Source organism: Passer montanus, unplaced genomic scaffold, assembly GCF_014805655.1.
Source record: "Passer montanus isolate IOZ18808 unplaced genomic scaffold, ASM1480565v1 scaffold9, whole genome shotgun sequence".
NCBI lineage: Eukaryota > Metazoa > Chordata > Aves > Passeriformes > Passeridae > Passer > Passer montanus.
Window position 1 is genome coordinate 1117475 of NW_024374367.1, and position 144179 is coordinate 1261653.

Genomic DNA, 144179 nt, shown 5'->3' on the forward strand with positions numbered 1-144179 from the left:
GGAAGGAGGACTGGGGTTCCCTTCACCCCTCTGCCCAGTGGCTGCACAGAGCAGCAGGCCAGACCTGGGCAGGGAGAAGTGTGCTGCTCTGTGTGGGATGTACAGCCCCATCCATGTGGGAATGCTCACAGCTCTACTGGCAAGTGCCCACAACTTCCAGAGGGGCTCAGGAAAAGGCCCAGCATGAGCGAGAGAGGGGGCCTCCCCTCCTGCCTTTCCAGACTCTGAGGAAGGTGCCAGCAAGTCAAAACCCCTGCAAAAATGGGATTCCAAGCAGTTGTTTTGTGATCAGGACTCCAAAAGGCTACAGGACATTCATCTAGACACCTTCATCTTTTAATTTTTGTGCTCATGACTACCCTGACCATAACCCTGTCCCTCATCAGCAACAAAATTACATAATTACTAAATTAAATATTTAATTTAATACTTGACTAATGTTATTAAGTTATCCAGCTTTCACAAGTTACCAAGACCACCCCTCTAAAGACAAAATGTTCCCTTTCATAGTATTTATGGGTTTTTTTCCCCACATAGGCAACAACCATGGATGGAAAAGCTGAAGAAAATGAGTAAGTAACTAGCTCCATACTGTTGGCTTTATTGCTGGTCAATAGAGCACACAATCAAGCCCTGAAGTGGAACAGGCAATATATTTGCTGGAGTTTATTGCACAACTCAGGACCTGTATCACGTGCGCTGTGTGCGTTGCTGAGGTGGAAAAAGTTGTGCTGCTGAACAAAGGGCTACTGTGTGCTGACACAAACAACACAAAAAACCCACTGACCTGGAAGTTAAAGTACAAAATCTACTTTCAGCCTCAGTGCCTGCTGCCCATCCACATTAAATGAAGAAGCCTTGTTGGAATGAAGTATGAGCTTGATCTGCTCTTCTCAAGCAGAGAGAGCACAAGCCAGCACCAGGACTCCACCCAGCAAACCCCACCAGCTGCCAAATCACTGAAGGACAATGCAAGACTCAACTGCATTTTAGAGGGGGATTTTTCTGTCATAAGATTACTCCAAATTATCCAGCATCAAGAAATTTATCTATGCAAGCCAACAGCACTGGCTGGGAGAGAGTTACACAACAAGATACTGGCGGGGGAGTAGAAAAGGGAAAACTTAAGAGAGAAATGGAGCAACCTGTGAGGAGTTTCTAAGCACTGTGGCAATACAAATAGCACAAACTGCAAAGGCTCAGAGAAGGATTCCAGAGAGACAGCAAGCTCAAAGTCAAAAGGTGTGGTGAGAAGGTCACTCCTGGTAAGTGGCACTGCAATCAATACAGGAGAGAAAAAAAGATTAACAGCTTAAGAGCCTCCAGTCCCTGGAAAGACTTAAATCAATGACTGGATGCTGGTTTCACAGAATACAAATACCACACAGCACCAGGTGTGCCAACTGGAATGACTTCGATGACTCCACTGAGGTCAACACAGTTGTAACAGCTTGTTCTGGGTTTACATCTGGAACATCAAAGTACTACGCAAACCGAAGCAATTAATCATCAGCCAAATACCAGGCCAGGAATTTTATAATAATTCAAGCCTTTTTCAACAACCCAAGCAACTGTTCACATTCCAGACAGATCTCACAGGAGTATTCCAGTAAGAAGAGAGAGGACAGCAGAAGCCACTCTCCCACCAGCACTGCTGGGTACTGAAGCTCCTGCAGCAGCTCAGGCTGCCTAGGCAAGGACTCCATGGCCACAGGCACTGTGCTGGCAAGCTGATGGACATGCCCCACTGTGACCACACTGCTGTGTATATACAAAACATGGCAGACAAGCTGACCACCAAGAAAGGAAGAAGCAGAGTTCTGCCTTCCCTATACTCACACCCAGGCTGGCATCTTCCATAGAAAGTGTGTTTATAGAAACTCAGGCCAGTGGCATCTTTGTGACACACTCAAGAGTGTGTCTCTGTCCACTGTTGCTTGCCATCATCACCTGTGGGCCACCAGGAATCCATCCACACTGCAGAATGGGCTGCACTCACCTGCTGAAGCACAGGCATCAAGCAGAAATGCTCTGTTTGCCTCCTATATGCAACTTGCACTTTATAGAGACTCAGTCCCACACTTCTACTTGGGATTTCAGAGTGGCAAAGCAGGAATGTGGCAGCACAGGCCTTCACTCCTAAAACCTTGTGGTAATCACATCTCCTCTGAACAGAGAGAGACATAGCTCTCCCAGGATTTTTCTGGGAAGCTGTGAGAAGCTGTGAGAAAGCTCAGAGGAAGAATTAAAACAATTGTTATCTTAATCTCTGCACCTGGCAGGCAAATCTCTGTTTGTCAAAGATGTCTGCAAGAGGGAATTGTCCCTTCTTGACCAATAGGTGAGAGAAGATTCCTAAAGGCCAATCAGGTGTTAGATCCACCATTGTTTCTATAAAGACTGTGGATTTCTAATAATAAAGTGCCTTTTCATGTCTTCTGATGATGGAGTCTCTGTATCACCTTTGTCTGTCGCTGAAACCCCTTTGGTGATAAAAACTCATCTTCATTTTAACACACCCATTCCCAAGAATCTTGTCTTCCCTAGATGAGCTTCATGTAATGTTTTCTTCACCTCTCCCTTCCTCCAAACAATCTGCTATTTGTGTGCCTCGAGGTCATGCAGCATTTAGCAATGGCTGTGCCAGTAACACACTGAAAATTACCCTCCTGTCACATCCCAACACCACGGCTCTCAAAATCAAACATTTCTTGGTAACACTCTCCATCAAGGAATAAGTCACTGCTTTCTGCTCTCAAGGAACCTCATCCTTCCAAGGAACAGCTGGGATGGACACTATTTAAAATACCAGTAAAAGGAGGAAGAAAAACAGCTACAGCTGAGTTTGCCAGAACTGCCACTAAGAGAATTTGAGCTCTTGCTGTGACTCTGCCATGGCTCTTCTTTTGCTGTGCCTCAGTTTCTCACGACACTTGTTGCCACAGGATATTTGGATGGTAAACTCTTCTTTGCCATGTTGCAAATTTCAGCCCAGGACCTGAGAATCCCTGCCATGGACAGGATGATTTCAGAGCACCCCAGCTGACACAAAAGAAAGGATGAAGTGAAACTACTTATGTAGACCTTTGAAGCAAGCTGAACCCAGAGCAAAGATTGAATAGGGCCAAGGCTCCTTCCTCCCCAGGCATTAGTTTGTTCACATGTAGTGGTTGTAAGGCCTTCCACCCTGGAGTAACCTTGCTCATGGTTATCTCTGTAATGCTGACAGGGCAGCTGCCACATCCATGCCCACTCTGCCCAAAATGCTGAGATGAGCACAAAAACCACAGAAGGGTGACCATTCAGGTGTGCTGCTGAAGGGAGCAGATGAAGCAGATCTCTAGAGCTAGAAGTTGCCCCTTAAACAAAGCTACAGTTCTGACATAAACCACACTTAGGAGAGAAACCACAGAGACCACAATACGTGGCAGCACTTCTCTGCACCTGTGTGCAGCACAGCACATTTGACACTGGAGCACTGTCAGAGCAGCAGTGGCTGCTGTGCACAGGATGCACCTTCCCAGCCCTCTGCAGCAGCCCTGTCCCACTCTCACTGTGCTCAGAGAGGCACTTGCTGCAGAGGAGTGACTGCTGGTGCTCTGCTCACTCTCACATCCTCTGGGTTTGCACGGGAAAGCAGCACAGCCAATCTGATTTATCACACTGCAGCAGGGTGCTGAGTCCTGTCACCAAGCAGCAGATGAGATGAATTTCACAGAAGTGCCTCTGTGCTCACCACAGACTGGATGGACCACACTGAGATTTGCAAGCAGCTGCCAAGGAAAAGAAACAGAGGAGGACTGTGACATGACCCTCCACAGAACAACATCTGAAACTTCTGACACTGAACTCAAAGCATCTCAAAACATCTATGGAAGAGGAAATAGCCTGGAAACTGGATTAAATCTCTCTTGGTACCTCATTATCTTCTTGAGTGTGAGAAAGAAGCCTTATTTGTTCATCAGGATTGTAGTTTATTAAAACTTGAATACACTTTTTGGTAACTTTCCCAGAAAAAAAAAAATGTAAGTTTTGGCATGGTCTTCACTTGGGAAATGACTGCTCCATAACAGGGTGAGCTCTAGCAGCTTTATTATCCTACTCACCAGAGACACAAATATTACCTCTGACAAGTCTGAAGCACACATGGTCCCCCTCACATTTCACAAGCAGGGAAGGAAGGATGTGCAAGTTGCCTACAGAAAGAAGTGCTGGGGTTCTTTGTCCCAGAAATGAAGACTCTGAGGAAATATGGGAACAGACTACCACATGGAAGGTGCTCTAAGGAGAGAGACAGCTGTTCTCCACCTCAGAAGTGCTCAGCTTTAGTCACAGCAAAAGAAAACTTTCTAGCAGACAGAACCACAAAGCCCCAGGACAGATTGCGTGCTAAAGTCCTCACCAGCAATGGGAGCTTCTGGGTCAGGCTGGGCAAACATTTGTCAGGAATGATGTAAGGCAAGTTGATGCTTACTTGGACAGGGAAATTGGGCTAGATGACAGTCAAGTTCCCTTCCAAGCCATTTTGATCTATGGCCCTACACTGAGGAACTGAGTGCTGGCCAGCAATCCACACACACACAGTCGTGGCACCCCAGAGATGCCCCTAAAGCAGTCCCTCTGTGTCTGTCAGTTCCTCCCACGGAAAGTGTGTCACCCCAATGCAGTCCCTCTGTGTCTGTCAGTTCCTCCCACCGAAAGCAGTGGAAAGCAGCCTTAGCCCAAGAGCACAGGCTCAGCAGAGAATGCTGTGAGGACAAATGTTTGTCTCCAAGGTCCCTGAAAAGTCACTTCCACCCCGTATCTCAGGTGGAGACTGAAAGCGCAGTCAGTTGCTTGCACTTTGGGGTGCTCACATGGACATTACACCAGAAGAAGAGTGGGATCTATCTCTGACCTCCAGCCCTAGGGGGGACTGTGGGCCTCCCATTCACAGCAAGAGGTACAACCCCACTCCCCTGTCTCAGCTGAGTCCCCTTCCAGCCTCCCGAGACAAGCCCATTGTGAAGATGTGTTTCCCCAGCACAGGACTGAGCCTGAAGCCCCATCTGCAGCTGCACCTACACTCCAGCCCTCTGCCGGCCCCTGCTCTCACTCTCCCTGGGCTGCACCTTGCCCAAAGGGGGAGGGCTGAGGCAGGAGTGTCTCCAGCATGGACACAGCTAAACTGGGACCGCAGCTCCATCTGCAGGGCTCTGCCAAAGCGGCTCCTCCTCGGGGAAGGGCAGTGTCACCTCAACAGACACTGCACACCCGGCAACCCCCAAAACACAGACGTGAGCACAAGCACAACCACGCTCCTCAGGGTCCTGAAAGCAAACAAAGCCCCCCTCTGACAGCATCACCTCAGGAATCAAATAAAATCACCACTTTGATACAGCTCCCAGAACCCAGTAAATTCCCAGAAAATTCAGTGGATGTTAGATACTGGATGATGCAGAACGCCCGAGTGAATCCTCAGCCTCTGTGGCTCCAGGGAGCAGCTCACGTGCCTGGGGCTCTGCCAGGGTCAGCTCAGCCTCCTGCCCCCAGGCAACACACACAGCCCAGGGCTCCACAGCCAGGCTCCTTAAAACCCCCAAAGAGCTTCCCAGTGCTTCTGCACCAAAAGGAGCCCGGGCCAGTCTGTGTAAAGCACCGAGGAACACACTGTACTACAGCAGCACGTTCCCTCGGCTTGAGGCCGACAGGAACATCCAGCCTCGGGGGAGAACAGAAATTTTTCCTTTCATGAAAAGGTCAGCAGCACCATGTGATTTTCCAAGATATAGAACCAGTATGCAATGCAAATACATAGAAATGCAAGTTTTAGTGGTAAGTATAGGAATTTAACACTTGGCCTACTGGATTAGACCAATAGTCTGTCTTGCAGGGGATTTGTCCTGCTCAGGGCTCGGACAAGGGATTGACTGATGCTTCCAAGAAAAAGCACACTGCCTTCTGCAGTCCAGCCACTGGCACTCTTAGAGGGCCACCTAATACCTGTCTGCTGCAGGGAACCAGCCCACCCTCTGAAGAATGCAGCATGATGCTGTTTGACATCCCCATCAGCCCATGGACTGCCCAGCTTTTAAGGCCTTCTGCAGAAGCTGGCTGTGTATAATGCTCTGTTTCATCTAACACCCAGAAAAATCTGAGAACTCATTTCTTCAAATTTAATTTTTAAACAGCCAGACAAACTGAACTTAAAAAATATCCCTAAATTACTACTAAAAAAAAAAATCTACAACCACACAAAATACCCTTTGACTGTACTTTGTGCTCATGGCTCTAGGAGGTCAGAAATCAGCTGTACTGAAATGGTATTTCCAAACCTATGCTCAAATGTACTTTAACTGACCTATTTTTGTTCTCTCCTTCCCTAGATTTCCTTTACTGTATTTAACCAGGGCAGGTACTGCAGGCCAGAGAAGACTCACAAATTCAAGTAAAGAGTGTACGGGACAGGGTGAACTACTGGAGTGGATAAATGTAATGTGAGATGTACAATGGGTGAAAGGCAAGTCTGTGAACAGAGCTGTGAGCAGGGAAAGGTTCCAGATGGAGCTCAAGTGCTGGTTCATCAGAGAGAGCTCAGGTGTCTGTGGGAAAGCAGGGCTGATGTTCAGGAGTGAAGGGGATGGAGAAAACTCATTTGAGGAGTGAGAGTGTGGGAGAAGCAGAGGGGAAAGGGAACAGATGTATCAGGGCTCATGTAAGACCCTGTGAACCTGCTGCAGCCTTCCAACAGACTCAGTTTGCTGCTGCATGTCCTGCCTGATGCTCCTGGCTGTGCAGCCCCAGGTCAGCCTGGACAGAGCCTGAGAGCTCCTCCCTGGCACACACACACACACAGTAGGGCCCTCTCTGGATGCTCCCACCCCTCCTGAGTGCTCACCTCCACTGGCCCAGCAACTGCTTCCATCTGGACTGGCAGACCAGACCCTTTCCTTGGCTTGCTTTCCTTCCTTCCGTCCCTGGCTAGCTATGGTCCAGAAGAGAACCTGCACCACTGGAAACAGCAGCAACAGCAAGCAGCAGCTTGAATTTAATCCTGCTGTTATTTACACTGACATGATGTTGACTGTCCACTTTAGGGACTTGTCTCAGTGCTGTTTCAGGCAGGCCCAGTCTGAGTCATCCTTCCCAAAGACACAGACCTCAGCTACTCCCACGCCTGTCAAGAGACTGGGTCCTAGTCCAAACTCAGCTTGTCAAACTTTGTGCAGGTCATTTCACCTCCTGCTTTTCAACTTCTCCATCTGCAAAAGCAGAGTAGTGACTCTGGTCTTCTCTTTAAAGTGTTGCAATTAAATGCCTCATGTGGAATTTAGGCATTTCTATTACTATCAGAGCCAAGTGTGGGTGCCAGATGTTTATTCAGGCCTGCCAGCATCTCTGAATAGTTGTAGTGAAATTCTTTTAAGGACCCTGGTCTGAAGCACTGTCTTTATTACAATGTGGTGGCCATTTCTTGCAGCATCCACCAAATGTCAAGGGCTGTAAATTCAGGGCTGTAACATGTGCACTGATCCTTCAGGGGCAATCACTCAGCAGGAGTGGGAAACAAAGGCTGCTTTGCTATTGGAGCATCAGGATCTTGGAACAGAACTGCATTTGAAATGTGCACAACAGTTATGTCCTGTTATACCTGCAAATCCATGTGCCAGTATAAGCCAGGATTTGAGCTTATCACCCCATCTGGTCACATTTTATCTAAATGTATCTCAAGGCCAATTAAAAAAATATAATTAAATTATTTCTAGGCCAAATGGGTGATTTGGCACGTTGAGAAGTTGTATTTTTAACCTGGAGCTGTGAACTCTTCTATCTTAGGTCCTGAGATTGAGTCACTTTAGCAGAGCAGACTAAAATGTTTCATGCAGTTCCCTGAGGAAGGTGAAGCACTTCCACATGCTCAGCTGAACTTCTGCATCTCTGGATGAGGTCTGTGTCAGGATATGAGGGGTCTGTCACTGCATGAAAAGTCCAGCACTCTGGGGAATGGAGATTCCTTCCACAAGGCAGAAGGAGTTTTCAACCAGCTGCTCAGCTGGGCTCCAGAGCAAAAAGCCTCAAGGAGAGTTATGTCTGACACAGCTGTCAGCTGCTTTGTTTCTGGATGTGCAGAAACCTAGGCCTGTGGAAAAAAGAAAGACCAGAGCTTTAAGTGTCACTAGGGACAATGTGCCTCTACCTCCATCCTATAAAAGTAGTAATTTTCCAATGGCAATAACCCCATCAGAGCCAGTCATTCCATCAGAAATCACCTGGGTCAGATTTTCAAACACTTGCCAGGCTGTTTCAGGATATGAGAAAGATGAGATACAACCAGGGAGCTCCTATTCTGTCAAAGGTTTCAGCTGTGAAGCTGCTCTGGGTTCACTCAATACATAATGGTGCAGGGACATATTATTCAAAGAACAGAAAACCTCCAAAAATGCAAAGGCAAAAAAAGACTTACTTGCCACAAAAGTCCTTGTGAATGGCACGGAGGGTGAGCAGTAATTCTGGGTGTGCCTGTAGCCAGTGCTCCACCATATTTGGATGCCTGGGATCAACTTCCAGAAACACACTCCTGAAAAGACACATTTGGGAGCAGAATTGGAGAGATGCACATTTAGGTTGTTAAACTGGTAAAACTTAAGATCTTTCTTTCTGTTTGACTTTGACCAGTGCAGGAAATGAAAAGGTCAGTAAACACAGTGCAATCCAACAACCCGAAACCAGACCATAGCTGTCCACATAAGATGCACATCCCAGCTGCCTCCTTCAGGGAAGAGAGTGTTGATCCTGGGGAGAATTCTCCTGGTACTCTGCGTGAGCAGTTAAAGCCTTGTATTGAGATGTATTGAGCCCCTCTGAAGCTCACTCAGAGATGCCACCAGCAAAGATTTAACTGAGAAGGCAGTTTTTATGCTGCAGGAACACTGAGCACTGGCCTGTGTATAAGCAGCAAGAGACATGAAGTACAAGTCAGAACACACATTCTTCCACAGTAAATGTCTCCATAAATCAGTTATGAAAACAACACCAGCATTCAAGCCTACACAGAACTGATCAAATAACCTCAATTAGGGCACCAGGAGCAGGCCTGGGCACTGCAGGGCTATTTCCATCTCTGCCAGGCTTTATGACACTGGCTCACTCCCCATGTTCCCTCCTGTGACAAAGCAGAACCACCCCAGCTCACAGGCATGGGGAGTGATGGAGCTGGTTATGGCCTGGGACACAGCAAGAGACACTTTTAGCAGGCTAAGGACACAAGCCAAACCCCATCAAATGCTCTCCTGAGAACTCTTAAAACATGCCACAATGAATACTCCCTACAAATTCACCAGGCTAACTACAAGCAGGGTGTGGATCTCATTTCTGACCTTAAAAAACTTCCACTCCTCAATGAGGGCTTGACCTTATTAGACAAGCAAAAAGAGAAGGAAAAGAAATAGTCTTAAGAAACAATCCCACAGGACCAGTCTCTAATGCTGGGAAATTCTGAGGAGCATCTTCTGCTCTTGTGGTCATGCAAAGCATGAGGAATGAATTCTGCATGCACTATGCCGCTCAATATTCCCATTCTTCTTCTCAAAACAGCAGATTTTCAACGACCTCTCTTATGGTGGCCAAATGTCAGGAACATTCAACGGGACGTGTGAATGCCCTGGCACATGAACAGTACACTCAGACTTCTGGCTATCACCATGTTGATCTTCAAAATGGATCCCACGTGACAGAGAATAGGAACAATCAGTCTTGAATATTAATCATGGAGAAATTTAATATTTAAGAAACTATCCCCAACTGATCTTCATTCTCCTGGGATATTCAGCATTCTATACTGGTACAACAAAGAAGTTTCCCCTAATGAAAGGGTGGGAGGGAAGTGGGGATATGCATCCAGCCTCAAAGAGTTCTCCATTGCTTCTCCTTCCATCAGCTCCTCACCTTAGAAAGCTCTCCTGCTTTCTGCACTCTCTTTCTTGGCTGCTCTCTTCCATGTTCTTTTTATTGCTGCTTTCACCTTCAAAGATTCTCACTTCACTAATGACCAGGAAACACCACCAACAGCCAAGGAAAGGGCTCACACCACTTTATTAACCAATTTCAAGCTAATTTTGCTTACACACACAACATTTTAAAAACTATTATTAACTGGGGCAATGAGGGGACAATTGGAAACTATTTTCCCTCTGTTTTATGTAGGGAAGTATGGACTTTACAGAAGTGGATGGATAAAAGACATGAAATTCTAAAGACAGTAGTGCTTACCCAGAAACCTTCAGAAGAGAAGGAGCCAAAGCCAGGATTGTTTTGATGACTCTCATGCCATCATCTCCCCCATCCAGGGCACCAAGGTCCTCATAGCTGGAGTGTGGGAAGAAAAAGACATTTGACAGCAATTCCTGTGGCCCTTGAGAATGCATCACCCCACAAAGAAAGGGGGACCTGACACACCTGAACTCCAGTGCTCCCAGAGCAGGGGACTCACTCCTTTATGGGAAATACAGGGAGGGAGAAGGCAGCTACCACTGGGCTGAGAAACCCCACATTCAGCACAAGGAGAAAACATCCCCTGAAGAATTTCTGAAAATTAGGAGCCAACTGTAGCTGGGAGCTCACAGTTCCAACACACAGGTCTGTTCTCTCTAAGCTGGCCAGAGAGCAAGGGCATTGCACAGCAAGGGCTTGACTGATCCATGCCAAACAGCAGCTCAGGCTGTGGCTAGCCCAGCACAGCCAGCTGGGATGCACAAAGCCCAGCTGCCAGAACCTGCTCTGGTGCACATCTTGAACAGAGGTGGGGGCAGGACTTTCTTCTCACATGCATGACAATCAGTTTTGGATTGGGAACTTGCTAATTTCAAACTGTGTACTTTTTCTATTTTAACAAATCTTTAAAGCACTCCCATGTTTCTTCAGGCCTGTAAGCAGTATCAAAGCAAGCCTGCATTATTATATCCCAAATAAACACACCTATATTTTGCATGTGTATATTACATTTGCATGTTTTGTGTGCAACTGTGTTCAGTACAAGGAAGCAGACAGAAAACCTTGTTTCAAGAAACAGGAGAGGAAAAATCTCTTTGTTTGATTACCAAAGTATTTCTGCATCCAAGGAAGCCATGTCTTCATGGAAAACATATGGGGGGTTACTGACTATGACATCTATGGGGCCCCAGAGCAGCAGCTGTTTGGCAGAACCTAGAAAAGAAAAAGAATCACAAGCAGCTCTCAACCACAGCATCTTTATAAGCTCAGTGTCAAGAACCTCCCCAGGAAACTGTCTCCAGGCACGTGTAAATGTGTTTGGCTCTGCTTTGTGATCATAAAATTTTATCCTATTTCTTCCTGCAATAGCATGCCTTGCTCCCTGTCCCAGGAATGCAAGAGTGATACAAAGGAAAGCACAGGCAAAGCATCATTTTTTCATATCAAGAGCCTGCTTAACAAAACATGTTAAAAAGCACAGGAGCTTGATGCCCTGGAACTCTGTGCCCACCTGGATCTAAAGCAACAAGCACAACTCAGAGAGCCCACAAAGGCCTAAGTGGGAGCTTAGGCTGGCTGTCCAGATGAACACCCTTCCTCTCAAAGAGCTGCAGCAGGACCTCCAATGAGCTGCAGAGCCAGAGCCCCTCAGCAAAACCAACAATGGGCTGCTCTTCTGCAGACCAGGAGCAGCTCCCTACACTCCTGCTGCTGGCTGGCACAGGCCAGCCCTGAATCAGGCCTCATGGAATCATGTGAGTGTGGCACTGTCCTCAAGCAGCTTCCTGGCACAGGGCTTTCAGCTTTAAGAGGCAGCAGAGTGTCAAAAACAAATGTCAGAAAGGTGTGCTAATGAACCACAGCTGCTAACAGCCAAGCACTATCGACCTAACTGGACAGGCCCCACCAAATGCTAATTTTAACTGGTTTCAGCTGGCTCTGGGGAAGAAAAGCATCCTTTCCTGGTTCAACTAATCTCATTTCGGGTGAATACAGTTGGGCATTTAATCTAAGCTAAATATATGGGCTCCCTCTACCATCAGTGGAGAGACAGGCATGTGCATGTTCATCTAAAGCCTCCATGTCAGCATGGGATGAATTACACTCTTTTATATATTTGCCTCTCCCCAGCAACAGCAAAGAGCATCTGCACTCCCAGCTCAGACACAACCTTGGGACACCTAAACCCAGGAACAATTCACTTTCTGGTATAATCAGGGACTTCTGTCAGCTGATCATCTGCTCTGGAAATCTCTGCAGGGAAAAGCTTCACTGGCTCACTTCTTACTGACCTTTTTCTCTGTGAATTTCAAAACTCTTCTGCTGCCTGCATCCCAGAATGGTCCCTTGGCTGTCTCTCATACCTCCCTCCACCCATCAAAGACAAAAAGGGAAAAAGACAAAGGGGATTATAAGAGTGAAAAGAGTTACTGTGTGAAACATCTTGGTGGATGATGTGAATCCTTTCTTGGAGTTGCAACCTGTAAAATTCCAGATGCAAGATGCAACAACAGGAAGAAGAAAGATTAGGAGGTGTATTTGTGTTCATGAACAGCACATTTTGCAAACAGATCATTAAATATTGCACCTCTTATCTGATACACATACATTCACAACTGCCAAGACCTTCCCAGCATATTCTCTCCTCCCACCACAGTGGCCTCACACCAAGTTCTACTCCCTTTGCTGAGGGCTGTGGTCCTGAGGGCATCAGGAAAGGGAGGGATTCCTGCACTGTGTGCCATGTGCCCAGATGGATCTGGCACTGGGATTGATCCAGCAAGACTCATCTAAAAAGCAGGCAGGATCTAGGCTGGGTTCAGTCAAGCAGTAACACAGCTTATCCTGCTAGCTTCTCTCCCAAGAGCTACAGGGCACCATGCCAGGGACAAGATCACAAAGACACAATGAAAATTGTGTCCATGGAGAAATATGAAGCTCTCTGACAGGGCATTTATACTCCCTCATCCACTCTTGAGCCAAAAAGCAATGTTAATAAGCAAGACAATTTTCCCCAGAGGCCAGAGTTATAGTTTATCAAGGAGACAAAGATCTGGCCAGCCTTTATTATATCTATGAAAAATTGCAACAGAATTTGGTTTGACACTGAGGCATTAGGAAAAAACCTCTGCTCCCCATTCTGTGTAACTGGGCTAGCAGGCAAAGGGTAACAGTGAGGTGACCAGTTTTGGAAGAGCTTGTTCCTACTCAGCTCTTCAGAGTCACACACAAGCTGGGGCTTGCAAGAAGTGAAGAAATGCAGCCCAGTGCAGCCAGCACCAGCAGTACCCAACCAGTGCTGGCAGCAGCTTGGGACAAGAGGGGTATGTGGGTCTGTGGACAGAAATCCCAGCTGATGAGCACCTCTTGAGACTCCATGGGAAACAGCAACAGGAATCCTTTCTGAGATGGCTCTAATTAATGCCTAGGGCCCAGCAGTTTCTGAGGATGTGAATGCAATCTGGAGCTCATTTGACAAAGCCTACAGAGACTCAGAAGCATACAGGGATTCCAGCTCTGGGGTTCCCTGTGGTAGTGACAGTCCAGAACACCCCGACAGAAGAACCAGCTGAGGAAGTGGAGGCTCTAGGAAGGACAAGGACAACCTGACAGGCATCTCTCTGACTTCAGCACAAGGTGTTTGAGCCAGCAGCTCTGAACATCCATCCTGCCCCAGCACAGGTGTCTGATCTGCATGGGATCCAGCAGCACCATTCCCACCAAACCAAGACTGCAGGGAGGATGCTGAGGGACACCATGCAGCACGTCAGAGGAAAAGTGCTACTTGAGTGTGCAAGCATTTCTGGAGGAGCAAGGACAGAAACAAGCACAACAATAATGACTGAGGGAGCCAGAGAGAGAAAGGCTCGGGATACACTTGTCCTTAACCTCCTAAGTGACATAAACATTCCTACTTCAGTCTGAGCTTCCTGAGGTCACAGACAGGGGTAAGAGTAGTTACCAAAAAACACTCTGAAAACCCTTGACAAGCAGCATGTGAGTACCACTGCTGTCTTTGCAAAGCACGTTCACAAGCCAAAGAAATACACTCTGGTAAACATAACCTTTTTTTTTTTTTTTCTGAATTGTTACACACTTCAGGAGCTCAACAACTAAACAGTCTCTGGTTTCCAGTGGTGATAAACATGAAACATATGTACAAGTATTGACAACTCTTGGTCTTTCTCAAGCAACAATTCACAAAAAAACTGAGTAATATGTGGTCTTGTACCTATATGCATTCTCCCTGGTGAGATCCACAGCAGCCTTCTCTTTGTCCATGGCTATGACTCTGCTCTGCAACAGAAAAAAACAACAAACCCCACCAAGCAGGTGTTATAACATCAAGATTCCTGAGCAGACATGCTCTGGCAAACATGCAAGATTAAAACTGACAAGAGACTGCTCACTCTTGGCTCCTGAAAGGAGCAGCTCCTGAGGAATGCATGCAGGGCATAGCTGGGATCACGAGTGATGTGTGTAAAGCACTAAGGGACTGAAGGCTCTGCACAGCACAGCCAGCAGCCCACTACAGACACCAACAGAGCCACAGTGACACCTCACTGATCCCTCCCTGCTCCTGGCAGGGTGAGACTCAGCACTCTGGCTAGTCTGGGCTGGCACAGACTGCAGGAAGGTCATGTTGTTGGATTTATCCTTCCTAGCACAGACAGGATCCCTCCTGACACTAACACAACCACTTGGACACAGATTCTGGCATTTTCCATCTGTTATGCAGACACCTTTTACCCAGTTACTCCACTGCAGTCCTTAGACAGATTCACTGCCTGTATTGATTGCATGTACTTGACTGTGTGTCAGGTATTTAAAGGTTCTCCAGCATAATGGTAAGAGACAGGGCTCCACAAAGAGGTTTGTTTGACTTCAATTCCACCTTGGGAAAACCACAGACAAAGGCCTAACTTGGTTTTGCTATGGTTAATGGTTTTTTAAGCAGAGATTTTGATAGGATTTACACAGAGGACACATACTTGAAGAAACTGCTTGGCATTTGGAGATGATGGTGTGATTTGCCATCACTCCTAAGGGGATTAATTTCATGGTCCCAGGCCAGCACCCACATACATGAAGCTCACCCTTAAGGTGAAGCACACAGCTGAGACCATAAATGAAAAACTGCTGCTGTTTTCTCAGTGCCTTAGTGCCAAATTCTGCCTCAAACACTAGGGAGATTACTCAGAGTGTAACTCCACTTAGCTGTCAGTGGCTACCACTAATTCTAATCAGTCAAGGCTCCTTATTTCCCTGGGTACAGCAGTTTGGGCTGGGAAAGGACTGTCATGAGTTACAGAGACAGACTGACACAGCTCTTTAAACTAACAAGCAAGGAAAAGAGCATGAAGCTCTTCTGCCAGCTCAGGAAATCAGAGCAATTATACTCTGAAGTCATGAAGCTCAAATAGTAACCTTCTCAGGTCACTGGGAGGAGGAAAACCCCTTCCATTAGAGGCATCAACCTCTAATTCTCACTCAGCAGGGCTTATACTTCTACAAGAGGAGGGGCTGGCCACAGCAATTCTCATTCTTGAGAAGGAACTGGCTGGTCTGCAGTTCTGAGGAGAGGGGAATATTTTCCTCTTGACCACAGGCAATGAGATCTTGGATTCATTTCTCATTTCCTTGACCAAGAGTATCTCCATAAACATGTTACACCCCACAAGACTCAGGGAAAGAAGGGCTTTGATCACCCAGCTCTCAGTCCCCTCCTGTTTTTTTGACTCTGTACAGAAGCTGTGAGTTGTCACTAGGGAACAGAAGACTACAAAAACGAGGTTTGGCAGTTGTTGCAGTGAGATTTGCTTGCCTTATTGATCCCAAGTACTGACACTGCTATGGTAATCCCTTTCCTGTATCATTTAGTCTTCAGTTTCCTAGAGACCAGATCTTCTGATTCACAGCAAGGTGGTTTTTAGAGATGACTGCCCCATAAATTCAACAAACAGAGTGTGTGCCCATGCCTCAGTCCCTCCTGTCCTCAGTCCAGGTTAGTATCTTAAACCAATACCCACCAGTGCTTCAAGGTAAGGTTTTTAGTGAGCTGCAGCAGCTCAAGAATGAGCACATTCACTTCTTTCATTCTGATTATGCCTCTGCTGTTCCTGCAGACAGATGGGGAGAGGGAGCAATTCCCAAATATCCCTCCTCTACCTACTAGGAACTTACAGAGCCTGTCAGAGACCTGAGCTGCCAAAGTTCCTTCAGAGAAGTTTGTGACACCTCAATGAAGATGAGCAGAGTGGGATTGTCCTCTAACACAGGCATCTATTGCACCAGGAGCACTGAAGGGAACTCACCTGTGGCAGTTTAGAGAGCAGGCTCAGAGCAATTGCTCCAGAGCCACAGCCAATTTCCAGGATCACAGGATGAGGAACAGGAATTGGGAAACAGAGAGCTGAATTCTCACATTTCTGAATTTCTTCCTCCACAACTAAAGAGACAAGGTCCTAAGAAAACAAACAAACAAAATTACTAAGGCAGCTGTTATGACTCACACCTTTGTGATCTGAAGACTGAAGTTTAAATTTCTTGACTCTGTACCCAATGCAGTGTATTTTGTTGCTAATTTTAAAAACACAGATGGTAGTACTGGAACTGACATGCCAGAAGTCACTTCAGCTCCATCTGCCCCACAGGGTGCTTTGATTAGTGACCAAATCCTCAGGATACAATCTCCCACAGATCCTCTGAAATCTTCTAGCACTGTTGGGAAAAACAATAACCAGACAGCTGCAGCACATTATCTTCTGCAACACCATTTACTCCAAAACTTTGGCTTTCAGAATTTGTAAGCTTCTGAAACTCAAGATTTCTACACAGTCTCAGTACAGTAGGTGACCAGGAGGCAGTTGCACAGCTCTGATAGCATCTAAACCAGTAATCCAACCTGCAGATGAAAAGTCAAGGCAATGAGTTACTAAATGATCCAAATGAGCAGCTCCCTGCATGGATTTCAGATTGTGGACTCTTATTACATTTTGTTGCTATGAAGTCACATGGCAAAGATTTTAATCCATGCTCCTGGACTTAATGCAGTTCTGCCATTTTTGCTTCCTCCCCCACATCAATCTTTTCTTTTATAAATCCCTTTGCCATGTTATATAAAATCCAATACAGCAGGACAGGTCTCAAAGATTTGTGAAAATGAGCTAAAAGAGGAAGCACACATGTGCCTCCCTGACTGCAGCATGAACTTCCTTTGTTATTCCCTGAAGAAAACTGTAAGATGGAAACCTTATGAACAATTTGAGTGCATCAACAGCTCAGCAGGTGCTCTCAGTTCCCTCACATCCTTGTGCTTCCAGGGCACAACAGCACACACAAGCCTTCTGCCCTAGGTGTTCCCTAGGATTCTCTACTTGTGAGGGCTGCTCTTGGATCTCTCCTGTAAATCCAGAAAGTTTAACAAAATTTACAAAAACCAACCGGCATAAACTGGAATATTTAAAAGGAACAAGTCCTGGCAGGCAGGTCAGCTTCTGTGTTACTTTACAATGGCTTTTGTCAGGAGCCTGAACTGGACAGGCTTGTGCATAAGGGCAGAAGCCTCTCCTTGCATCTCTCACCCTTACTGGGGTGCAGAAAAAGAGATGCCTTGTGCAAAGCTGCAGTACCTCTGAAGAGATTCAGAGCTGCTGGTCATCCTTCATGACAGGCCACTCACATGTGCAAAGTGGGAAGGGAGAAGCAAACAGGGACAAAAATGAAGCATTCAGGTAGATGAGCTTTGATGAACCATCCTGGGAGCAGGCAAGTTTGGGGACTGATCTCTAAATATACTCAGCCAGGGATGAGGAGCCACATCACAGTGCCCTGGCCTGCTCACCATGTCATTACTGGCATTGCCCTCACATGGGAGTTTTTCCAACAGCCTCCAAAATCACAAATTCCTCACTGCTGCTCTGGGATTCCTTTCCTAGACAATTATGGATGAAAACAGTCTCACAGGCTCCCAACCTGGAGGAAACTATTACAGGGCTCAGACAGCAAAAGGGAAAAATAAACACCTGATCTATCCATTTCTCTGTGAGAAATGGCTTTGGCCATTCAAACAGCTCCAGATGAATCAGCCTGAAAACACTCAGGCACTGCAGACAGCCAGAGACTGCAGCCACAGCTTGCTCTGGTGGAGCAGGTGAGGTGCTGAGGATTCCAAGACCACAGAAGAAAAGGCACATAAAAAATTCTGCTTGGCTATTAAATCACTTTTTTAAATACCAGCCATTTCTGGACACTTACAAACATTTCCTGGAAATCTCCACAGAAACTCAGAACCATCTGTTCCCAGAGCAGCACAAGTTACTGATTACAAATGTCCAAATATGACTTCCATACACTAGAACTATTCTAACCATTTATTAACTTCCTTAAGGTTTCTCATTAGTAATTTCAACCTTGATGGGTTTGAAAGGAATGCCTACTTTACACATTCCACAGTGAAAGCATTTTAGTGTGCTTGCCAAAGCTCCCATTTAAACATGACTGATTTCAGTTTTTACCACATAAAATATAAATAAAATGGGATGTTGATATTACTTAGGCTTTGTATCCTGCTGTCTGACAGCCTTGCCTCATTGTCTTGGTTATTTCATTTCAATTTTTACTGAGGCAAAGGCTGGTTTTCTCATAATACACATTTACCATAATAGTGCAAAAGTAAAAGGCATAAAAAATAATGGGACAACCTAAAGGAATGGCATCATTTTCCAGACATTAGTACCTCACTACAATAAAAGGTTGAGTAATTATTTTCAACCTGATTGACCAGCAAAGAAGAAGATGTATTCTAACTGGCAAACAATCAGGAAAATCCAGCAACCATGACACAGAGTATGTTCAGTCATCCCACTCCCACTGCCACTAGGTTTCAGAAATGATTAAATTATCAAAAATTGTTTTGAAACCATATTCATCAGATTCTTCTCAGTATTTTTCATCTTCTAGCAAATGATCCAGCCAAAATCTGTACTTCTCCAATCACACCATCACCTCCAAAATATCACCCACCACTGGAAATTGATAAATTACAGCACTTTGCAGAACACAGCAGAGCCCCTTTCAAATCTCATCTTGGGAGACGAAGTATTTCTGGCTGAGTATTACACTGCTCATACAGAGACAACAAAATAGACAAGTCAGACATTCCCAGCCTTTGCACAAGAATCCAACTGGAACCACAGTGAGGGAAAAACAACAAAGAGGCTGATGGTGCTAAAAAGAGGTGCTGGGACTGGCACAGAGAAACTGAGACTGGGACAACAGCAACTGGCCACAGGTCTTTACTGAGCAGGATACCCCATGTCTTCTCAGACTGAACAGATTCAGAGTACAAATGCCTGCTAATGTAAGGCCAGCATCACCAAAAGCCATTTTAACCATCAGTTTGATCACCAGCTTTGAAGGCTGAGATATGAAATTACAGAAATTCCACTGGGAAATAAAAGAAAACACTTTGTGACCCAATTCCATATTTGCTCACAGCATGCCAATCACTGGGTAGAATGAACTCTCAATTGTGGAGTTATTAACATTCAAATTATTGCTTACAGTATGAGTCATTATTGTCAGTTACAACCCAATCTACAACAAAAAAGTTCTGCTAACCAGTACTACAGATACTGGCAGAACTACTTTCATCCTGGAGCCTGGGACACAGACACATGGGTATCAGTGTGAGAATGGAGAAATGGAACATTTTGAAGTATTTTTCTCCTCTAGTCTTTGCAAGAAGCTCCTTCCTGCAGCAAAAGTCAGTTTTGGAAGGAGTGAAGGGACTGAATGGCAAACAGACAGAAGCAGAAAGAATATAAAACCCCCTGCCTGCTTTTGCTAGCAATGGCAGCAAGGTGAAAGGGAAGGAAGGTCCCCTATGTGGTCTGGGGAGCCCCATGATGGAGCTGGTGACACCTGCATGCAGGGACAGACTGCACATTTCATTCCATAGATAGGTGAGCAGAGGTGTTGAAACAGCCAGGAGGAAGAGACAGAAGTCACATGGAAAAGTGGATTCAGTAGCCTGGCATGGGGACTGGACTGGATAATCTGCAGAGGTTCCTTCCAACTCCAGCTGTTCTGTCATTCTGTGGTTACCCTGTCCTTACATGTACAGGGGACACAAATATTTGCTTCTCATGCTACCTAACTTCCAGCACTCAAGAGGCCCTTGGGTTTTTGTCTCTTAGCCAAACCACTTACAGGCTGTTCTCACCTTGTGATTCTAGGAAATCTTGCTTCACTCCAGATTCACCCTAAGTTCACACTGTCCTTTATTTGGGCTCCACCCCCCAACTTCTCTTTGAGTGCAACAAATGCAAAACTTTGTGAACACCTCCAGCTTCCCCTGAGCCTCTGCCTCACCCTTCCACCCACAAGTGTGGTTCCCCAGGGACCCCCAGCACCCTCTCTGCTCTCACAAGCTCTTGGTGTCACCTCTGCCCTGTGGCCAGGGCTCTGGTTCACTGCATTTCTTGGAACTGCAGCTGCACAAAGCAGTGAGAGGCCAGGGGCTGCCAGCACCCAACCCACAGAGGCTGCACAGCTGCAGCCCAGGCAGAACCAGCACAGGCTCAGCTGGGTTCCAGCCCCGAGACAGTTGGGAGAAGGCAGCAGAGGTTCCTGGCTGCAGAGCTGAGGGCTTCCTCTGCTGCAGCCCAGCACCCAGGAATGACCCATCCTGTGTTTCTGCCATCAAAAAGGACACACTAAGTAAACAAAACAAGAGGGAAGTGAGGAATAGGAAAGGCAAGGGTGGAAGTCACAAACTACTACTGCATTCCCTACAAGCACCCTTTTTCCATGCCCCAGGGGAAAGCAGGGAAGACAAGGTTGCAGGGGTAAGAGCCAGGGTGGCAGGAAACTCTAAATTCCCAGGTCATTCAACTGAAGGAAGAAAGCAAAAAAACCCAGAAAAACCCTGGTAACCTTCTCTCTGCTCTCGCTCACTTCCTGGGAATGTTTCACTTATTTGTGTGCTTTCCAGAAACTTCTATTCTCAGAATCCAGGACTTTCCATAGAACCTGATCTGATATTAACCCAATCACCTCTCCCATCTTATTTGCCCACTTGGCTCCCAATCAGCACATGACAAACACCAGGAAGCCAAGCTGGAAACCCAACTCCATGGCAATGGCCCTAGAAAATCCCTGCCAGTATCCCACTTCCAAAACCAGGCCATCAAACCAGCCCACTGCTTCATGGGCAGGCAGGGCTTTTGTCCTGGGCTCTTCTGCCTGGCACTATAGTAGGCGAGAAAAATCACAGAATATCCTGAGCTGGAAGGGACCCACATGGAACACTGAGTCCAGCTCTGAAGTGAATGGCCCACGTGGGGATCTAACCCACAGCACTCCCACTATAAAGGGCCATGAATCAAAGCACCTGAGTAACTCCAGAGGAGCCACTGACCCTCAAAGAAACGTGGCTTTAGGCATCAGCAATGCCAGAGAAGCACGTCAAAGCACACCTAGTACTGAGGGAGGGGGGTGGCTTTGGTCACACAGCAGCTGCTCCTGATGGCAGGGCACATGCCACGTGCTGCTTCATCTGTTGGAGCAGAGGCTGTGACAGCACCCAGGGATGACCTGACCAACAGGCAGCAACCCATATGTGCTCGTGCCCAAGAGAAATGACCACAGCTGTCACATCTAAATTTAGCCATGCCTGAAGGGCAAGAGTGGATCCAAGTTGCTGTACACTGGTTTTACCTCAGGTGTCCAGCACAGAGCTCCAGCCACACTTCTCCAGAAGAAAGGAATCTTCTTTCTCTGCAGATACAGGTATTGATCACTGCCAGACACAGCATCAGGACAGATGCACTAGTCTATCTTGCTAATCCTTAGCTCTTGGATGTTTGAAAAGAGCTTGGGGGAGGAAAAGGATTTCCACCCCCTCATGTGGGAATCTCCTTGAGTCCCATCTGTCACAGCCATTTTAAAGCTTGTTTTTCTCCAGTTCTAGTCCTACATCCTGCTTTCACTGCTGATGAGCTACAGGACTCAGTGGAAATGCATGGAAACAGGAGGCTCTTTCAATCACAACAGGGAGATTAAAACCCCCCCAAAATACAGGCATTAACAACAGAGAGATCTGTGAGAACAAATTAGAAAAGTCTATATAAGTTAACCTGGGGTACAGGTTTGTGCATGACTTAAAAGAACAGCTGCTGCTTTTCCTGCCTTCAGCACTAATTTTAGCTTTAATTTTCCATTTTTTGTCTGTCCTGAAAATGACCAGCTTGGAAGCAATTCTGTGCACTACCAGAGTCTTGTTTTCTTGCATAGGAAGCCAGCAGAAACTACCACCACAGTTCATCTTGGCCAGTGAGCCAGGAACAACCCTGTTTCTTCCATAATTTCCTTTTGAACAAGAAGAAATCTGTCCGGGGAAAACATTCTGTCCTGATTTTCAAGTGGCCAGCAATAGACTCTTGCTATGGTGTTTCAGCATTTAATTACACTCTCTGCTGAGATGTGCACCTTTTCTTCTGCCTGCATTTATAGTGCTTATTATACACTTGTCTGTGAGACCAGAGAGACTTCAGTTTTCAAATTTCTGCTGTCTGTGCCAGATAATTTACCCTTAAGCTTGTCTTTGATGAGCTAGACGGTCTTCAACAACAAGGCAGACTTTTTCAACCTATTAATCCACATAGTGTTTTTCCTCCAAATCTAATTTTCCACTTCTTCCTCAAGCAGTCAGTAACATAACTGGACATAATAGTTCTGCAGCTATTCCACTACTGCAATACTCATTATTTAATGCTGCTGTGTGCAGCACTCCCCTGTCCCCATACAAGGATCCCCTCAGCCCACTGGGCAGCAAAAAGTGGGTGCTCCTGGTCAGCCAATATCCCTAAGACATGGCAATCCCAAACTCTTCTCCCAGCCCTTCTGGCAGCACGAGGGCCTCAGCCACAAGGCACAGGCTGCTCTATTTCTCTCTCTCTCTAGATGATCCTATTAAACACTTGTGCCTAGCTCAAAGGGCAATTCCAATTGCTCTGCAGCAACAACAGGCTCCCTTCGTGATTTCCATTCCCCAGCCTCTGTGCCACAGCACACATGCAGAAAATATTTTTCTCCTCCAACCCATGGATGAAGTACTGCCTATCATACAGGCAAAATCTGATCTGTGAGGCCACAACAGCAACACTCCATCTTTAGCACATTTGCTTACAGCTCTGTTTTGACAGATAGCAGATAATTTTTCATTTATTAAATAATGCTCCACTGTATTTATGTTTCATATGCCTTATACAAGTCTACACATATTTAAAGAAAGGACCTTTAGCTATGTCAAGACAGGGCACTGTTAGCCTTTTCACTTCCCAGACTGGGAAGCCCATTACACAGAAAGAGGATGCAGCCTTCCCTTGAAGAGACAATTGCTCAGGGGCAAAACTATGAAAAAAAGCCAATCTCCTGACTTTTGATTAATGGCTGTACTCACTAGGCCGGGTGACCTTCAAACCTTTCCAAGAAGTATCCATCTGTGGCAAAGAAATTAGGGAAATGAAAGGACATTTATGCATCAAAGCCTTCCTTTCAGCACTGATTGGAACAGAAAATGTGTCACTGCTTTGACATAAAACACTGGAGAGAGAAAGGGCACACCTTGCCATCTCTTTATCTGCATATACAGGTCAGAAAAGGAAAATTCTCCCTTCTCTGTGCACTGGACCTTCTTGAAAGTTTAATGATTATGTTTGTCTACAAGTTAAACTTCATGAAAGGTTTCTCTGTGCCAATGTTTGACCCAAGTGCTTTCACAGACCACCCTACACAATGAATGCCATTCCACAGGCAGGTGCAAGTAAACAGCATTGGCTTCAGCTTTCAAGCATGTTATGATGGGAAAGAAACAATCTATTTTGGGAAACAAGCAAAAGAGCTTAAAAATCACAGGTGGAAATAAGAATAGATAGAGACATAACTAAAAATTACAAATGCTGTAGTGAATTATTTAAGTGTTATACAGTAAAAACAAAAGGTTTTCCTTAAACAAGCAGGCAGCACCAGAAGCAAAGAATACACTTTTCCCACCTACAATACAAGATTTGCTGTCACATGACGCTAGGGAGGTTAGACATAGACGGACTCCAAAGAGGATTAAACAAATCAGTGGGGGACAGATCCATTAGCAATTAGGAAGCAGGATGGCCCCAAATCCAGCTTTGGCTAAGAACAGTCTTAAAGTGCTGACTCTCAGGAGGAAAAGGGACCCTTCCACACCCACCTTTTCCCTTGTCATTTTGCTCCCACCATCTGCTACAGGAGCCCGGATCAATGTGTGCGAGGCACAAACGATGGCCATTTTTGTTTCCAGAGAACAATTAATCCTTCCCAGAGCCATCAGCAATGCCGGGATAACGGAGGGGAACTCGGCGAGCGTGAGCCTGGAGCGCCCTCTGGGGGTACAGGCGGGTGTGCCGCGCATCCCCCCTCCCTCGGGGACGGCTGGACCAGGGCAAAACTGACCCTAAGGAAGCCGTGGGGAGGATCAGCGAGCCTGCAGCCACCCGGGCAAAACAGGAACGACATCTCCACGGCTGGTCGAATACTCCTCCTCTTTGTTCTATTGCTCCCAAAGCAAAGCCTTCTAAAATTTTTGGAAGTAAAAAAAAAACCTACTTGCTTTGGGAAAATGTCTTTCTTCTCCATGAATAATGAGGGAGCAGTGTTGAGACAGGGATGCCTTGACATTACAAAAATCACAATAAGAAAGATAATTCATTGTGTACACACCATAACTTTGGTCCAAACATTCCCCAGTGTAGAAGCCTGGCTCTGGTGCCACAGGAGGAAAGCTGGGAAGATGCTGAGTTCCAAAGGCCCTCACAAGCCCACCCAGCACCCAGGACAAAGCTTTCCTCCCAGCAGGCCAGAGCTGGATGAGGACCTGCTCTTTTCCTGCTTTTGGCTGCCTGTCCCCTTCCCAGGCAGATTCCCATGGAACAGAAGAACAAAGCCACATGTGCTGCACAAATATTCCCAGAGGGAGCGAACAGGAGAGGGCTCAGCTACCAGAGAGAACGAAAGAGATGCCATGGGGGCAAATCTCACACGGGGCAGAACGAAGCAGACACGGGAGACTCTCTCTCTGCATGTGTCTCTGTCCCCAGGCCTGAAACAATGCTCGTGGTTTGGGTCATGCTGGGATTAATTTCATGCCATTACCAAGGCCCTGGGAGCAAGAGTCATAACCCTTCTGTTGCAACCAGAAAGAACATGTGTGTCATAAACATGGCTCCCCTTCTCCTCAGACTCAATCCAACACACAGGAGCACCTGTAGAAGCTACATACAGAAAATTAGGAAGAAACTTTTGAAGCTGGCTGTGTATCTGCACTGAGTCAGTTTAGGGAGTCACATTTTTCCAGCCAAAAATAAGACACGTGGCTTGTGTGTGCAGTCACAGATAAATCTGAACCTGGGATAACAATTAACTGCTTCCTAAAGAACAAGGATTATTTACAGAAATTATCTGGTGAAAAGTTTCATCACTACTGCTTTTAAGAACACTGCAGACAAATTCTAAAAAAAGGAAAGCAACAGATGCAATGGCAATGAACTTTAACATTGCTGAAAGCAGGTATTTCCACTGCAGTTTTCAAGTCCAGTAAAGGCTGAAAAAAAATTACTCTGATGAAACAAAACATAGACAAAGACCAACCCAAACACATGACACAAAGTCAGAGATCACCAGACTCCTTCCAGCAGAAGGAAAGGACATGGACACCACTTTATGCACATATTACACACAGGACACAGCTCCTGGAAGCAGCACCAGTCTACAGCCATGTCCTGCCAGGTGCTGCTAACAGCTGGATTTTGTCCTTGTGGCTCTCCTATCACAGGAACCTCCCCAGCACATCACAAGCAAACTGTCCATTGCCCACAGAGCTCCATTCCTGAATCACTATCATAAACTTCTGGTCTTTGTAATAAATGTGCTAAAAATGTGCCTTCATAATAAGTTAAGTGACACAACAAATAAAGTTTTGCCAGAGACAAGTCTGGGTTAAGCTGTTTACACTCCATTTTTGCACCAGGGTATGTTAAGTGGTTTCAAACACAGCACTGCACTCATTTGGGCCAGAAGAGATGCTTTTACAAAAATCAGGCATCTGGGCTGAATTAACAACATTCTCAAGCATTGGCCAGCCCAGCTTCCACTGCACACAATAGGCCTTTGTTTTGAGCCTGGCACTGCATGGGGTGAAGAACCAGAGCACAGCTCCAGAGGAAGCCTCACCAGCAGATATTTTGACTTGCAGAACATGCAAGTCTTCCCTGATTTCAATGCTGCCATTGCATCCATGAACTAACTGGGATTTGAAGGTTGGAAATACTCTCTTGGATCATCCAGAGAAGAAATACTGTTGACAATAACAAAGGCAACCATCGCTGGTTCCAACCGGCAAAATTATTCCTTGGAGCTCCATCTCCAAACCCAATCACTACAGAGTGACCAACCCAGACCAGGCAGAGAGCTCCCAACTTTTCTGGACACAAGTGTCAGCACTATGATTTAGGGCCCAGCAGACTGTCCATGAGGTGCTGCTCACGCCCCACACCAAACCAAGACTCTGGTTCTAAATATTCTTCCTCTCTCTGACTTGAGAGGGTGTCTATGGTGTAGCAGTGCTGATTCCCACTAAATACTCTGGAACCCCCTCACAGATTTCAGTAGCGCCCTTTTCTTCAAAGGGTGTAACAGAAGCACAGGTTGTCTTTGTCCTTAAATTTCTGATTGACTTTTGCACATTATAACAGGCAAATAATTGAAAAAATGACTACTAGACTAAAACAGGTTTAAGTTTCTGGGACTCAGACAAGGTAAGAAGACCACTTCATCTCCAAAAGTTAGCACAGGCTCCAAAAGAAAACAAATTGTCAGAAGGTAAAAAAAACGCCAAACCAATCCAAAATAAAACCAAACAAAAAACCCACTTTACAAATCCTAAGCTTTCCTGAGGACTAGTAAAGAAAAAGTTTCCTTGCTAGGATGTGATGAAAGTGAAAGCTAGACTATTGTCAGGACAATTGTCACCATCTAGATCTTAAGCTCTTCCATAGCAGTAGGAATGCTGAGAACACAGAGTTTTAACTTGGTCATGTATGGCTCTCCTTTGCATTCTTATGACTGACAGTCGTATTTAATTCCAGCCCAGGTCAGAACTTACCTTTCAGCCTCCTGTATTTGTCCAGAAACCACCATGGAGCCATGAGACAGATGGCAGGTGCCACTTCCTACCAGGGAGCACATGGGTACTCAGGCTCTCTGGACTGCTTTACTGTTTTCCTACTACTGCAGGGTTCTGCTGGCAACCTCTGGACAATGTTTAGATTCCTGTATGCACTAAGCCACTGGGATATAGCAGCTGATGTTTTGAACTTCTCAGGAGTCCTTACTATAGCAGAACTAAGGAAAGCAAAGCCACATCCTTCCATCAATGGCAATTGATTTCTGTGTAATTAAGGGATACATCAGCTTGCAACATCCCTTCCTCTGAGGCAGGAGGCAAAGGTTACTAGCATCAGTTCCAGATCACAGAGCCGCCCTCATTCTAAAAGAACTGGAGTAACCTGACTCCATCACTGCAGCCTCACAACATGCAGAATGCCTTCACAGCAACACCCTGATTGTACCATGTCATGTAACTCACACATCCAAGCCTGCCCCACCACATTCCCCACATTCATACCTCTGTTTCAGGCCTTGGAATAAATACTGGGGGTCTCATCTTCAGGGTCAGCTCCTGGAAGTCCCACTCTCCAAGCACGTACTGCACTGGCATTCTGCAGGAGGCAAAGGCAGTGTGAAGGCTTTGGGAGTGCGTGGGTGACCGGGGGCACTCTCGTGCCACGCTTTCCTCACTGCTCACCACAGCCCCTGCCGAGGGCCAGCAACTGCATGAGCCATGTGCACACTGAGGGAGCAGGGAGAGCCTCCTTCCCACAGCCCAGCTTGTCATCAAGCACTGGAAGTGGGAACTACAGGTCACTCAGCCTCACCTTGATACCAGGGAAAGTGATGGAGCAAAGAGTCCTTGAGGGTGTGTCCAAACATGCCAAGTGCAGGAAGGTGACTGAGACTGGTCAGCATGGATTCACAAAGGGGGAACCACTCCTGAATGAGCTGATAGTCACCCATGACAAAATGACCAGTCTGGTGCATCAAAACCACATCTTGACTTTCTCTAGGGTTCTGACACTGTCTCCCATAACATCCTCATATACAAACTGATGCAGTACAGACTGGGTAAACGAGGTGGGCTGGAAACTGACTGAACAGTCAGGCCTGGAAGGCTGATTTCAGCAGCACAAGGCTCAACTGAAGGCTGATTCCTAGTGGAGTACCCCAGGATCGATATCCCATAACACCTTACTGGTCTGGGTGAAGGGACAGAGCACTCTTGGCAAGCCTGCAGTGAATTAATTGAGAGAAGTAGCTAACAGACCAGACGGGTGTGCAAATTTTCAGAGACCTCTGGAGAAATGGGCTGACAGAAATCTCAAAAAATCAGCAAGGAGTAATATGAAATCATACAAACTGGGGAGGAATAACCCCATGCACCAGTACAGGCTGGGGCCTGACCAACTGGACAAGTGGCCTTGCAGGTGGAAAAGTTGTGCCCCTCATTTGAATCACCATGAGAGACCATGACAGCACAGTTGACATCTGAGCTGCCTTCCCTCTGCTGCCATTCTCCTGGCTGCTTTTAGGCTAAAGGAAAGCCCTCCAAAGGAACAGGGACAAGAGGATGCTCCTACCTTTGTAGCCGCTTGTGGCTCAGCTGCTGGATTTTCTCCTGCTGCTGTGCTGTAAGTGGAGTGTGGAGGCTTTTTGAATCCAGACTCTGAAACTGAAAACAAAGCCACTTTAAAACCTACCCAACTGTGTCACTGCAGTCCCTCTGCCACACGCATCCTCCAGGGTGACACAGGATGCTGACAAACACAATTGCCTGGGCCTCCTAGAAACCAGCTGGAGAGCCATCAGAAGAATTTATCTGCATGTTTAGAAATAAACCTTTACAACTGTTCTTCTGCTACTTTTTGGGTTTCACAAGAACAATTAAAATTAAGAACAGGCAAGTCAGGGTAGATGTTTATGTTACACTTCAGTGTCTGCAAAAGAGATCTTTTAAGAGACCCCCTCAGTGTTGTACTGGTAATAATAAACTACCCTTCACCCCCTCTGCCATCTAAGGCAGGATAAGTTGTTCTACTCCCTCTAAATGAGATAAAAAGGTAAGATTCCACCAAAATGAAGAAGTGAGAAGTACACACAGACCTTATTATTTTCCTATTACTTAACTGTTTTTGCTCCCAGGACAAATGACACAATATATTGACTGGATTCTTGTGCTTCAGGGATCCCATTTGTCTCGAACACCTTCTGCCAATAGTTGGCCACATCAGTGGCAGTCACGAGCCCAGGTCCTGCACTGCAGCTCTGCCTCAGAAACAACTGCTTTGGACTGAGCACAGCACCTTCAATTGGAGTCCCTCGCCCTGGCACACACTGAGGTGGGAGGCTCAACAACTTCCTGAGCAGTGGATGGGTGAGGCATCTCATTGTGGCAAAGTTTCTGAAGTTTCTGGCTTCCACACCTGCTCCTTGTTGCCACCTACTGATCTGTCAGTGCTGAGTTTCACCTGGAGCTGCCACAGGTCACTGGCAAAGCACCAGCTGACCACAGCCAGTGGGTTCTCCAGAGGACAGCATTTGCAGCTCTTCTAGGCTAGAAAACAAGGCAAGAGAAGAGCGTGAGTTCCTCGGGCTACTAAATGACAGGTTCCCCTCTGACAGAATGCAGACTGCTTGCCCTAATCCCAGCCCACAAGCACAAAACCAATTACTCACACCATACCAGTAACAAAGGACTACCCCAAAGAAGACTCACTGACAGCCAACCAGCTAAGCCCTGCACCTGCTTCTTCCCAGAGCTGCCCCTCCCAGAGGGCAGAGGCCAGTCTGTGCCCATGGCAGGGCAAAGCCAGCTGCCCACACACTGGCACAGCTCTCCTGCCTGTCCTGGGTCCCAGAAAGCCACTGACACACCAACCTTCAGCTCCAGTCCTTGGCTCTCCACCCCACGGTGGGCCACCCTGGTTTCCCTGTAGGAAGACCTTCAGTCTCTCCTAGATTATTTCTTTTATTCCTCTCTCTGTTCATAAAGCACAAGTCAGAGGTTGGCAGGGATGCTCACAGAAGACCTGGACTTCATGGATCAAGGGTGTTTCACTCTGTTACCATCCCCAGAGGGCAAACAGGGGGCACAGAGCCAGAGCTGAACTGCTAACAGCAGAGGAAGAAGAAAACCTCACAACATAATAGAGGGAAGAGAAACACTTGAAAGATGGAAAGGCCAGAAAGGGCAAACCCTGCTAGAAGGAAGTCGGTCTCTTAAAGAAGAGAAGAGGCAGAGCCAGACAGAGAGGGAATAAAAACAAACAAGATGACTTCAGGAGACAAAGGAAATGAAACCTTACAAAACAGCTGCTGCATATCACACTTGGAAGTGTTTGAGACAAACAGAACAACAACCACATTTTCCTGCTGTGATCCATGAGAAATGAGGGCTCCTCTCTTTTCTGACTCACAGTCCCTGGAGCCACTATGGGTTTCCCTGAGCACTCACTGCCATTCCTCTATTGATGGCTGCTTTTCAACACTGTCTCAGAGAGGCCACAAACTCCTCTACTCCAATTTCTCCCAAAAATCACCACACAAACAACTACTGAGCAGCTGGCAGCTGCCCCCTAAGAATGCTGCTGCAGGGAGAGCTGGGGAGACCAACTTGGCTCCAGCCTGGCAGATGCTGGCACCACAGCCCTGCTCCTGCTGCACAGGGAAACCCTAGAACAGTCAGGCCTCCACTGCCCTCCTCTGTAAAATCAAACACAGCCCAGGGAAGCAGCAGAAGGAATACCCTGCAGCAAAGAGCTCCAGATTGTCTTACCTGCAACCTCCTGGCAAAGGGGTGGCTGCTCTCAGAGCCCAAGGATCCCATTTTTACCATCTGTGTTACTCTCAGCAGAGAGACAAACAGCCCCCATGAAAACTTGCCTTTATGCAAAGTCTCTCAGCTACAGTATCTATTTAGGAAGCTTCCCACTCCAAGGCCCCGTTTACTGCTACAAGAAAAACACTAAAAGAATAAAACATTAACAACCATTAGCGTTCTAAGGGAGGCAGAGAAGACTTTAATTGGCCACGGCTGAAAGAATTTGCACAGAAACACAGAATTGCTGGGGTTAGAAGGGACCTTTGGAGATCATCCAGTCCAACTTCTCAACCAAGGAAGGTGACACAGGAACGTGGCCAGGTGGGGTTAGCATATTCCAGAGAGGGAGACTCTGTGAGCCCCCTGAGTAGCCTATTGCAGTGCCCTGCCACCCTCAGCATAGAGCAGCTCTTCCTAATCTTGAGGTGAAACTTCTTGTGTTTTACTTTATGGCCATTACTCCTCATCCTGTTGCTGAGCATCGCCCTCTTGACAACCTCCTTTGAGCTATTTATATGCATTAATGAGATCCTCGCTCACTTTTCCCTGGACTAAGCAGGCCCAGTTCCTGCAGTCTCTGCTCATAAGACACCTACACCAGACCCTCCATCGTCTTTGTTGCCCTCTGCTGGACCCTCTCCAGCAGCTCACCTTGTTTCCGTTCATAAAACACATCAGCTACGTATGTGAAGTCCCTACACGCTACTTCTTGGTACAAACACCTGTCTGCACACAGGGGGGAAGCAGATTTCCCTTTCCCCTCTGCGGTTCCGTGATTTGGTCCTTTCAGCTCCTGTGTCCCCACACGTGCACAGGCGGCTGCGGAAAGGCCCGGCCACTCGCCGTCTCGGCCCTGCCCCACTCACAGGCTTGAGCAAGGGCTGCAGCTCGCCCTGTGCAAGTCCCGCTCCAGCTGCTGTCAGTGTCCGGCTGGGCCAGCGCCGCACGGCCCCGCGGCCGCACGGGGAGCGCAGCCCGGAGCCGCGGACCCGCGGCGGGGAACGAGCCGTGGAGCAGCGCCGGGACCGGAGGCGGCTCCTCCTCCAGGCTCTCAGCTCTCCCTGCACACGAGCACGGCCGGGGCTCCCCTCGCCTGAGGGGCGAGAGCGGGCCCGGGGCTGCTCCGAGGCGAGCGCGCGCACAGCGACGCCTCACCTCACGGCTCCCAGCGCGGCCGGGGGCACGGCCCGCTCCCTCGGGGACGGGAGCCCAACCAGCTCCCAGTGGGGCTGAGGACACAGCCGGCTGCCTCGGGGACCGGGGCCGCGGGCAGCAGCCCCCCGTCCCGCGGCAGGGTCGCGAAGGGCCAGCCGCGCACGGAGCCGCTCCCGAGCGCACCGGCGGCCCGCCGCCGCGCGCATGAGTGACAACCTCATCGACCAATCGCGAACCGAGCCTCGAGGACGCCGACCAATGGCCTGGGGCGGCGTGCGGCGGGGCGGGGCCAGCGGCGGTGCGCGCGGAGCCGAGCGGAGCCGAGCGGCCCGGCCCGGCGCGGCCTCTCGGGGTCCGGCCCCGGCCGCGTCCCGGGCGGGCCCGGCGGAGCAGCGGGGAGCGGCTGTGAGCCCGCTCCGCCTGGGCAGCGGGGAGGGCCCCGTCCCCCGTTATCCGCCCGGAAACTTGTGGTCGGGCTGGGGAGGGAGGGACTCCCGCGGGGATGGAGTGGCGGGCAGCGGTGCGGAGGCACAGGGCGCTCGCTGCCGTTCGGTGTGTGCCAGAGCGGGGTCACAGAGCGGTGACATTGCTGGGCCAGGGAGGGATGGGACCGTGCCCTTCTCGGTCAGCGGGAGGGCGACAGCCCGGGAGCTCCGGGACAGCGGGTACACACGGTCGGTCGCGGCTTCCCCCTGCCCTGGAGCCTGGTCAGAGGTGGGGGAAGCCAAAAGTTCACCCACTGGGAAGCCACATCCCGTTGCCAGCAGCAACGCAGTGCCGCTTGTATTGCTGAGTTACTACAGGTCCTTCATCTTGGCGAAGTAATGAAGAAACTATACTTGTTATTATTCTTCATCCAGAGACCCTCTGACCCATTTTCATCCCTGTGACACAAATCTCTGTTCCTGTCACCCCCAAAATGAAACAGCAGCACAGAGATTAAAACCAATACTTCAGAAGAAGCTCAAGGTGGGGTCCAAAACAATTTTCTGCATCTCAGAAGTGAGCAGCACCTATCAGAGATCAGTTTGGAAATGCTAGCTTGGGAGAGAAACAAATGCATTTTCCTTATTTGCAGACCCAGCAGAGTCCAGCACAGAGCACTCCTGGCTGTGCAAGGAGTTCTCTTGGTGCAGGCAGTGGAACAATGCCAGCTGGCAGCAGCTGAGGATCTGGTTCCTCTTCTGTTCTATTTGTGCACAGATTTTGCTGGAACCTGCCAGTGATAGGTAGTAGCTGTCCCTGGCCCTACAGCTGCCATCAGAGGCTTGGAGAGTGCCCAGCCTGCAGATCAAACTTCAGCACAGGGCTGACAATTGGGAAAGGAAGGTGGTGGGGAAAGGGGACCCCCCCAGGCTCTGCCATGTAAGCTCTGGGCCCTGGGCCATCCTTGCACTCAGCCTCCCTGTCTGACTGTCTGCAGCCTGGACCAGGAGGAGCTGGGGAGCAGAAACAGCACTGTCTGAACCTGGGAGTGGTTGTCTAAGCCAGGTCACACACCTTTGACACTGGACTGCTTTTAGAGCTGGGTCTGTGGGCACGGGAATCCTTCAGCATGAACAGAATGCCAAGAGCAAAAGAGCTCCCATTCTCCCTTCACCAGATTTTCAGCTGGCTTATTTCAACTAGGCCTTTTTTGGTTTTTCAGAACTGACACCACATTCAGCTGAAGGCCTAATGCATTTTGTTTCCAAAATTCAGAGCTGTTCAAGATCTACAGCCATACTCTGGCAAAGCCCTTGGGCCTGCTTCACTCCTTTCACTTAGGCTCTTTTTCCACTTTTTATTTCCTTGGTAGTGGCTTTTTAAAAAATGGGTATTATCATTATGGAAAGTTTCCCTGAATAGCACAAATTGATGGATTCTGCCTGAGCAGCTGCTCGATCTGCTCAATAATTCCTTCCCTTTCCCTGCTGGGCTGTCGCTGCTTGTGCTGCAGTTGTTGTGACACTGATGTCAAATTTGCCATCTTTGTGCCCAGGTGTGCCCTGCACCTGAGCTCTGCTGTGGTCAGGAATGGCTGGAGAAGCCCAGGTGCCCTGTGGTTTAAGCAGAGTGCACATGGCTGATGGTCAGTGAAGGGCACCATCCCCTTCAGCTGCAATGACTCGTGACCCAGCACCATGTTAGGAGGGACCAGAGCAGAACTGTTATTATTCACATTTCTCTGGAAACTCCAGGGAGTTTGACAGTGTCTCCCAGGCACTTCAGAATTCCCCTTGGCTTCACAAAGTTGTTTCCAGGGGACTGAGGCGGACCCTGCATGAGTGGCAAAGCATTTACCTGCTCAGGGAGCTGCAGGACAAGTGGAGTTGTTGCTCCAGCTGCTGACTGAGCACAGCACAGGCTGCTGCTGCTTGCCTGGGGTGGATTCCCTGCTCCAGCTGTTAGTGGCAGATGTTGATCACGCTGCTTCCTGCAGTTTTGGACAGCAGTGAGGCACCTCAGTATGGGAACTGCACAGTAACCTGGCCTGGAATGGAGCAGAACAATGGCTCGTTTCTCTTTGCAGGCACAGCTTTGTCTGTTCAGAGCTCACTAACCCCTCTGTCCCAGCTGCATTCCAGCCCAGAGATGTAATGTCTGCTAAGATGTAAAGTTACCAGAGAACTGCTGCAGAAGTTCTCAGGTCAGCTCAGCTCCAGAGGTAGCTGCATGATGATCTAAAGTTACAGTGCTTTTATAAACCAAGTGTGCAAATACTTCCCATAGGCTCATCCCATGGTGTTTTGCAACTCTTGATCATTTGCACAATAGAAGTATGAAGCAATTAACACCTTTCATGTTCTCAGCATGAACAGATCTATCAAATTTCACAACTCCAATCCAAAATTGGACTAATTTTAAAATTAATATTGATAATTGCCAGTGCATGACTAATCTTGAATGGGTGCTTTCATGAGGGATTGAGAAACACTCGGTGTCTTTAGATGGAAGACTGATGCAACCCACCCTTTCCAGAGCACTGGGATGAGCAGCAGTGGGACAATGGATAGTGCAGAGACTCACCACAACAGGGAACTCCTACTTTGGTTCCCTAAAAAGCATCCTGAGATATGGATGCCTCACAGCTGAGTGCCATTTCATTGGGTATGTTCCCACTGATAAGGGAATCAATACAGCTTTTCGGAAATTAAAAGAAAGAGACATAAGCAGGAAAATGCTCTGTCGTGGGGCAGATAGAAACCTGGGGCACACCAGAGACAAGGGTTCTGAGGTTGTCCCCACATAGATTTCCAAGTGACTGCAAGAAAGCAAAGCTAGAGTAGTGATGGGAGAGTTGTCACCAACTCCAAGTGAATTAGGCATGACTTTGGGGGCTCTCAGTAAGCTCAAAAACCATTTTTCTTACTCTGAGCAGGCATTCAAAAACTGTGCTGGTGAATTGGGGCACTGTGGGAAAGGTTGTGCCTGTCTCCAGGAGCTCTGCACTGCTCATTTGCTCTCATTGTGTCCTAGGCCAAGTCCAGTGTGGATCCTACCCTGAAGAAAACCCATCAGTGGTGATGCTGCAGGACAGGTCTCACATGGGGCCCTGGATTGGAAGGGCAGCTCTGCACTTCTGTGGCTGATGGGAGAGGACAACAGCTTGGTGACAGGAGCTACCAAGAGCTGGCAGGATGAGTTACAGCTCACCCTCTGTGCATGACTGGCATCACAGCACCCCCACCACGGCCAAGCCAGACCCAGGGACAGCTCTGGATGTGACTGTATCACAAACAGCCACCATAAGCCCTGAGACTGCCAGTTTCAACAGCACCAAAATCCCAGAGATGGCCAGCACTGGACCTGGCATGAGCACCATGCTGCTTTCCTTTGGGATCATTACTGTGATTGGGTTGGCTGTAGCAATGGTAAGACAGCCCAGCTAAACATTCCTGTCTCTTGAGGGTGGAGGGTGGCTAGAGGTTCTAGGACTGATTTGCACTGAATAATTTATTTGCATTCTATTAAAGTCTCACCCAAAACTGCTGGGAACTGATAGTTCCTGAGATTCCTTTCTTTTTTAAGGCCTTTATCAAGTGCTCCAGTATTTCTGAGGTCTGGTCCAAATGGGATGCTCAGCAGGCCTAGCAGCAGCCATATGTGGTCTCAGTATTTGTTTTTAATAGCAGTAGGAAGTCCAATTAAAAAGCAAAAAGGCAGATTCTGTTCTGACTTGTTACCTGGAACAGCTGCATTGATTTAAACCTTCTCTTGGGCCCCACAAGAAAGTTTATCCATATTGACTTTACAAGCAGATTGTTTAAACCATTTTAGTCCCCCCTGTGGATATGGGGTAATTCTTTTTGAATTAAAGTGGCCTGAATCCATGTCAGCAAGACTCAGCCTGGGCTGCATTTCCAAGGTTCTGCATGCTGGGTATCAGTCCTTGAGGGTTTGGTGTGTCACTAACCTTGCCATTAATGCTGTGGGCAGAAGCTCTCAGAAACCCCAGTTCTGGGCTCACCATGGGCAGTGCAAGGGCTGCAGCTCTCCTTTTATGTAACCAGCTCATCTCCCTGCCAACAGAGAACAGAAGGTAGCAGCAAGCTCCCATTCCTTGTACAAGGAAGGGCTTCACTTACACAGCCATCAGAGGAGCCTACTGCAAAATTTCATTGCAGGCCCCAGGAGGAATTTTTCCAAAAGCCCCTAAGAAAACCTGGAAACAGTCCAAAGTTCCCAAGAGCAGCATCCAGCGTTGGTAGTTCTCAGAACAAGGCTGTGGAGGCCCAAAGCCTCCCTTTCTTCCCTGCACAGGCTGACAGAGGCAAGTCCCTGAGCATGCCCTCCCTCTTTGCTTCTTCCCTCTGTACTGGGGAGGGGGTAGCAGCACTTCTGTGCTGTAGGAAATTTGCACATGAAAATCACGAAGGGAAGCTTTTTCATCCACTCTTAAAATTGCAACATACATCCTGCAGCCACAGAAATGTGCTGAGCTGCACCTCATAATCCACCTAATACTCCTACTCCTACTAACACACCTAATAATGGGCCACTGAGCACTTAGTGTCAGACATGATGTGCTGCCAAGCTCACAGTGATGCATATGAAGTGTCATTGTCACTTCTCCCTTCCCCCACTTTGGTGCACAGTGATTCCAACCTTCTCTACCTCTTTCCTGTGTGCCCAAAACTTCTCAGCTATTCCCCATCCTACTGGGACTGCTGTAATGATGCTTCTTTTTCTCCTTCAGGTTCTGTATATCAGGAAGAGGAAGAGGTAAGTGAGATCTGTTACTGGCTGGAGGGAACTCAGTGCTTCAAAATGCAGAGTGAGCTCAGGAGGAGATGGGGAGGGATCTGTGGGAGAACACTGTGTGACTGAGGCTGGCACACTGCACTCCTGGGACTGGGCATCCCCCTGACACCAAAGTGTCAAAGACTCCTCCACAGCTTTGGAAGGAGAATAAAGCTGAGCAGGAGGAGGTCAGGGATCCTACAAAGTCATCACACTTCACCTATGAGATGCATCAAAACAGAGGAGAGGGTTATGGGTGTATAAAGAAGCTGGGCACTCCATCATGAGAGGTGTAGATCTCAGGTTTCAGCCATTCCTGTGTTTTCTAGCAGCCCAGGCAGTGACAGTAACTGGCAGCAGCACAGTGCAGAGATGCAGCTTCAGCCCAGGAGTTCATGTCTTCATTTCCTTGCTAAGCTCCTGGCTGAATATAGAGAGGAGAACAGCATGCAGGGAGAATCACGTCTTGGTTCTTCCATCTCACAGCAGGGACTCTGCTGAAGATCCATAAGCTGTGGTACCTCCTCCCTCCCTCACTCCTTGGGGCAGATCTGGCCAGGCCACAGACTTCCAGAAGGTGCTGTTGCCCACTGTAAAATTTCCTAGCCCAGCCCCAAAGCCCAGGTCTGGGTGCTGCTGCAGGAGCAGCCAAGGCTTGGCCTGTGAAAGTAGCACTGCTGGAGATAATGGTTGTGCTGGTAAGCCCAGAGAGAAGCAGGGGAAGAATGTGTCATCCTCCCACTTGCCAAAATAGATACTTGTGGTGACACTGCCAGTAACTGCTTGTGTGTTTCCTTCTACTCCAAAACTCAGCTATAGCCAAAGGCAGGACTCAGTGTTCTCCCAGGAGCCACCCCATCCATCATCCAGCTCTGAGGAGACCCTTTGAGTAATAATTCATAGCTCTGTCTCCTGGAGCAATGATACAAGAGTAGGAACAGTGTCCACAGGCATCAGCTCCCTGTGAGAATCTCTTTCCTATTTTCTATTTATTGTTATTTTCTGTTTAAATTATGCACTTCAGCCCCAGAGTTAAACTACTCTCAGACCACTGGAGCTTGAAGTGCTGTGACAGACTGTGACATGGCAGGACGGGCGGGTGTGGGCAGAGGGACAGGGGGAGAAGTCACAACATGCCAAGCCAGTATGTTCCACTGTTTCTTTTGTCCCTCCACATAAAGCCTAATCTTTTAAGGTCTGCAAGAACTTAAATCCTGATTCCTCTGTGTGTAAATGCCTGCCAACATAGATTAGTGATGGCAATTAATCCCTGTAACTGCGCTCTAGGTGTCTTGCACTCCTGCCAGCTATATGTAGCAGGTTCTTAGCCTCATCCAACAAGAGCCACAGGAGCAGAATCCCTGTGCAGCAGGAGAAGCAGCCTGCAGAAAGCCTCAGCAGTGGGGTGGGGAAGCAGCCTGAGCCCTGTCCTTCTCAACCAACCCTTTCCCTCCCCTCCCTCGGGCAGGTTGGAGAAGCTACGGCACCAGCTCATGCCCATGTACAACTTTGATCCCACCGAGGAGCAGGATGAGCTGGAGCAGGAGCTGCTGGAACATGGGCGAGATGCAGCATCTGCCCAGGCATCACAGAGCAAGGTAGGCAGCAACCCCAGGGTCACTGCAGCCACTGCTACCTGCACTGCTTTCTTACAGGGCCACGGAGATTGTGTAGGGCTGCAGGATAGGGAAGACCTCAGGAGGACTCCCCCATTTCTGCCAGCCCTGGAGGTGGGGACTTGAGCATTTTGGAGTGCTTAGGGTGAACTGAGGAGTCAGGCAGGTGTTTGACAGGAGGCTCTCTCCTGCCCAGTGTAACAAGAGGTAGGAGAAATCTGAAAGAAGGGCTTCTCACCACTGTTTGGGTCCAGCTTCACAGTATTGTCTGTTCCCTTTGTCATCACCACCACACAAAAAGCCTTTTTAATAAAAAAAAGCCAGCAGGGATGGCTTAGGGTTAGAACAGGTGTCCCTTACCCAGTGACACAGCCTGTCCTTGGAGCAGACATACCTTTCCTTTAATGCATTCCTTTCCAGATACTCTGTGTTGTCCATGTCATCCCCTGCTTTTCCTGTCCAGGAGCAGTTGTTCTCCCAAACAGTTCTGAGTTTCCACACACTTTATACCTTCAGAAAATCTGTAGCAAGCTTGGTGTAGGCAGAAAAGGAAAGAAGAAATAATTCAACTCTAATTATAAAATACTTACCTTGAGATTTTCTCAACCTGCTAAAGAGCTCAAAGGAGACTTGTTGGAATATGAAAGATAACCAACATATGAAATATACTAGTTTGGAAAGCAGGAAATGTGGTGTAAAAGTAAAGGATCTTGTCCTCTGAGTAGCACATACTAGGTCATCAGATCCCTCTATTAATGCACATAGGGGGCTTGCCTGGAGGTAGTAAAGGAGAAATTGTAAGGCCAGAGTTAACCTCAGCTCAGCAAAACCAGAATCATCCTCTCCAGGGACAGACTGGCCGGCAGGATACCTCAGATCCCTCTTGCTAATGCCTGGGAAGTACAAGAGTTTAAAGATTCAGTACAAAAAGAGAGGGAGAGTCTAAAACAACAGCTCATGTTCAGGCAAAGGCACATTTCCAGGCCTTCTTGATATCTCAAGCCTTTTCACGCTGCCTTGTATATATAAATAGTGAGACCCAGTAATCCAATGATGCGGGGATTTTAAACTGGCGTGGATGTGCTGACTAAGTCTCCAGCCTGCTGTATTTCCCTGTCACAGCCTTGTTAACGCCTTGTTAGCCGGGCAGCCTCCCCTGGGAGGGGCCAGTGCCGTTCCAAGGTGCAGCCCTGAGCCAGGGCAGCCGTGCTGGCTCTCAGCTCTGCTGCTCCCCTGCAGGTGCTGCTGCCGAGTCAGGGAGCCCTGCAGAGACCCAGCCGCCTCGTGTTCACCGACGTGGCCAACGCCATCAATGCATGACCGGGACCTGCCCTGCTCCGGGATCCTGCTGGGGACAAGGAGGATGGAGCCAGCAAAGCAGTGACTTCCCTCAAGCATGGCTGATCCGCTGAGCCCAGCTGGGCACCTGTTGGTTTGTGTTACACATGGGCACAGGAGGTGCCAGCACTCTGGGAAACAAACCCTTTGTGAGGGCAGTGGTGATTTTCTGGTGTGTGTGTTACCATTAAAAGCTCCTGAGGTTGTTACTGGGCTGGCACTGCCTGACACCACCTACCGAGCTTTGAGCTTAGGAACAGTGCCTGCTTTGTGTAGATTAACCTGTCAGAGCACAGAGCTGTGCTCTCTGGTCAGGGAAGGAGAGAGAAATTTCATTTCAGGAAACTTCTCCACTGGCTTTGTATGCCCAGGCCCCAGGGAAAGTGATGGATGAGCCTCTGTGCAGTGACCACAGCTCTGGCCAGCCCTGGCTGGGGACTGGTGGCAAAGCCTCTTTGAGCCAGGAGAGCTGCCTGCCCCAGCTGAGGGATGGCCTGGGGCACAGCAAGGAGAACACAACCATGGGATTATCCCCTCCCAGGCCTGTGGCTGCTGGTAAATGTGCACCAGGGTGACGTTGTAGCATGGGGAATTCACTGGCTTGAAAAAGTGAAACTGAAGATTTGGCCGATAACATCTTAATCTGAGGAAGTGGCTGAATATCCCAAATTAGAGCTCCTGTACAGACAGGGGATTTCACACAGCTAGAGCCAGGGACTATCACTGTCTGCCTCTGTGAGCCCTGAGGCTGAGCTAGGAATAAGAGTGCTTGGGCCACAAAGAGGAGTTGAGCAGAACTAAGGTTCCAATACCATTTATCCCTTCCTGCTTTGGCTCAGGGAAGTTTCTACAGTGCAGAGCATTATCCAGGAAAAAACATTAAGCTTTGAAATACTTTTAAAAAAGGAAAAACATGTATTGGCTCAACAACAGCCTAGTGTTTGCCCCCAGAGATGACTAACAGCTGGTTTGTACTTCCTTACCTGCCAGGACCTGCAGTCAGAGCCTTCTCTTCTTCCTGCTGAAGGGAACACAGAGCTTTGCCTTAGCCTCTGCTCGAGTTACCTGCTAGGAACAGGTAGGTGGGACTAGACAGGTAAGCCAGGGGTTTCCCTGTAGCCCTGAAGCTACAGCCCTGAAGCTCTGCCTGTGCATCCTTCAGGGCTGCAGGAGGGAGAGTGCCAAGGGGTCTCTGGCCACCTTGGCACGTGGCAGTGCAGTGTGGGGGTCTGTTGGCTGAAAGCCTTTTCGTGGGCACTGGCCCTGAGTGGTGCCAACCAGCACAGCAGCCAGGGAGCAGCACCAGTGCCCAGCCCTGCCCTGATCAACTTCTGATCTTTTGTTACAGGCATTTGTCAATCAGATTTTATTCCATCCACAGCACCAGTTAAAAGGGAATCAGGGCAAGCCAGAATTTGAATGCAGATCTAAAGCTTTATGCAAGGAGTTGTTTCAGAGTGGCAATTCAAGTATCATGTGCTTTGTTGGAAGTTTGGACCTGCCAGTTAGTTTTTGTTCTTCCCCCGTGTGATTGTTTTTCCCACATTCATTAAATGCAGACTCTTTCCTGGGTCTGTGGCCCTGACCCCTGCAGGGCACAGCTCCTTACCAGCCTTCCCTCTTCCAGCTTCCCTCAGGGCAGCTTTGCAGGGCTAAATTGCTTTAGTGTTTCAGTATCCAGGTGTCTTTTTAGAACTAGGAATTTTTGGGGATATATTAGGGGTTGGAGTGTGAAAAACAGCCCAGTCCTCATTGCCAGGGGATGTGGCAGGAGGCATTCCCAGGCTGCTGCTGTTTTGCCCCCGGGGATCCTGCTGGAAGGAAGGTGCATGGGTACAAACACTCAGTGTAATGCAGATTAGGTCCTTAGAATCTGGAGGCTGTCTGTGGGTATTCCCGTCGATCAGCTGAGAGACAAAAACCTCCCAACGCAGACACACCTGCCAGCTCCTGCAAGTGCTGAGAGCAGCCACAGAGCTGATTTCTCCCTTCCCTGCCCGTCCCCTTTCCAGGCTCTGCAGCAGCACAGGGACACATGTGGCACTAGGGATGTCCAGCTGTCTTGAATTGCAGCATTTCCTCCAGAACTCTCAGGACTGGAATTTAAATGGTTGTTTTAAACTCAACAAAAGGCAAGTGTGAGCTGAGCTGTTTCCTCAATGCCTCAGCCCAGTGTGTGCCCTTGTGCCAGTTCTGTGTGCTGCAGGGCAACAACAAACACACCTACAGAGGAATTCTCTTGAACCATTCTCCCTGTGATGGTAGGCTTTGTCCTGTGACAACTGCCCTTAGAGTAAAAAAGTACAGAAATTAAGACTAAAAGAATATTATGGGTAATTGCTGGGCTCATATTCTTTTAGTTCCATAGCGCCTCCTCTCACAGTTCTTGGATGTATAATTTAGCAGAAGCATTATGATGTAATTTAATTCAAGTGTTTCTGTGTTTTAAAGCATTGAAATATAATTAAACTATTTACATGAAAGTCTAGTGTGATTGTCTTATTCCCCTGTCATTTGCAATTTCCCACAGAAACTGCTGGAGTGTTACCCCAGTATCTGCTGGTAATTTGTGTGCAGTGAATTCCCCTGCTCTTTCAAAAACAATACTCAATGGGAAAAACCTGGAAGGGGAAGCTCTGTGGGGGTCAAAGTTTAGTGTTCTATAGCACAGAAATTCGGATCTCTCACAAAGGCTTGCTGGAGAAGTCAGGAGCTTCCAGCTGCCAGTCCTGGGCATCCAGGGTATAAAAAGCAATCCCAACTTACCCTTCAGCTGAATTCCTGTACAAACCAGGAGTTCATCAGCTCACCTGCAGCTCTGCCCACACCGAGGGGAACAGAACATGATGACATTGCTGATGTATTTCAGAATTGCTCCTGCCTCATCTGGCCCACAGCCCCAAGACTTGGGACTAGTTAGGAAAGCTGTCAGATGAACTCAAGAGGCGGTGCACAGGCAGAGAATTAATTGTATTTAAAGCTAAATAGCTGTATAGCCCACAGAACAATGTGGGGGAGAAAAAGACTCGACTGTGGACACTTCTGGGTGTGCATGTGAAGCAGAACTGGCTTGTGTTCCAATCAAGCCTCCAAGAGACACAAAAGGATGGAATTAGGCACCCACATTTGGGCTTAGGAGGCTGGATGATTTTCTCCATGTGTGATTCCTCATGCTTATTATTTCTTGTTTTCACATCAATCTGGGGCTGCTCCTGAACAACCAGATTTTTGTTTATAATCCCCAAAGTCCAGGTCAAGAGACACTCACCTTATCCAGCGATGTGTCTGTGTGTGCTGAGGGTGCTGCACAAGGAGGAGGCAAAGCAGGAGCCTGAGGGGCATTTGTTCAAGACCTTTATTTAACAAACTTCAAGGCTAATTTGCAAGTTGCCAACACTCTCTATGCCTTCACCAAAACCATTTATGGGAAACTTCCAAACTTTGCTAGACAACAAACTTCACCTCACCTCGTGTGGTTTAACCAACTGTAATGACCTCTTATTTTTGGCCAAGTCAGACCAAAACTGCCTGAGCTTAAAAACACTTGACATGCACTTGCTTAGAGGTAGGTTTGTCTACCCAGAAAAGGTAATTAACTATATGGGAAATAAAAATGTTTGTCATTTTAAAAAAGACAATCCAAGTGATCCAGTGTGAAATCCCAGCTCCCTGCAGCTGTCTGGAATTCTGCCCACCTTTCACAGGCATGGATTTCCATTCTAATTCTCTGTGTAAACATGGAAGCTGAAGTTATGGACTGGGGTTTCAACTACACACAGAAGAGCTCCTAAAAGAGTGGAATTCTCTTTGTTCTCCTCCAGCACCTGCATTTTTATGGAAACAACTTGTTTTCTTTTTTTTTTTTTTAGCGGAGTGGTAAGAGGTAGCAAAGACTAGATTTTTTTTTTTAATTTTAAGAGTACTTTGCAGGTACTTCCCAGAGCACTACTGCTGACCTAAAGCAGATGGATTCACTATCTAGCCAAGGCAGTGTGCACCCCTATTCCATGCCACCAGCTGAGAAAGGACTGACTGATGTCACAGGAAAAGCCTGAGTCTCTTACAGATGTAATCCCTAATCCATTTAGAAGCTGAAGTTACAGTCTCACACTGCAAGTGCTACTGCTCTCTCAGGTAGCAGGGGTTAATTAAATGGGCAGTATAGCCTTGCAAACAGAGTACTGAACCTGCCAAATCAACTGAAAATCAGGCACAGAAGTTGGTAAAATATATTGGTCTGCTACTGGAGTAACCTTTGAATGAGGATATGAACTGCAGCTGAACTTGTGAGTGCACTGAAGAGCAGCAGAATTCAGGGGAGCATCAGCTGCACCTTCTCATGTAACCATCAACAGTAGAGAGTCACTTGTGTCATGTCCCACCCAGAGTAATCCCCACAGCAGGAGCTGGGGGTCAAACTCCTTGTATCTGGCAGCACAGCTCATCCTATAGCACAGGATTTAGGTCAGTCCCTGTGATCTAATCCATTTAGTCCTAGATTTCTCTGCTATTTGGTAGTGGAGGCACAAAGATTATCTGTGATGCAGTTTTGTGCTGTGACCACCAAGCTCCATACACACCCTTAGGGCAAACTAGATAGATACCACACAGAATTAGGACTGGGACTCATCACTACTAAGCAGAATCTGTGACCACCAAGCTCCATACACACCCTCAGGGCAAACTAGATACCACACAGAATTAGGACTGGGACTCATCACTACTAAGCAGAAATAATGGGATCAGGACTCATCAGTACTAAACTAGATGGACTGGACAAAATGACCCAAAAGGAAAAAAAAAACCACTTTTCCCCCTATTATCTCTGCATTCAGCCCTTCTTAATTCTGCATACATTTTCTTGTGTTAAATAAATACTTGCCAAGGGAACAGAACTCTGATGAAAAGATAATAAATGAGTTCAATATATAGAGCCATTTCATGGGTTTCTGCTATGCACCACCATAAATTTAAAGCCAATTATGTTCTGTTTAAATATTTAACACTGTAAAGCTAGCCAATTTTACATCCTGTCAGAGATAATTGAAATATCCACTTTGTCCCTTTAATAGGCAGGCAGAACATCCAGGAGATGGAAAATACCACCGGGATTTCACTATTTGCAACTGGATATTGGAAATACCCTCAATTTCTCAGAATTTAACAGCTCTGACACCAAAAGCACAAATCTGCAAACAGTGTAAAACTGAGAGCAGCCAGCAACAATCTCAAACCAACTGGCTACTGCTGTCTCCCCAAACTGAACTATCAGCAGCTTTTATTTGCATGGTTGTGACACTAGAGGACCCCACACACGCATGTTAGGGACTGAATTTAAACTCATTTAAATTGAATCCTGAGGCTCTGCAAGGAAGCAACTTTTGTGTAACTGCTTCTTTAGAGACACTCCTTTGAAGAGATGAAATCCAGTGGCTGTGACTAAGCTTGTAAGCACTTGGAGCTGCTATCAAACTTGGGGGGAGAGCCACCAGGCCAGAAGTTATAGAGACGGCCCTGAGCTGATCACATTAAGATAAAAAATTCAGAATCAATCCCTAAGACATCGGGGTGCAAACTTTCCCCTAAAGCATGCAAGTTACTGGCCACTGGAACAGCAGTGCAGGGCAAGCTGGAAATGCCATGAAGGTTTTTTGTTCTGAAATAGTCAAGAAAGGACGCAAAGACTGTCTTTCAGATACAGTCTCTATGGGGTAACACAGCAAAACTTAACTCCTGGCACTGCCCCATCAGTCTGCCAGAGGTGATATGGCAGACAAGCTCAGCCATTAGCTGTGTAAATAGATTTCCTTTCCTGTATCTGTATTGCTGAGTCAACTTCTGCTGAAATACTGCTCTCTGTGGCAGGGCAAGGCACCGGGTGATCCAAGTATTTTAAAGAGAAATCATTATACTCACAGAAGATATACTACAAACTGTAAAAGGCTTCTCTCCAACAAGGCAATTTGCCATTTCTTCCCCTAAATCCTTGTTTGGATGTTAGGGGTAAGCAAGTCCGCAGGCAACAGGAGAGAGCTTGGCTAAAATTATCACAAATGAAGAATCTGAAATACAACATTAAAAGTCCTGTTTGCTTTCCACTCCTCTGGCTTCAGCAAGACACAAACAGGTGGGACATTACTGAGCTGCAGCAGGGATGTGACTCAGACATCTCCTAAGACCAGTGGTTTTGGCAGACCTGGAGCCGTCTTTTCCAGTGATGTCTAAAGGAAAGATCACAGGAGACAGAGGGTTAGAGCTTTGAGTCCAGGAGCCCTGCTGCCCAGTATCCCTTACAGAGTACACTTCTTACAAGGTTGAGAGGTGACAAGGATCCACTCCCCAACAACCAAAGGTCTTCACAACATTCCCATTGCTCTTGTACAGGCCCCAGGCTAAATGGAGCTCCTGACACAAATGGCTTCCCTGGCAGCAGGGCTCAGCAGGAGGCTACTGAGGGCCCACAAGTGACAGTCTGGTCAAATTGACTGGTTTCTGCTCTGCAAACACTCATCAAACACCTCTGCTGACAGTAATTATGTATTTCCTTGAATCCTCATGAGACATCAAGTACATGAAGTGCCCTACCCAGTATTAAACACCAGGGAAGTAGATGTGCAGAATGTCTGGAAATGGTGAGTGGGGAATGCTTCTGGCTACACAGGCTTGCTGTGATCCGTGCCTCAGCCCTGGCTTTCAGGAGAGCTGAACTGACCATTGGGGCAGCAGAGGAAACAAAGTAGACGAAGTTTGTACGAAAAAGAATGCAAGGATGGCAAGATAGAAAAAAAGGAGCAAGATCCTAAGGTGCTTCTGGGCTTTGCACTTGGAAATTCTACCATAAAGCAACCTCTTTCTCCCTCACACCTACAGTCCATTAGCCAAGAAGTTACTCAGACAAACCAAACCACATCTGCCACTGTGGCTTAGGAGCCTATGAAATGAGATTCATCAATCCTTCAGTAATGGTACTCACAGAAAAAACCCCAAATGCTTCTTAACCCAGAAGAACAGAAATGTTAATGCTGGAGTTGTGATTGGTAGCATCTACAGGTAGAAACACAGCTGAGCCTGATCCATGAACAAACTTCTGCCTGCTCTTGGATAACCTGGAGTCTCCCATAACCAGTGCCTTGGGAAAAGCAGAGCCAGATCCCCAGGCAAAGGCCATGGCAATAAAAACCAGCTGGCTTTAAAGCAGCTCTCTGCCCCACTGGAGGCTTGCAAACCTTGCATATTTCTAATGCAGCTCTTGCTGCATATCTTGATTTTCTCCATAACAGACTGAGACAGAGTCAGTGTTTATTTCAGCAATTCATCTGAATGCTGCAGACACGAAGTCCAGGGCAGATCTTCTCAGAGTTGTGCAGTGTACAACCTGCAGGATGGGCAAGCACTTGTACCCTCCCATCCCTTCCCTGGTGCAGCACCTCAAAAATCCTCACCTGGAAGGGGGAAAAGCCCACCAAAGCCCTCAGTGGCCAAAGCTCTGGCTGTGTCTGTAGCAGATCATTATGTGATCACATACTCCAGCTAACAAGTCTCAGAGCAGTAGCCTCCTGCACTGAGTAGCACAAAAATTTACAGGCATATAATACCCCAGTAAAACCCAGACCCAGAGAATGGGTTAATCCAGAAGCTGCCTGTCTGCAAGCTGCTACAGCTGCACCGTGCTTGCAAACAAGCCCCAGGACCTACAGTTTCCAATAAGCCAGCACAGCATGCTTCCCCTTTTCCTTCCCAGGCAAAAGTTTTAAGCCAGGATTACCACTCCATCTCAAGCTCCTGAGCAAATAACAACTTAAGACGTTTTCCAGAGGATTGCCTGGTTTCACATGTGCATGCTGATCCCCGCTGATGTCGGGCCGTTTTTGTGCTCACAGAAGCGCAGGCGTTCCCCAGAGCAGAGGCCCTGTCCGATAGCGGCTGGGGCTGCGCTATCGCCTTCTGCACGGCCCGTCCCAGCAACCGCAGCATCCGCTGATCCTGTCACATCTGCTGCCACCTCCCTGCGACAGCAGGGAAACGGGCTCCTCCTGCCTCTGCCCGGGCCCCGCTCGGGCTGAAAGGAAGAAGAAAGGAGCCGCACTGGCTGTGGTTTGGGGCGATGCTGAACCGGCCCAAGGGCGGCCGGGCCGGGCGGAGGTGAGCTCATCCCCCGAGAGCCTGCGGCTCCGCTGATGTCAGCGCAGAGCTCCGTGGCAGGAAATGATACGGGAGCAGGAGCCCCAGAGGAAACTGAATTGAGCAACTGAGGTTAACTCCTCTGGCATTTATTCATGTGGCATTTCCAGGGACTTTCTAAGAACCCGGGCTGGGCTGGGCTGCCCAGCGTCAGGAGGGAGTAGCTGCGCTGCCACAAGGCAAACCAGGCAATATCTGCTTGCCCTGGGCTCCTGGCCCCTTCTCCCCCCAGGGAAAACATTTCATGAAGAGCATCCTACAAGGCCCACTGAGGACAGGACAGAGATGCACACAAGTTTTCCTGGAATCTACCTCAGAAACAGTCCTGAATAGTATAGACTCAGATTTTGTATTTTTGCAGGGTTCAGAGGTTGGGGCTCTGGGTAGTGCATCTGTACATTCCTACAACAGCAGTAACAGTTATCTGGCATCTCATCTCAGAGAACCTTAGAAACTGGAGCCTTCCACTCCACTTCCACTGAAACTGGCCAGTGCCATCATTCTGTGCCAGCCACTGCCAGAGAGCTCTGCCTTACAGTACAAGCCAGGAAGGTGAGAGGAAGACCATCCAGGAAGCATTCTGAATTAATCCAGAGTACTAAAATGTCCCAAATACCAAGAGATCTTCTATTCATAAAGTTTTTCAACTAAAGCAAGACATTAACAATAGACTATTTTCACTTTTTACACACCTGCCAGACAATTTCACTGAGCTGTACCTGTAGCAGTGACAGAACCTCAGATGTGTGACTTCTTGGAAAGACAGACAGATTTTCTTCCCTTTCTTTATTTCTACCTCCACTTCTGCTGAAGTAGTCACAACTGAATTAGATGGAAGAAATGTGCCTGGAAGCCTTCCAAATGCTCCCCTGTTTATAGAATTTACCAGGAAGACTACAGCCAGTGCTAGAGCTCTGTGGGTAAGTGCATGGTTTGCCAGAGTGTGGCTCTGCTGTTCAGTCTCATGTAATGATGATTATCTAATTTCAAACCTTGTGTGGCTGGTGCTGAGTTCAAATCCAAGTCACTGCTTTCCAGAGGATCTCCTCCCTGAGACTCTCCTTCTTGGACCACTGCTTGAGGCTACAAAGAAAAAAATACCAAAAATAAACAAGCCCTCCCATGCAAAATTAGGTATCAAAAGACAAAACTGCAAATATGCAGAGTAGGTGGGTTATTATTTAAACAAGACTGTGCAGCCCTGAGAGCACATCCATTTGCCACTAATGCCTACATCCCACCACAGGCAAGAGTACACACCAGGGCATCCAGTGTCCACACACATCCACAAGTCTCTGAATACTTGCCAGAATCCATAATAAACCATCCCAATATCAGCCTTGTGAGACACAGCCCAACACTCTGAAAAAGATCTGCCCATTATATGGCTGTGGAAATCTTTTTAAATCAAGAATCTTTTCTATATTTCAGGTTCTGTCCTTGTCTTGACCAGCTAAACATTTTGTCTATTGACAGTTAATACAAAAATGATTGTTCTTTTTCTTCGGCTTTGGTTTTGCCTCCCAAAAATTCTTCAGCTGTTTAATTCTGAACTGAAACATCAGAATCCTCCACTAATCAAAGTTAATATAACACATTTTGAAACATTAAAAACTCCTGCTTGTCTTTGAGATTTGTCAGTCCAGAAATGACACCAGCAGAACTCACTGGGTAAGGTTTTATTCTGTAAGACATGGCCACTTCTGCCTCTGATAATTTTCTACAGAGCTTGAGGATCCCAGTGAGCACAGCTGGTTGCTTTAAGCACTGGGAACACAGGCTTCCCCAGTCAGTGTATTTAAATGACATAAGACAAATGGGCTTAGGGAAAGCAAGGGGCTTTGAGCAAGAGAGTGTGCTGAACCACTGTTACCTTCTCACCTGAACTGCAGAGAAGGAACAAATGTATGCAACAGTTCCCTTGTCTGGGACATTCTGCACGGGGTTTGCAAACAGCTTCCCACTATCCAGGCAATATCTGCGTGCAAGGTCACTGTCACATTAGAAAAGACTTCTGTTCTCTTCTGTATCCTGGCACTTCCTTGCTGGTGAACATTTCCCCCCAAGCCTTCTGCATGGCCCTCACAGGCTGCTCTGTCTCTCTGGTTCTGCTGAACCAGAAGTGTTCCTTTCCCTCCTGAGCACTCCTGTGCCACCACAGCTGTACAACAAACCTATGGATTCCTGCAGCAAGTGCAAAGCTTGGGTTTGGGTCTAGCAATTTTTGTGATGTACACTAAATAATGGTTTGTGGCTATTGTGGGGGTTATTAACCACTCCTAATGACAGGTAACATACCATTAGTAGTTCACAGGACTGAATATCCTTATTGATTAAAAACTTTTGTCTTGTTTTTACACCTGAAATATTTTCTTCTTAGCTACTGATTCTTACAAATCCATTGTTTGCTGCATTAAAAGTCTCCTGCTGGCAGAACTCAAAGTTTCTCAATTCATCAAATTTCTCTTTTAGCTTAATTTTAAGTTTCTTCTTTTGAGAAAAACTGACATGCTAAGCAATCGTTTCAGTCTGTCAAGTCTCCTGGGAAGATAACCCTCTCTGTAAGAAAGGATGGAATCTCTAGTCTGACATTCCAAGGCTGAGAAAGTGCTATACTGTGGAAGTCTGGTATGTCTTGAATTAAGTACAGCATCTCCTCTGGGCTCTCAGAATTCTTCAGTAGCTGAACCTTGGAGGCCATCAGGAAGGCAGTGAGAGCTTCCCTAATTATTTCCAGGCTACCAAGGCTGAAAGAATGTTGTGGCAGACAGAGTCTGAGAAGGGCAAACACACCTGCAAGTTCCCCAGGATCTGTGACTGGAGAAGAGGGAAAGGATTGAACACCGTACTCACCCACTTGCGGGGCCTCCCTCTTTGCCTCTTCCCAGCAGAAGGTTCTGCCTTTATTGAAAACAAAGCAGGGGAAATATTGTCAGGTCTCAGATTTGCTGGGCATTGTGACTAAACCACTGAACATGGCCAAGGTGACCTTTGTATAAAGGTCTTGTCTCACAAGCAGCAGAAAAAGCAAAAACTGGGGATAGAAGACAGTTGAGGAGGAAACACCTGCCTGACTGCACTGGTTGTGATTATTTGGCAGTGGTGGAGGAGAAACACTGGGAGGAAACTGCTGAACAGGCAGTAGCAACACAGGAAGGCTGGGAGGTGAGTAAGGACTAAAACCACAATAACTGATTTGTCCAACGGTGGTAATTAAAGCTGAGCTGAATTAGGGGCAACTTTCACTATCTTTAAGCTAAGAGAAACATCCCTGCTTGTCTCTCTGGCAGCGCTTCTCTCCTCTGTAAATGAGTATAACCATTTCCTCTCACTGTTCCCCCACTTACAACAGTCGTTTTCTTGCTTCCTTTTGGCCTTCCTCGTGGTTTCTTCACTGGCTGTGGTTCCACAGCATCCTGTGGGATAACAGCTGTATTTCCACCATCCTCCTGGGATAAAAGGAGAAAACCATTTAAGCAGGATGATCCCTACAACAATTTATGTTCTCTCGTTCTGGTTGGTCTTGGACCATCTTACCCCCTAAGAGCATCCATACCCCTAAACAGCTGGTTGTCTCTGCTTTTCCAGCTGTGAAGTGCATTAGAAGATGATCAGCAATACTCCTACCTCTTTGTCTGTCTTTTGGGCTGGGGAAATGAGTAAGTTCCAAGGGGCCTTGCCTGTTCTATCCAATTACTGGTGCAGAAACAGAGGGTGATGACACATGAAAGTCTCCAGGCCAGAACAGAGACCTGGCCAGCCCCTCTCACACATGTCCTGGCTGAACTGTCACTGCCTGTCACATCAGAGGTGCCTCTGAGGCCAGGAGCTGAGATTTCCCAGGGTGCAGATCCTGCTGCTGTCCTGGGTAGCCCCAGCATTTACCCTGAACACCTCTCCTCCCCTTGTCCTTGTTAGCAAGCAGCTTCCCAGGGCTGCCTGCAGATCCCATCAGGCTACTGCCATGGCATCCTCAGGCATCCTCTTGGGATGATGTTTTCTCACCTGTGGCTGCTTCTTTGGTCTCCCCCTCTTTCTCTTCACTCCCTGGGTCAGTGTGGATGAGATGGGATTCTCTGCCCCCTCGCTGCTCATGTTGGCACTCTCCACTGTTAGCAGGTTATAATCCAACAGGTTATTTTTCCTGGACTGGGAAAGAAAACTTGCTCCTCTTCTTTGCTTTATCTTGTTATGGCTTCTCCTCTACCTGCAAGGCTGAAATGAGAAAGAATCAGGCATGGCAGCTTGCTATTGTTTTCATCAGCTGCAAGAGTTCAGGACCCAGCAGACATTTGGGAGCATAACTGTGCTCTGTAAATATTCTAGAACCTTTATTTTACCTGGGCTATTCTTCAGCTTTCTGAAGCTTTTGTCCAAAGGAACTGAATTGCTCCAGGCACAGACTGTGCTGGTACCTGCATTTTCCTGTTTAATCTGAATCAAAAAAGACAATGTCTGCAGCTCTCTAAACTCCACTCTTTGGAGGCTTCCTCCAAAAAGGAAGGAGGTGGGAGATAAAGTGGTGGTGAGTTAGAAATGTACCAGTCAAGGGCAAAGCTTCCTTTGGAGCTCCTACACTGTCAAATACCAAAGCTAATCCTGAGATCAAACTCTACAGCTAACAGAGCCTTACAAGAGGATGCTTGAGAGCGCAGGTCCCAGGGTACAAACTCCAAGTCTGACTCTGGAGCTGCCCCTCAAGAGTTTGTTCTTAGCCACTGATTGAACAGGCACTGTCTGGAGAGATGGCCTGACCCCATGCAGTGCACTCAGCCCTTGGTGCTACACGAGGCTCGCTGTTTTCTACAGGACAACACAAGCCTTAGACCTGGGGTTTGCTAGATCTTGAGCACTGGCTTGTTTGCTGGAAGTTTGAATCAGCAGGCTTGTCAGCCTCCTCCCTGGCCCCAGGCTCTGCTTTGTGCCTGCTGTGGTTGGAATGAGCTCTGATCCATAATGTTTGCTCAAAGAAATAACCAAAATCACAAGCTGTTGAGAGTACATAGGAAACCAGTGACCTTCCCTGCTTCTGCTTGAGGTTCCTCCTCTGGCATGTCTGCCAGAGAAGGTGGAGGTGTGACTGCGAGCCTGGACACCCTCACATCCCAAAGAAGGAAGAGGAAGGGAGACCTTAACCAGAACCTCAGCAGAAACCTAAATCCCAGGCACATTAGGAGAGGTGGGGGTCAGTGAAGTTTTGGTTGTGTGTGGAGTCAGAACCTGGCCAAGGATCTGAGCTCAGTCCACTTACAGCACCTCCAGACCTTGCCTTTCCTTCTTGCACACAAGGGAGGGCTCAAGAAGATGGGAGGGGATGAGGAGGCTGAGCTCAGGTGGACAGAGGCCAGCAGTGCTGGCTGAATCCTCTTTTGTCAGTAGGTCTTATCACAAAATACACAGCTGAGAATAGTGCAGGTAGGAAAGCAGCATCATTTATTGCTTAGGAAAGCAGGAGTATCTAGATGAATCATGCATTTTACCTTCTCTGCTAAACCATCGCCTGAGAATTTTTTTTTTGCAACTCTTCACTTTACCTGTTTTGCTTCTTCTTTTCCACCTGCTAAATGAAAGATAACAACAGCAAGCATAAAGAGCTCTTTGCCCCATTGGCCTTGAGCACTGCTGAGTCCCCAGGTCCCTCCAGCAGCCTCTACCTGAGGCAATGAAGGCAGCACTAAGTAAGGGCACAGCTGCACCACGAAGAAGAGTGTGACTTTTTTGTTCAAAATAATGCTGGAGGGCAGCAGCTGGGCTCAGTTCCAGCTCATGCATGAGCAGCCCTATGAAGAGAACTCCCTGGATGCCCCTTTGTGCATACAGTTGGGCCCCAGCTCACAGGTGCTGCTGCACATTCAGCTTTTCTATCAAACCCTCTGATCAGAGGGTGATGGAAAGACTACAGCTCAGGTCTCTGAGATCAGGCTGCATCTGGAGGAGAGGCAGTTAGGGGAAAAAAAAAAGTTTGTTTCTACTTGCAAGCCACACACAGTTGCCACCAAATCCCTGAGAGACAAACATGAAACACTTGCAGTCTCTTTCAGAGAAGAGCTGTGCTTTTACAGACACAGTTTTGTAGTCTGATCAGATCAGATGTTCAAGCTCCAAAGAAGATCGGACCTTAAATGGGGATGACAACAAATATTCTGCCCTCTGTCCAGGTACAGTTCCTTGAGCCTGCAGTTTCTGGTCAGAATTGGGGCTCAAACAGGCTGGTGCCAGTATCTGGAGTTGCCTGAAGCAGGAGGGGGTCATTGAGGCTCTGGACTGCCCTAGGAAGAGAGAGGCCCTTGTGCCTCATCCCAAAGGCACATCAAAGCCAGGCCCAGCTCATGTCACACACATCTGCTCCTGGATGAGCCCAGTGTGCTCCAAGGGTGGCTTGAAGCCTCCAGAGCCTGAGTCTTCCCTCAGCTGCCAGGGGAAAGGGAACAGATATGGCCACAGGAATGGACAAGTGTGAAAGTGCTGTCCAAGCCAGATCTTTGAGAAGAGATTACAGCTGCTTATCTGGAGGAGGCTGTACCGAGAGGAGGGTGGAGCTCAACATTTTCATTCTATTTTTCTCAGCTTGCATTTCCTCCATGGTCACCACAGGCTGGACATGCAGAAGCTGACAGTGTCACTGAAGCCACTGCTCTTACTGACACAACCTCTCCCTAGAGCTCACTGTAACTGACACCTGCATGGAATCCAAATCTTGCATGTCATTATTCAAGTGGGAGCAACCACAGTGCACAGAATTAATTTTCCTCAGATGCAAAGAAAGCTAGTTCTTGCACATTGATTTTCTGCTAAACCTTACTAAACTAATACACTCTACAATGCCTTTAACATATCTGGCCAGCTTTCTAGAGGCAGGACTGCAGAATAAAAATGCCAGAGACTGCCAGAAGATAGCAGTTGCTTTGTACATCTCTCTTCCACCTTCCCATCACCCACCAACGGCACATCCTTCTCAAAGCCTGGTGTGAAAAGAAAAACACACAACCAAAACTATACAAGCATCAGCCCTAAGGGCTTTTGTCAGCTTTACATGACTCAAGCAAGACACAGACAAAGCAAAAGCACCCACTGCAATTTTACTTCAAATTTTTCAACAACTTCCCATGTATACTGTAATATATATATTTCCATGTATAATATAAACCCCCAAACCAATTCTGAGTTGCACCTCATACCAAAAGCCAAGTATACCTTCCAGGGTCGCTGCATTCCCTGCTGGGTTGGAGCCAGCAGGGCTCAAGCCCAGTTCTACACTGTGTCCACAAGATCTGAAAAACCTATCCAAATGTTTGTGGGCCTCAGATCACCTTTAGGTCAGCCATATACATAAACTTTGCAAATGGCACAGGGATGTAAATGCATGATTTTCACAGTATTGAGACCTCTGTGTCGCAGATGTCACCTAAAAGATGTCCCAAATGCATTCCCAAGCACCTGGCAGAGGGCAGGAAATCCTCATAGTACTTGACACCTGATTTAAGTCCTAAGTTGTACAAAGCCAGTTTTCTCAGGAAAGGAAAGCTCCTCCTGGGGGCAATGCAGTTGTAGCCTAACACAGAGTACTGAATAGCGCTCTTGAGGGACTTTTCCCTTTCCACAGACTACAGAGGAAGCCTTGGGGATGAGGCTGCTGACTTGGGCAGAACCCCTCCCTGCTTGTTTGAATGCATGATTTTCACAATATTGAGACCTCGTCACCTAAAAGATACCCTCATGTCCCAAATGCATTCCCAAGCACCCGGCAGAGGGCAGGGAATCCTCAGTAGCTGACACCTGATTTAAGTCCTAAGTTGCACAAAGCCAGTTTTTCCTCACGTGACAAATTCTCAGGAAAGGAAAGCTCCTCCTGGGGGCAATGCAGTTGTAGCCTAACACAGAGTACTGAATAGCGCTCTTGAGGGACTTTTCCCTTTCCACAGACTACAGAGGAAGCCTTGGGGATGAGGCTGCTGACTTGGGCAGGTAGATTAAAGGGCAGAACCCCTCCCTGCTTGTTTCCTCACTGAGGTTACATTTTGGGCTATGTCCTTGGGACAGACACAGTATGACACAGGGATGCTTGAGACATTGCACAGAACCTCCCAAACCATGCACACGATTCACCACCAGAAACACTGCTCTGGCTGCAGTGCTCAGTTACAAAATAAAAGCTTGCAAAGCCTTTTACAAAGCATAATAGGAGTGTGATTATAAGAGACCCTGCATTTTAGCCTTAACTCCATCGCTGTCTCTGTAATAACACGAAAAATATCTCCCAAGCACAACTCCCACATAGCAGCACAGCACCATTGTGCTGCTGTCATGTGTGACAGACTGCAGTGCTCAGTTACAAAATAAAAGCTTGCAAAGCCTTTTACAAAGCATAATAGGAGTGTGATTATAAGAGACCCTGCATTATAGCCTTAACTCCATCGCTGTCTCTGTAATAACATGAAAAATATCTCCCAAGCACAACTCCCACATAGCAGCACAGCACCATTGTGCTGCTGTCATGTGTGACAGCAAACCCAGGGAAGCTTCACTGCCATTAACATGGCCACTCTTTATTCTTTCTGGTAAAAGATGGAGGGAAAAATCCGGCCCAAGCCCTGCATCAAGCAGAGGAGTATAAAAGACTTTGCTAGTCAAGACACCTAAAGAAGAGCCAGGCAGGGAGGAAACTCTCATTCCAATAACTGCAGCAATAACAATCTGCGCTCGTATTACGAGAAATTACTTTCACCTTCCGAGAAATCAAACGCTCACATCTTCTCAGATCTCGCAGTAGATCAAGATATAACACAGCTCATTGCAGTTCCCCATGGACAGTTCCACCAGAAAAGCAGGATAGCCAAGCACTGCAACAGCTCCCTTGGGAAAGTACAGTGGCAGTAACACTCTGGCAAATGTGCCTTTTCTGCCTGACTTTTCTATAAAAAGAGGAACTTATGAGCTACTAAATCAAGTTTGTGGCAAGAGAAGGTAACTGCCACCGTCTCATAAATCATTTCTCAAAATCATAACTAACCTCTCTAGGTGATTTCCCTGACTACTTTGAGTGACTAAGTCTGAAGCTTCTTTGATCTCATGCTTAAAAGTCTCCTAGTTCCTTGCCCGTTAGTTCGTTTCTTTTTTTAATGAGCACTTTATTGCCACCTGTTCTTGTATCACCAAGTCCTTCAGCAGCAACATTTCTCTCTCCTTCATTTTTAAACTCCACTAGATTACACATCTCCCTCATCTTCCCTGGCAGAACAAACCAGCATGTTTGTTTCTTGGATATGAACATATCTCCTGATCATTTTGGTTGTCATTTGCACCCTTTCCAATCTGATCTCAGCACTCTGAGTATGATAAAGATGCTTATTCTCAAAACTACTTGCAGTGAGGACAGCCTGACTAACTTAACTTCACATGAATCTGAGAAGCATGAGCTGAACAACACTTCAGTGGGGAAGATTCAGTTCTTGTGCAACATTAATAGCATCAGCTTCCAAAATGATTCAACCAGCAAGCTATGCCACCACCTCCAGCATGTCTTGACTGATAAAATATCCAGGTCAGAAGACAGAAACTATTTAAATTTACAGAGGACAAAAAATACAGGAACTGTAAGAGCTTCTGCACTTCACATCAGCTCTAGAGACTTGCTCAAGGTCTGAATGAGAGCTTCTGCAGCTCAACAGAGCTACATTTCACACTCTGTTGCAGACTGCCACCCTAATCAAAGTGCCCTTGTGTGTGTCAGTTCTCCATCCTCAAACTGGTATGTAGCTCCCTGACTGCTGAGTTACACTACAGAGGGGGCTGAGGGCAAAGAGCCTGAGCAAGGCCAAAGACCCTGCATTATAGCCTTAACTCCATCGCTGTCTCTGTAATAACATGAAAAATATCTCCCAAGCACAACTCCCACATAGCAGCACAGCACCATTGTGCTGCTGTCATGTGTGACAGAAAACCCAGGGAAGCTTCACTGGCATCAGCATGGTCACTCTTTATTCTTTCTGGTAAAACATGGAGGGAAAAATCTGGCCCAAGCCCTGCATCAAGCAGAGGAGTATAAAAGACTTTGCTAGTCAAGACACCTAAAGAAGAGCCAGGCAGGGAGGAAACTCTCATTCCAATAACTGCAGCAATAACAATCTGCGCTCGTATTACGAGAAATTACTTTCACCTTCCGAGAAATCAAACGCTCACATCTTCTCAGATCTCGCAGTAGATCAAGATATAACACAGCTCATTGCAGTTCCCCATGGACAGTTCCACCAGAAAAGCAGGATAGCCAAGCACTGCAACAGCTCCCTTGGGAAAATACAGTGGCAGTAACACTCTGGCAAATGTGCCTTTTCTGCCTGACTTTTCTATAAAAAGAGGAACTTATGAGCTACTAAATCAAGTTTGTGGCAAGAGAAGGTAACTGCCACCGTCTCATAAATCATTTCTCAAAATCATAACTAACCTCTCTAGGTGATTTCCCTGACTACTTTGAGTGACTAAGTCTGAAGCTTCTTTGATCTCATGCTTAAAAGTCTCCTAGTTCCTTGCCCGTTAGTTTGTTTCTTTTTTTAATGAGCAATTTATTGCCACCTGTTCTTGTATCACCAAGTCCTTCAGCAGCAACATTTCTCTCTCCTTCATTTTTAAACTCCACTAGATTACACATCTCCCTCATCTTCCCTGGCAGAACAAACCAGCATGTTTGTTTCTTGGATATGAACATATCTCCTGATCATTTTGGTTGTCATTTGCACCCTTTCCAATCTGATCTCAGCACTCTGAGTATGATAAAGATGCTTATTCTCAAAACTACTTGCAGTGAGGACAGCCTGACTAACTTAACTTCACATGAATCTGAGAAGCATGAGCTGAACAACCTTTATTGCCACCTGTTCTTGTATCACCAACTCCTTCAGCAGCAACATTTCTCTGTCCTTCATTTTTTAAATTCTACTAGATTACACATCTCCCTCATCTTGCCTGGCTGAATAAACCAGCATGTTTGTTTCTTGGATATGAACATATCTCCTGATCATTTTGGTTGTCATTTGCACCCTTTCCAATCTGATCTCAGCACTCTGAGTATGATAAAGATGCTTACTCTCAAAACTACTTGCAGTGAGGACAGCCTGACTAACTTAACTTCACATGAATCTGAGAAGCATGAGCTGAGCAACACTTCAGTGGGGAAGATTCAGTTCTTGTGCAACATTAATAGCATCAGCTTCCAAAATGATTCAACCAGCAAGCTATGCCACCACCTCCAGCATGTCTTGACTGATAAAATATCCAGGTCAGAAGACAGAAACTATTTAAATTTACAGAGGACAAAAAATACAGGAACTGTAAGAGCTTCTGCACTTCACATTAGCTCTAGAGACTTGCTCAAGGTCTGAATGAGAGCTTCTGCAGCTCAACAGAGCTACATTTCACACTCTGTTGCAGACTGCCACCCTAATCAAAGTGCCCTTGTGTGTGTCAGTTCTCCATCCTCAAACTGGTATGTAGCTCCCTGACTGCTGAGTTACACTACAGAGGGGGCTGAGGGCAAAGAGCCTGAGCAAGGCCAAAGGCCATCCTGCCTTGGCCTGCTCTGACACAGCCAGCAAAGGTGGCCAGGCTGGGACAGGAGCTTATGGACTAATGACCCATCTACCAGAAAACCAGATCTAGGAGTACTCCATCCACAAACTGCTGAGTTACACTGGAGAGGGGGCTGAGGGCAAAGAGCCTGAGCAAGGCCAAAGGCCATCCTGCCTTGGCCTGCTCTGACACAGCCAGCAAAGGTGGCCAGGCTGGGACAGGAGCTCATGGACTAATGACCTATCTACCAGAAAAATCAGGTCTAGGAGCATTTTTTTTTTTTTTTAAGGTGGCCAGGCTGGGACAGGAGCTTATGGACTAATGACCCATCTACCAGAAAACCAGATCTAGGAGCTTTTTTTTTTTTTAAACATTAGAGACATGCACAGCTACATGGGAAAAGGGCTGCTGATTACTGAATTTCAAGCAATGATGTGAACATGAACAGGCACTGTTTCATCTTTTTCAACTCCTCAGTGCTCTGCATCAGCATAACATCAAGGCACTGCAAAAGCTGTCTTGAATGAGCCTTGCTTGATGCACTGTCTGCCAGCTTCTCTTGGTCCAGATACCTAAACCAGTTATTGCTCTGAGAGGCACCATGTTCACCTTAATCCATACCCCAACTAGTCATAGAAATACCACCATGGTTCTGCTGTAGTTAACCTAAGGTATTCCCAGTTTTTCCTCAGAAAAGTGAGGCTTTGCACTTGCCTGTGCAATGAGTCAAGTCACACGTACAGTCCTGGCTGTGCTGAGGCCCTGTTTGTGTCCACATGCACAGGACTTTCCCCGAAGGTTACCACAGAATTCCAGAGTGAAGGGTTCAACCTCAATCCTACCTTAGCATCATCAATTTCTAAGCCCTATCAAAGCCTCAGGTTTCCTATGGTCAGAGCAGGCAAACCAAGAAGTAAGGCAGTTAACCATCCCAGGGATGAAAAAGCACTGTGGGGACACCAAGAGCAGAAAGGAAGAGAGATATGGAATCTCTTCCTGACTCTGAACTTGGCAGGTCATGTAATTTTTCTACACTTCACATTTTCTCGCTATAAGATTATGAAATAGCACTGAAATATTAATACTTCCCTCAACGTGGGGTGGAGGGATTGAGGATTAAGCAATTCCTTCTTTGCAGAGTGACACTAAGAACTCCCAGCAGCAGAGAACAGAGCAAGGCCTCATTAGAGGAATGCACCAGCAGCCTCCCCATGTCGTGCTCAGGAGCACAAAGGAGAGGTGGTGGCATCTGAAGAAATACAGCTCAGGAGTAGCCACATCCTGCTCAGCAGCAGAACACACCCTCACCCCCTTTCCCCAGGAAGCTGAAGGCTCGTGGGACCAGTTTGGCCAAAGCTGTCAGGTGGAGTTCCCTGCCCCGGGAGCCCGGCACAGAGTATTTGAGTGGGAGCTGGGTTCCCCAGAGCCACACAGCACTTCCCACCCACTCCCAAACCCCAGCAGGCAGGGGACATGGCTCAGGTCACTGTCTCTATCCAAGGAAACCTTGTACCAGACCCAGGATCCCGGGGCTGAAACACCTGTCATTCACACTCAAGATGTTTCCAGCACTTGTCCCAAAATGATCAAGCCAGATCAGTGAGACTCCTGTGTGGATTACAGACTCCCTATCACTGCACATCATGAGACTGGTAGAATTCTCCCTCAAGGAATTTGTCCAAAGACTCAAATGTTAGCCAAAGGACTCTTTCTGATCTTAAAGTCTCTGTCCAGACACTTTCATCAAAAAAGCAAGCACCCCAAGCACTGCAGAGTTAAATTGGCGGAGAAAAACCCAACAGTATTTACAGGAAAATAACATGAAAAGCAGAAATCTGTGTCTACTAAGAATTTAAAAAATCACAGTAATTTGATTTGAGAAAGCTTCCAGCCTTTTTCCTCTGCAGAATATCTTGTACAGCTCAACTACTGACATCTGCAAAACACTGTCCACTTGAGCAAAGCCAGGAAATGGCCCTCTGCGCTTCCTGCCGAGGACTGGCATTGGGGCATCTGGCACGGGGATGTACAAGGCAGCAAATTCCGTACCTCAGACTGCTTGAAAGGAGGTTTTCCCAATCACCAACCTGCAATTCACTAATCCCCACACCTTAATAAACCCCAGCGTCTTGCAGATGGGCTCTGCACAGGCATTTCAGATGACGCGGTAAGAAAAGAACGAGATTTACCTGTTGAGAAGTTGGGCAGCACCGCTTGACTCAGCCCCAGCAGAGCTAGCAGTGAAGGCAGGAGAGAAAGAGAGGTATCCAGCAGCTGGGAGCCCCCTGCAGTGGTGAGAGGCAGCTAACCCTGTACACACTCATCTCAGGAGGCTCACACCGAGCCCAGCGCTGTGGGTTGCGCTCCCAGCCTGTGACATGGAACCAGCGCGAGCGCTGCCGGAGTTCTCCGGAGATGGCAGCCCTGAGCAGTGACTGCAAGCCAAACCCAGTGCCCCTCGACACGCCTGGAATCACACACTGAACACAACCACCAGCACCAAGAAAAATCCCCAACCAGACCACTTACACCAGCCAGCTTCTACATAACGGCCTGATTACTGAAAATAAGGCCAGTTTCCAAAAGTGAAATGAATGATCTGAATAAAGGGGACAGATCATTCATGTACTTCCCTCTTTACAAATGCCAGAGAGAACCATGCTGACCCTGTTTTATTTAAGAAACAAAACCACACCAAAACAAAAACCCCAAATGGGCAGCCCCAGGAAGGCTTGCAATGATAAAGTGGTTATTAATCTGAGTGCAGAATGTGCTCAGGGCATTTACTTTAAGCCACAAATAAAAATGGGAAGCTGAGCTCAGTTAAGCATGAACATATTTAGAAAGGAGATGTTGCACAGCTCTAAGTCAGGTATTTTGTATTAGTTCTGTGAACAACCATTAGAGCTCACAAAAGTCCCCAAAAGTATTTTGCCAAGGAAAACGCAGACTTTTCATGACTGCCTTGACATATTCAAGACATCTGTATTGGGGTTTTTGGCACATCACCATTAGCAAAACTATAGACTTTAAATACCTCAATCTGTACCTGCACAAAACCCATTGCAGTATCTTAGAGACAAAAATCTGAGGCTTTTCTTTATGTCAAATCGTAAATTGCTTACAGTGACAGTACCACTGAATAAACTGAAGACAATTTTTTTTCCTCAGATTCATCCATACAAAAGGTTTGCATCACTTGAGCTCCTCAGTAACTTCTCTAAATCTAAATATGGCACCTAAATAATTTACTGCAGTCTGGAGCAATACTGATCTTGACCTTATAAACAGGGAATGATCTTCTGGTTAAAGCTGTTCACAGGGGCTCTGGAAATGTGTCCAGTCCCTGGGGCTGCCACATGCCTTCCCTGTGACCTCAGGAATGGCGCCTTTCCTCTGTGCTCCATTTCCCACTTGTAAAGTGGGGATAACAAACCAGGTGACATCTGGCTTATTTAGACAGTATTTCTTTGGGAAGAGATTAATTTCCCATCATATGATTTAATGTCTTAGGCAAACTGGCTCAAGATTTTGTTTGCAGCTCCAAACCACTAATAAAGCAAAATCAACACGAAATGCTAAGAGAGCCCTTTGATCACCCCTGCAATAATGCCTAATCCAAAAAAATCATTAAACAGTGTATGAAATCAAGTACCTGAAAATTATAATATGTTCATTTAAATGCATATATTTATATAAAATTTATCAAATATCCTCCTGCATATGCACTACTGTTCCATAAGAAAATATGCAAACTTTTTTTCATTTTTTAATGACTTTTTAAAAAGTTTTTATTAAATATCACTAGAGACAAAGCTGCAAGCATGCTGTATGAACATAGTGTAATCATAATGACTGAGTCAGAACTTGAATTGTTACACTTGGTACAAAATGAAGAAATCTGCATTTCATGCAAATACCTCCCGGCAAGTTAGTATTAAACTTGATTCTACAACACTAAACCAGAGATGGCTGACAGTCCTGAAGCACTAAAGAACATAACTAATATTCTAGAAATTAAACTTCCAGTTAGGAAATGTCAGATACAAAATTGGAACATGGAGTCCTATTTAATCATTATTGGGCACATATTGGAGAATAGTGTCTTTAATATCCACACTTCATCATTTCTTAAGTATTTAAGGCTAAGAGAAATGATTTGATCATTCTGTATATAAATGACTGACATTTCATCATTATTCTTGGACTGAGCTCAAAAATTTCACACTTGACAAAATCATCAGTCCCAGAAAACGTGTTCTTGAATCACAGAATCATTAAGATTTGAAAAAACCTCCAAGATCATGAAATACAACATTTGAACAAATATCTCCCCATGGCACCAAGGGCCAGATCCAGTTGTTTCTTGAACACTTCCAGGCATGGTGACTCCACCACAACCCCGGGCAGCCCCTTCCAATACCAGACAACCCCTTCTGTGAAGAAATTCTTGCTGATGTCCAACCTCAACCTCCCCTGGCACAGCTTGAGGTCATTTCCTCTTATCCTGCCACTGGTTATCTGGAAGAAGAGGCTGACATGAGTTAGCTACCACCTCCTTTCAGGGAGTTGCAAAGAATGAGGTCTCATGGGATGGAGAATGTACCATGCCCTTGGACAGGCGTGCCAGTGGCTAATCCCTCTAAACAAAGTGCCTAATTTACAGTTTGGTTTGTGCTTTCAGACTGCAGGTGCTGGTTCCTATCGTACTTTTCTCAGAAAAGCACCCAGCTTCCCCTGCTCAGTTATAAAGTCCACTCAAAATACTTTTCTGCAAAATTAAGCAGACAGAGATTCTTAAGTCTCACCCTCCAAAGCCTTAAAAAAGACCCCAAACCCAAACACTGTTTTACCCCTCTCCTCATCTCCAAATATTAGTACCTTTAGGAAGAGAGGTACCAAAGCAGTGTGCCCACTTCAGGAGCAGCCTTGAGCCCTGTTAAACCACTGCTGTGGCTTAACAGCCACAGCTCACAGGAGTCCTTTGAGAACACAAAATTATTTTTTTCATTTCACAAGCTGTCCCTTCCATCCAGTAAACACTGCTGTGTTCTTTTCACTCTTTGGCCAGTTCTTCATTGCTCTGTGCAACCCTGTTCCTGTCCCAGAGCACCCTGGAGAAGAGCAGTTCTCCTGCCACGGAGATAAGCAGCTCCTGGCCAAGGGCTAAAGCCAGTCTCAACTGCACTTTCTGATGAAATGTCCCTTTTGGAGATCCCATGAAGGAGGAACAAGCATGACCTACACCAGTCAGCAGAAAAGCAGCAGCAGTCAAATCTAGAGTACACAGATTGCTTAGATGACATGGGGTCAAATTACCACGATTTGAGTGACCTGCCAAGACATTCATGTTCCCAGAGAGTTCCATGTATTTGCAGCAAGACCTGATATGCACAAGGGCTAGGTTATGCCTGCAAGACACTCACTAGGCACTTTCCTTTAGGAAGCACCCAGATTTCACCACAATGCAGTGCAAGTCTCTGCCTGTATTCCTATTCCTTATCTTCACTCTTCCAGAAACCAGACCGGTCACTGTGGCACAGTGAGAGATATGTAGGCTAACACCAACTGTACATTCATTTGTGTATAATCCCTTTCTGTTAGAGACAGGTGTGTATAAAAAGCTTCATTCACTGCTATCCTGATCTTGTCAGGACCTCTCATGTGCACAAACCCATATCTCCTAAGTGTAAGGAAAGCTGGATTCATAGCAATTGTTCTATATGTGCTTATTATTCAGACTGTATTAATGAATATTTTAACTGGAGATTAGGCTGAGGTGTGATTTCCACAAGATAAGAAATAGATTTGCCATGCTCCATTTTATCATCCTAATGGAAGCTTGCCCCACAATACTATACTTCTTAATTCTTTCATTCAAACTCTCTGGATGACACAGGGTTACAAAATTTCACTTTAACAAAGTTGTGGACTTGATGGAAGGCCCAAAAAATCAGAGGCTTAGAAAACGTGGCCTGTGAAGAAATATTGAGAAACTGGGATGTTAAACCTTGAGATAGGAGAGCACCAAGGACATGATAATGACTTTCCAATACACAGAGTAGTGCAGCATCTAGGGAAGTAATAACATGGATTGGATAAAGAGTTAGTTTAAATGCAAAAGTTAAGTTGAACTCTGAGGAAAGTCTAATGACTTAGTGGTCAGGACAGCAAAGCACTGGAGTAAGTTATGAGTTTGTGGAGCCTCTTTCATGGAGAAACTACAAATGGGTCACAGAAACACCAGGATTGGCACAGATAGTAATAATAATTCCCTGAGAAATGAATTGTGTCTGGCAACTCCTCTTCTGTGACATGAAGCTTTTAACTAAGTTGTGGTTAAGTATGTTTATGCAGAATCTTCAATGAAAGGGCCAGAACAGGTAATCCCTGGGGACCAGAATGAGTTTTCACTTGTTCTCCATGGCTGCAAAATCTCCTGAACTGGGTGGGTATTACTCGAAGCTTTACAACACTGCTAGTTCTACAGCTGCAAAGCTTGTGATTCATATTGGGAAAGCAAAATAATATTTCACCATTTCAGACCCCAAATTCTGTCAATTAATTACACAGATGATAAAATTTGATTCTTGCATTGGGAAGAATAAATCTTGCCAAAGTAATGCCATAAGCATTGTCAGCTGGTAAAAAGGGTGACCTTTTTCTACCTTTATAGCAACAGACAGTTACTGTTCCTGACAATGTGCAGACAAGGAAGGTGGGACAACTGAGAATGTGAAGAGGGAACAGCTTTGCTGCAGGCAAGAAAGGTGCAGCTAGAATTAGAAAGAGCTCACACTTTGGTCGATAAAGCCATGTGGAGACATTGTGAAAGATGGCCTGGGGACGGCCTTGAAGGACCTTTGTAACGCTAAACGAACCTTCTACCAGCAGATAGCTGGGTATGAAGGAGGACTAGATGGGAAACTAAAAGGCTGGGGTTGGTGTACCTATGGAGGAAGATGTGTATTTCTGAGGGAGACAGTTCATCAGGCCCATGACTATCCCTTATGTTGCCCTCCAAAGGAGGGGAAGAGCAGCACACACATAAAGGGTGCGTGTGTGTGTGTATTTGAAGGTGCAGTGTAATGCATACTGTGCTCCCCTCCCTGATTTAACATGTATCCCATGTGCAGCTTCAAGACACCAGCAGCTGGATCCTCCTTACAACACTGAGAGGGACAGTGAAAAAGGGAAGATCACAAACTTCTAAATTCTACCATATTTCTTATGATCAGGTTGAAGAGCTCATGAAGCCTGGCTGCTTTGGAATGATGTCTGCAAAGAGCCACTGAGCATATGGATGGCTCAGCTGCAGAGCCAGTGCCTGGTTTACAGCACAGGGAAAGCCTGCAGGCTATGCCCCTGGCAAGGTGGCTGCTGCTTACTGTTGTTCTCTTTTCCATTCAATCTTACAACAGACAACTTCAGAAGAAAGCCTTCCCTTCCCTGGAGCAGAACCCAAAGCAAATTGTCCACAGACTTTATATATAAGCTAAAAAGCACTGAAAAGCAAGAATTAAGGCGTGAGACCTATTAATAAAGGCAAATAACCAAGTTATGAGGGTGCCAGGACAAGCAACTAAGACAACTTTAGTCTTACAGTGTAAGCACTGTGGGTGCAGAATGCAGAGGTACGATCACAGTACAGCCCTGGCATTGCTGGCACAGGTACAAGAAAGCACAGCCCCAAGTACCTGAATTTGTGTTGTCTACAGCTGACACAATTTGTAACATATTGTTTGGACAAAATTTCAGAACATGGCATATTATCTATATGTGTCCTGTTCTTACCTCTTGAGTTCCCTGTCCCTGAGGAAAGGCATGACATTAACACACAACTGGAACAGAACACGTTTTGCTTTACCTTTTTCAAAAGGCTGTTGGGGAGGAAATATATAACCAAAATACAGGAGTCTGAAGTGTTGCTCCTGCTCCTTTACCAGGCACAATCCAAACTCTGGGAAAAAATCAGGCATCCTTCCACCAGCTTCAACGAGATGCTTTTCAATCCCACCCCGTGCCAAGGACGCCGTGCTCCGTGTCACCACACAGCGGCACTCTGCCCACACATTTCCCAGAGGGAAACCTGCAGGTTTTTTCCCCATTACCAAGATACCACGAGCATTTATGCTCATTGCTGAGCAGGCAAGGCTTTCAGAAACCACCACTGAAACACACAACGTGGAACCCGCAGAGATGGTCAAGCACCTGCTTTGACAGCACAAGCATTAGCTGATTACAAGCTGTTAGAAACTAAACACTAGGAAAATCTAATTTTAAAACTGCTGGGAAATCTATTTTTAGGATCTTTTTTCCTTCCACCTTCTTTTCTGCACACTTCAATTGCACTTCAACATTCTGGCAGTACCGTTCTGAGATCTCAGGTACTTCCACACCACTTCTCTCCTCCATAACTTCAGCTGCATCACTCTAAGCTCTGGCAGACCATTTATTCTCCACAACTTCCTCAGAGGAAAAGCCCCAAGGACTCCCAAGCAGATACATATCCACCAAAACACCTCTCTGCTAGGCACACATGGATTTATTAAAGGTGCCAATAATAGTGTGCTGATAGGACTGTGCCAGAGAAACAGGACTGAATAAGGGGGAGCGACAGAAAAGTAGAAATGGGTTGCAAAAGAGCTGTTTATACAAGCCTTCCTGATAAGGGCTGATTTTTCTCCTAAGTCCAGGGGTGCATGCAAGACTTAATCTTTATGACCTAAACATTACATACACCTTGCACAGAGATAAGGTGCAGAGCTCATGGCTGTAATGATGCACATAAAAGAGAAGAAGCCTACATGACAGGAACAAGTCCTGCTCAGCCCTCCCAAGTGACCTTTGGATGGGGCCATGTGCTAACGTAGGTAGGAGCTGGCATGCTAGTGATAAAACACTGTCCACTCCAACACTTCCCCCAGGTTCTTTAAGCCACAGATTAATGGGGATTTGCAGACAGCAAATTCAGTATATTTAACATCCAGTAAGACTATGCAGGTGCTCTGAAGTCCACATTGAGCCCTGCCCCTTCTAACTCCCCGTGCTCACTTTGCCCCCTCACACAGCTCTTACGGAAGGCCCTGGGCTGCAGGGACAGATGACACAGGGCAGTCTGTAAGCAATGGTGCAAGCACAGCAATCAAGCATGCCACACCTTCAAATCAAAAGGAAGAGAGGTCTCCAGAAGGGTCTTATCAATTTCCAGCTATTTCTAGCCAGTCTCCACCTTTGCAGCTGCCAGTTGTGATGAGCCAGGCTGGCTGCCAGTTACCCAAGCAGAAGAATCCCAGATGCCTACAGAGATCAAAAAGATTATCATGCATGTATGGCATAAATACCAGTGAGTGATTCATCTGGGTGAGGAAACTCCCTCCACAGCCAAACATCTATTTGGAGGCTGGGCCAGCATAATGAATGCATAAATTATCACACAAGATTTTACCTAGGGGGACTTTGTATTCCCTTTTCAGCAAAGAAATTCAGATAGGAAAGCAGTATTCCTCAGGAGAGATGATTCTGCTGTACATGAGAAAAATCACCCTACCACAGAAGAGGTAAGAACATTCATGATGGCTCAAGCCAAGGTTTTCTTTGGAAACCCCTTGTTCTTGTGCAGAGAAAGGCAGTCAACAGCTCTTCCACCTTCGCTATATTTCTCAGACATTCTCCTCCAAGCTGAGGACAGTTTCTCATTCAATCCTATACAGAAGCTGTAATTGGAATTTTCCCATGCCTAGTATACTCCTTGAGTATGAAGAAAACAGAACCATGGGTTGTATTCAAGGTGAAAGCACATCAGGCTTTTTTAACTAAAACAAACAAGCCAGCCAAAACAAGACTGAAACCAAACACCACCCCTCTCTCCAGAACCGTGCAACAGTATTTTCCTGGTTTAGTACTTTTTTTTCTTCTTAGCTTCTAGTATTTGATTTGTCTCTCTTAAGCTGATCCTTTTACAAGGTTGTATGACATAACCCCAAGTTCTCTGTCAACTCCAAGCCCATGATTTTAGATGGACAACAATCCCTATTTTTCTGCACACCTCATTTCACATTTATTTAGTTGAAATTTCATCCACCATTTCACTGGCCAGCCGTTCAGTCTCAGGATTTTTCAACAATACTTCACCATCATCTTTGCTGCCTTGAAAATTTTTATTTTAATAGGCTAGTCTGAAGACTCACTCTCCCTGGTTTTGGGTCATTCCTGTATAGGTTCAACACTAGAAATCCCAGCACTGAATTGTGAAACTCTCTGGCAGCATTCTCCCACTTTGTTTCCAATCTCTTTGCCAATTATTTGTACATCTCAGGACCTTCTCTCCTTTGCACTGTCCGCACATGTTCCCAGTAAGGTATTCTGAGCTTTGTCAAAAACCTTACAGAAATCTAGTACCAGCTCTTTCACTCTTCTCAACATTCTTTTCAAAGAACTCCAAGAGGTTTGCAAGACAAGCATCCTACCTCCATATAAACCACACTTTGACTTTTCCCAAACTGATCGTGTTTATCTCATTGTCAAACATATTTTTGTCTATTACAGCTTTTACTAGTTTATGTACTACAGATGCCAGGCTTCCAAGCTCTTGGATTCCTGGATTCTCCCAAACCTTTTTTAAAGATTAATGTTATATTTACCCACTCTCCATACTTCAGGTGCCAAGAAATTTTTTAAAGCAATGTTACACACAGCCTTTGGCAATGCAGCTATTTCATACTTGAGTTCCTCAGACCTCAGGTGAAGCCTTCCAGTCCTGGCAATCTGTTAGCATTCACGGCTGCTCAAATGTTGGATTCTGGATCCAGATCAGAAACCTGTTCTGCCAGCATTTTATGTTCTGTCACAAAGTGGGGGAGCAAGAAGGTGCTATCAACACCCTCAGCAAGCAGCCAGGGGGAGCTCAGAATGCAAGGAGGCCTAGTGAGAGCTGGATGTAAAGCCCCACACACACCCTCCTACACAAAACCCTCGCACATGCCCTGTGGGGGAGGGTGGGACTCACTACACGTGTAAGAGGTACAGTGATCACTGCACTCAAGACCCAACAGAGGAACTGCATGGCACCTACCCAGTTCAGATCCACAACAGGCCTTATGCTCCCCCCATCACAGAGCAGCAGCAGTCACAAAAGGGTGTGTTTCCAAATAAGCTAATTGTCCAGCCATTTGGCCAAATGAAGCATGTTAGTAAGTGGGTGGTTATTGCAGAACAGACACATTATCACTCACCTCAACCCTTACAGCCTGATCCAGATCACATCAGACAGCAGGGCCCTGGTGTGGTCCTTGCCAGCCACCACACCAAGGAGCTAAAACACATGGACAAAGGTAACATGGTCAATGAAAGAGAAGGGAGAAGTCAAAGGCTGGGTTTATTAAGTCTTCACATTAAGGGCTGAAAGAGGAGGTGTCACTCCACTGAAAAAATGCAGATGTGAAGATGTGCACACTTCAGCTTATGTGCCAAGACAGTTGGGGCAGAAGTTGTGATCAAGACAGAGCTTTACTTGTCTTCCCCACTCCTCCATCAACCCCAGATACAGCCATGATCAAGACAGACAGCAGCACAGTCCATTGGTACAAACACGGCCAGTTATCCCCAAGCAACATTTCATAAATGGGATAGAATAAGGTTAAAAATGAAAAAGTCTCACTGTATTGCACTCCTCTGCCATGAATGGCACCCTCAGCCTTGCTGATCTCCCAGAAGCACACAGCTGCTTGAGGTCCAAGTTACTTCACACCCCAAGGCTTCTAGGATGAGTCTCCTGGCCTAAACAGAACAAGCAGGGGAAAGACACAGACCAAGTGCAAGGCACCTGCAGAAGGACTCAATAGGTTTTAACTCACACCTCAAAACAGATGTCGTTCTTTGGTTGAAGAGTGTTGCAAATTTGGGTGCCAAAAGATGGCTGCAGTTAGAGTATTAACTTGTATTTCAGCTTGACAGAAAACCCAGAAAAACCTCCAGGTTGTATGAAGACAATTCCAGCAACACAGCTTGAGCTTGAAAAGGATGAGACTTGAGGAGCTGCAGTGTCAAATGAGATTGGGCCCAGGTCTCTGCACTATGATTTACCCTGCCATCTGCCCAGGACATTGCCACAGGCTGCTGCCTTTGCCCAAGTGCAGGTGCCGTGCCACCCCTGAGAGAAGGGACCTCTCCAGCTGCAGGAGGCCCCTGCACCCAGCTACTTTACTTCCTCCCTAAGATTGCCCCCTCTCCCATCCCTGTCCTCACTGCTAGTATATTTTATTAATTCTCTACAAGTCTTTCCTTTTTCGCACCAGAGGCTCTGGGAATTCATCATTCCTCCAAAGGAGTCTAAGGAGTCTATTTGCCCCATCTCTCCAACACATGCACTTCACGTGTATCCCCTTATTCCTCTGTCTAACCACACTTCATTTTCCTTTTTTTTTTTTTTTTTTTTTTACCAGGGCTTTGATTTCCTCTTTTTCCAAGGACTTCACATGCCATGCATTTCATTGTTTTTAATCTCACTGACAGGATCACAACTGCTGGGAAGTCGTGCCTCTTTTCCCTCTTCTGATCTTAAACAAAATCAGTGGCTTTCTATCCAGAAATCAGTCCTGAATATTACAGCTGATCAGATGCAGCAGCCACTGGCACCTTGTCACAGGCAGATAATGCAGAGACAGGCAAGTTCTTACTCTTTCACCCTGCTTCTCTAATGGGCAGATCAAAAACACTAAATGTGTGACAGAAATGAAAATAAAGTATCTGGGCTCCTCAAGATGTATTCATTAACCAGGTGCTAGGTTTGCGAGGGATTTCAGTGGCTTGGGGTTTGAGATACAGGCTTTGAATTTTGATAACAGCGGTGCCATTTCAATCGAGGTAGAATTCAGATTCTACAGATATGAAAAGTGTTCATTAAGAAGAAAAGAAAAGGAAACTCAAAGAAAAATCCTGCAGAAAAATCCATCTGTTTTGAAACATCAGCTCAGCCACAGCAGGAAATGAAGTCCTCAGTCTGTTATCCGGCTTTGGACCCTACTATGCCAGGAAGAAAGGAGAGGCCAAGGCATGGAGCACCAGAAGGTCTGTATGCTTTAAGTGCCCGTGGATTAGTTTGAAGTAAAGTAGTTCTGGTTTTGGAAAGTCTTGTGCTAGGCAACAAGATTGAATAAAAGAAACTAGTTTTGCAGATCGCTTGAAAGCTGAGGAAAATGGGCAAACATGTTTGACAAACCAACCTGTTTTCCTAACAATTATCTCCAGTTCCTGGAGAGTTTCCTCTGGGTTTATTAGAAAGCTAGCAGCATCTGGCTCCTCGGAATCAAGTCCATCTCTTACCTCTGCACTATTCACTTGGCTAACCTGGGTGGCCTTTAAAGCCTGATGTCTGCTATCCTGCAGGCCACCAGGAGATGGGAAAGGTTCATTTAAAGGAGAGATGAGGAGAGGTCAAACAGGAAGGGGCAGAGGGGAGCTGACAAGCACCAGTCATGCATGTTGGAGCCCATCTACAATGTCAAACCCTCTTCTGAAGGAAATCAGATGGAGAGCAGGCTTGGGATTCATTTGCAGGAGAACAATTTGCTTTTTTAATCTGGTCCTCCATTCCTATAGGACACCTGTGACGTGATATCCTCCTCCTCATCTGTCTCTGACTCCTGATCCAAGCCTTCCTTCTCCCCACAGAAAGCTGCACCATCCCACCTTCTCTCCTGGCTCCTACCTGTGCCCAGAGAGCCCAGGCACAGGCACTTGCTGTGACTCCTCATTACTGCTCAGAATTTTCCATTGCCCTCTGCAGCCCCCATGGTTATTATACTCTCATTGCCCGGGCAAGTGAGCTCAATCTTCGCTTTTCTGATTTTCTATTGTCTGTTTATTAGATGGGCCCTTTGTGAACTCAGCAGTTCACACTCTCCTGTGGTGCCAAGTGTAAAATTAATATTGACTAAAAAATCTGGGCACTTCTTTCTGGCCAGAACGGAGACATTTCAAATTAATGGGAATGTAAGAGTGTTTCACACCCACTGCCATCCTTCTGAACCCTCCAATTCTTGCAGCACATATGTAATTACAGGCATTAACTCTTAATGGGCCCTGTGTGTTCCAGGTGGGTGGGTGGGTGCCTCCCTCAGCCAGCCCAGTGCCCACACCCAGGGCTTGCTGCTCTCCTCACCAGCAGTAGTGGTGCTGTGTCAAACAGCTGCCTGGTCCTGCTCGCTCCTTCACAGGCAGGCAAAGCCATTGCCTCTTCCCTTATGGAATATCCCAACAGCCTAATGAGGTTTGGCTGAGGGCTGTGCTGGCACCCAGCAACACAGCCCAAGCCCTACTGTCCACCTTGCTGCTGCTGAGCTCCCAGGTTGGGCTGGCACAAATGTCTCAGAGCATGGAGATGGGTCTGTGTCCATGGCTTCAGTTCAGCTCTCTGCCTGAGAGATGACTGCCAGTAACTGAGAGGACAATTACTGACAAATCTGGTAGGCTATTTATTTACCCCCACACAGCAGTAGCTACCTGGTCTACAGCTGAGACCACAAGCTTTTTTGCTAAGCATCACCAAATAGCTCCTAAAGAGACGACAGAACCTTCTGCTAGCTCAGAAATTTCTGAGAGGAAATCAGCCAAGCACGGGCTGCAACTCTTGGTGGGGACACCCATGCCAAAGAGTCCAGCTCCTGTGTCTCTCTCCAGACACTGCCCTGTTTCCATAATGAAGTGCTAGGATTTTCTATGTGGCATATCCCCCTCAGGCAGTTATGGCCAAGTAATAGATTTGGGGTTTCTACTTGGGGATCAAAACCCCCCAAGGAGGTCAAGAAACACAGTCCAGGGAGGAGAAGAGGATTAGAGAGATGTTGAACATGCAGTTATAACTTCAGGCAAAAGGAATCTTGCTCTTGCATTCCTCGAACATCCTAACCCTATATAGCCAAGAGCTCTTTTCCAGCCTCTTAAAACAAACATACAATGTAGTTACACCATGTAACACCATTACCATTATTACCTCTGTGCACCTGCATGGCAAGTGTAAGAACAGACAGTTTGGACTTTATTAATTCCAGCCCTTCAGGTTGTTGCCAACATGAATCATTTGAGAAACACTGAACAACAAACAAACCATTTATTTGTTCCTGTTTTCCTCACTTTCATTAACTGTCCCTACTCAGACCATGCCTGCTACAGAAGATTCCAATATCACTGCTCTTACTTTCAAAATGAGGATAATACTGAATAAAACTTTTGTTCTCCAGTGGAACCAAACTAATGACAGAGGTCTGATATGAATCTCTCCTGGTTCCCTTAGACACATTGTAGATTTCTGTCCCTCTTATAAATGAAGGAATGCTGGAACACTATTGCACATAGGAGAGAACCAAGGCACAGAGAGGTACTTATCAACTCACATGTCACTGGACAACCAGGAACTGAGCTCCCACCTCCAGCTAGGAGAGATAAAGAATCTCCTTTTTTAAATAGAAAGAACACATGGTCTCTAATGCTTCACCTGTGGACACTTAAAATAATTGGATCTGGACAGATTAAAGACAAATGGCAGTTGCTCAGATGAATATAGTGTACTATATGGAGCTATGAAAACTGCCAAAATACTTGATTTTCAGATTATACCAGCCATAAAAAAATATGGATCACAGAACACTGTCAGGAGAGGACAGCAAATGCTTTCCAAATGAAGTGTCAGAGCAGGCACTAACAAAACTGCACCTGCTAAGCAGGGCCATGTGCAGTGACCCTCCTGCCCAGCATGGCCGAGCTGCAGGTGTACAGCCACAGCTCCCACACAGGCAGCACAAGGCTCTGCAGCAGCACAGATCCACGTGGGCTTCTGTCCTTCCCTTCCTACAAAGGTGGAAAATTTCCAAGCGTGCAATTGAGTTCAGCTTTCCTCACACCACAAATAACGGGCAAGACCAACAGTGACAGGTTTTGAAATGCTCATCCTCTGGCTCACAGGAAGATCTATTATAGTGAAGGCACAGAGAGATAAAAGCCTTCATGTCCTGTGAAGAATTTCACTTTACTAATCCAAAAATTAAAAACCTTGTCCTTAGAAAAAGATAGCAGGTTCTTCTTTGTCTTGCAAGATCTTTACTAAAAAGGAAAAATCATGGACTCCAAGCTCTCCACCTCATTAGGATAAATCAACTTAAGAGGCATATTCTTCTCCTATGTGGTCCTGTACAACCTACAAATCATATTGGCAAATTGGTGGCAGATCAGGTGAGGACAGGCTGGAAACTGCTACCTAGGGTACAGCCCCTTGTGGGGCAAGCTAAACAGCCCTGCTGCACACCTGACAAAAACCTTTCCTTGGTCCTTCATGTCTATGCTTAAAATCTAAGAAAAGTGCAGCTTTGAGAAGACAGGCCCAGCCCTCATGCTAGAAAAAACATGTATGTCAGTTTTCATATTCAATGTGTGAGTAGTCTCCAGGAGCATCAACCAGAGCAGGAGTGGGAGCTCCTGAAACATGTTGTTTGTATTGAAATATACCTTACCACATGGCAATTTTCCTTCTTCAGATGAAGCCAGAAAGGTAAGGAACACAGTACCTATGCTTGGTATGACTATCTCCACTTAACACCAACAGCTGAGACTTCACATTATTTCATTTGCTAACTGATACTTGCCTCAGTTTTTCAAAAAATGGCCACAATGACCATTATTATTGTGCTATTTGTCTAATAAAAATGTAAAAGGCACATTTTACTTAGCAGTTATTTATGACTGTGATGAAGATAAACTTCTTCAATAACCACTCAGCAATCATTAAGGCATGTTAGAGTTTAAAGCTCTAGATTACAATAACCTTTAAAACCAAATTGTTTTCCTTTGCATTGCTGCAGGGCAGAGTAAAGGAGGTTAAGATACCTTAATTGCATTTCCACTCCTAGCATGTTTTTAAATCAGTCTTGGACTACTGTTCTGGAGTTTCTAAGGCTTCAGTTGACTGGATGCCATCTGAACTGCAAAAACAGAAAAAAAAGCCCCACCAAACTAACCAAGAAAACATAAGCATTTCCTGAAATTAAATCTCAGGCAACTGGGGTATGTCTGACACTCAGCAATGATGCAGTACAGAGGGTTAAACATCCATACAGAAAAGGACAGACTATCTCAGCTGATCCAGAAAGGTATGCCAGGTCATTCCACATCCAAATAGTCCAGGCCCCGAAAGTTTTCACCCTGACAATCCTGCTTCCAGCTGTGAGTGATTCTTCAGCAGCTCAGACATTTCTGCACTGCAGCACAGTGTTGACACCACTCACTGAGCATCCACTCACACCTTCCCCGTGTGGATTCACCAACCAGCCAAATTTTACAGGCAATTAAAAGCCATATTTTACAATGGGGGCAGGGATAAGGAGAGGCAGAGCAAAGTGTTCCTCTGATTCCCTGTAGAGTTCTGACACAGCAAGCTTGTGTCAGATACACTGAGCTCGGAGTGACACCTTACAAAGTGCTGCCTGTTAATTTAGAGGGCAGAAGTTGATCTCGATGCCACTGGCTGGAGGTAGATGACAGCACTTTTTGTTCTCTAAATGGGAGTGGTTGCTTCAAGCACAGGGGCACATGGACACTATTGGCAAGTCTGTTTCTCACCACAGCTTTAATAAAATATATGGGAGTGCAGCACTCACTCTCAATTTGTGGGAAATAGTTTGAAAGCTATTCTCTACCTCCCAGGCTCACGTGTGATGTGACTAGGATTTACAACCTCAGTTAACTTAACGTAGGTTTTCCAATTTGCATCTATTTCCTGAAAGATTCAAGCCTATGGAAAGTGGATGCTAATGTAGGAGCCTGTATTTGGATTGGTGAAGCAGATAATCCAAGATTAATTTCATCTGACAAAAGAAATCTATTATTACAGTGTCAAACTCCAGTGTGCAGCTAGTAGCTCTCAGCAAGGCTGGAAATGCAACTCAGCACCTGCATTCTTGCACACAGGTGCTACTGGAAAATGCCCAGGGCAATTGGAGTTATTCTGACAGGGGAAAAGTCCCTGGCCAGAACATTCTGTCTGATCACCTGGCTTCTGGATAAATGGAGCATTGATCTGGTGTGGACATTGCAGCAATAAGATTAAGCTGGCCACTGATGGGCACAACAGTCCACCGAGCAGATCCAGCTCCTCACCACACACAGAGCTCCATTACCTCTGCTGCCCAACATTCATCTCTCATTGTATCTTCAGAAAAGATGCTATGGTAATTTTAGCAATTATTGTAATGTTAGCTCTGACATTCAGAAGTGGTCACTAGTGTGATCTCTGGTTGTAGTGAAGATGTTTTCTTTCATCCAGGCCTATCTACATGCTCATGGAAACCCTACTGCAATACTGGCACGGCCCTCAGTCCCCCACTCCTGCATTAGAAACTAAGATTAACCCCAAAGCTTCTGCAGATGTGAGAAACAGGTCTCTCTGTGCTTCCTCAGCTGGGGAGGAAGAGAAGGAGTTAAAAGAACACCTGCACATGGACACACAAAGGCAAAATCCAAACAGCTGGTCATGCCAATAACACATTTTAAAGCTTATTAATATTTTTTTTCCCTGCATATTATGGGACTCCTCAATCTACCTGCCAGAACCAGGCTGTTGACAACACTCTGGGCAAGGCAGCAAGACAAGTTTTGTACTTCCTGGCTCTGTCCTGCCCAGCTGAGGTCAGTGGCAGCTCTGCAGCCACTTGCAGTGAAAGCAGAAATTTCAGCATTTATAAAAGTCAAAGTCTTCTACTGGCTTCCAATAAACCTCAGTGTTCCGCCCAGCGCACAATCCCAGAGTGTTTTAGCAACATTTACCACTTTACTCAATATTGTGTTTAGGACCAGCAGTTTGAAAAGAGATGCAACAGATGGAGGCACTTTCCTGGCTCAGCTCACTGCAATCTGATCAGGATGGCCTGGCAAGGAACAAGCCCTCCCTGGCTCGTGCAGCCCTGGAGAAGGGTTCCCAGTGCTGACAGAAGAGCCATTTGCGACCTGGCCATTGGGAACTGGACTGTCATCCAAACCCCATGGCAGCAGGGAAGACTGATTTTCAGTTACTGCAGTCGGTGACCAGTGAGAGCTGAACAAGTACTGAGGGAGGTAGGGTAGCACACTTCCACAAGTGAGCAGTTTTCAAAGCACCTTTGCCTCCTGATAACACCAGAAAGGCTCTTTCCTGTTGAGATCAGCTCCTATGGATCACTGATACAAGCCCATTACCTAGAGGAGAGAACCTACCAGAAAACACCCATAGACAAAAAAATTAATAAATATCCAGCAGCAGGATTAATACAATAAATCTAAACTATGGAATAGAAACTTTATAATTGGCTTTGTAACCCTGGTTACTGGGTGCAGACTATCTCAACCTCCTAGCATGACTCTGGGGATGTAAAGAGCACATGCACCCCCCCCTTGAGCAAGAGAACTTGGGCAAGCACAGAGAAACCTCAGTATGGAGCCACAGGATCTCCCAGTCCAGGTGATCCATGGAAAAGCATTCATGCTATCTGTCACTGACTGTCAAGAGTCCATTCACCTTCAGCACCCTGATTCTTTTAAGCTCAAATATTTCCACCTTCAGGGCAATGCAAAGCCTTCCTGCAACATTGTGGGGAGAGTGGGGATACCACCACCTTTCCAACCTCTCCTATGCAAACAGTTTACACACTAGAGCACAGGATTTATTCCTACCCATCCCAGCATGAATAATGCCAGACCTCAAGCAATCCATCCTTCAGAGTGTGGCAGAATGAGCTGGTTCAATGACCTACTGGGGTAGCAGTTGCCCCTTGATGATTACAGAAACAGAAAGTCCTGTCTGATCCATGTCCTGCAGCTGATCTGAAATCCCCATGCTTGCCTAAGAGAAGACAAAAGGATTCCAGGCTCAAGCCATCTGTGTTGGGGTCCTCACTCCTCATCTATGCCCCATGGTGCAGAGAAACATGTCATGAGACATGACACTGTCTTCCTCCTGTCGAGCTGAATCTGTTTCCTTGGAGGCAGCAACTCAGTGACGTGTCACAACCACATGAAGATGCAAAACTACCAATATTGTAATGATCCATAAGTCGCAAAATAAAGCTTCGCTCTTTTTGCTGGAAGCAACAAAGATCAGTGGAAAAAAACCCAAAAAACAAGGAGTCTCTCAGACTGTGGAGAAGGTAACAGCTCAGAAAATAAATCATGGGAAGGTAGGAATACTGGGGAAAGGCTTTTAAAATAACCCGCAACAGAAAAAAAAAAATCACCAGGGTCTGACAGAGATCCTCATCTTTCCTGAGTTTAGCTTTTGTGTCATGTTAACTCAGCTCCTTGTCAAAACAAGTTCTGTTTTGCTGCTGTCAGCACAGTGGGCTTAACGTAGCTTAAGAAAAACATTGCACATTATTCTTCATACTTCATATATCATCTCCAACAAGCCAGAGAGCAGAAAACAAGCTGCTAATGTGCAGCTGATTATTGGTGATCATGTAAGCAGACAGGTCCTGCGATGGAAGAACAGACTTTGCTGAGCTCTGGTTTTAGCTCTGCACAGAGTAACAGCACAGGGGGAGCCTTTGACTCAGGGAAACACCCAGGCTGTCAACCACAGGAACACAATGCATCATTTTCAGCACTAACAACTGCACCAGACAAGTCCCTTTTACTTGGTACCTACCCATTGTTAAAGAGCAACAAGGTTGTTGACCATACAAGACATTTTCACATGTAAAGACTATTGGCAACAATTTGAAAGAAAAGTCAGAAGAGTTGGGATGGAATAGACACTGAGAAAAAGTATACTGCTATTAAAAATGTCAAAGCAAAACCTGCCATTTGGTCTTTTCCTTTTTCAAACAGTTTGGCTGCTAATCTGTTAGAAGCAGCAAGTCACTCCATTCTTCAGAGTTATCTTACTTTGGCCAAATCCATTTCTCTGGATGGTATCTGTCTCTGCACATACAATAATTTAATACAGTTTCTGGCTTCAGTCACAGAATGTTAACTAATTACTTATTTTTGTTTAATTGCAGAAATCAGATCATTCTCCTAATAGCATGTTAATAAAAACTTGGGGGATACATCCCTGAAATAATACAGGTCAATTTTCTAAAGCATCAGCTATTTAACTTAGGAGTATCCCAGGAGACATGAAAATGATTCCAATACCAAAGTATTCCTGCCAGTGTTTCACTGTGCACTGTTTTCTTTTGCATATCCACCCTGTGAAAATATCTCATCATCATTCTCCCCTGGTACTCAAGAGAGATCTTGTACTGCTCTCAGCAGTCAGCATTATAGTCTTCATACTCTCTGCTGAGATTTGATGGTTCATTTCCTCTGCCCAGACTAACTTCAGCTTGTCAATATTGCCCTGCAGTTCTGTAAAAAAAGTACATGCAGAATATGCTTATTTGTACTTAGAGCAGATAGTTCATCTTGAAATTTCCTTACACAGCAAGCCAGTGGTGATAAAACAGGTTTAAACTACATATTATTAAACATTTCTTCCTTTTCAAAGCTTCCATGCTTCCAAATTCTAGGACTTTGCTGACAACATGCTCAATGTGGTCTCATTCTGCTCCTTTGGAAGGACCTCAGTGCAGCAGCAGTGTTTATTTCTCACCACTTTTCACCAGGCTGGGAGCTTAGCATGAAAAATTAAAAAAAATATAGGAACTGGGGTGTGGCACAGAAGGGGAGTTCTGTGTTTTCAAGTCCAGTCTGTGCTACTGCTAGCACTCATGTCCTGTAATTTATCAGCAATGTCCGAGACAATTAGTTTTTTCTCTCCCCTGCTCCTATAGGAAAGATCCTTCACAACTTCACTCTGATGGTTGGAAGCATTTTTGTTCTTTGCAGCCTCCATTTGCTGAGGACTAGATTGTATATTCTTATGCTCACATGTCCCTTCAGCTTAAATGAGGCAGCCCATCCCCAACCTTCTCCAAGGATGCATTAGTAGACAGCTTCCACACAGACCTGTCAGACTTTTTTTATTGCTAGCTACATTGAGTCAAATTTTTAGCATTCTCTTACCAGACTAGGTTTCTCTTAGCCAATCATCTCAGCTGCCCTCATTTCTCAAGCCAAATTCAGAATGTGAGATGGGGCAGTGGAACAGGGCACAAAAATGAACCTTAATCCTGTTGGATCCACCCTCTAGCTCCTCATTCCCATCTCTGTGCAGAAATTCAGGACCACCTGAGGTTCAAGACTAAAACCCCTTTTCCAGATGTTACAGATACCATCAAGAACCACTCTTCCCTTTCCCCACAAAAGATAAAGTACACTTTAAACTATACCATACTGGTGTTCCAGTCACTGTGTGGTGACAAATAGCCAAGAAGGCAGGAATAGCCAAGCTGGCTTCACCACTGCAAACAATGGGGTGGGTCTCATTAAGACATACAAACTCTGAGCAGCCCCCTCAGGACAGCATTGATCTGCTGGAACAGGCAGCACAGCAGAGTCTGTTGTCAGGGTATCCTCATTAAACCCCTTGTCACTTCACCAGACAGAGGTGATGTGAGCTCCCTGTCCTTCACACATGCTTGCTTCACCTCTTCTTTCACCCAGGTATTCATTAGGTCACAGATTGGAGAAGCTATTTCTTCTGTAGGATTTAACACCTCACCTTCCTGCTGCAAATTTTTTCACCTTATGTCACATCACTGAGAAAATCTGGTGATGAAATTGTTAAATGCATCATGCCAAACACTGTCAACCTGTAAAACCCCACTGGGCAGCTGCTGTACACACTTATCTCCATGCAGCCAGGCTCTGCCATCTTGCTGGCTTAAAAGAAATGTTAATTTTCCCACGTAGAATATAGAGATGGATTCAATTTCTATTCCTGCCCCTTTCTTCTCACTCATTCCATCACCGCTTTTCTCCCCCTTTCCTTTGTAGCCACATGCCTATAGCAAGAGCAGCATGCTGACAGACCCCTGAGGCCAACGAGTCCAAAGCTTTCCTGAAGCCACAAAAAGTTTCACCAGCTTACATTGGAGTAGGGCATGGAGTCAGGACTCTTGCTGATTGTGGTACATCCCTTTCCCTTAAAACAAGCTGCCTCAGTGCTAAAACCTGACTCATGTGGAGCTGACCCAGCCTCACTGCTGCACGCCAGATTAGAAACAGAGAGGGATCCTGAGCAGCCAGGAGGGACAGGCACGAGTGGGCACCTCACTCTGGCAGCCCTGTGCTCCAAGGCACTTTGCTGGCAGTAACACCATGGAGTCAGTGCTCCATTTCCTGCCTACCAGCAAAGCTGGTACCAGACAGCAACAGAGCAATGCTTGTGTCATCTTGCTGCAGCACAACATCCTGGCAATTCAGAATGCTACACCAAACAGCAAAGACGTTTTGCAATTAAGAGCTGGATGACAGGAAGCAGAAAGTTCGCACCTGCCACTGAGCCTTTCAGGCCAAACTGAAATAACCCTCTTGGATTTAATCTCTTCTTCCTAAAGACAAAGCCACGACTCATATGTTTCCATTCTGTTGATGACAGACAGATGATCTTGTCAGAAAGCCAAAGTCTTAAGTACTAAATTCCTGATTCCTGTTCCTAATTCTGTCACACATTGTCTGAGTCAAGTCATCCCATTGCTGCTCCTCAGCTTCCCCTCCAGGAAGAAGGGAGGGTTCTACTTCACTGGGCTCTAATAAGCCCCAGTCATGCAGTCTGGAATCCACCACTTCTACCACAGAGTAACTTGTTTTTGTTTCTTAACACTGGCAGGAAGGTGTTGTTATTTATACACATGCACACGGAGTACCCCTTCTGAGTAGCTGATCGTACTGAAGGAGGCAGGACAGAGCACAGGTACCATGAAAAGAAAACAGCAATGTTCTGGATGTCTTCATGCAGATCAGAGATACAGCGTCACCTCTCCCAGGATTCAAATCCCTTCTCTTTCCCTGTCTGGACTGGAGTGTATACCCAAAATTGCATTGGTCTACATTTAGGGTCTTTCACTTCCACCCCAGTCTTCTCCTCCTCTCCTGGATGTCCCTGCAGAGCTGTTCCATGCACACATACTACACATTTTTTGCTTTTATTCAGGTTATACTGTTCCAAGCACATCTACTACACATTTTTTGCCTTTATTCAGGATACACCGAACATAAATATCAAGCTGGTCAGGACAGAAAACCAATGATGTGTCCAGTTCTTCTAAGTGCAGCCTAAAAGGACAGTCTTAGCAAGGTCTGTGCTGCTAAACAGAGACTGGAGTTTTCATGCTAACTAGGGATGTACGGGTGCCCCAATTAACAACCGCTTAAAGGACGTTGTGATGATAATAAGCCATCACATGGAATAAACTGCCTTTCACTCAGTGTTACCACCTCTTCAGGGAAGTCAGGCTAAAATTTTGGATTTCAATTTAGTAAGGTGAAAGAGATTGTGCAGTTTGCAAAAAGAATTGTATGTATGTATTCTACAAGGAATAAAGGGATGCTGCTTCTGCAAGGAGTGGGGAAAGGAGGGAAATGGTATTTTTAAAAGCCTTAATGCATAGAAAAGCAGGATGGATAATGGCGAGTTCTTTGTGTCTCAAAGACCTAAGGGTACCCATGTTCTTGCTCATCTCAGGCACTATGAAATACTCACATGCAGGGGAATAATTTTGTCCCTACTTTTATGATGTTTTTGATTGCGCCGGTAGCATCTCCCACCCACCTGCAAACAGCCCCCTCCCCTCGACAGGGAACAGAGGAGGCTGTGCCCTGCCACACTCTGCTACCAATGAAACCAAAGAGCTTTCAGTGCTCAGAGAATTTCAGCAACATCTTCCATGGTCTAGGAAACAGAAGTCCTGTGCAAGCCCAACCCAATCCCTTGCTACAGCAGGTGTTTTTTGACAGATGTATGTGGGATAGCTCACTGCCTCTGCTGGAGAAGGAATCTTATTTTATTTTCCAACAAGCAAAACTGAGAGCTGCTAAACAAGCAAAAATAAGAACCACTTCTCTTAGAGACAATTCTGGCATCTAGGAACTGGACGGTAGCAATCATTTGCGCCCAATGTTTCCTACTGAGTTCTTACCTGATCCAGTAGGACAATGAAGGCAAACTCTTCATTTTCCTGTGTCAAACATATTTTTTAAAGCATAGTTTTGTGCTTCTGCCAGCTCAAATCTGTGTTTCTATCAATGCTGGCAGCAGTGCCAATTGCTCAGTATCACTGCTCTTGAGGGCTTTTTAGATCCTGACTGCTTTCAAATTACACTAGATATAAAATAATGCCCACCTGCACACTAAACATTTATTGCCAAAACTGTACCTCTCAGTGAATGGGGCTCTAACAGGCAGTGGCCAGCAAGGCTGGTCTCCTCTTAGCTCTGCCACTGTCCCTGTGCCATCCTTCCCCCTGCTAGCTTCACCCCACACATCTATTTGAAGGGAGCTTGCATTTTGGTTAGACACACTCAATGCTTCCACACTGTAAGGAGAAATGGTTTTACTTCTGTCAACTGCTCTACAACGACTTGCTGCCACGCTACAGAAATTCCAACAATCCTGAAGTCATTTTACTGCCTCTCACAGACTTCAGTTCATTGCCTTAATGGGAAGGCAACACTGTTTGGGGTATCCACAACAGCAAATGATAGTGGGATGCATCTGAGTTCTGTAACATGCTTGTTAGACCTTGTGTTCTCTTTCCAGGAGCAGGACAATCTAATGAGTTGTATTTCTATTCCAGATTTGGAGTCTAGCTACATTTTGCAGAAAAAAGCCACACCATGAGACCTGGTACTTCCACCACCAGCTAACCCTTTGGCCACCAGGGAACACTTGCAGGACAAAGGCTCAGGAGAGTTTATTGTTGCCATTTCTGATGTAAAAGCAAATAGCCAGCAAGGACTTACTTCTCGTAGCTCCACCCAAATACAGGTGGAACTTCAGAGCTTTCATCATTTCATTGCAGGCTACCTAAGCTCTCCACAAGCTTTAGGATAATGAAAACAAGGATGTCTGTGCCAGTTGTGAAGGGAGACATAGAACAAAGGGCAAATTAAATCACTGTTGTAACACAGAAAGCCCTGCAGAACTATAATTCCACATGGTGGCCTCTGGATTTTGAGTGCTCTCTACACTTGACCCAGAAGGCACTGGGTGACAGGATGAAACAGGCAGATACATAACATTTCTTACAGGAAAAAAAAAAAATCCCATTGTCACCATCATAACACTTAACCAATCAGCAATATCAGACAGAAATGAGTGCCAGGAATTCCAGGCCGACATTCCTCCTCTTGCTGCAGAAATCCACTTGTAAAGAACACAAATCCAAGGCACCCTCCTGGTACAGACATGGCACTGGAATGGGCACAGGCTGTTTTATGGATGGGAAGCCAACATGTCTGCAAATCCACCTCCTGCACTTGACTGCTGAGGTCTGATAGGTGCAGAAAAATACCTGCACATGCAATTCAAAGTATTTTTAAAACTCAGGTGTTTGTGCAGCTGTGATCAAGTCACTTTAATTCAACCAGAGGAGAAGCATGGCATGGCCATGTGATTGTAAACAGTGAAGTTTCCTTGGCTTGGCAAATTACTGTGTCCACTGGGCTGTGGCAGCACTCCCTTTTAACTCAACTCCAATGCAGAACAAGGCATTTTGGTTTAAATCACTGGGAAGGCAGCAGCTTTTCATTTGGGTGGTTTAAACAAAGACACTACTCTGCTCAGTGAGGATAACAGTGCCCATGCCAGAGCTGAGCTCTGGTATCTGAACCACATACAATTATACAGTCTTGGAGTAGAAAATAATCTGTCTAGACCATAGAACATAGGAAGCTGTTTTTTTTCTGAGTGCAGAACTGTTGCAAACACCTAGCCCCAAATTTGTTTCAAACCATTAAACTGCCAGGGTTTATCTGAATGTTACCACAATCCCTCCTCGTCTAAGACCTGGGTGCAGAGAAGGGGCCTGTAACCCACTCAGTAGCAGAAAATGCTTCAGACAATCCAGCTGATCCTGTTGTATGTCCAAGTGTCATCATCAGAGCCAAGCCATGGAGCTCTACAGGACATCGGCACTTGGACTTGCTCTAGGCTGTTGCAAAAACCACCAACTGGAACAGTTTTACCCACTTGAAAGCAAGAAAATCCTACATATATCTCAGTGGTCAATGCAAGTGCTTGGGAGCACTGCCAAATAATATTTATCAGCCCAGCTGAAGGTTTTATAACTCAGCTGTGTAAGTTCACATCACAGAGAACACCCCGATACAGCAAGCAGCCAGTCTGGGAGTACTCAACTTGCTCTTACACTATTTCATTTTTATTAGTTATTAGACACAAGTAACAGTTTTGAAACAAGCTGACTTGTGAGCTGAACAGATCTGCTCATGTGTACAACCCAGCAAGGAGACAATCAGTCACTACTCCTGTAACCAAACTGGGGCAGCTTGCCACTGCCTGGCTATCCAGTGCCAGTAGGTTTTGTTGGCAAAAGGGGGAGAGTATCAACACACTTAGAGGTCTAAAGAGGGACAAACTGAAATGTGAGGAGTTAAGTGTCTGCCTCACCTTCTCCTGTAAGCAAAGCCACACGCATAAATTGCCAGACTGGCTGGCAAGTTTTAAAAACATCATTGCAGATGAAAGAGGTGTGGAGTTGCTTTACCCCAAAAGCAGCAGCTGACCAGGAGAGCTGAGGGGCAGGATGGCTGTGGAGCCTCTATTTTGCCCTATACAACACAACTGGCTGCTACCAAAGCAGGGACAGGATATATAGGCCAGTGGCTTCTGCTGGGAATAAGCATATAGAGGGAAGGCCTTTCCCAGCAGCTCTTATAATTATTATCTCAATTTTTTATTTTTGTACTTCTTGCAGCTGGTCTCTGTGACTTGGCTGAGTCTCATCAGCTGCCTCACTGCCCTTAGCTCAGCATTTTTCTTACACCACCAATTTCAGGAATTACCCTGCATCACTCATCTTGGGACTGCAAAATGCAGTTTTATCTGCACTGCCAACTGATCTTGAACCAAAATGCCAAAAAAGCTGTGTGTGCTGCCCAGACTCCTCCGTTCCAGGGAAGAAAGACAATCTGATTTAACTCTGTTCTCTCTCACCTCAAGCTAGTGCCCAATGAGAGTAACAGAACTCTAATTACACATGGTGGCTGAGCAAGTTAAATAATACCAGCATGATTGTAGCTGTGGCAGTCCCTGCTTCCTCATCTTGCTTATTAAAAGGTGCTAACATGACTGCAGCCTCGTCAGTGGCTCCAGATAGCTGAATCACTGCAGTTAGGACATGACTGAGCCACAAGGGATGGGGTGGGAATGCCTTTATTCCCACATCCTACTAGTGTTATGTAGCTGGGAGTGAGCTACCTACACCCAGCTGTGCAGATATGGATCTACAGCCTCTTCAGCACCCTGGTAAACTCATTGAGAAGTTACAGAAAAACTACAATTACAGTTCAAAATTAGCAGTAATATACCAAGCACAGCAGTTGGCAGTTTTTTCTTCTACTAGAACTGTTTCCAGAACAGGCTGAAATGAAGAACACACATGCAGGTCAGTGCTTGCCTAACAAGGCCAAGATCTCACCTGGGAACTTCAAGAGCTAAAGCAAAACCACCAACCCATTACCTTGGCTCTAGCCTACGCTACTGACCCTGCACCTTTCCTGACATCACTTCACAACTCAAAAAAAGTAATAAGGGGATTAAAAATATATCTCTGAACCTCTAAATCCCACAAGCCCAGTCCTTCCTTCTACTCCTCCCAGAAATCCAAGCCACTTGCTCGGGAACATATCACCAACAATGGCCACAGTGAGAAAGCAAAAGGCCCTGACCACGCTATCAGCCTCACTTTATAACCCAGCCCTGTCCCCGCAGGAACCAATTGCTGCAGCAGGGAGGCTGGAGGCAGCAGATAAGCCTTAGCTGGGTGATAGGGATCAGCTGCCCAGTTATCAAGGGAGTACAAAAATCAAATAGATTTTGATTTAGTAGTTACAGCTTTTCATATATTCTGGGAAAAGAAAAGAGAAGGACCAGGGAGGGGGAAGGGGAGTTAGAAGTCTTTTTCCAGGGTGTTATGATGTCAGATCTTTTTAGCAATGAATTTCTAGGTTAAGCAGTTACTGAGACATGTGGCTGCAGAGAACTGCAGTCAGCGCAGGCGTTTGTAGGAGGAAGCTGAAAGCGGTGGAAGAAAGGCAAAGGATTGCACATCTGAGGGCTGCAAACCCTGCCTGAAGGAAGCAAGACAGTAGAGCAGAGTCATCCCCAGCAGGCACAGAAACAAAGAACAGCAGCACTGCACGCTCAGAGAGCCACTTCTCAGTGTTACAATTCATCTGTCCGATCTGGGGTAGGAAGTTCACTTAGTCCTTCTCTCAGATGTGACCCAAGCTTTGGGCTGCAATGCCAACTACAACATCCACTGCTCCGTGCCACATATCCAGCTCCACAGCTCTGTGATGGGGCAGATCATCACCAGTGGATTAGACCAACAAACATCAGCTGTGTTGCTGTTTTAAGTCCAAAAGAAAGCAGATGAAGGTAACACACCGGATTTCAGTGCCAGCAATAGAACAAGCAATGAGCCAGGCAGAGCTCAGTAGAAAAAGTAGCAAAAGCAAAGATGAACCTTTGATTACATGAAATTTCACCCAGTAAAGCTTGGCATTCAGGTACAATTCTGCTGTCACAGACATGGCTATGACAAGGACTACATTTGTCAATCTCCATCTATTCACCAAATATTAGCACTTCTGGCATAAGCTTCTAGTCAGAAATTTTGGAAGCTGCAGCCGTTTCAGAGAAATCTTTCACACAGCATATAAAAAGTATTCTTTAACACATAATTGCTTGCAGTTAGGCTTACAACCAAAAAGTACAGGAATTCAATTCAGAATTTCCCCTGACATCATAGGATCAAGTGCATAGAGAAAGCCAGACCTCTGGATCCATTCTTGTGGCACCTTGAAAGTGCCAGCAGGGCACTGTAACTTCTGCCCTCAGTCCCCAGAGCCTGCTCAGCACCTGGGAACAGCAGCCAGCCCCTCTGGGCAGTGCCAAGCACCAATGGCACAAGGACCTGACTGAACCCAGATAGGTTCAGTCAAACAGGGGGACAGTGTTTCCACCACACTGCAAGTGAGACTCACACAGGGACCTGAGCCACTCTACATCCTCGGGGAGCTACACACTGCATTTGTTCTTCTGTAAGCTGCTTCCCAGCTCCATCTCCATCCCTGTTAATTACTGTCACAGCAGGAGAGTTTCTGGCATTTCAAAGAATGGCCCTTGTTATTAAGCAGGAAAACAGGCAGAAATAGCAGGCAGCACTACACACATGGAAACTGCAAGAGACACTCTTTTCCTCCTGCATGGCACAGTTCATTTGTTTCCCTCGGTTAAAGCAGGAGGAAAGGTAGAAAAACTGCTCTAACTGGTAGGGAGCTCCCAGCCTCCAACCAGTCTGCTGGGAGAGGCTGATGGGGCTGGGATGTAGTAAATCCCAGAAGTAAATCCCAGCCCCACAGTGTCAGGCATCTTAGTTCTGACATTCCTGGCAGGGAACTGTGCACGACCACTGACTGCAAAAAGTTTGGATTGAGCCTTGCCCACCTTTTTCTAAGAGGGCCTGCCACAGGACAGAAGGGCTGGGTCTGGTGAGAGCTCCACATTATTGCAGTTATTCTGCATCTAGTTGCTTCTGCAGGCACCTCTAGTTCAATTTCAGATATATCTGCTATTGAAGCAAACCTTAACTCTGGTGTTGGCTGGGATCTTACATAAATTTGGCTTTTGAAATAATTGGTCCTCTCTCAATCAGCTGAATGAGACCATCACACCCTTCTGCAGATAAATCTGCCCTTTTCAGTTAGGACTGGCTTCCTGGCAACCTTGCTGGACTCAGATTTTAAACACTTCCTACTGAACAAAACGTGTTATTTAAATGGGGAAGAAGATGTAAAAAGCACAGCTCGCTCTCTCCAGCTGATTGTCTTTGGAAACAGGACTGGAGGCTGCTGTCCCAGAAGACTGAGCCGGCCTTATCTCAGGCACTCTGTTAAAAGACTTGGAATCACTTATTAATTTAGTGAAAGCCCCTTAATTTTGATCTTTTGTCTGCATTAATTGATTTGCTATCAATAACCTGCATTGATTAGACCTCCAGACCTGGCAGCCACTGAAGATGAAGAGACAGAGACTCTCTTTCAGAGCAGGAGTTCAAAGCCTGAAATGATTAAAAAAGACAGCACCAAAATGGCTGATAACAAAAAGGTGTCATTCTTTTTCCATTCAAGTATGAAACTCTGTGCAGTTAACCCTTCTGTACCTAAAAATGCTCTCAGGTCTAAGGTATTTGTATAACCTAGAGCTAGCTATTAGATTTACTCCATTTTGTCATTTTAATTAAAATATTATGGATGCTTTTAAACACCTGACAGAATGAGAACCAAGGGAAAATTTTATCTGCTTCAGCCACAAAGAGAGCTCAGGGAAAGCAACCTGACCCAGAGATTGGCTCAGGTGGTGCTCTTGGATCCCTTCCAGCAGACAGCATTGTAAAGAGTGGTTCACAAAGTCAGATTTAATTTGCAGCAGATCCAAACCAAATGCAACAGTGAAATTTAATAGTCATCAGTTAAAATTCTGACAATAAAGTTTTGAAAGCTGAGAACAGCTTGCTAGTCCAAGATGCCAGGAAAGCATTAACAAACCAGCTCCCTGTCAGAGACTGTGCTGGAACACAGCCCTGGGCTGCTCCCAGCTCAGTATCCCTGCTGCATGAGCTACAGCAGGGGCAGGAGGTCGGAATGTTCACATGCACTGCTCTTCCACCAAGAAAACCAAAGGTAATGGCTAGAGAGAGCTCTCAGGCCACCTTAGAGAGGCTGTTTTGGGACAGACACAGTGGGAACACCTGAGCTACCCTGTACCACAGTCTCAGGTGTCTTTCTCTGCTTAAGATTCCAAATCTCCAGTAATAGCCTGCTAAACAGCACAAGACCAACTATTCACTTTAGCCCAGCATCTGAATAAATCCAGGTGGCCAGTGTCCATCAAAGACACTTAACTGTTGTTTGAGACACATCCAACTACCTTGAGAGCGAGGCAGCTTAGCAAGCTCTCTTTTCATCCAAGCTGTGTCAAGAGCTCTGGCCACCCCCCAGCTGTGACAGTACAAACCTCAACAGCACACCTTCCTACACCTGCATATTTCCCTGTCAGCATGCATTTCACTAGAAAAAAATTCTGTAATTCCTCTTACAGTTTGTTTGGTGGCAGCACAGAGCACGGATCGGGTACAGCACAAAGTGACATTTCCTGTCCTGCAGAACGAGCTTATCAGCGGCTGGTCCCGATGAACCTGGCTGGACCACCCCCCCAGCACCCTACCCAAACGCAGCAGAATTCTAACGCATGGCCCAAACACAGCCTGTGACAGCTTACAGAGCAGCACAGCCAGCTCACATCACAGCACTCCTGCACTGGGAAACGGACACAATCACACATTGTACTGAGCTCCTGCATTTCTCCTCTGACAACAGCACACAGCCACCAGGACTCGAAACCCCTTCCTGTGCATCTCTGCCAACTCCTCCTTATCTGAATGTTTTTAATATCCCTCTTCTTTAATATCCCTCCTCTCTTTTTCTCCCTTCCCTCCCTGCATACATTACATGTGGGTGTTAAATACCCCTGCAGCTGTAGTCACTCTTCACAAGCTGCTGTCCTGCTCTCCTCAGGGTGTCTCACACTTACTGTGACATGTCCTGCACATGTCCAGAAATTCCAGAAAACTGGACCACACTCCTAAGTTCTAGCTATACAAAATTTCTGGGAGAACAAGGAATGTGTTGGCACCCATGGTCTGGTCTCACACTATAAGGAGGGGTGAGTTTCTGAGCCCTCAGGGTCACAAACAGCTCTGAATATGCCCAAGCACTGCCACACCTGTGTCTGCTGGGAAGGAACCATCTTGCACATCACGGGAGAAATAGCTCACTGAAATTAATGATCCTGTATTTTCTAAAAGTCCTTTCCTTTTGAATGGAAAGGCTATGTCAGCCTTTGTCCTCCACAGATTAAATGTGAATAATGATTGGGACAGTTGAGCACTGGAATAGATTGCCTTGGGAAGCTGTAGAGTCTCCATCATCTGATTTTTTTGAACGGTCTAAACAGTCATCTGTCAAAAATGGTCTAAGTATTAAAAACCCTGCCTTGGGGAACAGAGGGAAAGGAAGAAATGACCTAATAAGCTTTCTTTTCTGTTTCTGTAATTTAAATAGAACTTCTGGGGACTCTAGAAATTTTACTTGCCCCCTCAGCTGGGCACAGCACACCACCTCCTAAGGCCCTGCATTTCATGCTCAGGGGTTCTGCAGGATCTCTGCTCTGCAGCACGGGTGGCTTGCTCCATGCAATGGTCCAAGTGGTCCCTCCTCATTAGTTTCCTGCATTTGTAAAATGCAGAGTGATGAAAAGCACAATACTGCAAATATCTCAAAATCTCTGTATTTTAGAAAGGAACTTTTATTCCCACTTTTAACACATGACTAGTAGATCAAAGTAACTGAAGGCTTTATCTGGTATCTCCCAGATACTAACACTGGGTGTACATACATCATGCTGATGTGCACAGGATGAGAACCGAGGGAGTCAAGCTTTTTTCCCACCCACAAAGAACAAAAATAGGCTTTTATTCCGAATGACTTATTTTAAGCTAAAAACGAGAAAGAACAAAAGCAAAGGCTCCAGGAAGTGGAGTCTGCACCCGCATCTTATTTTAACACGCAGCTTTGACTCTTTAGAAATTTAAAGCTGCATTGCACAGAAAGAAGAATCAGCTCAGTGATGTTATATAGCTCACTATTTCCAAATATCAATCTAGGATCTTAGAAGCAATAAAGATTCAATAACACTCCACAGTCTCCAACTCTGAAAATGCAAAGATAAAAACTGTAACAATTAAGGACAGATACAGATATGCAATATACATTGCACAGATGTTTTATTTCCCTGCAATTATATATATGTCCTCCAAAATAAAACCCAACCTTCATTAACTCCACATTACAGTGTTGTATGTATTCCTCATGAAAAAGAAATCAGTAAAAATGAAAGAAAGTACTCATCAAGATAGCATCAGCATCCAGACTAATCACATACACATTCCACCAAATTAATTTGACATGTTCAGATGCTGGCCCTCCATGAATAATTATTACACAAATATTTCCAATTTGTCTCTTTAGTCTCAGAAGATGTATCTAAAGTAAATATTTTTGTGCAAAATTGGCAGCATAGCTTTACACACCTACTGAAAAACTGCACACATACATCCTTTGGGGATACACACAATCATTTATAGAGAGTCCACACAAGCACGTGCAAACTTATTAGGAAACAGAACTTCAGCATCAGTTAATGAGAAAAATCCCTGCTGAGGGCTCTGATTCAGATTGTTAATTCTGACCTCAGCACCTCAGGACTGCTGGCTGAGGCCCACAGGCAGAGCAGGGCCAGAACAGCTGTACATGGGCAGCGTGCACGGAGCCACTGGGATCCAGGGACACGGATATTCCCCTCTCAAACACAGAACACAGCCAGCACTGCCAGCTTGCTGGCAGACACCAGTGACTGTGTCCACAGCAGGCAAATGGAGCCACGCAACATTCCCATTTTCTGAAGTGCAAAAGCAAGAAGCAAGAAGCGTTCAATTTCATCTTTGATCAGTTTACTTATTGATTGGTTCTCTCAACGGATATCGCAGAAATTCTCTCAGCTACTGAGGCAAAAAAATGCCAAATTGCCTCGTTCCTTGAAGAGTTTTTCCTAATCCAAGGGGGAAATTCAAGGGAAATAATTTCATTTGATAACAGCTGATTCCCCTATCCTGGTATCCCACCCATTGCTTGGAGAATTTCTCACTCCAGAAACAGCCTAACTCTTCACAGCATTCAACTTTAATAGTGGTTTAGCTGCAGACTCCCAGACAGAGCAGTTACACACATTGCTTATTCTTCCTCTCCAGTGGGTGTTTAAGACAGCCCACAAAGATATTTAGGTACCTCAGTTTACCTTGAGCTCCATAAAGAAGGTAGTCAGCTAAATACTGTACAGCTCTGAGCTTGCACTTAGAAAAAAAAAAGCTGCTTTTTCCAATTTTGGCAAGTGACTGGAAAACAAGAGTTCAAGTTCTGATGAATAATCTGCTTTGAGTTAAAACCCACTGCTGAACTGCAGCTTCCCTCTTGCTTTAATATAAAGGGATAGACCACCAGAGACTACATTTCAGCACACAAATTAGGAGGGGCAAGCTGTAGGTAGCAGGTGATGTATTGCTATTGCATCACCTTTTGTTTGATTAGTGATTAGGAAGTAATTGCCTCTCTGCCGAAGAGATGAAATCTGGCAGAGTCCTTCTGAAACAAACATGGCATTTATATATTCCTCTAAAAGCTGTAAAATACCTCAGTCTCCAAGCACTGTAGTCCTAATAATCTTTGAATACAGTTTGATACAATCCCGGGGTACAGCTCATTAGGCACTGAATTCTTTGAAATAAGGAACCCCTTCCTGTCATCCACGCACAGATCTAACACACATACCCCCACTAAGCAGATGCAAAATGCCACCACAGTAAGGGGTGATAATAAAGGAATTTGATTGGGTTAATGGAGTCACATATGGTGATGGTGTGGTCCTTGAGAACATTTCCCCCTAGCTTCAGCTTCCTTTCATACTAATCCTCTCCAGGGATTGAAGGAACAGAAGCATGGACAGGGAAAAAATCAGATTTATTGGCAGAGCTGACATTTTTGGATGAAAATACTATTAATCACAGTCACTGAGGCAAGATCAATAAAAAATTCATAAAGAACACATCTTGTAATGTGTACATATTCCAAGAAACACTGACAACCATACCAGCACCATGATACTAAAATAAACCCAATGCTTTTCCTCTCCTGAGTTTTTACTTTTGTCTCTTGATGCTGTGTAGCAGAGCTCCCAGTGAGGATGCTGCTGAGTGTGCCCTGAGCACTCCACCAGCTCCAGAGGGTGCTGTGCTATACACACAGGGTTTGGGACATGGAAGGTTTGACAGGATCAGCAAAGAGTGAAAAAAACCCTGGTACTTGGCTGTGATCAGTGCTCAGACTTGAGGGAAGGGGGTGGATGAAGTGAGAAGACTACAGATTGTACAGTACTATACATTTCCATATTTGCTTGATTTCTTGACCGCTCTGCAATTAACTCTTGTGCCTCAGAGCTGTGGTTCTTGCATGCAGAATGAAAAAACTATCTTTTCACTTGGATGCTCATGCCTTTTCTTGCTGCAGGTCCTTTATATGTAGGCCCATCTGTAATGGGGCAAGAGCAGTTTCCTTTGCTTGTCAAGAATGACAGTGGTTCTTGCATAAAATCCCATCCCACTGCAGCATGAGAGAGGATATTGCTCATTGCAGTGGCCTCCAGACTTGTAACTACAGAGCCTGAGCAAAAACCAACCCTATTAAAACACAGCTCAACTGCTGTCCCCAAAAGTCTGCTCTCTCCCCTAGACCAAACCCTGTGCTGATCAGAATAATACATTTCTGCACATTTATTTTTAGGGTACAGCTAAACACCGATACAAATCCTACAGAGCACCCACAGCACTAGTTTTTAATTACAGTAAATTCACTGGGGAGGAAAGGAGCCCGAGAAAACCATCCAGGCAAATCCCTAAAATGGCTTTGTCAAATCTCACCTATTTTACATAGGATATAACCATACCTGACCCTTTCACTAAAGCTCCAGTGTCTGGATTTCATAATTAAACATTCATTTAATTTTAAATAAAATGGCTAGAATAACTACATTGAAAAGGAAACCATGAAAAAAGGGTTGTATGTCACTTACACCCTTTGTAAGAAACTAAAGAAATGGAATGATTTCTCTAAGTGTGTATGTTAGTAAATATCACAGATTTTAAGTCAGCACCTTGATTTTAGGAAACCTGGCTTATGATGTTTTGAAGCAGACACCTGCTTCAGATTAATATAGCTATGAAACTCTCAATAAAGTGTCTTGTATCCTCAGGGCTCATTGCTGCCTGAAGTACAACTTAACCTCTCGAGAGAATAGCCCAAAGTGAAGCAAAAAACCCTTGTTTTCAGATAAATCAAATATCCAGGGCACAGAAACACCCAACAGTTACCCGCAGAGAGCGAAGACTCAAGATGGCCCTGGAATAAATGGCTTTCCTGCCCCTCTAAAAAGCTAAAAATGGACATGCTTATTATTTACATTCAAACTGGCTGGCATGCCTAATATTTCAGGAAACAGATTTTGCAGCTGTAATACAACTTGAGGAACACCCTATATTTCACTGATATGAGGTACTGTAACAGCTGAGCAATATACCTTTTTCTATACATCACATTCAAAGCTGGGAAACACTTTTTTTTGTTGTTTGCTGCAAACATGCTTTTTCTTATCTATAAAAATAGACATAATAATGATGCTTTATACAGCTCTGGAATCTCACAGCCCTTTCGGGGAGCTCAGCATCTGAGTCGTGGAGCTGAAACCTCCACAAATCAACCCGTGAGTAGAAGATAAAACACTTGTGGGGGAGCCAAGACTACAACTTAGAGCTTTTTCCTACTGGGGTGCCCAACACTGTGAAACACTTATTTTCTATAATTACAGAGGTGCTAGCTATCACAAGTTTAGAAGCTTGGTGATATGAGGCAAATAGGATACAACTGTGGAGAACATTCTGAACTGATAAAGAACGTTATAAATGTGGCAAGCACTGGGGTTTTGTGGACAGCTTTTTAACTTTAACCAGGATATGGGGAGATATTTTGCCAAAACAACACTTTTAACATTAATTAGAGCCCTCAATTCCCAGGAGGCACATTAGGTTAAAACACTCCTCTCTTAGCAAACCATGCATCACCTCAAGAGAGGAAACTACAGGCTGCAGGACCCTTAGAGCTTCCCTCCTACCACCAATCTTTTGTTCTGTATTACTTCTGATACATGTCAAAACCTCGAAAAAACCAAGGAAACAAACCACCAAGTCTTTCAGGGCAGGTAGAAGCCAGGCATTAGAGCAGCTGCAGTCGCTTACCGCACGGGAGAGGCACGCAGCAGCAGGATCCGCTCGGAGGCCGCGGCCCGGGCGGCAATCGACACATTTGAGGGCCCAGCAGGGCGGGTGGGCCGGGCCGGGGGCGCGTCCTGCCCGGGGCCCGGGCCGGCCGGGGACGGGCCCTGAGGGGAGGGAGAGAGGGAGCCAGGGAGCCTCTGTGCTCGGTGGGGGCCTCGCACTGCAGCACACCCCCGCTCTCGGAGCCTGCCCTCGGCACAGGACCTTCCCTGGGTGTTGTTCAACCATTGCAGTGGTTCCCTGGGTCCGCGGTCACTCTGATGCATGGGCTGCTGTAGCGGGATGGTTCCATGATGAGATGGCTGCTTCTAGGAATTAAATGACACCGCAAAGAAGTGCACTAGAGGTGGATACTATTAATAGTTGAATCACATACTCCTTCTTTAGCTAGTAAACCGGAGTTCCAGGCTGCCTAGGCCAGAAGGGGAATCACCTGTAGGCAGTATTAGCAGAAGGGCCCTTTCTACACGTGGTGTCACAGCCTCTCCATCACACATGGATTGCATTTCTGTGCAGTCATTGGCTCTGTCTGAGTCTAAAGGCACCAAGTGTTTAAACCAGTTAGCACTGGAACCTGCCAGGAAGACAAAAGTGAAAAACTCTTGCTTGCTCAGCAATTTGGCCCAGACTCAGCCAGCAGCTGGCAAGCCAGAAGTGTATTGCTCATCCCATGAGAGTGTTCTGGTCTGTGGGTTATGCTGCCTTAACTGATACTGTATGCTCCCTAAAAGGCAAATCCCTACATCCAAGTCATTCTCATTTTGCTCATCTGCAGAGATTGGTGCTTGCAGTAACAGCAATAGGACACTGAGTTTGTGTTCTAAGCTCTAAAGAGAGTACCTGGCTGCAGTAGCTCTTTATCCATCACAGAAAAATTGCTTCAGTGCATGAGGTGCTGTTGCTGTTTCACATTCCTAGGCAAGAAAACTGATGAGCAACTCGAAAGCAGATGGGCAGCTGGAATAGTTAGAAGACAGAACAGCAAGTGAGAAAGCAGACAAGCACGACAACTGTCTGTGCCTTTGGAGGGTGTAATCAAAGGGAAATCCAACAAGAGCTTCTCCTAACATTACACAAGCAGCATCTCCCTGACATGTTCCACAGCAAGCATGTGCAGACAGGGATTTTCTAGTGGTGATAAGTTTTATGACATCTGTTGTCACCCGAGGATGTGGAATTACCTTCACTAGCATGGTAGCCTTCTGCCACTGGCCTCCATTGCACCTCAGCAGTCTCAGGAGAGCTGGCACTAACACCAGGACTGATGTGGGTCTTGGATAAATTCATAAAGACCATATAGCACTCACACACTCCCTTTAGCTGGGGAGCATTTCTGACTCAGAGAGAGAGTTATCTGCAGCATGCCTGCAGCTATATTTCACTGTTCACCTCCACACCTCATTTCCCCACCATGGTTACACTGTCGTGTGTGCAGGGCCTCTCTGTGAGTGTGGAAAGGTCATTTCACTGGCTGATCCTCAGCAGAGTGCCCCGGGCTAATGTGAACCTCTGACAGTTCTCGATCTTCATTAGACATTCCTTTCCCTTAGCAGATGAACCCTTCATGATATCTGATGTGTTTCTCCTTATCACGCCTCTCTGAGATGGGCAGTTCTAACCTTCTCCTTAGGACTTGGAGGTTAGGGCTCAGAGACTAAAGGCACTTTTTTAAAGGTCCTTAAGAAACTTACAGATGCAGAGTTGGCTGATGCACTTTTCAAACCATGAAATGCATAACTGCAATTCAAATTGCTGAATTGAAAAGCCCTGGGGAGTCTATTTCCTTTTGATTGATATCAATGGGAATTAGATATGTTTGTTTCTGAAAATCATCATCTTTAAGAATCTAAAAGCCTCAATTTCAGCACCTTTCCTACCACATAGCAGGAAATGGAGTCAGAGTTTTCCAAGCATGAGGGTACTGCTCTAGACACAGGTCCTCTTCTTAATTTTTTTCTTTTTTTTTTCTTTTTTCTTTCTTTCTAATTAAATAAAAGTCACCAGCCACATGCAAAGGAGGAGTGTGTTATTAGACAAATTCAAGAACAGATCTACAAGTGCTACTGAAAACAGGGCAGGGATGAGTCCATTAGCATCACTGATCCAGCATTTCTGAACATGGAGAGAAAGAGCAGAAAGTGCCACAGCTCCCAGGCTCCCTCTGAAGAGCATGTGCTTTTGCTGGGGGGAGACAGAACACTTGACCAGATGGCCCAGTGCTCTGCTCCAGGAAGCAATTCCTCATACTCTCATGTTCTTATGTCTCAAGCAGTCTCTGCTGTGCTAGTGTAAATGCACCAATAGCCTGCTCTAAGCACCAGCTTCTACCACCCTGCAGTCACTCTTTCTGCTGTAATTCTCCCAGCTGGACAGGAACACATGGACCTTGAATGATCTACTTGGCATTTTGCTCTGTAGACTGCTTTTTGTCCTGATCCCATACATTTTTAAATTAGAGTCTGAGCTGGTTATCTTCTTTGGAGCTGTTTCATTGCCACAGTTCCAAACCTGTGAATACACTCTGCTTTTCTCTTTCTTCTTCAGACTCTTTTACATTCCATTTTTTTCCTTCACAGCACTGTTATTGTGGCAGTGGCTGGCATGATTATTGCTACTTACTCCCAATCCCCCAATGGCAGAGTAATACCTCTTTAATTGGGTATTTCTCCCTCCCGACACTAATCTCCTAACAAATGCCGATGCCGTGTTAGATGCTGTGTGGGGATCTCTCATCACTATCTCTTTAAGCAGGCAGTTGTGTGTGGAATGAATGCACAGTCACTCAGCATGGATGGATTTGTCTGAGTCCCTGTCAGCTCCCTGGTTTTGTCACTGAAATCTTGCATTGTGGATCCGTATTTCTGTTGCTTTAACTTTTTGAGGCAGATTTATCTCAACCCCTGTCAGATCAATGGGTTTTCTCACAGAAATCTATGTGACTTTGTTCCCTCTGGAGATCTGGCTAGTCAAGTTTGTGGAGGCTGATTTGGGAAGCTGAACCCGAGGCCTTGTTCGACTATGTCGTGGGTGGGTGAGGGGAGAGCAATAAGAACTGAAAAGAGCAGAGGCCTAACAACCAGAAAAACTTAAATAAAAATTGCGGTAGCAACCTACATCCAAAACCCAAGACAATACACACCCCAAGAGAGCATATTCAGTCTCACCTCCATGCACACATGGGCTCTCTGTCTGCTGGCATCATCAGGGGCTGCTTGCTCTGCCCATGGACTGCAGCCCTGGGACGTGGCTGAGATGTGACAGGGCTGTAGGTCTGAGGCAGATCAGCCTTTCAAGCCAGTCCTCAAAACCCCCTGGAGATGTGGAGGCAGGAAGTCCATAGGAGGCACTTCTCCTTTAATGCCTCCACAGTGTGTCAGGAAACACTGTGCTATCAGACATGATCCTTCTTGAGGGATACAAGCCCAATTTTCTTTTTGCCTGTAGCCATCAGACTGCATGATTATCTGACACTGCAACAGCACAGTCTTCCAGATAGCAGTTCAGTTTACTGAACTGCTACATGTCCATCTTGTCTCCTTAGCTGATTCAAAAATTTCCAGGAACAGCTTCAGTAAATGGAAGTTTCCTGATGAAAAGTACTTTGTTCAAATAATCTTTTTGTTGGACTGAGTGATAACATTATTTCCTTTGCTTATTACTACTTGAAAATTTTTAATAATGATTATCACAGTTGAATTTGACCATGATCAAGGTCTGAGTGAACTTTTGGAACAAAATGGTAGTGGTAATAATAATAGCAATAACAGTAATAGGAAAGCAGGTAACATACATTAAAGGAAGAGCCTGGTGTTGACTGATAAAGACTCAGACTTGTCTGGAACAGCCAACTCAACCTGAAAGCTCAACACAGCAGGGTTGGATTCCCTGTTGGAAACTGCCTCAATTTTGTATTTGAAGCAGAACATTTCAAAAAGAAAGGGTACCCCAGGAAAGAGGAGATTTGGGGAAGGTAGCCCTTAGCATCTCAGTATTAATAAGAAACAGTGCAAATTTTTGGCCATGGTCACCTCATTGTTCTCTTTGCAATATTCCAGTCACAGGCTTTCTTTAGAGCAGATGCTCATTTCTGTGCCTGCTTTGTGGTATTTCCTTTCTTTCTTTTTAATGGAACTCTCCTTTTGTTGCATGCTTTTCTATTTCAACTTTACCTCTGGAAATTCTCCATTCCCATTTTTTACCTTCTGATCCTTCTTCATCCATCCTTCTTTTCCTGCCTCATATAAACATTCATTCTCTGTTTTACTTCTTCCTCTAGGTGATTAGCTGTTCTCTTTTAACTGGTGCACCTCAGGTTTTTTTCCTTTTCCCATCCTTTCATGTCCCTCTGTCCCCTCTACTGCTCTAATCCTTAGATACTGAAATGGCATGTGTAGTTCCTGCCTGTGATTCTGTGCTAGATACCTCAGTGTGCCTGTGCAGACCCAGTGTAAGCCTGGCTAAATACAGGAAAGCAGGAAGCAAAGCTGAGTGAAAGGTTGCTTTCTTGTGCCTGTGATTTGTGGTTGTTTAATAATGGCCTCCTGATTAACACAGACCTCAATTCCAGAAGTGCCATAGTGATAGATACTCAATATTTACCTTAATAGAGACACACAATTCCCTTAACATTTAAAGCCAGTGCTAGCAGTACAACTATTATCCTGGAAGTTGTTCACGCCGCTGCCTGTGTGTGTATTGCTGGTGAAACACAACTTTAATTCTGCACAGGTCCCCAAGGACTAACAAGGTGTTAAATGATCACTATTACATGAAGCTGTCACCATGCCTGCAGTTCTGTCAAACCACAAGATTGATGTTGTAGCTTTCCTGTTTCACTTCAGAACAATGCAAAAAAGCATGGCTTCAATAACACTGCTGAAACTGTCCCCTCAGAAGTCATCTTGTCTGCTACAGCAACTGCTTTTCAAAGAGGCCCTCGTATTTTATCTGGTTATAGTTAGTTAACAAAAAAGAATTACAAGGCTTGACTGGACGGAAAATGATGAGATACCTGTGGACATCTGGTTGCTTTAGTCCATCTCTTTTGGTACATCCTAATGTACAGCAGGGTCACTTCAGTAAGGAACTTTAGAGTACTTGCTATTGCTGCTTTTAGACTTGTTCCAGAAGCACAGAAAATTGCTTTAGTCAGATCACCTCTCTGTGGTCTCCTTCTGCAGGAAATATGTCCCAAGCAAGCAGAAAGGAAGGGCTAAGGGACAATAGCAGATTAGTCATTAGTAAGACAAGAACAAAGGCTGTTTGTTCTGTCCTGAGCAAATTTTCTGTCCTGCCTTCACCACAGGTATAAACCAGGCTGATTAGCTCAATCTGCCAGCCTGGCTCAATAAGCCAAGGTGAGAGTTGCTGTTACACATTCTTCTGGGGTTATAACTATCTTTTAGCAAAGATCCAGGTCTGTGAATGAGGAGGTGCAGAAGTGCATTCACAAAGATGAAAACATACCTGGATTGCTGCAGCATTAACTGAGAGTGCCTGTGAGAGCACACCTCAGGTGCTGTCACATGTCAGAGCTGAGAAGGCAACATTTGAAAACTGGTTTGGAAGGGACTTCAGCACAAAGTGTGGGAGGCCACATTTGGGAAAAAAAAAAAAAAACCAAACTAGAATAAGTTACACCAGCACTGCTGTGGGAGGAAGACTTGCACAATGCCTTGACTGCAGCCATGGCTGTTTTTCCTCACATTCGTGGGCTTTAATTCTACATAAAATAAGAAAAGGGGGAGTGAGAGACAACACTGCATCATCTTGACATTCCTTTCTAAGTATATAAAAAATGAGCTGTAAGTTCCTCAGTGTCTTGCTACCATATAAGCCAGCAACAGCAAATTGCCATCTCTAGAGCCATGCAGGACAATGACACACTGGGGAAAGCCAGCCTAATTCTGCCAATGGCAGTGTCCAGCCATATTTTCCAATTGCTGGCTAATTAGTGGAAATACAGATTTCTAAGACAGCAAAGATGATTAGGGAGCTCTGTAAAAGCCTCAAGGCTGCCTATGAGACAAATCTCAGAGGGCTGCGATACAAAGTCTTTGCATGTGTGCCCCTGATTTTAAGCTGACAGAAATCAGTGTTAGACTGAAGGCCTGATGGACATTTATTACCTGAAACTAGCTGATGTTCTCTGCCCTTCTTTTACTGGATTGCCACCTACACCACTAAAGAAACAGGCTGTCAGCTCATGCTTCCAAATTTGTGGACATTCAGCCTGGAGCTGTAGACTGACCATGAGGGCTGAGGTATCTTAGCTGCCTCCTTAGAGATCCACTGGTTCAGGACTGAGGCAAACTGGCAATGTATGGGGAGAAGGAACTTAGAGCTTTTGCTGTAACTGTGCAAATTAAAGAGAAGACTCATTTCTATGTCTATCATATACATTTATTTATTCATTTCTGTACTCGCCACACACTAAAATTCTATAAAACTTAGAACTCTGGAACATTCTCACTAAATACCCAGGGGCACTGGTTAGGAAAAGGTCACTGGGGGAGGAGAAGCATCAGAGTACAGCCTAAATAACAACTTCAGCAACCACGGAAAGTCAGGTGGATTTACTGATTGGGCTATCCCAAAATTAGCTTTTCGAGGGTTGCAACTTGGGACAATATTGTATAGCAGTAACTCCAACTTAAGCACTTCTGTAGGGCCCCATTTTTAGAATCATGAAGGTTGGAAAAGGCTTCCAAGATTTTCCTCTTGAAATGAGTGATAGAAGTCACTAAATGGTTATGCTCAAGGTAGACCCCAAAAAATGAAGTTAGTATTTGAAGAGAGATGCAAGGTAGAAAGTTTCCAATGATACCAGGAAGGTTAAGTCCTCTTCAGTTTGGAACAAAACAAGAAGTTGTAATTAATGTCATGGTAACTACTTATATGAATACCCAAAAAAAGGTCAGGTTATTTGTCCAGATCTCTTAGATCTGGAAATTGGGTCAGAATGTCCGGGCAAAACATAAAAATTCTGGTTACAATGAAAATGTAAGGATTGGTTTGGAGTTTATAAACTAGGTACATGATAATATTCAGATTCTTTCTAGCCCGAACTTCCATTAGGCAATCCACTGTACCTTATGTTATTGAGACTCCCCCTCTAAGAAGAGCCTACAGCTGAGTAAATATTGCATTGTTTAAAAATCAAAATTTTATGGTCAAAGTGAGGAGCAGAGTTGTGAGGGCTCCAGTAAGATGTTTTGGTAACAGGCTGCTGTCAGTTCTGAGCAGCAGGGAAATGTGATGTGTGACAGACAGACTGACAAAACCTGGGCTCACATCAGGTGTTGCTGTGGACTCCAAATCTGTTGCTTTGAACTGCATTCTACAGGAAACCAGCAGCTGAAACTGTCTACAGAGAATTGTGGTTTCTGAAACTATTGAGCTGTCTTTTAAGGCAGTCCCATACAGAGCCTCCATTACAACAGGTAATCAGAGTAAGAGCTTCTTCAGAGAGAAAAGGGGTGAGTTCCTTGGAAAGTACTTGGAAAAGGTAATTTCAAACTGTCTTTGCAGGAAAAGATCAAAAAGAAATAGTGGATTTTTATCCCTGTTAATAAGTAATTCAGTAATGGAAACAATGCTGCATGTTCCAGCTACTTCTCAAGGAAACTGGCCCCAGTCTAAAGTCTTCTGAAACAGCCAGGCTAATACTCAGAGAAAGTGTAAATTAAACAGCAGAATCATTACAGGGCATAGAAAATTATGCAGTCCAACTAAGAAGGACTACTATTACTTTTTAGATTGGAAGACTCATTTAAATTCAATTAATCAGACCACCATCATGTACAATTAGAACTGTATCTCTCAGTGACTCTCCTGCTTTGAGAACCACATGACCTTCAGGAAAATAGAGCTTAGCAAATTACTGCTTCTAAATTTTATATGTTGAAAATTTGGTGGGTCACCTGCAGACCTGACTTTTGGGTGTGTTGAAATGGTGACACGGGCAGGCCAAAGGAAATATCCTTCCCCTTCTCCCTGCAGTGTTAAGCACAGATTTGCAGTTTGGGAACAGCATGGAAACAGCTCTTGGTTTTGGTAAAACATCCCTCCCCCTCTGTAAAAGCAGATTTTTCACATCAGCTTCCCTGAAGGTTAAACATAATGGGTCAGGGCCAGCTGCTCATACAGCCTCCTTTCAGTCTCTAATATTTGTGAATCACCTGTAAGCTGGCATAAAAAATCAGGGAAAGCAGCAGTGTTGGAAACAGCTCAAGCTGAAAGTCAGACTAAATGAACTCCACTGAAGTCACAGTCTCAGGTGGGAACTCTGGTAAAATGACAGTGTAGAATGATAGCTTAAGAGGAACCTGTGGGTGGGTAGGCATTAAACCTGTCTCAGACACACAGACTCATCACCTAAGTCACACAAGAACAGGTTGGTGAAACAGCACAAAATTATCTAATTGTATTAGGAACAAGAACAAGTTATCTAATTCATGTGTTGTGCTGCCAGAAATCCAAATCAGAGCTCACAACACTGGAATTTCGGTTATCTTAAGACGCAGAGCAAAGTGTCAGATAAACTCTCATCTTTATTCAGGATCATCAGCGACTGGATTTTTTTTTTTTTTTTGTGGCCATCACAGATTCAGTCCAAATGAGCAGAGCAAAGTGTCAGATAAACTCTCATCTTTATTCAGGATCAAAAGTGACTGGATTTTTTTTTTTTGTGGCCATCACAGATTCAGTCCAAATGAAGAATGCAAAATTTGATGCTGCCTATCTCCTAAAACCTTCTGTACCATAAACACTAGACCAACAATATTTGGTGGTGAAACAGTCTCCCAGTCAGCCTCAGAGCTAGATGAAGCAAAATCAACACCACAACTAAAGCAAAGTGAAGAGGAGCTTGCAGTGAGCCATGCTCATATCACTAATTTTATTTTACAGTCAAGAAATTACCAATGTGTTTGAATTCTCTGCACCTTAGCAAGGCTCAGTAGAGAAAAAAATATTAAGAATACATAGTGTCACTGCTTACTGAAACAGCTAATGGTCCCTTCACAAGGTAGCTCTTGCCATAGACTTGATTTGTTTTAGCATCTAAACAGTGCTAAGAAAACCACTAATTAATTCTTGAGCCCTTGCAAACAGCCACCTTCCTATTGTGAACCTTCTTTGTACTAGACAATGAATACAAAACTGTCAGAGCTTTGTCTCCACAGGGGATAGGCTTGGTGAGAGTGTGATAAAACACTTGAAGCTCTCTGGCCCTTCCTCTCGCACAGTGCCCAGAGCAGCTGTTCCTGTAACAGTTCCTGAGCATGCAGAGGGGTGGATTTTGCCTAAGCCACAGTGTGAATGGCAGCCTTTGCCATCTGTGATCCACAGGAAGGTTGCATCCTTGCTGCCCTGAGCCACGCCTGAACCTCTCTGCTGATTAGAATCAGGGAGACCTGCCTTGGAGAAGGCTGGCTTGGCATGCAATGCAGCGAGGGATTTGCAGTCGGATTCACAGCTCTATGGCTGCTTTTAAATGCCTTGCAGGAAAGAGGGCAGGTGTGCCATGGGGCTGGCAGAGTCCCCCAGCTCACATGCAGCAGGCTCTGAATGCACTTGGACATGGGAAGGACCAAGGAACATGGTCCTTTCACAGTGATGTACTGACCCAGACCCCAAGAAAAGCTGTAATACTGGGACGTGCTCCTGTGACAAATTTGTTTATGTTGTTCAGCTTTTCTTATGACCTCTCAGTAAACCTCTTTTGAAGGCTACCACCACCCTTTGTCCACTAGCAGAACTTCTCTGCATCAACTGTACAGACATCTTTCTTTCTCAGTTCAGTGAAGGGTTCTCTGGTAGCCAGTAATCCCCTGGCCTTGCAGACCTTGGTCTAATGTGAAGAACACACTTTTATACTTTTTACACACTGATATGTGCCCCAGTGCACAACTGAGCATGTAGAGGTCCAGCTTCCGAGATGACAGACTCTGGGCAGTGGGTGGTGAGCAGATACATAGAAGGATCACTGCTACCCAGGGAGCCAGCATGAAAAACATCTGCCAAAGGAAACCCTCCTAACTTTCTGCCAGGGCATGAAAAGGAATGACACCCTTACCGACAGTGTGACAAGTGTGGAGTGACAAGTGTGGAGTGACAAGTGTGGAATGCCTCACAGCAGGGACTGATTTGTTGGTAATGCTCCAAAACCCCCTAATCCCCACAAGGAACTGAAGAACAAACACCTCCACCAAAGCTGTCACCTCCATGGTGTCCAGTACCCTTTCCATATATTCATCAATCACAAAGCCACATCCCAGACAGACAGGTCAGTAACTCTGGGGTGACATACACATCCACATCATTTGTTTTCCCTGGGGGATGTGTGTTCTACAGCTGGGGCTACTATTCAGTGCTAAACAAATTCCCCTAATCATGAGATTGTACCCTTTCTCCTCAGAAAGATACAAAGAACAGTCTACTTACCAGCAGCAAGGGTCCTGAACCTTCCTGACAGGTTTTTGTGGAATCTGTCCTTGAGACTCCAGTGGAACTGATTCCCATCTTTCACATTCTATATGACAACAATTTCCAGCTGCAAATTTCTCATTCTCTGTTTCTTTTTGTAGGATGGCCATCAGTGCTGTAGCTCAATGCCAACACTGAGTTCATGCCACCTTCTTCAGTCAATATATGCCTGAGGAGACAGAATAAATAGTTATTAAACGTACTCTAGATTTGCTGTCATATTGTAACTAAGCACTTGAAATCAAATAAATATATCATAAGACAAGCAGTTCAAATGTCTGGAAAAAAAAATATTCAGGCAAAATGGCTTATTTTGCAGCATTAATGAGTAACAGATCGTTCCATCAATAGTATATGAGGAGCAGCATGCAAGAAGGCAAAACTCCTACAAGTTCCCTGAAACTTGTACCCTTGTAAAAGGCCCAGTTCTAGAGAATACTCAAGAACATGATTAAGGTCAAGCACATGTTTAAATCCCATTGATTCAGTGAGACAGAGATACAAGATTAAAAGTTTTTTTTTAATCAAGGCCCTTTGCTAAACTGAAGAATATTCTGTGCAAAAAGCTCAAAGTCAGAAGCAAGAGCACCTGGCAGGATGGGGCTGTCCAGCTCTGTGCTGATGGATATATGCAGTCATAGCTCTGTGTCTCTTCAACCTTCCCTAAGATACACCTCCTAAATCTTGGCCTGTGCCACACATTGTCTTTTTCCCTATTCTCAGTACAAGGATCCAACTTTGCCTGGAACCAAGTGTGTGTCCTGACTCCCTGCCTGCATGGGGACAGCTCACAGAATGTCCCAGCACGGTCACCTTGTGCTCCCTGCAGCACATGCACACTTGCAGGTGATCTGTACCAATTCCAGGATCCAAACAGGACCAGAGCCACACTTTATACATGGAATGAAAAACTAGATTATTTCTCAAGGAGCTTGCTGACTTAATGAATGCTGAGAGAAGGAAAACAGAGGAATAAACATGAGAAATCTCAAGGTCTTGAAGGACAGAAAGAGAGTCTGAGAAAGGGAGATAGTAAAAACAGATGGATAATATTTTGTCTGGTGAATACATACACCTAAACCCCAGCAGAAACAATACAAGGATATGGATTTGTGAATGCAGCCCTGCCCACCGGAAAGGCCCATACCATATTAATTATGTCTGCCGTGTCATTAGCTAGATGCTGCAGAGCAAATAATGAAATTGCTTCACAAAAGCAGTAAAGACAACTGGCCAGCTCTTGCTGTACTTAATTCCAATTGGCTCTGTGTTTCTCATCTATTATTATTCCGTTTTTTTTATTGCCAGTGTCTGGTCAGGCGAAGCAGAAGTAACGTTCTCCTCCATACACAGGCTGTAATCTGTTCCTATTCCCTTAACAACGAGGGTCACTGTGGACAGGGTTTAGGAAAGCAGCAAAAATCAGTGTGATGGGTGCTACTGAATGGCCTGCTCTCCCATGAACGCTTTGCTGCCTAAAGCTTAAGAAGCCACATGGGGTGTTTAAAGAGAGGAGAAAATGTCATTAATTGGCAAAGCCTTTGGAGCCTAGGGCTTTCATCCAGCTGCTACACTGAGGTGAACTGAAGCCTCCGGTGTGTTTGTAGATATACATGGAGCTCGTGTTTTTCCTTTGTAACAAACAAGTTAGGTAAATTTGCACAAACACAGGGGAGGGGAAGGATATCTCCACCAAGCTTGGTGCAAAAATCCTTAGTTCTGCCTCCCTGGCAAGACCAATTGTCCTGGTGTTTAATCTTTATGTGACTTTTAATCAACCCGGTGGTGTTAAATCCAAGCCAGCTCAATTCATAGGTGGGATTTCTGCAAAGACAATGGGTCTGCTTAAATGGGTTTGCTTCTATTCATACCATAGTCCCTCTTTAAATCCCTTGGAAAAGGAAGACTGAGTCTGCAGTCTAGAAGCAGAAGATAGTGATTTCATTTTAACTGCAACTAGAAATCATTGCAATGACCTTGGATGAGTCAATGCTTCCTGGAGCCTGATAGGGAGGAGGGAGCCTTGCCTACATAAGGGACCATAAGGCTGGAGCCAGGTATTCTGACCAAGTCCTTTGACATTCTGGAGGGAAAGGTTTCAGAATAAGACAAGGTCATGGTCCTCCATCATCTGCACCACTGTGCAACTCACCCATCCCACAGGGGGTGCAATGACAAGGTCCATTGGAGCTGGAGCTGCTGGGCTGTCAGGAGGACTCCCAATTTGCCTGAAGCCATAGCTGCAGAGGTGCTTGACTCTTGGCTTGCATTTCTCCCCCTGAACACGGAGTGCTCAGGATAAGTGCTAGCTGGAAGCTTTCACAGAAGCCAGGAAGCCGCCTTGGTTTGATGCCATGGAATAGACATGTTCATTCTCCCAGTGCTGGGACCTGCCCAAGGATGGCAGCAAACATTTACAAGCACAGGTGTTCCTGGCAGGTGTTTTGTTTCTGAGGAAGCTGCCTTCTGGCTGAGCTGCTGCCAGCCCATCTATCCGCCTCCCCCATTGCCACACAACCTTGCCTCCCCCAGGGACTTTCAGGCAGGCCTATTTCAAACAGCAGGCACAGGCAATGAACACATCAGGCAATTAAATGGCAGATCAATTCGACTTAGCTTCTCTTGGGAAAGCAGCCCTTGGGAGACAGAAGAATGAGGCAGCAGGAGACAAAGGCAAAAAGAAAAATTGAGAGGTACAGGAGAGAAGGAGGAGAGCAGAAGAGCCAAGATGGAAACACAGCAGGCAGAAAGGGCCACGCACAAGGTGGTGTGAAAGCACAGCTGCAGGGGAGGAGGCATTCAGGGGAAAAGGGACATGGCTGGCAGAGGCAGCATGAGAAAGACAGCATTTGGGAGAAGACAGAGGAAAGAGAGAGTGCATCTAAGGGAAGGCAAGAACAAGACAGAGAAAAATGAGACTGGAAAGGGTGGGATGATGAACACAGCAGTAGCAGGGAATGGCCTCAACTGCCTATCTGAATCTGCAAAAATGTACACTTTATGAATTTGGAACCATCAGCAAAAATATATATTTGTAATATCCTATGCACTTTATTTAAACTGATGGAGAATCACTGGATACTGATAGAGGACTTCTCTCCCTGAAATATGCCATAAACTCAGGAGCTTCCTGGTACCAATATGAAAAACAGACAGTGGTACTGACAAGCAGAAGGAAAGGAAATTAAACAAGCTGGTATCACTCCAGACAGCTGAGTGGAACACTAAGGAAAAAGCAACATGAACTCCTAATTAGTTTTCAGTTTCTATCTTTAATAATACTGGTAGTACTAACCCACTTAGTAATGCTAGTCACAGGCCTTCAAGAGTCAGGAGTAAAGTACCAAAAATCTGAGTCTTTTCTTTTGAAAAGTCACATGGTTCTTGGTTTTCCTTTATTAAAAAAACAAAACCAAAAATAAAACCAGAAACAAACCAAAACCCCCCAACACAAATAAACAAACAGAAAACTGCATGTGATTTACATGCTCAAAGATGAAAATCTTGGGGCGAGGGAGAACACTCTAATTAGGGGACCCAGAGAAGGTTTGAGAGTCCACAACACACAAGGACTTTTCACTGTATGACCTTCATCCTGTCAGACTTCCTTCAAGAGAAGCAGCCTCTTGCAGGATGTCTCTGTTTGCCCTTCCTCCTCAGCTGGGAGCAGTACAAAACCCTCTGTCCCTGCTGCCAAACCCAGTGCTGCTGCTCTGCAGGACTCTGCCCCATCCTAGGGGTGCGCTTCTCACCCTCCCTTTACAGCTCAGCAGGAGCCAGCCACAGGAGGGGCATCTAAATGTCAGGCCTTGAAGCTGCTGTGCCAAAGGACAAATGAAAATATCTCACAGTGACTCCAGGGAAGCTATGTCTTTCCAGTTTTTCTGCCGAGGCTCTATAGTACCATTCTATGCTCTTATAAATTTTCTTCTTGCATGGCTTCTCTCCAAGCCCATCGAGGCTATTTACATACACCCACCATATTTACAAGAGTGCTGTGAAGAAGCAAAAGACAAAACCAAACCAAACCATGCAATGAGTCAGTGCCAGAGATGGTGATAAACCCAGACTCTTTGCTGGCTTTTTCCTTTTTATTAGGTAGACAATACTGCCTTTCTTGTGCTCTTTCAACTGTCCTGTGACAGATTTTGAAAAATAAATCTGGGAAGAGTAAATACTTTAGTTTCTGCTTAAACAGAGGAACCAAGAACATTAAATCCAACATTAGGGATGACCAGGCAATAGGTAACCAGTTGGGAAATCCTATCTGGAATGCGCTGCTTCACACCTCAAGGTCAGCAGATTAGAAATGCCTTTTTTCTACCACCTTTGCCTTCTCTCTTTGCAAGAAAAGAATGAAGTTTCTGAGTCTGAGAATATCTAGCACCAGTTTGTCATAAAAGGCAGAATGTGGCCATGGTGTTTATTTTGTTTTCTTCTGGTAATTTTCTTATTTTTTCTTCTATTTTTTAAACCTTGTTTTTTCTCCCTCTTCCAGTCCAGCTCCACAGCTGGCACTGTCCTTTTAGTGGTTACAAATTCTTTTAGTCCCATACAATCCTGACAGTTGTTGTTCCTCAGGCCATGAGGTCCATGAAGCAGAGCACAAATTCCTGGCTCTTTCAGGACCCCCAGGTAGCTGCCGTGGCAAGGCTGAGGATGAATTTACCAGCCAGCTGCCACTTCACTCTCTCTAACCTGGAGCAGTGATTGGCATTGCCAAAGCACTGAATGGAATTAGATTGCTTGCACTACAACTAGAAGGGAGCTAATCACACAAATAGGAACATGGAAAGGGAAGAAAGCCAAAAAATTCAAACTAAGTTTACAAGAACCAGGATGGTGGGAAATGATGGGACAAGTGGTCTGCTGACTTGTTCTGTCCTGCAAGCATACACACATATAGACAAGATGGGAACATGTACACACACTCCTGTCTGCTAAATCTGGGCATCTGGATGTCCATCAGCTCAACTCTACAACCTTCCTAAATGCAGGTTCTTTGGCCACCAGATCCCACAAACAAATTGAGCCATTACGTGGATCACACAGACCTGAGTAACTGTCTGAAATCTGCTTCTTCCCAAGGTCTGACTCTGTAAACAATTCAACCTCTCAGCCTCTGCTTGTCTGTCATTCTCTTTTCCACAGTGTTTAAAGTAAATGGAAGGGGCACATTGGCAGAAGAAGCTGCAGCCTCAGTTCCCTGTTTCTCCACAAACAGAAGCCACGCATGGATTAGAGGTTGCATGCTCCCTGGAGAGCAGGCTGCACAGTGGCTGTGCTGGCACAGAGCTCTGTCACAGCCCTGTCCCTAGCACAGTCCTGAGGGAAGTGGCACCATGGCTTTGGCAGCTGTGCCTGCCAAGGGAAGCTTCTCCTGGGGCCAGAGTGGAGAATCCACACAAGCACCTGGAGGAGCCTTAGCAAGGCAAATGCTCCCATCTCTCCTGCCCTGCTGCAGCACTGGCATGATTTATATTCCTAGTGCACAGCTGGAGACAAGCTGTAGCACACACTGGAGAATCAAACAGCCCTTCCTGCAGCAAGGCAGAAATACAGGAGCTGGAGTTAGCTAGAAAGGGGAGATGAAGACTAAACTCTCAGTGAATCCTCACTTCCACTGGTCTTTGTCATGAGACAACAGGACTACATTGCCCCTGCTGAGAGGAGAGCCAGCAGAAATCCTGGCTATGCTGTAGTGGCCTTGCTTAAAGCAATCAGCTCTTTCTGACTGTGTACACCTCTTTTTTCAAATAATATATTTTACTACGTCTACACTATGTCATCAGAGGTGGCTGCAGCACCTGGAAACAGACCAGAGAGGGTTTTCAGCTATCTTGCTACTCTTTTTCATGCAATGCATGAATGATCCAGCTGCCTGCATTCCCCCTTTCTCACCTACTGAATTGCTGCTCCTTCTCTCACATCATGAAATTAAGTTTTCAATGGCCCCCCAGCATGGCTTTTTCACTCCAGAATCCTCATCATCATGGTTCTTCTCAGCACCATGGAGCTGTATCAAGTGTTGACAGAATTTAATGGATACTTGTTCCCAGATATCTGCCATTAAATAATAGGAGCAGATAAATACAATAAATATTAAACATGAGGAATGTATCTCCACGTAAAAAAAAAGCTGGCTAACCTTTGTAGGCTTTAGTTGTATTCACTCCTATGAGGCACTTTCTTTAAATTGAAGGCTAGTCAAGTCTCTACAGCTTGCATCAACATCTACAGTTTTTTCAAAAGACAGTTCATGAAGACACCAGACCTCAAAACTGGAGGAATATGGTAAGAACTTCACGTGTGCCGGCTGCAGGAAAGCCATTGTGCCCTTTCTGTGTACCCTGGAAATTCAAAATAAAGTACTCAGCATCAAGACATTAAAAAAAAAAATCAATATTTAGTTTGCTTAGAGTCTGTACATGTTTGTGCTTCCATGTCTTTCTTCACAGGTAGACAGGTTAGAAACTGACATTTTAAAAAATGAAAGCAGAGACTCACATAATTGCATGACCTGAGAGCTTAGACTTTAACATCAGATTTTACAAGGCTTACAATAAAAACGTGGTGACTGGTAGCATGGGGGATTCACATTCCTTTCTTTGTGCAACAAAAAGAGAAGAGCATGCACACTCCAAATACCCCCTGTCACCTGTGTTCTTCTTGATCTTTTTGAATTTATTGAGCCTGTCAGCTGCAATGGAAGCCAGTTCCACATGTGATCCCCCAGTGGTAACATTCACAAATAGGTTTGCAGTGTGTGACACCACCCCTATAATAAATGCTGTGGTTTATGAACTATTCCTAGGGCAGAGGAAAAGGAGCACTAAAAATTGATATAAATGACACTGGCCATGCTGCCTGGCTTTATGTCCTGTCTTTTTATACACCCTCTCCTATTTTCTTCAATATTTGTTTCTTTCTAAAATCTTTACCTTCCAAAAGTTCTGTATTTTAATTCTACCTTCAGTCTTTTTTCTCTGCGGTGATTCTGATTTATTTTTGTTTCTCCATCCCCTCGTCTGACTCCTTCCCTTTAGCTGTCTTTTAGCATTTTGCAATGTATAATTTTTCTTCTATGTCAGGTTGGCACCAACAGAGTTGTGATCAAATCTTTTATCCTGAGGGATGCAATGTCTCTGTAAAAAGACTTTGTGCCCTGCCAGAGCAGAAAGATTCTCTCTGCACCATCATTTCCAGACGTGCCAGCTTCTTGAGCCCAATTTGCTCTCTGTGTAATCACCCTTCATCTGATTGCTGTTCTTGGTGACAATACCTGCATGTCCCTGTCCTAGGTACTGTAACTTGCTGATCTAGATGGGCTGGGGAGAAGCACACTGTTACCTAGTGCTGCATGTGGTCTGTCATGCTGGACTGGGGCTCCTCCGTTCTGTCACCAAGACCAGATTCGTCATTTACAAGTCTGTCACTCTCTTATGGACAGAGCTGAGGAGTGTACAGCACCCAGGAACAGTCCAAACTGTCATATACTCTCTCCTGCCTGCAAAGAGTTTTTCTGGCCTTTCTCGGTTCTCAAATAAAAAAATAATAATTAAAAAAAGCAATTCTCTTTCCTGCTGAAAATTCATAATTTCCCAATGGTAATTTCCCTACATTCTTTTCTGGACAATTCTGGAGTAGCAAGCCCTAGCACAAGTCTACCAGTGCTGGTATGCTATGTTGCTGAATTTTGGTCAGTGAGAGTTTGCAGATGAGGCCAGAAGAAACAAGTCCCTGCTCTGAAACAAGGCAATCCCACAGACTTTCACCTTCTCAAGGGCTGATGTGATGGGGCCTGGGGTACTGAAGTGACTCCAGGAAACCAAGACCTGGGTGACTGGAGTCAGGAATCCCAAATCCATAACCACATTTGGCCTCCCTGAGCCTCCCCAGTGTGTGAGTGGATCCAGCACTCTCTTCCCTGGCTGGGCACTCCCTGCTACTGCCCATACTGAGAGACTCATCCCCGTGTGGAGCATACACTCTCCTGGCTGGGCACTCCCTGCTACTGCCCATACTGAGGGACTCATCCCCGGTGTGGAGCATCCTCACCTCCTTTTGCAGCAGATGGCCTGGGTCACTCCATGGCCCTGTGTCACCCCCTGGCCCTGGGTCACTCCCTGGCCCTGGGTCACTCCATAGCCTGTGTCACTCCCTGGCCCTGTGTCACCCCCTGGCCCTGGGTCACTCCCTGGCCCTGGGTCACTCCGCCCGGGGTCACTCACCCCTGGCCCTGGGTCACCCCCTGGCCCGGGGTCACTCCCTGGCCCTGGGTCCCTCCCTGCTCCTGGGTCGCCCCCTGGCCCTGGGTCACTCCCTGCTCCTGGGTCGCCCCCTGGCCCTGGGTCACTCCCTGCTCCTGGGTCGCCCCCTGGCCCTGGGTCACTCCCTGCTCCTGGGTCGCCCCCTGGCCCTGGGTCACTCCCTGCTCCTGGGTCGCCCCCTGGCCCTGGGTCACTCCCTGCTCCTGGGTCGCCCCCTGGCCCTGGGTCACTCGCTGGCCTCGCCTGCCTCCTGCTGTGCTGCCCGCAGCTCTTTGAGTGGGTCGGCTGTTCTGGAGCGCCTTTATGGCTGATGCTTTGTATTTGCATAGGCCATTGTCATTCCCAGCGCGGCTCCTTGCAGCTGGCATCCTGACTGGAGAAATATCTTCTTTAAGGAGAAGCATGAACGACGCAGCTAAAGATAAAAATAACAATAATTTTACTAGATGAAACTTCATGTTAAGCACTTAAAAAGCCATAAAAAGTCAATTTTCTTTCTTTCAATTATTTCGCTTATTCCGTTTTTGAAAATAAAAAAAAAAGAGGAAAAAATAGGAAAAAAAAGGAGAGAAGTTTCCTCATTAGAAAGACGTCTGTTTTTCTCATCAGCACCCAATGTCTTCATGACTTCTCATTGCCCCCCAACTCTACATAGGTCCTACTCCCTGTGAACATGAAAATAGCCATTGTCAGGCAGGGCTGGCGCTGCCTGCATGAGGAAAGCAAGGGAAAGGAGCACTGATAAGTCCTGAGTGCTTGCTGCCTCTTTCAGCACACAAGCAGCTTTTCAGAGAAAATGAAAAAGATAAAGCCAGAAATTACTGCTCTTGCACAATATATGCCAAGTTCGTAAGAGCAGCATTTAACACTTAATCAAAATGGTTTGACAATGTAAAAATTAGGTTTTCAAATGTCATTAGTGCCTTATAATAGGTTCAATTTATATCACTCCCATCCCTGGTTTTTTTCATCTCTGCTAATTGTTTTTATTAATTTCTTTCATTTTTTACAGTGTTGTCTTGTTGGTTTTAATTTTTAATTATCATAAGACTTTTTCTTTTGCCTTGTTAATTGGTTTAGGTTTGAAAAGACTGGTTCTGTCATTCTTTTTCTTCAATGGCAGCTACAAGAGATTTTTTTATGCAGGCTCTTTTTCATTGGTAGACTCTCTTCTGGGCTAATTTGGGAAAAAAACCACTTGCTTTTAGGGCAGTCTAAGCACCTTTTTTTGTAGTGTGATTCACAGAAATGCTCTCTTATATTGACCTGTAAATTTCCTTCTACACTGGCATGCAGGATTCATTTGATATTGGCATAGAAATTGTACCTCTGTTCTACAGTTGATATGCAGACTCTTTTCTGTTTGGAAAAAGATGAAAGCTCTCTTCTGCTCTGGCTTGTAAGGCCTGTTCTGTATGGGGTCTCCTTTCTGTCACCCTTGGAACACATGCACACGCACCATTTCTTTTCTCTTTCCATGTACAAGAATGTTCCAAGTCTTGGTTATCACAGGGCTGCAAGATGTCATTTGCATGGAGATGTATATTGGCATCTTGTTGGGGTTTTTTCTGCCAGTATAAATGGAACTGGTTCAAATAATTCCACTGACGTTTTGGGGGCAGAAAACCATTTTGGGAAAGGACATTTTTTAGGAAAATGCTGACATTTGCTTGGTTGTACTTGGCAAAGGAATGTACTTTGGGTCTTCAGGGGAAAATCTAAAAAAGTGAAAACAAAAAATCTAGGTAAAAAATACAAGAGAAAACAATAATTCTCCAACTCCCTTTACATGTAGAGAGATGAAGAAACACTTGTGGGAGCTCTCCCCAGGGTGACTTCTTGCTCCTGAAGAAAACCAAAGCTGTTAAACATGGAAACTTTGGAATTTCTCTTCAATTGCCAGCAAAAGTGGGCTGTGGCTTTGCACCAATAAAGCTGCATGACCTTGGCACTGCAGGGACACATGGAAGTTTATTCTTACTCTCACTCCCTTTCTGTTCAGTCCTACTGACTGGAAGATCCTGCCTTCACCTTCCTGCTGCCCTGCCTTCACCTTTCTGCTGCCTCTCCTGCCCCCATACAGCTCTGCAAGGCCTTTCAGTGGGCTAACAGGGCAGAAACCCTTCACTTATAGAGAGACCATCTTAATAGAGTCTTGGTTTTCTTCAAAGACATAGTAGTGGCAGAATTCCTCCTTGTTCCCTGTGATTTGAGATGAGTTACAACTGCTGATGTCCCAAAGGATCTTTGCAGCAGCATGTCTTGATGGCAACCTAAGTCCTCACAGTCAAGCTGTGTGGCATGAGCTGCATGATAGCTCCATTCACTGGGCCTTTAATGGTGTTTTAAATTCTCCCTGTTGGGCAGCCTTGTACTCTTATGTCCTGCCTAGAGGTCTACACTGTCTACTTCTTCTCCTCCACCCTCTGCAGCTTGTGTGTTGTACCCCTCAGCTTGTGGATGCAAACACAAGTGTTTCTTCCTTCCTGCTTAGCCTGGAGATCCGTGTAAACGACACAGAGCAGATCTCAAATTAAACCTTCAGTGTTAGTGCTCATGGGCAGAGTCCTACCTGACAAAATGCCAATATGCTGCTGGGCCCTGGGAGACCTCTCAGCCTCTGTAATGTTCTGCTGGCCCCAGGCAGCTTTCTTCTCTGTGATGGACAGGCATGGCTTCATCAAAGGTTCTCCAGAGCCTTAAATCAGCAACAATACAACCTGTACCTGTGAGATGCCAAGAACCTACACAGATGCCTGATAAGAGGAAGGCCTTTTACTCACCCCTCTCTATATTTAGCAGCATTCCCATGCAGTGTTTCTAAAATTACCAGCTGCAGGAATGTGATTCATACCCCCATCATCGCCAGCAGTGGATAAGAAGAGCGTAAATGACATGCAGGAGAAAATCCTGAGCAGTATAGCCCAAATCAGGACTGTAGTGGTATCATCTTTGGTGCTTGTATTGATGTCTCTGCCAGGCTTTCAGGAAGGAGCAGTTCTGATCTCAGAATCTGTTTGCTCTCACAGCAGCAGGTGGGAATGCCCCAAGCTGCAAGAGAAAAGGTTTGAGATTGTTTTCAAACTGTATTTTTGGGCAAGTCTGGTACAACGAATAGTGACAAAAGATGTGCACAAACTGTTTTTGCAAGGACACTGTGCTGCTTGGGCTTTGAGTGCTGTCACTAGAGCAGGGCCTCTGCTTGCTAAGAAGGGTCTCCATCTGTAGCAAATCAACAGCAGACAGGCAAAGCATCTGTATCAGCTGTGGGAACCCATTCCTGAGATGGAAAGAACGAATGTTGTGGTGGTTGTCATAGACTGCTCTGAACCAGTCTGGGAAGAGGCATTACTGTGGAATCAGTCCAAGAGCTGGAGCTGTTACGGTAAATACCATAAACATCTAAATCTTTTAGGAGGTTCAGTCTGCATATCTGAGCCATTATGGGATATTAACTAAAATGCTCATTTGAAAAATTACCCTGTGAGCCACTACAATGTAGCAGAGGAGCTGTTTTGCTCAGATAAATACTAATTGAAAACTGAGGCAGAAACCTGCAGCCATATCTGCCTGTGTTGTGATCTTGTCAAATCTCATCACCTAATTACTGACAGGCCTTGCTGGGCCATGGAAGAGACCTGCAGGAGAGGCAGAGCCTGAGAAAACAGTATTTATTATTCTGAAGGAAAGCTCTTCTTTCAGAGTTGGTGCTGAATGAATCCCTCAACAAAATTATAAGGACCTGTGCTTCTTGCAATGATTAAAAAGAAATTCTTAATTACTGTCCTCCCTGAAGATCTTCGGGCCATGATGGGGTATTTATTCTGTTTGTCCTGATTGAATTAATATTTGAGAATTCCTTTCCACCCCTCTGAAAAATCCCCCCTTCATCTATCAATGCAACAACTCCAAAGCAAAACTGGGCTGTTCTCTTCTCCATGCTTCCCCATAGATTCCCCCGTGCTTTCAAATAGCTGATCCATAGCCAGGGAGTCGTGGTTATTGCCACACATATTGGCAAAGCACACTTGGACCCTTTGGGCTGAAATAACATATGTTTACTATAAGAAATTATGTCACTGTTTTCATCTCCTATTGTGACAAGTTGTTAAAGACTAGAAATGAGGGCAGTAATGTCATTAGATAGAGGAAGGAGATCTTGAAGATATGTAAAATGCTAACACGTGCTGCAGACTAATTTTCCAGCTGAATTGCTCTTTGGCAGTTTGTTTTGGTGGCCAGTATCAGTTCATATTCATCCACTGTTGCAATGGCCACAGGCAGTACAAAGACAGAAGGAAATCCTCTCTCTGCACTTTACGAACATCTTGAAAAAACTTCAAACCAAGATAAATATCCACAAAACGCTGCATAAGGCATGCACACAGAAAAGTGAAACTCCAATGGGTGGCAGCAGAGCCAGGCAACATTTACATTTCTGTAGCATTTTGATAAATCTTTGGCAATAGAGAGAGCATAAGAAGACAATGGCCTCCATTTCCTTTAACACAGGTGAAGAATATGAGACTGATGGAAAAGGAGCTGAGTTTCTAATGTGAGGGGCTGAAATACAGCAACCCAGTAATCTGCACTCTCCCCCTCTCGCAGTAACATTTACAATCTATGCATAGTTTCCTTCATGGTATTTCTTCTATTCAGATAATTTTCATTATCTTCACAGAAATACCACATATTTCCTTTAGGGATTTTACTAATTTCCACCCATCTTCTCCAGCTCTACACTGGGTAGCATCCAGAGAAGGCCCCAGCAGGATTAGTACAATGAAAGGGTTAAGAACTCCTTCCCAGTGTTGGGGATAGGGGACATAATTTTAAAATCAAAGAGAAATATAGTTATGAAGCAATTTTATTCTCTATTAACCCAATCAATGGAAGGTTCCCATAAGCCATTACCAGGGATTTCAGATGCAGAGGATGTCACGAGGGGTTAAATAAAGATGTTTCTTTGTTCATCAGTACTGACAGCTCAGGGAAAGAGAAGGAAGGAGGGAAGAAGAGGGAGAGATAGAGGAAAAGGAAATACAGGTTTGGGATATGAGGAGAGAAGAAATTACCTATCACCATGTAAATTGTACAAAATTCCTGTATAGATATTAGAAGATATACTAAGGCAGTGTAATTAAGTTGTGCATTAGGGACAGGAAATTACATGGGCCAATATTCCAGGCCTCATCCTGCTCAGTGGGGGGCCTGGAGGTGACTCTGGAATGTCAAATCCAGATTTACATGGTGTGAATAATGGTGATGAAGGGATAGCTGTGCTCATGCTTGAGACCCACAGAATAGCTGAGTCAAACATCAGACCATAGAGAGTGATCAGTACTGAATCTTCTCTTCCCTGCTGGAAAACCTCCAGGAGAGAGGCAGAGCTGATGCAGGAAAAACACCTCTCCCAGGGACTCTTTACAGCCTTTCTCACTACCATATATAGGCCTAAACAATATGATCCAGCAATTTCTAAGTCTTAAGATTCACACACAATGGCAGCAGCAGTCAACAAAATATAACTCATTTATAAAAGAAAATTCAATTGTATCATCCATCTTCAGTAAAAATTCAATATTTCCCAATACAAGTTGTTTTGATTTCATGAATAGGGAAATCATCCCTTTCCTACTTCCTAGCATGCTTATGTATTCAAATGAATCCTGCATCATTGGAAAGCAGACAGAGAAATGTTAACAGAAATGCTGGGAACTGCTGCTAACATACCCTGGAAAAGGATCCTCATGGGAGAAGGAAGGAAATGTGAGCAACCCCCTGTCCTTCCACAAGGTGTGGGGTCTGCTTGCAATCTGCATCTGGCTTTCAGCTCTAAACTGGAAATTTAGATCACATTTCTTTTTGTCACAAAGGGGAAACTCAGCAGAGTTTTCACAGTGGAAAAAGGCCAGAGGTGTGTATGGTGTCTTTGGGTGGCAGAGGAGCTGGGAGGAAGCATGGAGTGGTGAATAGGTTATGGCCAGCTCTTGGAGAGACTTTTCACTTCTCATCTTCCAGAGTTTTTGATGAAACTGGTGTAGCTCTGCCTAAGGAAATACGATCTTTCCTTGGTCATCTGGGTGTGTTTAATTTTTCTGAAAATCTCCCTTTTGCCTCTTGAATTCTTTAATTTCATACTAATGCAGTGTCTCTGTGCTGTTTACTAACCACATACCGGCAGCTATTCCCTCAGCTTGCTCAGGGCATTAATGAAATGCCTGCCCACCCATGCAGCCAAACACAAAGAGGGCTGCTAATGGCATCTTTAGTTTGAAGTGAAATCCCAAAGCTTTCATTTGGTTCATGTTCCTCCCTGATAAAACTCCCCTGTCTCTGTCTCAATATGGGGCACTGTTATCTAGTCTCACTTGGGGGTTGCAGGAGCTCTGAGGCTGATCTGGGGAGTGCTGTACCTCCTGTCTGGTGAGGAGGAAAAGCCAGCAACCACAGCACAGCTGAACCAGATGCCTCAAAAGGGACACAGGACCACCATTATTCTTGAGGCGTGTGCATAATAGATCAGAAAAGCAGGGAAACAGCCAACTTACACATGTAGGGAACAATTTGAATATCCTAGGATGAAACTGCAAGATAAATTTGGGGGACGGGGATCCACAGACAAATCCTGGGCATTGCAGTGCAGCTTTGGGACATGGCAGCATTATAGTAAATACAGAACTACTGTGTTCATTTCTGATATAATGTGTTTATACTGACAGATAGATAGACTTTAGGAGAGAGGCACAACTCAGAGAATCATATCCATACATTTTCACGTCAGATTCTGATGTGGTAGTCAGTTCTGCAAATATAAGGCATTTATGTTTCTCAGTATTGCATCTAAGCCTATAACATACTTGTTAAAACATACAGAAAAGCAGCTACTTTGTGCCACTGGGGCAACCTGCTACAGAGGAAACACATGCTGGGCTGTCTCTGACCTGGAGATTTTGTACTTCTTGTTTCTTCTCTTAAGATTGTGAAATCCTTCTGGCTTTTCTCTGGCAAGTGTAGAAACAGAAGAATGATATCAAGGCACATACTTGGGACCCCCTTTTTTATAAGACAGGGCTTTACAACCCAAGAGGTTGTTTTGTAGCATGTCTCCTTGGGAATCCCCTGGAAGAGAAATAAAGATGGGGAACAAACCCCTGCTGGTTGCATTTGCTTGGTACTCTACCACAGTCTCATTTGGCTTCACAGTTTAATCCAAATAGACAGCAATCTTTAAGGGATTCTAATCCATTTTAACAAGAACTTGAAAATTCACACTGGGAAAACTTCAGTTTTCCATCATAAACACAAACTATGTCATTGCTAGATGAACCATGAAAAGCCCATTCTGGGAATAAGGTGAACATTTCAAGGATGTTAGGGGTCTTTTCCAGTCTTACCAATTCTATGATCCAAAACATGTGCAATTGCCACTGAGAAATTATGTCTCCTTTGAAGAAATCTTGATCTTAAAAATTATTGATGTAGTGCAAATATTTATGTAGTTGCTAGAGTTTACAAACAGTAAGTACTCCCAGTCCTTTCCATTCCAAAGATGCCCGTGTTGTACTGTAAGGAACTCAGAAGTGGTGTGAGCATCCTGGCCTGATCCTGTGAACTTCAGGAGTTCACAGAAGCCTGCAGCCATTCCCATCTCCTCACAGAGGCACTGCTTCTGCACCTCAGAAAGCCTCCTTGAACACAGGGGATGTGAGCTCTAATGGGATGGGAATGGGTTCTCCTTCCCTACCACCCCACCGTGGTTTCATTCTTCCCCTGCTGAGGCTGGGTGACATGTTTCCATTGAGTTCACTGATTCAGCAAGATCGAGCCCTTGGTCTTAAATAACTAAAGACTGCAAACTGAATATTGTAGCCATGGCAACAGCCAGCTCAACTTTAAACCCTCTGATATATAAAAAGGCAATTTTCTTTATTTTTTCTCCCTGCATTTTTATATTTCCAGAACTTACAATGGTAATAATGGCCTCAGGCCCTAACCTCCACCAGCCAGCCATTAACTTCATGGAAATGCCTTCTCCATCAGCCCCTATTGTCAACAGCCAGCACCATTCCACAGAAACCATAGGGTCTCACCATGCTAACACGACTGGACGTCTCAGCTGTGCCACAGCCCTTTGCAATCCTGCTGCAGACTTATTTCCTGATCATGACAAGTGAACCGGGACTCCATTTAGAGAGGCTGCAGGACTCTGCGGTGCTCCTAACTTCCCCCTGGAAAATGGGGAACAAAACGTCTCTCATCAGACTGATTGCCATTGTGTCCTGCACACATAAGCTCATGGGTAGATGCACATCTCTGCCCTGCCCCTCTGCCTTCCAGGCTCATCCATCTTTCTCTGAGCAAAGCAGGAATACTTTCATGTCTCAGTTTTATTTGGTGTCCTGTTTGTGCCTCAGAAGCTTTGTCAATGCCATTGTGAAACCACTGGAAATTGTGGGAATAGTTCCTTGCTAATGCTGCTAAAACACAGACAGCAAAGGGACCTTTTGCATTTTAGGATTTTTTTTACTCTTTCTCAAATTCTTTCTGGAAACTTTCTTCAAGACCTAGGGCTGGACTAACACAAATTAACTGTTTAGCATGTGTAAGACACTGCTTGCCTATTCATAACAGGAACAGAAGACCTCAATCCTGTGTGTAATTTTGTCCTTGATTTTATATGTGGACAGTGGTTTAACTTTTGTGCCTCAGTTTCTCCTGCTCTTAAAAAGGAAAATTATACACTTTTATCTCTTCTAATGGTCATGAAATTAATTTCCCTGTAATGCGTGTATAGTATGTAGAGATGGCAGGATGAATGGCAGTGGTAGCAGCTACTATTATATATCACTTTCAGCAGATAGCAATTTCTACAGTAGGTTAAATTCTGGCCCAAAAAGTACTTGACTGTGTCTCTTTAAGGTCACAAGCTATTATGAGTTGAAGACTAAAATGCTTTGTATATGATCATGAATAAATGAATTGAGTATCTCTGCCCAGCAATGTGGGATATGGAAACGATGCTGAATATCATCAGCCCGAACTATCAACATCCATCAGCTTTACCCTTGCTCATCTCTCAGATGTCGCAATATGAAACCCACTTTCCCCCGAGATTTCAAACGACTGGGGCTAAACAGCAAAAAAACATTCGGTGACTAAATTTGCCAGAGAAGGTCTCAGTCACGAATGACTAAAAACAAAATTATAGAGCAATCTCAGCTGACTGAGAGCAGAATGAAATGTGATTCATTTTCATCCACCCGGCAGGGACTGCAGGGAATAAAAGACTGGATTAACCCCTTTTCTGCTAGCAATGCCCATGCTCCCTGGGCTGATGCACAGGTAGTTTGCATTCCTCAAGTATTAGATCTTCTGCTTGTTTTGTAGGGGAACTCATAGCTTTCATTACTCAGGTGGACCAGACCAGTAGGAGGGCTGTGCTAAAAAGACTATTGTGCTATACTTTGTTATGTTACACAGTTTATAGGAACAGAACCATAGACCCCACTGCCCTCTACCAAGCAAGACATGACAGCCTGCCCAAAAAAACCCCTTGTAGTCTGAAGATGAAAGACAAAATCTGGACAATGACATGTAGTGGTAGGATAAAACATTTAGAGCAAGGCAGTCAAAGATGTCAGCACTGCATCACTGCAGGAGATAAGAAATTGTAAGGTGGGGAACAGAGGTGGATAATGACACGGCACTCTGAATGCCTACAGGAGGGATTCCTCACATGTGAAGAGCAGCAGAGAAGAAAACGTGGAAATAGTAGCCTGGAAGTTTGACTACAAGATAGGGGAGCCTGGTTTCATGGGAATAGAGGTAGATGCTTTGGGCAGAAGCTATTGTTGAAAGCTTGGGGATCATCCCTGGACTCAGCTGGAGGCCTCAGGGAGGAAACGGTGCTGAGTCACCTGTGCTGTGCTGCACCCTGGGGTGAAGCTCCCCAGGAAATTTCTGACCCTTATTGGAAGGGGGCAGGTGAGACTACTGGAATTGAACTCCTCCCATGATAAACACTAGTACCTAAAGGCTATGTTAAGGCTGGTCATATGCACCAGGTGGTTCTGCATTCTGGCTGATCACCTGCTCAAATAAATGAATTAAAAGCATGTCTGCTGTCCCTAACCCAGAAAAACTGTTTAAAGAAAGACATCAAAGTAAGAATTGTTGTATTTTTGTCAGTCAAGATCACAGATGATCTTTCCTTCAGCATTTTCTCCACATTTTTCCTAAAAACAGAGTAGATAAAGTAACAAGTCAAGCAAAGGTTCTGAAAGGTCATATAGTGATCTCTCTGGCAACAAAAGGCAAGGGCCTGTCCATAAGTCAGGCTCCCGGAGGAAGCATTGTTCTTAAGGTCAGAGACTGACCTAGGATGTGACAATTTGGGCAAGGGTTGCTCCTTTGGTGTCTGATTCCCTCCACATTGTCACTGCACTGAAAAATGTCTGTATAACACTGCAGCAGAGTCATGATACAGCAAGTCAAGCTAATGGATGATGAATGTGATACTCAGAGTGAAGTGGTAGCATAGGTGAAGTGCTGGAGCAGGAGCAATTTACTCAGAGCTGAATAAATGCTGGATAGAAGGCAGACTTTCCCTGCCATCTTTTGAGAACACTAGACAGAAAGCTCCCTTAACAACTACCAGATTAAATCAAAAGGTCAAGCCATGGGCAGTTGACAAAGCAGGAACTTTGTAATTCAACAGCTTGTCGATCGTACAGGAATGATGCAAGACAGGCTTGGCTGGTGCCAAATGCTTTCTGCTTTATGCACACTGTGGTACAACTTACATGCTTGATTTGGTTTCCTTCCATAATGGAAAAAATTCTTATGAACAAAAAAACCCATGTTTTAAAATCATCCAGCTTTATGGATTATTTAATAAATTTCTAATTGATCAGTTTAGTCATATGACTGTCCTTTTCAAACAACATCAGCAAAACCCTTATGTTGGGTGAACAACAGGAGGGAAAAAAAAGATGAAAATAGCAAAATTGTAGGTGTTTGTGTTTGCTGAGGTGTTACAGAGAAAAGAAAGCTCTGCTAAGGTGGCAAGGTTAGAGTCTGCCTGGGCCAAACACAGCATCTCAGCAGGACTGTGACTCTCAGTGGAATTACTGCTGTTGCACTGCTTCCCCTCTGTAAAACTGGATTGCACAGAACTGGCTTACACAGAACTGGCTCAAGTTGTGTGGCTGCCATGGTGGAGCTGCACAAAGAAATATCCAAAGGTTCCCACATTGCATTTCCAGCTTGAAACTTCTTCTCTCACCTCTCTTTTATGCCAGCTTTGTGTGTTGATTAGATTGAACTTAAAAGATTTGCTTTCTTTTATGGTTAGCAAACCACTAACATGCCTATAACTAAATAATAGTAATTGGCCAAATCCTTACATGGATAAAATACCTCCTGAACAGCACAATGGTTATCTTGTTCTCTGATATATGCAAACAAGTCCATTATCTTCAATGGAGCAGCACTTGGTGGAGGGAGAAAAAGAAATTTGGCCTAACAAGGCTTTTTCAAGAGAAGTGACTGAGTAAAAGGTCTGAATTTTGCTGATTACCAGTTATTTTAGGAACCATATGCACAGGCGCTTTCTGACTCATGTTGCTGTCAATGAAGGGCAGCTGTGCAACAGAAGATTTGAGCCCAGGAATCTGGGTCTGACTCTGATTCCCAGCATGATCTTCTTCAAACCACTTCTCTCTGGGGTCAAGATACTGTGTGAAATAGGGTTGGTAGTATTGCCCTCGTTATCCAGTAGTTACAGATCCCTGGAAAAGATTGCTGTGCTAGTGCAAAAGCAGGAGTCCAAACTGCCTGGCTGCCCCCAGAGAGAATGAAGGGCAGGATAAGGCAGGCTGCACTGGGCTGGACATGAAGGTGAGAGGTCCAACATGGTCTCCTTTATATACTGAGAGACACAGTGATAAAAGAAGATGAACAGAAGCTTCCCAATGATTGGCTTCAAATGGAGAGGTATTTGCAAAGTATAGATAGCACTTGCTTTGGTTCTAATTTGCTTTTCTTGGTTAAAGCAAAGCCAAATAATGCAATTAGGATTTCATACAGATGAAATCCTGCTATGTTTTATAAAATGAAATCTATCTCCTTGACCTGGAACCACATGTCACAACCTGTTCACTGCACGAAGTTCAGCATGATACCAACATCTGAGTATGTGCTACAGTTTATCTAAGTTTGAAAGTTATTTTGCACTGCAGTCTTCCACTTAGACTAATTGGGAAGGGCTATACTACACATTGCGCATCCACACAGTTTTGCTACAGCTCTCTCATGCATTTCTCTTCTTTTTCACCCACACAAATCTCTAATTTTCCCAAGTAAATATAACCTGTTTTGGGGGAGGTGCTAACAGCAAACCTCTGCACAGCCACCGCAAATTATGGAGCTTCTATTATTATTGAGGTGTTTTTTCGTGTAGTACTGACACAGTGATAAAAGAAGATGAACAAAAGCTTCCCAATGGAGAGGTTTTTGCAAAGTATAGATAGTACTTGCTTTGGTTCTAATTTGCTTTTCTTGGTTAAAGCAAAGCCAAATAATGCAATTAGGATTTCATACAGATGAAATCCTGCTATGTTTTATAAAATGAAATCTATCTCCTTGACCTGGAACCACATGTCACAACCTGTTCACTGCACGAAGAAAAGTTGTAATAGAAATTTTTATCAAAATGACGCCCAGAATCACAATCTTCCCTTGCTAATCTGTGCTGGATGGATACACACTGAGTAACGTGACTAAGAACTTGTCATTCAGAGAAAGAGGAAACAAGTAGAGAAGTGCTGTGACCTAGGAGAACACAAATGCCACTGGCAGACAGGGGAAGGGGCCAAAGTATCCAAAGTTCTCACTGAGTCCAAATTTCTGTCTTCACAGAAGAAATATATTGCTATTTTTCCTGTCAGACAGTAAGTTTGCACAAAATAGTATTTTAGCATAAGATTATGAGAATAAAGCTGTTGATGAGGCTGCCCTGAATTTGCTGAGCAGTATTTGCAGGAAATCAGGGGAGAGTTTTCAAAATGTCAAAACAGCTCATTTTTGTACAAAATGTTTCCTTATTGCTTTAAAATATTCTTTGCTAAAAGAATTGATTTGGAGTAAAGGCTGGAAAAATAATAATGCAGGAGAAATAGACAAATAAGCTGAGAACTAATAAAAAATATTGTTTGACTCCCACAAATACAGAATTTCAATTTTAGTGTTTTTTGTTTGAGCCACAAAATATATAAATTCATCATCTTCCCAACCCTGCTCCTGACGTTTAAAGCCATGTGCCCTCCATTGGAGAGATGGTGTTGTCAGCTCCACATCATTACATTCCCTGTAACTCCAGGGGCAAAGCTGTGGTTGGAACATCTGAGTTCTTGTGAGCACAGTTCTGCCTCCAGTTTTTTCATGGGCCTCCTGTGCTGTGAGGAATTAATATTTTCCAGTATTAATTAAATAATCATTTTTCACCTGCAGCTCACCTGTTGAATAAACACATGGTAAGATGGAAGGCAGCTCCTTCTGATGTCCAAGAACATCTGTGCAGCCAGGTAAACTCTTCTCACGTAATTCCTCCTGCTTTCTCATGGGGTGTGTCAAACTTGGTGATAACTGACACCAAAACCACACTTGTGCTGAAAAGCCATTTGCAAAATGAATGGAAACTTGCAATCCAAATGCAGAAAAGATAATAAAACACATAAAAGACATGATCTGTCTTTGTATTCAGTCTGCAGTTCCAGAGGATCCCAGTCATTAATTGCCATACAAGACTGCAGTGCAAGGGAGAGTAAAGGCATGCAGTTCCCCTTGGAGGAGCAGGTTTGTGCTCCTGTGACTGAGGGTAAGACACAGAGGTAAGGGAAATGTTCAGGACAAGCAGCAATCCCTTCTTTGTGCTTTTTCCAAATTAAGGCAAACTGGTTTTGTGCAAAGCACAGTTTCCTGCCCTGGTTAGAAATAAACCAGGTGAAGATGTGACTGCACACAGCCATTGCACAAGTTCTAAATATAAGTTTGGGCAGCTGCCCTACTTTGAACCCTGCCCTGCTGGTACTCAAGCAAGCTCACCTATGTTTGCATATGCTGCAATCACATTGCAGACATGGCTCCAAGTGCACCTTGGTGGCACCACTTGTGCAGACACCCCTGCCAGGCTGCACACTAAAGCAAGCTCACCTATGTTTGTATATGCTGCTATCACATTGCAGACATGGCTCCAAGTGGCACCTTGGTGGCACCACTTGTGCAGACACCCCTGCCAGGCTGCATTGCTCCCATCCCTCTGTGTCCAGAACAGCCGTGTCTGGTGGTCATTGCACCTGGCATTCAGGCTGTCCTGTGCTTCCTGAGCCCCAACTCCCCACAGCCTGGCCAGCAGGCTCTGTCCCATTCAGGTTTGGAAGGGGCTGCTGACACACAGAATCAGAGCAGGGAAAACCCACAGTGTTTGGGACGCAGTGGGACTGTGCCCACGCTGTGTGTGCAGTTCCACAAGGGATGCTGCCGAGCAATGACCCAGCAATGAGGAGAGAACTTGAGCATTATTGCTGACAGCTTGCTGGTCTGTGTACCAGCCTCCTCTCATTCCACAATGCACAGAAATATGTCTTTAATTAAGAGTCATATGCTATGCACAACTCTCTTGAGAGATGGGCTGGAGCTCCCACAGAGCCACCAGGCATTTAAGGAGCAAAGGGCCTCAGAAGAAGGATAGGGTTTGTTTGTTTTTCCTTGTTACCTGGAGCATTTCCATCTCAGACTGCCTAATTTAAAGTGCTTCCAAGCCTGTGCTCTCTGAAGGCCTGGCCCCATTCAGCTCACGGAGATGGAAAACAATTTAGGTCTCGCAGCTACAGCAGGGTGATGCAGCTGATAAGGGAACTTCAAGGTTAAATAAACTGTTTTGTGGGCAGGGGATTGAGGAAGGATCTCCACAGAGCCAAGGAGCAAGATGGGGAAGCACAGGCAGTGCAAAATGGGCAGGATGGAAACACTTCCCTGAACCCAGAGATACTTGTCTGAGACAACAGCAAACACAAGGCTTGCAGACATGACCCACAAATAACTCACTATTTTTTGTCATTGCTGTTGGGCCTTGTATGAGGGAAAACAGAATTTTTGGCTGGGCAGTACTGTAATAAGTGAAAGGTATTTTTTAATTTTTTTAATAGATATACTTTCATAGCATCTTCCAGTCAAAAACTGGCTGTGCATTAGTCCTATCAGGCTAGTGATGCCAAAAAGAGAATCAGAGAAATTCCTGTGTGAGGGGATGTCTTCTCTGTAATATATTTGCACAGGCTTTGTCACACAAAATGACATTTACCCTGCAGGGAGGCAAACAAACCATTTCAATCAAACCACCCAAATGCAATGGCATTACACATTTCTCCTATTTGCATGGCACATCTATTAGAACTTGGTATCACCCACAACTCTGTCATCACACTGCTGTCCAGAGGAAGAGAGCTTATCACCCTCACGTCACACATGAGGACATTCTGGAGGGAATAAGCACATTGCCCATGGTGTGCTACAAAATGTCTTGGAATGGACCTTAGGGGTTGCTGCCCAATTCTCCCCTCTAGGTGGCAAACGTACTTCCATGGTAAACAGTGCACTTATCTCTGTTTACCAGGCCCAGATCCTCGAGGAAGGCAAATCCCAGTTTCAATTGTGTTATCAGTCATGTAGCTCCAGTTGGAGAGCAAAGAGGAAAGGGGCACTGTGTAGCTGTGGTTTTGACACTGCTCTTTTAAGCCATCAGTAGGGATTGGGCAAGTCTATATTTTCATATAGCTGTAATCATGCCACTGCTATTTCATATTTGGAAATTGCTTGCTGCTAGCAAAAAGTAGAACTCATAAGGCACATCCATCCTTCAGGGAGCTGAGGTGGAGCTGAGGTGGGGTTTTGCAATTCAGGCCTCTCTCTCCAGCAGATATATTGTCAGTGGTGAGGAATCTAGGCCTGATGGTAGATCACCATTCAGGTGATCCCCGGATCCCTTGAGATAGCTTCTCTTTAATTTTCTCAACTGTTATTTTTTTCATGCAGATGCAAGAATGTAGGCCTTGAGAGTGTTCATTTGCTAGGTTACTCTGGCACTTCCAATGGAATTGTCAGTACATTACATAAAGTGACTAAACAATAACTTCTGCAATAAATGAGTCAGGATGGTCACTGGCACTATCTTCACAAAACGATTGGAGAAATGGGAGATTGCAGCCTACCCACAGGAGACCTGCAAATTGCCCTAATTGTATATAAATAGAAAGAAATGCAGAGGCAACTGTCAGCTAAGGTCCTGCTGACTCAGTGCCACCTTGTGTTTTTACCAGGAAGCACAAGGAAACTCAAGGATGACTCTCAGTAAGGGGCAGAGAGGGATTCTGAGTGGGAACTGCCTGCTTTAGGGTGTGATATTATGGATTCACTCAGAGAGAGCAGCCACTGAACAAACACAGGAAGCCTTTCTCCTGCAGGAATGCTATGGCTCCCAGCCATCCATTCCTGGAGGAGAGCTGGCATCACTGGAGCAGAATGAGCTACAGAAGGGTGGAAGTTTTTTGCCCTGCAACATAGGGCAGTCAGTGAAGAGCTTTGGAGCAGGACCTTGGTTTTATAATGGTGACCTACAAAATCTAACCTCTATTCCAGACTATGGTGAGACAGAACTATGTGGGCAGCATTAGTAAATGTCATTATACAAACTTGCAGGATGCTACACAGAGGAGACGGAGCTTGTCCATATTCCTTATTTCTTCCTTTTTGCTTAGTGGTTGTCTTGCAGAGGAACAGCCCAGGAGTGCCACAGAGCTGTCACCCCTCAGGAGCCCTGGTGTGGCCGATTAAATCCCATGTTTGTCTACTGTGCTTCCACCAAGGTGGGAACACATAATTCAAAAAAGAGAGACTGAACCATACCCATCTCTGCTCATCTTCCCTGAGGAGAGGATGGCTTGTGCAGTCTGACACCACTGCAGCCCCAAAGGGAGCCCGATGGTGCTGGGGGACACCCTGCAACTCACACCCCTGGGGCAAACTCTGCACGACGTAGCAGTGATGGGAGGCTTTTGGCCCTGGTGGCCTGACTCTACTCCTGAAGTCTTTCTAAATGACAGACAAAGGAAGAGAAGCTGGCTGTCAGCTTCCATTTCAGTTCTCCTATAATTTTTTTAAAAATCAGGAGTGGTATCCACTTCAGCACTGAAATTGTTTGCCAGGTAAACTTTGTTTTTGTGATGTGAAGGAACTGATGACTTTAACTGGAGCAGTTCAGTGCAGGCACTGTGACCCCTGCCCACACACCATGGTCCTGGCCTGCACCACCCCATGGCTGGGCCTGCCTTCATCTCCCTGGGGCTATGCCAAGGCCCTGCACTCCATGTCCTAATCTATACCTGCTCCTGCACATCTGTACCCAGATTTGCCAATCCTTCTCCCTCAAAATCTGAATGCAGGCTTGCCTGTTAATGAGTAAAAAGCCTGCATGCTAATCACTTCCGGTTCTAAGACCACTTTCATTATCTAGTATTTTAATTTTACAAATAAGTAGATAAAGAAAAAGCTGTACAGACATAGATGCATAAATATGCATTCTTGTTCCACCAAAAACACAGTGCTATAGCATTTTTTCTAGCCTAACCCTAGCAGAGAGTATTAACAGAAAAATTCACTTTTCCATTTAGTGCACATAAGTACACAGAACCAAATCTCTCCCTGGAGTAAATTTGCTGAAGTCAAACAGGGCTTACATCAGAGATGAATTTGGCAGTCTGCTTTTACTGAGCTCTACAGCAGAAATTCAAACATATGCTCAGGCATATTTCCACTGAACATGCTGAAAGCATGAGGCCACAATCAGGAGAGGAGTGAAGTCAAAACTCTGCCAGCATTTCAAGATTATTTGGATCAGCCCATTTGTCTGATGTGCCCTTACCATGTCCTCTCCAAAAAAATGGAGAACAGGCGTGGATGGGGACACATTTTCCTCGCTGTAAGGAAATGCATCGGTTGGAACAAGAAATTTGAGAAGTAAAGGATAAAAAATAGTCTGTTTGAGAAAGACACCCCAGATCACTGTTTTCCACAGGCAGAGGCTATGTTTCCACAAAGCCCATCTTACCAAAACGGAGCACATCCTCAACATTCACCCAGGCCCAAGTCATCAGCAGGATGTACTCCTTTACTACAGGAAATTGCTAATATAAGTTGTCTTAAACCAAAGTCCCAGAGAGAAACCTTGTCTCTACTGAAGACAGTGGAAGCTTGGGTATTGATTCCAGTTACTCCAGAATTTCATGTCTCACACCTGGTTTCTGTTCTTCACTGTTATATTCTGTCAATACACATGGGGTAGAAAGATTTTCACTGGATAATAAACTGCTGCAGATAAGTTGAATTCCTAGAAACAGACCTTTGTAACTGTAAAAGGAGCATGGGGATATTGATAAAACCTGTCTGATCCTGTTCTTGTAATATTAATGTGAACTCAAAAAATTTGAAACCAATGAAATGGATCTGAACACTCTGGATTTTCTTATGCACCTTCTTTTATCGAGTGTTTTCTTATTAAAGATGCTAAAAGTGAACCTTTCTGCTACATAACAGTGATTTCACATATAACTTTCTGTCCATGGGAAGAGAGAAGCTAGTTATAATCACAAAAAATGTCTGAGTTTGATTGCTCTTGATAATTTCATTTAGTCAGTGCCAGTTCATTAATTTACCAAATACATATATTTTAAAAATGCATTTCATCAAGCTTTATATTTTGTCAAGCTGAAAAACAAATTCCTAAGAGAATCAATCTGCCAAATGGCTGAATCTCATTTAATCCAGGCTCTATGTGTCCGTGTAACCTCAGCTCAACTTTTTCAAATGGCTGAATGGTTTGTGTGCAATATGCAAGCAATCCCCATCTAGATCTTCATAGAAAAGTGTCCATATCAAAGAAAATTACCATCAAAACTAGAGAGCAGAGAGTAGAGAGACTGACCACACCTTTAAAATAGTTCACCCTTCCAGCAGATACCTCTAGTTCAGGAGCAAGTCACGTTGGAAGGAGAGACGGTGATCGGGAAGTGTCTCCTGATCCTGTCTGTCATGCACAAGTTCTGTCACTTAATAAAGAACCTCATTCCCCAGAACCCTTCAAGCCAGGACCTTTCACCCAAAGTGAATCAATTTTTAAATTTGAAAGCCCAACTTTGAGATGGGAAGGAGAGTTTAAAACACTATTTCATTCTTTCAAGCTGTGCTACAAATGGCCAGCACCTAGGGGGGAAACATTAACTCCAAGGACCAGTGAAAAGGCATATAAATCACATAGGAAAACATCTTGGCCTAGCGGCTACTAACCCAATGGAGATAAATCTAGGAAAAAATCTTCCTGGAGTTTTGCAGATTTTATTTTAAAAGAGAAGAAATAGGGGAAAGAAGTTTATTTACTGTTTTTGCTGCAAATTCGGCTGATGCCTTTTTCTGGTCTTAAAAAGGGAGAGCCAGACACAGTTAAGGGATAAGGGTTTTTTACCTCAGTATTTAATAGAGATCCTTATGGTGCACCCTTTTGCCAAGGTGAAATGTGCTGCAATGCACACACACGATAAATTGCATATGCAATTTATAGACCTTCCAAATTAGCATATCTAAGAAGGATGACCCAATGGAAGGCCTGGATGAATGGTGTGATATTCTCCCATCTAAGGAATTCCCCCCTGGATGGGCCATCTCTAGTTTACAGGATATGTTCTAGAGAGGATCTTGGTTTCCCAAGATAGCATAAGGTTTTCCAGCCTCCTTCTACAAGGCCTTTAGGATGTTTGGTCTCCTGGCCTAACAAAATACTGGGACTATGCTAAGTTATCAGACTCAAGGAATTACAAGTATGAATGCTAAGAATACTGAGGACACATAAAAGTTATATATAGGTATATAAAAGAAAAGGCAAAAAAAATCCTCTTGGCATCACAACAACAAAATTCAGTCAGTATTATAACATCTCTACAATACATGTTTTCTAAAATCAGTAAACCATGAAATAAAATATTGTATCCTTTATTTTAAGCTGTAAAGCTGTTACAGAATTTTGACATTTCAATAGCAACCTTGTATTGTCTGGGTTTGCATTCACACGTCCTAAGGGTATGAGCTCAGCAAAGTTAGAGAAGATAGAATATGAGATAAACGGTAGAGAAGAGGGCACCTAGGACCACTTTGGGGAAAAAAGACAGAAATGTCTTGGCCCACTATCTTAAATTCCCTTTCAGAACCCACAGTATAATCCAGGATTCAAGAGTCTCACTATCTCTTGTTGTTAGCAAGCAACTGTAAAACCCAGATGCAAAATGCTCGCCTCATTCCCCTCTGTGAGCTGACCTACAAGGAAGATAACTGTGTACTTCTTCTATCAGTTCCTCCCACAGCCTGGGTAGCAGAGGTCTATACAGCATGTATAAATGTTCCCACGATGCTGATGAATCACCTAGGAATGAATCCGAACTCACATGATGGAATTTCTGAAGTTTTCATTTGCTTGTTTTTTCAAACACATGCACAGACATCTATAAGAAAAGCAAGGCACTGAAAAACATCCTGATAGTGGTAAGTTATGTATTTGGAACATAGGAAATAGCAGGAGCAAATTGAACATGAAGACCTAGTAAATCCAGTTCCTTGGAACATATTTCTGATTATCTGGTTCTTTCTTACCCTGTCACAGACTATTTGCTGATCGAAGACTGACTTACATATTGCATATTACAGCAGAACAGGAGGCTATACTGAAAGAGGATGTTGTCTTTAGGATCTCTACTCATTTATTGCCAAGATGGAAAAATATACAGTAAACGAGGCAAGGAACTGAAAGAAGAGGTGCATTTCAAGATAATTGTATCTGAATGTCTCGAGGGATGGGTTTTCTCTACCTGCTAGTATAAATGTCATTTGTATACATGTCTTGGTTTAAGCGAGACACTTAAGCCAAGTACCAGGAGAGGTCTCTCTCTGAAGATGCCATGTTCTTGATTCCTGACTTGGGGTCTGGACTGTGATTTACAGGACATCCTGAACATAGCTATCTACAATGAAGAAAGATGGGAGCTGTTGAAATATACAAACAACTTCAAAACAATCCAATGTCTCTGCCTAATTTTTCCAAGCAGGAACCCAAAACAAAAAATGCCCTCATCAGCCAGAACTGATGTAGCACGAAGTTGGTTAAGGTCTGTACAGCAGTTAGCCACTACAGTGCCTCCAAAAACGTCTGGCAAAAAGTTAATAATTTTCCCTCCAGAGTAGGGTTTGAATTATATCCAGAAAATAGAGCCTGAAGCCATATGCCAAACAATAAGAAGCAAATAAAATATTGACTAGCTGCTTACTAATAAAGCTCCGTCTATTCTGTGCACTGTCCCGAGACAGAACTGCTGGATAAAAAGTAGTGTGAGGAGATGCAGGTTAAGGTTTATTGTATACCCCAGAAAAGACTCAGATTTGTGTTTGCTAACTTTGTATTTGACATTCTTTAAGATTTGAAGCTAGTTTTGCAGTTTTAAAGATGTTCATAGAAGAGTATGTACCTATATGCAGGAGTGTTTCTGTGTTTCCCCTAGGAGGATTATATTCAAATTTGGGTCCCTAATTCCTTTAGGTTCAGTGGTACTGAAATCTATTAACAGTAGTAAACTGTTAAAACAATGACGAGACAAACTGATAACTCACTTTAAAATCACAAGTGGCTCCTGCAGTCAGTGAAAAGTACCCTTTCTCCTTCTGAATCCTTAGCTAGATCTGCTGACAAGGCAGATAAATGCCTCTGAGGGTTGCCTGGGCCTCTATGCCTCTTTGCCTCTCTCCTCGCCTCTCCTTGACTGAGATATGTGTGTTTTTCATGGGTATGCTGTTGTACCAGAGTTAGAAATCCAATAGCAAAGGTTTTAGGTAAGCAACTGTGTAATCTGAAGGACAAGAGGTCAGGGTCTCAGAAGGGAATAGAGAACAACCTGGAGCATCTCTGGGGAAGGCAATGGCAAGACCTGAGCTCCATTTTTGTGCTTCTGACTTTAATGAGCTTTGCCAGCCTTTGTGCTTCCACTCTGCTGCCCCTTGGACATAGACAAAGGAGTACAGTTAAAGGAATTTACCTGCGGCCTCTATCAGAGAAGCAGGCAGACAAAAACTACAACCTCGAAACAGAGAGAGGAAGAAACAATTGGTTGTCAGCTTCTAATCAATAAATTCTCCTTGGACTGTTTCTAGTTCACCTGAGCCTGATCAATATCCTTTGGGGAACCTTCCAATGGGACCAACTTTTAATTTATCTCCCAATTTCCTCTCCAGAGCCGAGTCATCAGATCTAATAACTGTGCCTGTTTACCGGGTTTGCTTTTCCTCCCGACCTGAACACAAGGAGGATATTATGCTTCTTGATGGGGAAACAGAGATGTTACTGTGCAAAGGAAATGCTCAGTGCAAGAGCCCTGGATGCCACATGCAAACAGACATTTCTGGCCTTCCTAAGGAAAGGTGAGGGTGCCAGAGAAAATAAATTAGTCACTGGAGAGACTGACACCAAGCATAAGGAGACAAATGTGATCAGACACTAAGAAGGTAATATGGAAGGACACAGAGGGAAGTAGGACAGGGAATCTAGTTCTTGGGACTGGTAGGCTCAGAGACACGAATATAAATAAGAATGAATCATGTTAAATATCATTATTATAATGAATCTTCCAGTTGGTCCTCAATAGTTTTGTATTGAGCTGTTAAAAGTGACTAAGCCACTGAAATTCTAGGGTATTTGAGTACTTAATCCACTTAGTTTCCTTTGAAAATCCTCGCTACAAGTTCTTACTCTCCCATGTCCCCATATAATGTATAATAGGGACACTTTCCCTGTGAATACCACAGGGAGGAACTAACCCATGGAAATGGATTGAAGAAATGAATAGCTGCCTGGGTTCCATGTTCCTGGCAGCGATTATTAGTGACGTGGTGTGACACACTTACTGGTGCTTTAGAAATGCTAAAGAAATGCTAAAGAAATTATAGACTACTGGTTATGGGATAAATCTGGAATGTGCTGTTTTATAGCAGAGGTAACATTCTTGGGATTTTATTTTTGTACATCTAAACTGAAGCTCTTGCCACAAGGCTTATCCTGCCCAGTCATCAGATTTAAGAAATGGTTCACCTTGCCCTGCTTACCTGGGGATTCCCCAGGCAGGAATTCAGAAAAGATGGGTTGTAGGCATGATGGCAAAAGGATGAGAAAACTAAGCAGAGAATTCAGAGTGCTATAGAAAGCCTCAGGTACATTAGTGCTCTAGCCTTAATAATGCCAAGGGCTTCCTCTTTGCAGCTCTATAACCCTTCACATAAGCTGTTGAGTCAGTGCTTTTCCAAAGTGTCACTGGCAGCATTTTTCCTCTGTTGTTCCCATGCTGCTATTCTCATTCTTTTTTTCCTTTGTTGTCCTCATGCTCTTGTACTTTTGCTCTCATGGTCTTGCACCTGCTCTGTGAGTCTGGGACCTCAGCCTTCCTGGCTGATCTCTGAAAAGACAGTATCCTCCTTTCTTTTCTCTCTCTGTGTTTTTCACTCACTCCTAAAGCAGATTTGTTGGAGCTGATGTGTGCCATCAGCCACAGACCCTGCTAAGTACTCATTGTGCATGTAAGCATCACATTTTGTGCAACAACAGCTGACTGACTGCCACTATGACCAAGGGTGGTGGCTCCTGTGTCAACAAAACCACCAGAAAAGCAAAGAGCAGCTACCAGGAACAGCAAAGCCACTTGTTAGTTGGGGAGAATGAGAGTGCAAACGCAAGCTGTACACACACTCTTTCTTAACTCCTGTACCACCCTACTGGAGATGCCATTACCAGACACCCACTCAAACCAGATATTGCTGGTTCTGTGCTAGAAACCTGTAAAATAATACCAGTTAGTGATTAATATGATTTTTGTGTACTAGCTTAAGCCTGTTTATGAAGACCATTGCACTAGCAAGAAAGGAAACAGAATGAAGGAAAAAATTAAACAAAAATGCTTGTGCCCTCTTTCATGTGAATGTAATTTGGTAAAGAGTTACAAGGCCCTTTGGGACTCTTTTGCCTGTCCCTACATAATCATGGATGTGTTGGCACATTGCACACACATGATGTTTTCTAACAGTTTCTACAGCCCAAGTGCAAGAAAAACTGCACTGCTGTCCTTCTGGGCCTGGAAGTAAAGAAGCTCAAAGTCTCAGGAGAATACAGAAAATAAGGATGCAGATGGTGAAGATCAGACAGAGCAATAAACAGATTAAACAGCAGGCAGACTGAAGCTTACCTGACAAATGGCAGTCGAAAAAGAGCTGGGAACATGAAAGAGGAGAGATTCTGAGAGATTCGTTTTCAGGTGGGAGGAGGGTACTTGGGGGTGTGGCTGAGTGGCAGGTGCTGCAGAACAGAGCATGCTTGTCCCATGAGTGGTGGAATCCAGATGAAAACTCAGAAAGGGCAAGAGATGCTGAAGGAGATGAAGAGGAGAGACAGCAAGATAAAACAAAAGAGGAATATGGAAAACAAGACTTTATCCAGATCCTGCTGCATTTGATAGGAGTGTCATTCATCTTATTTGACTGCAGACATGGACTGAAGACATCAGTACACCTCATACTGGAGTCTAAAGAACTGTCTTAGTCTCAGTACAAGCTATTAGCATGAAGAGCCTTGAACTGGAGAGAATAAGAAACTACAGTAAATGCAATCAAGAATCCTGGCTCATCTTCTTCCCCTTGAACCAATACAGTTGATATTTTAACTCTTTGTGGAAAATCTCTTTAAATGTCTCAATGTCAAGCAAAGCAGGACAGAAACTTGGCAAAAGGACCCTTGGATAAAAGCTCTTACTTTATCCACTTTGGTTTGTAGCATTTTCTATCATCCTGATCCTACAACTTTTATCATTCCATGTCTATGTTCATGAGTTAGAGATGATGTCAAGAATACAAAAAAACCCACAAAAAACAAAACAAAATAAAAAACCAACCAAACAAGCAAAAACCCAAAAAAAACCAAAACAAAACCAAAAACAAAAAAACCAAAACAAAACAACAAACCCAAAGCCAAAATTAAAACAACAATAACAAAACCAAAAGATAAAGGAGAGGAACAGAGGCAGGATTATCTGTCTGGAAGTGAAACAACATGGAAACTTCCTATGGGTCTCTGTTGTCAACTGCAGAAGAAACTATCCTTGTAATTGGCATTACTGTTCAGCTTACTGAAAAGTGCTGCTTTACTCCTGTGCATAAAAGTGCAGAGCAAGGAAAAGAACCTAAAGAAGCAAGTTCAGAACCTGGCAGAGAGAATTAGAGGTACTGTTCAAAACGAATAATTCGTACTTGTTACAAATAACAGCCAAGTTTGCTCAGCATTTCTAAGTCACCTGAATAACTCATTTCAGTAAATATGATTTTAGATTTCTACAGCATCTTTCAAGAATCTGAGAGAATTTCATAATCACCAATTAGGACTCACATCCTAGCATGTGAGACAGGCAAGTACTGGTATTCCTAATTTACAAGCTAGATTTGATGATTTTCCCAAGCATTGCCAGAGATGTAGGCAAGCATTCTGCCACATTAAAAAAACCCAACAAAACAAAAAAAACCCCCACAACCCACCCAGCTTCTTAAGGAGTGAAGCAGTTTGGCCAAATGTATGCAGCTTAACTGTGACATGCAACACAGGATGTCAAACTGAGGCTGCCCTGCTCTCCTACCTACTCCTTCAATTTCAGACCAGTCTCTCCTCCTAACGTGAGGGCAGAGGAGGAAATAGAATTTTTCCTCCCACAGGGAATTTCAAATTTATTCTTCTTTTCAAACTTAAACAAAAAATAAAATGTCTGAGGAAAAGTATAAATGTTAAGATCTAGACATTTTATATCAAAACAGAATGATCCAACATGTCATTCTGTTACGGCATTTTTCATTTTGAACCAACACATTGAAACAAAAAATAAGTCATTTTATGTTGAAATGTCAACCCCAAACAAAATATTTTGTTATGCTTCCCCCAGCTGGAAAGCCCTATATTTTTAGGGAGTTTTTTTTTGTCAGAAATGACATTTTATCATTGCAAATTTCAGTTTAGGTGAAATCACGTTGTCTGATGGGAAAACATTTCTGTGACAAAAGTGTTAATCATCTCCAAAGTGACTATGTCTTCTGTCAAGAAAAGGAAGACCTAAAATGCTGACTTTAGAATTCTGAAGAGCTGAAGTGTTCAAACAAAAAAGATTTGGGAGGCCTCTGAACTGGACTGAAGTGCTGATTGTGAAGAACAAGTAAATTGTCTTTAAAAAGATGTTCTGAATGAAGCAGAATCGAATAGCCAGATAAGGGAAAGAAGAAATTAGGGGTCTTTTTTAAAGCTCTATAGAAGTTACTTTTCTTATGCCTTGGAAACCAAGGTTATATAAGTGGATAATGTATACACTGGGAGGGCTACCAGAATTGTTTCTTGCCTCAGAGAAAGATGGCCATTCCTTTCAGAAGACATTTATAGAAAAACACCTACAACGTATATCTACTAACTCCTCATGATGTTGGACCAGTAGCCATGCTTCATGTTTTGAAGCACCCAGGTTTATATCTCTTATATATGGGTTGTATACAGCATAGTTCTTACTCAGTGGAACTTGAATTTGTAATAATCCAGGTTTACAGGTAATTTGTTACCTGTAGGATTGCAAACAGCAGTTAGTGGTGGTAGCTCTAATCATCCACTACCCTGAAACTTCCCTTCACATAACTTTCAGCTGCTGCTGGCTGCTTATTTATTTCTTTGGTTACATAACTTCAACATTCCTCTTTATCACCTGTGGTCTTCTCAACTCTGAATTGTTTGCTGCAAATTTGGACTCTATTGATCACCTGGCCTGCAGCTCACTGAGAAACACAGAATAACATCATTTCTACTACACAGCCTGGCAGATCTCTACTTCTGGAAACCTTTCTATGTTGAAAATTATTAACCTGTAATGTTTTAAATTTAATGTTTACCCCTTCATTTCTGCACCTTAATTTTTTTTTTTTTTTGAATACACAGGTACACTATGTTACTTGATTTTCTCTTGCTTCACTTATGCAGACAGGAAAA

The 144179-nt window shown here is 45.1% G+C and overlaps 3 protein-coding genes across 9 annotated transcripts; 1 reads left to right on the forward strand and 2 right to left on the reverse strand.

Moving 5' to 3' along the window:
- Positions 1–7341: 7341 nt before the first annotated feature.
- On the reverse strand, positions 7342–32345 carry HEMK1 (HemK methyltransferase family member 1). 2 transcript variants are annotated; one of them, XM_039695451.1, is made up of 11 exons: positions 32156–32345; positions 29308–29734; positions 28761–28852; positions 27692–27785; positions 16284–16433; positions 14201–14265; positions 12400–12449; positions 11076–11181; positions 10249–10344; positions 8444–8557; positions 7342–8119 (listed from the first exon to the last, which is right to left on the reverse strand). In XM_039695451.1, the coding sequence occupies exons 2-11, from the start codon at positions 29566–29568 to the stop codon at positions 8083–8085; spliced, it is 1065 nt and encodes a 354-aa protein (XP_039551385.1). In that variant the 5' UTR covers positions 29569–29734; positions 32156–32345; the 3' UTR covers positions 7342–8082. The 2 variants fall into 2 exon arrangements, with proteins under 2 accessions (XP_039551385.1, XP_039551386.1); XM_039695452.1 differs by lacking the exon at positions 32156–32345 and adding an exon at positions 31867–32135.
- Positions 32346–35600: 3255 nt separating this feature from the next.
- Positions 35601–42818, forward strand: CUNH3orf18 (chromosome unknown C3orf18 homolog). Of its 4 annotated transcripts, XR_005630416.1 has the most exons (6): positions 35601–36009; positions 37335–37360; positions 38847–38976; positions 40234–40426; positions 41323–41410; positions 42345–42818. XR_005630416.1 is itself a non-coding variant. In XM_039734351.1 (4 exons), the coding sequence occupies exons 1-4, from the start codon at positions 35776–35778 to the stop codon at positions 40312–40314; spliced, it is 471 nt and encodes a 156-aa protein (XP_039590285.1). In that variant the 5' UTR covers positions 35601–35775; the 3' UTR covers positions 40315–42818. The 4 variants fall into 4 exon arrangements, 1 of the variants encoding a protein (XP_039590285.1); XR_005630415.1 differs by having other exon boundaries at positions 40234–41410; XR_005630414.1 differs by having other exon boundaries at positions 41323–42818.
- Positions 42819–44987: 2169 nt separating this feature from the next.
- LOC120495753 (high mobility group protein HMGI-C-like) lies at positions 44988–98233 on the reverse strand. Of its 3 annotated transcripts, XM_039695590.1 has the most exons (7): positions 98184–98217; positions 76954–77048; positions 52519–52728; positions 51861–51962; positions 51367–51414; positions 49506–49596; positions 44988–46553 (listed from the first exon to the last, which is right to left on the reverse strand). In XM_039695590.1, exons 3-7 carry the CDS (start codon positions 52606–52608, stop codon positions 46468–46470), a joined length of 417 nt encoding a protein of 138 aa, XP_039551524.1. In that variant the 5' UTR covers positions 52609–52728; positions 76954–77048; positions 98184–98217; the 3' UTR covers positions 44988–46467. The 3 variants fall into 3 exon arrangements, with proteins under 3 accessions (XP_039551524.1, XP_039551522.1, XP_039551523.1); XM_039695588.1 differs by lacking the exon at positions 76954–77048 and having other exon boundaries at positions 98184–98233; XM_039695589.1 differs by lacking the exons at positions 76954–77048; positions 98184–98217 and adding an exon at positions 62265–62430.
- Positions 98234–144179: the final 45946 nt, after the last annotated feature.

Coding starts and splice junctions, on each gene's coding strand:
- HEMK1 (XM_039695451.1), bottom strand. CDS start 29,568: ATGAGATGCCTCACCCATCCACTGCTCAGGAAGTTGTTGAGCCTCCCA. Junction 28,853..29,307: donor TTGTCCTGGGAGCAAAAACA/GTTAAGTAATAG, acceptor CTTTGTTTTCAG/TTTCAGAGTCTGGATTCAAA. Junction 16,434..27,691: donor TTCCAAGGCCTGAAACAGAG/GTATGAATGTGG, acceptor TTGTTTTCTTAG/GACCTTGTCTCTTTAGTTGT.
- LOC120495753 (XM_039695588.1), bottom strand. CDS start 52,608: ATGAGCAGCGAGGGGGCAGAGAATCCCATCTCATCCACACTGACCCAG. Junction 49,597..51,366: donor GAGGGAGGCCCCGCAAGTGG/GTGAGTACGGTG, acceptor TTTTCTTTGTAG/CCTCAAGCAGTGGTCCAAGA. Junction 46,554..49,505: donor CTCAGCACCAGCCACACAAG/GTTTGAAATTAG, acceptor TCTTTCCTTTAG/ACATCACTGGAAAAGACGGC.
- CUNH3orf18 (XM_039734351.1), top strand. CDS start 35,776: ATGAGTTACAGCTCACCCTCTGTGCATGACTGGCATCACAGCACCCCC. Junction 36,010..37,334: donor TTGGGTTGGCTGTAGCAATG/GTAAGACAGCCC, acceptor TTTCTCCTTCAG/GTTCTGTATATCAGGAAGAG. Junction 38,977..40,233: donor CCCAGGCATCACAGAGCAAG/GTAGGCAGCAAC, acceptor GCTCCCCTGCAG/GTGCTGCTGCCGAGTCAGGG.